The sequence below is a fragment of the Arachis hypogaea genome, chromosome 9 (assembly GCF_003086295.3).
Source record: "Arachis hypogaea cultivar Tifrunner chromosome 9, arahy.Tifrunner.gnm2.J5K5, whole genome shotgun sequence".
Lineage (NCBI taxonomy): Eukaryota > Viridiplantae > Streptophyta > Magnoliopsida > Fabales > Fabaceae > Arachis > Arachis hypogaea.
The window spans coordinates 31,945,837-32,090,015 of record NC_092044.1 but is presented as its reverse complement, the minus strand read 5'-3'; the positions used below and the strand labels follow the sequence as shown (position 1 = coordinate 32,090,015).

General features: G+C 34.2%; 1 non-coding gene and 1 pseudogene across 1 annotated transcript; one reads left to right on the top strand and one right to left on the bottom strand.

Moving 5' to 3' along the window:
• Positions 1-43,296: 43,296 nt before the first annotated feature.
• On the top strand, positions 43,297-127,099 carry LOC112709066 (probable sphingolipid transporter spinster homolog 2; annotated as a pseudogene).
• Positions 49,270-49,377, bottom strand: LOC112713492 (small nucleolar RNA R71). The gene has a single exon (XR_003158464.1). It is a non-coding gene; the product is annotated as a small nucleolar RNA R71 (small nucleolar RNA).
• Positions 127,100-144,179: the final 17,080 nt, after the last annotated feature.

Sequence of the window (144,179 nt, the reverse complement as noted above, 5' to 3'; positions counted from 1 at the left end):
AATAGTTTGGATAATTGACCATGAATGTTAACTTTTATTTAAGTTTGACATAATCTTTCAAGTTAATGGCGGTTATTGGCCCACTATGACAATATTATTGCCAAAATAGAAGAAAATCTAATCTACATATATTATTATTACCATTATTTGGAGGCTTTTCTATTATCTTAATTTTCTCACGAAATTGCAATGATTTACATTTTTGTGTTTAATATTATACATGTCATTGGAACCTAAAAGGACAAGGCTCTTTTTAAGTTTAGATTTAGGGTTTAAACATTTTTCAAAATTGTTCAGGTATAAAAATTGGAGGACCAATTTAATTGTTATATCTATTAAACAATCAATTTAAAAAATATTTCGTACTATTAGTTTAAATATTATATTAGAAAAACTTATAATTAAAAGAATCAAATTTTAGCCTTTTAATTTCTATATTAGAATGTAAATTGATTATATGATTATTTTCACAATTAGAGTTAAAAATTCTTTTCCTTGACATCATTACACAGCTCAAGTTAGTAAATTATTTTGATGAGTAAAATTTAGCGAAGAACGAATATTTTAGCTAAATTAAAAAAAATGTGCATTGTACATGACAAATATTTTTTGGTAATTTTTTAATTAAAAGAATAATTTTCATTCTTCACCATCGAATTACCTATCTGGTTATTATAGTTCAAAGACAAATTCTTTTCTTTATATTTGTAAAATAACCAAACATCTATTATAATGAGACTATTTAAATTTTACTTTTTTACATAATAATTGTAACAAAAGTATTGGCTGACCAAGTATTTTTAGTAACCAGATTATTCAATAGGTGCATTTTCTCCTTCTTTTTGCGCTCTTTTTTTTTTCTCCCACTTTTTTTATTTGTCTTATTCTCTTCCTTTTTCTTTTTTTTTATTATGCATCTCCTCCTACTTTTTTCATTATCTTTTGTCTTTTGCTTCTTTTTTATGCTTTTTTTTCTTCATGAAATTTTTAAAAATATATAAAAAAAAAACCAAATACAGAAATTTATTGATGATAAACACAAAAAATTTGTAATGATAAACACATAAGATTTTTTAAAGATAAACTTAATTAAGCTTTTGAAAAAAAACATAGGAATAAACACACATAAATTTATTGACCACAAATAGTGATAAACAAGAAAAAAAATTTTGAAGATAAATACAATATTTTAAAGATAAACATAAGTTAAAAATACATAAAAATTTATTGAAGATAAACACAAATTTTACGTTGATAAACATATAAATTTTCTGAAAAGAAAACATAGCAAGAAAACATATAATTTTTTTGATAAATACAGAAATTATTATTCAAGTTACATTTCTATGTTATTTAACAAAAATTATGTGTTTCTCAACTAATTGTATGGGTTCGTCTTTTGTGCTGTTATTCAACTAAAAACATCTTTATAATTCAAAATAATTTTCGTGCTATGAAACTAAATTTTATGTATTTTTCAACAAAAAATTTATGTATTTTTCTTTGTTATTTAACTAAAAATTTACACAATTCGAAATAATTTATGTATAATACAACTAAAATTTCTACGTTTCCAACTAAATATTTCAATCTTTTTCAACATTTTTTATATTTTATTTTCTTTCTTCCTCGTTCTCTTCCGTTTTTTTTCATCATCTCAAAAAGAAGGAAAACAAGATGAAAAGAAAAATTCCAAACAAAGAAAAAAATAAAACAAAAAGCACAAAACAAAAGAAGAAGAAGTATGTAATTCACGTGCATAGTGCGTGAGTGGTTTTTCTTAGAGTTGGACCAACTTGGTTGGATTCAATTACCAAAAAAATTTATTCACTTAGTATTACCATAGATGCAAACACCAAGTATGTGATCTTTACAATTTTAACAATTATATATGTATGTTTGATTCGCCTAACTGATTCAGTGATTTGTAACTTGAAATTAGTAAGAAAAGTATCGGCTGCTAGGTCGTAGCTAATTCTTTACAAATTAGGGCAGATTGGCGATAGTTTTTTCAACTATTTTTGTGGTAGCTACTCACCAAATTCTATTACTATGACTCGAGCTTCACTATTACACTCATGCTGATTACCGATGGCCATTCCAATGGCCCATGATGAGGCAGGGTTTACCGACGGCCAGGCTTGGACGCCGTTAAATTTGGGTTGTAAACTATTTTTCAAGAATTATATTACCATTGTCAATAATTATTTGTGCCACCTTGGCGCCAATTGGTGCGTGCATATACTGCTGACATTCAAGGTTACCGACAGTTTAGGATGATAATTATTTTTATTTTTTAAAAATATTTTCATAACGTTAATCATTTATAATGTTAATTTATCGACGACCAGGTCGTCAATAATGCTAAATAATTATTTGGCTTAGATACTTTTTTCGTCTCTAAGGTCTGAGACTAAAATCAAAATCGTCTCGGACCTTTTTTTGTTATTAAAATCATCCTCAACGTTACAAAATATTATAAAATCGTCATTTTCTACTTCAATTTTATTTTTTTACCAAATTACCCTTAATAATTAATAAAAATAATTAAAAATAATATTAAAAAACGAAAAAACCCACCACCCGCTACCCCACCCCCACCCCCACCCCTCACCCCACTTCCGTATCTCCTTACTTTTTTCCTTCCCCATCCCCTTCCTCATACCCCTCTCTTCAAAACCCCAGCCCCAATTCCAACCCCAATTCTTCTTCTCTCCGTTTTCACTGCCCTACTTATTCGCTTCTTCTTCTGCAATGAAGCAGGAAGAACAACAATGTTCTGGTTTGATGATGATGAGGTTTGGTGTAGTAATCGCCATCAACAACGGTTCTTCTTCTTCATCTTCTTCTCCTTCTTCTAACTCCTTTTCTGTTTTCCTTTCCCATCACCATGCTTACATGGATCCACAATCTTCTTCTGCTTTGCATTTGAATAACCCATTAATTCATGTTTTTGGGAACAACAATAACACCAGTAATCCGTTGTTTCTCTACCAGCCACAGAATCTCAGAGATTTCGATAACCATGGCAGTTATGGTGGTAGTGGTGGTTAACAGTAGTGGTGGGGGTTCTGGAACTTCAAACGAAGTTTCAAGAAGCTATTCGTCGTTCTTCCTTTCTTTTTATTTTTTTTTAATTTTGAAGAACATAAACATCATTTTTTATTTTTTAATTTCTGTTGTTTTGCTATTTTTGGATTTGAAAACTGAAATTGTTGTAGATGATTATTGAATTATTGTTTAATCTGAATTTTTTGTTGATTTATTTTGTGAATGTTGCTGTTAATTTATTTTGGGGCTGTTATTGTTGCTGGAAAAAAAAGTGTTGTGAGTAATGAATGGCTATGGTGGCAGTTGTGATGGTGGTGAGGAGAGGGAGAGGGAGGAGGTGCGAAGCGATGATGATGACGTGAAGTTAATGGTGAGGCTGTGGAGATTTTTTTATTATTTTTGTTTAAGGGTAAAATTGCCCAAAAAAATTTTTTTCGACAAAAGGACGATTTTATAACGTTTTGTAACGTTGAGGATGATTTTAATAACGAAAAAAAGTCGGAGACGATTTTAATTTTGACCTCAGACCTTAGGGACGAAAAAAATACTTAACCCTAATTATTTTTTATTTTCAAAGTTAATATATTAATTTTATTATTTAACATTATCTTTTATAAGATTAAATATTTATCGTCGACCTCGCCGTTGGTAAATTTGGTTCCCAAAAATTCAAATTTTGCACGTGGGGAAATCTTATGACAGTTGCGCCGTCAGTAAACAATGCAACCGAATTTGAAACAGCACACTCTCTCTCTCCCTTCCCCATTTCAGCATCCATCTCTCTTTAAACCCTCTCCTTCACCAAAACTTCTCTCTAGGATTTTTCTGCCGTCGGAGCTTCGTTCAAGATTCCGAGATATTATGTTCATTATGAGTTTTTCTTTAATTTAATCGGTTTAATTTTTCGATTTCTGTCTTTTTTTATCATTTTGAATTCTTAGTTTTTGAATTTATGAGTTTTTGCCTAACTAAAAATTATAATTTGTTGTAAGTTTTTCAGTGACATTTGGTGGGTGAGCTTGCTACTAGAAGAGAGATTATTTGTAATTTTATTGTCGATGACAATTGTTAGCCTTTACATTCTTTTGCCTGAGATGTGTATGAAATATCCTGGTCTAAATAATCCAAAAACCAAAATAAATGTATATCTTCAACCTCTCATGGACGAGTTAAATTAGTTGTGGTCTCCTGAGATTTAAATTTATGATGTGTCATTTAAAGTCAACTTCACACTTGAATTCACCCTCATGAGTTAAATCTGCTTATAAAATATTGTCTGGTTTGATGACACAAAGAAAGTTATTTTGTCCCATTTGCAAGGAGGACATTAAGGCTTTCCAACTTAATATGGATGGAAAAAAATCCTGGTTTAACTATTACAGAAAGTTTTGCCAAAGAATCAGCCTTAAAGACGTAATTGAACTACATTTAGAAAGAATACTAACGAACATGAGGAGCCTCTTATTAGATTGAGTGGTGAAGAGGTGTAGTCAAGGGTTAGCGGTTATCCCAGAATAGCTAACAAGGGTTGTGAGTTACATTTTTCTGGATATGGTAACAAACATAACTGGATTAAGAGGAGTATATTTTAGGACTTACCCTATTGGAAAGATCTTCTCGTCCTTCATTGCCTCGATGGAATGCATATTGAGAAGAATGTGTTTGATAATATCATCCATATGATGGTGGATAATGATAGAACCAAAGATAACCACAATGCTATGTTGGACTTAACTGAGGTGTGCTGAAGGCCAAAACTAAATCTTGTGTCAATAGGGATGATAGATGGGCTAAGTCAAAAGGGTGATACGTTTTAACCTTAGAATAAAGACAAAACATGTGTCTCCAGTTGCAAGAGTTGAGGCTTTTTGATGGCTATGCCTCCAACCTAACCAAGTGTTCTGATATCAATCATGGAAGACTTCATGGCACATGTTTTCGTTTAATGCCTTCTCCTAGTTGCACTAAGAGAGTTTTCAGGAATAATGGATTCTCTCAATTTTTTTCTTAATTGTTTTGTCAAGTGTGATATCTCATCATTCAATATTTTTCTCATATATTTTCTCTTGATCCCAATTAAAGAGTGTATAGTAAGAGATTATACTTGATAAGACAATTGAAAAAGAAATTTAGAGGATCCATTATTGAGAGTTTCCTAATCAAGTTCTAAAGCTGTTAATAGAGCTAAGTCCGTTTTTTCAGAGATTTGCTCTCTCTCTCTCTCTCTCTCTCTCTCTCTCTCTATATATATATATATATATATATATATATATATATATATATATATATATATATATATATAGACTATCTGTTTAATAGAACATAACATCCCAATAATCTCTGTAAGCTAGAAAGAATCTTTTCTCCTAGTTTCTTTATTGTCATGGAACATTTCCTTAATGGTACTCCTGTAGATTAGATCCCAAATGATATGCGGGCTTGATTGAAGGAGTATTAGAACTAAGATGATTATCGGCTGATCCAGGTGCACAAGCCAAGAGAGCATCTGAGACTGATGGATATGGTGAAAAAGAGGGTTTGTAACATTTTATTTGTTTAATTTAATTATTAATTTGTTTACTTTATCATTGATTGATATTATACATAATGACTCTCTTTACTTTCCCTAAATACTTTTGTCAAGTGATAGAGCTGGGTTGCAAATCCCGTCGTAGTAAGGTCTTTCAAAGGACATATACGTAGAAGGAAGATCATTCCAAGTGGGTCGACAAGCGGTATGAGGAGACTGCTGTACGTTATCCAAACCGGTCTTCCAAAGGACATATACATAGAAGGAAGATTGTTCCAAGTGGGTCGACAAGCGGTATGAGGAGACTGCTGTATGTTATCCAAACCTTTATATATATATATATATATATATATATATATATATATATATATATATATATATATATATATATATATATATATATATTCTTATTGTTCATAAATTGTGTTAAACCTTATTTGTTTTTTTTTATCAAATTAAGTTCAATGATAAGCTGGCTAGGGCCCAAGAGGAGCATGTGACTTAGATTGCTGAGGGTCCTAGAGCCGCCGCCCATAATTGAGAATGAGCTATGAACGAAGACTGCGGGCGGCTGCATGTAGGGGAGGATATGGGATATGTCTCCACCATAACTACTTTGCAATTCTCCAATGTTGAGTCTACTTCTAGTGGAGGTGTAGACATCCAAGAGTTGGTTACCCTACTAAACAGGGAGTGAGCTGCGGTAGGATATGGAGTGAGAGCTATAGCAGCATCAAATGAGATATGCGGAGCTGGAGGCACGACCAGCAAGAGTAGGATGAGTGAAGGCATGCTCACTAGAGATACGAGGGTGAGATAAGAGCCTCCAGGAGACCATCGACCACCAGTAGTCTGATCTAGACCAATGGAAGAACATGGTCATGGATATGTACTCCTTTATGAGGGAGAAGTTGGGGAACGACTCGTCCAACAGTGTGCCAGCCATGCTGCCTCTTCTGTCGCCTAGACGTTGTCCATCACCATCTTCTGGTCCTTGCTATCGGCCATCGACGCCACCAACACCACCAGAGGGAGGCAATGGAGATGACGATGGCAGCTTTATTTCAGACGATTACATGTAGTCCATCTTCACCCCTAATTGTACTTGTATTTTCTATTTTAATGATATTTTTTATTTGTTTTGTCTTATTATATGTATTATATTTTAAATAATTTTGTAATTTTACTATTTACTCAGTTATATTCGAATAAAAACTTGTTTATATCATTTAATGCTAACACACAGTGTTGAAATATGTGAATAAAAACCTTATCATTAAATATAAATCCTACCCCAAAACAAAATAATTTTACCATAGCTAAGCCGTTAGTAATATGCATTTTTTGAGAAAAATAAAAAAAATAAATTCTCTAGCAGTTTGTAATATTAAACAATTTTTCATATTTTTTACATGTTTGATTTAAGCTGTCAGTAAAATAAATTTTATCTTTTTATCCGTACATTAATTTATTAACAGCTATGGGTGTCAATAATATTATTTTTTATTTTACCAATAGTTCAGAGCTATCGTAATAATTTTCAAAATTTACCAACCTCATCTTATCTTATGAGCTTTTACCGACGTTTAGCTATCAGTAAAGTTGATTTCTAACGCTTTGACCGTCGATAATGTTCAATAAAACTGAACAATTCTTATTGTGGTTGTAACCCTAATTTTTAGTATAATTTTTTATTTTTTATTTTTTTAATTATATATAGATGTAATTTTTTCGTTAGTCTTTTTTTGTCGGTCATGTAGAATTTTGTGCAGGAAGAGAAGCAAAATCTCATAAAATTCCATAGTGCAATATCAATAGAAGAGAGTGAGTGAAGAAGGTTGAGAAGGGAAGAGGGAATGAGGAAAATGAGTAGAAGATTATGGTTGTGTAAACAAAATTCGTTGAACGGATGAATGGGGGATTTTAGATTTCCTTTTTGTTATACAAAGCTCATATACTAACAAAAAGAATAACCGATTCTATCTAACTACACAAACATAGCTTGCAACTACAAATTGGACGGAAACTAACTATAACTGAACAACTAATAATTTGCTAAGAGCATAAACTCTCCGCCTAGAACTTCCAGAATGGGAAAGATGCTGAAAGCTAATTAAATTAAGGATTAATCTCAACATATAAGTGATTTTGTTATACAAGTCTTACAAGTCTTCTAATTGATATTACGCTCAAACGCGCTTGTTATGCACATATGTTTCACGCGCCTCTAACATATTTTTAATTTTTGAAAAAATTTTGTTTCTTTTTTCGAATTTCTTGCCTTCTCTTTCTCCTTCTTCATTTACGTGCTTTTATCTCTCTGTTCTCTTTCTTCATTATTCTCGATTTCCATTGTTTTTTGACATCAAGCTCTGAAATCGTTTTTGAAGATAATGGATAATTCAACTTCAGATTATCAGATGAACCAATGCATGAACCTTGCCTGTGAAATTTGCTGTTAATTCTTCCTTGTTTGAATTGAATCTAATTTACTAGTTCTAACTAGAATTAATATAATCTTGTTCATTTTATATCAGACGTTCGGGTGTAGATTAGGAATATCTGGGTGTATTTTTATAAAAGTTTGGGTGTATTTACAGTTTATGACTTTTCATCTGACGGAGGGTGAATTGTCTTATTCTTTTAGTTAAATTGTTTTAGTTTTTGTTTAGTTATGATTCATGAATCTGGCTTTTGTTATTTTTTATGATGATTTTATAGTTGTATTTGCATTCTATAGTTTATGCTTGTTTTAATATGGTGTATTTTGGGTGTATTTTGCAGCCCTTCTTTGGTGTATTTTGGATGTATATTGCAGCCTTGCTGACTTTGGTGGCTGATTTTAATATGTAACATAACTCATTTCTGTATCTGCAGCAAATTTGGGTGTAAAAATGAAGATATTTGGGTGTAATACGAAGATATTTGGGTGTAAAACGAAGATATTTGGGTGTATTTTTATTCTGATGAGTTCTGCATAATTCAGAACTCTTTCTCTTCCTCCTTCTCATCTTCTGCTGCTTCTTCTTCTTCATCTTCTTATTTCATATTCTCGTAATTCTTTTTGGGAGGAAAAAATCAAACAAAAAAAATACATAATGTTACAAAATCAAAAGAAGAAGGAGGAGAAACACGACGATGAAGATGAAACACGCGAAGAAAAAGGAGGAGAAACACAAATAAAGAGGAGAAGAAGAAGGAAGAAGAGGAGGAAGAGGAGAAACGCAAAGAAAAATGACAGTTGTGGTTTTCATCGAGGAAGAAGAAGAGTCGTTCATAACGGTGAGTAGCGCGCTTTAGAAACAGGAAGTGGTTTAGTAACGTGCGTGTATTTACTCTTAAATATGGAATTATAATGCGCCTGTGTTTTGTTGGACTTGTGCCAATTTATAAGATTTGTAAATAAAAAAATTTTGTATGTGTATGATACCTCTTAAATTAATTGATAAGTCACAAATCATAAGGGTATAGGTTACAAAATATTCATGCATTAGACTTAAATACAGGATACCATTGAGATAATAAAATATTAGTTTTTGACATTATTTCAACGAGATATAAATAGAATCAAGCACAACATAAATTAAGTATGAAATTAAAGTCAATAAATGCTAAAAACAAACAACTTAGAACGACAAGTTAGTTCGACTAAAAAATTAGCAAACCAAATTCTAGCTAGTCTGGTTCAATATTTGGCTCATTTAAACAATTAAACCAGTTAAACGCATTGAACCGGGATGGGTCACTGCATGTGAGGTTGGTTTGATGATGTCATGTTGACATCATAATGCGTGTGTGGCCAATTGTTTGAGGATTCAAATTGAGCTCATCAACATGAGTTCAAAGCCAAGCAACCATTGAGCTACCATAGTTCTTGTTATACATGTTGATTTTGTTCTAAATATATTATTTAAATTAAACTAAATTACATTTTTAAATATTTAATTAGTTAATTTGATATGAACAGTTCTACCATGATTTACCGACTAAATCACCGATCCAGTAATTCAGTACTTTAATCGGGTCAACTAGTGGGTCGATTTCAATAACTATAATCATGATAATAAGAGTGAGCTTGTCATATTATATACTTTTGATGATTCTGAAATCACTTTTGAACCATTTTTGTTAGTTGTCTAGTATTTTTTATTTTTTTTGGGGGACAGCTGTAACTAGTATTTCAACCACACAATCGAAGGAACTAAAATAATGTTGAACTCATCATCAGCTCAAACTTAACAAACAAGACAATGATAAGAATGTGCACATTTTACCTACATTGAAAAGAAAACCCATAAAATGACATGATCAATGATAAGAATGTGCACCTTACAAAATTATGTACGAATTTTGTACATGAACCACACTTGGGCTGCACCCAAATAAAAACCAGCTTAGAAATCATCAAATTTTTTACAATAACTAATAATTATTTGAGATTTTACTATAGTATCCTATAAAATTATTGTCGGTGATTAAAAAAATTGCACTGTCTCATAAACTAAAATTAATTATTTTTAAAATTAAAAAATTTAAAAACAAATATATATCAAACTAATGATTAAATCAAAATATCGCTTTATATAGAAAACTAGAGTATAACAAATTCTTTGGGTTTAATTTATTACTTGTGTTTTTACCCGAGAATATAAAATTTTTAAAATTATGTTGGTTTTATTTTGACATTATAGATTATGACAAAAAAAAATTTATAAAATCAAACTACTTTTACAAAAATATCGTATATGACAAAAGTCTTCATTAGCTAAGAAAATCAGGGTCTTTGTAGATAAAAAAAATTAAATAATAAACTTTTTAGTTATTATTTTCATGTGAAAGAGTTTAAATTTTTTACTAATAATTAATTTTAACATTCATCATCTAAAACTTGAAAAGAATTTAATGTGTATATATACTTTTACATTTGATTAGATGTATGTTAAATCTGTGGTACAAATAAAAATATTAATTTTCATGTTTATTATTTAAAAATAATCTCTCTCTTTCTCACACTCTCTCTCTATATATATAATTAGATATTAGTATAAACAAATTTATATTGATAGTTATAAAATTAGCTCATAATCAATTTTTTTGAAACAATTGAATCTTGATTCGAATTATAAATCACAACATTAGTATTGTCTACAAATTTTATATGTAATAAATATTTGAAAGAAAAGAATAAAAATATAGATTAAAAAAATAAACGATAAAATTTAAAACTAAAAAAGTATACATATAATAATATATTTTTTATGTAAATAATATATAGGATCATAGTTTAATTATATTTAATTATAAATTTAATGTATACTTAATAATTTTATGAATTTATCTGAATTATATTATTTTATTAATTTTATTTTTTATTGAATAGAAAGATAAAGAGATAGAGATTGAGAGAGAAAAACAGAGAGAAAGATAAAGAAGAAGGAAGAGGAGAAAAGATGCTTGTTATTAATTTTAGAAAAAAATATTTTATTTTAATTATAATAAAAGAATATTTTGTGATACATTTTGGTTTGTCAAATTAGTAGTATAAAATATAAATTATAAATTATATATAGTGAAAATAGTAGTGTTCATCCTTAAACGCTTCTTGCTAAGTATGGAATGCTACACACATTATTAATTCGTTAAATCAAAACTCTTCATTTATAGTAACCTGTTAATCAGGTTAACCATGTTTTTTTATAAATTTTAAAATTCTTTTATAAGTTTCAGATATTGGACTGAAATCCAAAATAAAAAAATACTATATAAATATTAAAAACAACATGTTTGTACAATAAAATAAATTATTGAATTTTAGAATTAAAATAAATAATACATGAAAAATAAGTAGAAAATTCATGTACTAAATTAAAAAAAAAAGATATATGAAAATCTTAAAAAATAATATTAAATATATATTATGTTTATAATATTAAAATTTAAATAAATTTTATTTTATGTAAAAAAAATTATAATATTAAATATAAATACAATAATAAAAAATTTTATGTTATATAAATTTAATTAATATATATATATATAATTTTATTTTGTGTAAAAAAATTATAACATTAAATATTAAGTAAATGATAAAAGATTTTATATTATATAAATTTAATTTGAAAAATATATATAAAAGAAGCAAACAAACATATAATAATTTTATTTTGTACGAAACTGAAATTCATATAAAAAATATTTATATAATTTTTTATTAACAATATTGAAATATGTTATTTTATTATTTTTTTTGATGACTTAATTTACTATATTTAAAATATATTATTTGAAATAATTATATTATTTTAGTTAATATATATTATTTAAAAGAATATTTAAAATTTATTACTTTGTATTAAAAATATTATTAAAAATATATTATTACTTTTTTCTTAAAATAACATTTTTTTGTTCAAATACTATGACAAAAAAATTTTACGTAACTAGACTATTCAATAAATATTATATAAGTTAATAAAAGAAAGAAGTACTTATTTATTTTTTTACCAAAAATAAGAAGACTCAAATTTGAGTCTTTTTAGATGAGTATGAAAAAACTATATCATTTGAATTATAGTTAGTTGGCAAAAAAAATACTCTTAATTATATATTAAATAAAATAATTATTTTTAGGCTCATTCTTATACAAATAAAAATTTCTCTTAGTTTTTTATCTGTAATATTTTATACCAATTAGCTTTAAAGTTTAATTATATTTTGAATAAGTTAATAAAAAAGTAATACAAATAATTGTTTAAATATAATTGTAATTTAATTTTTCATTCTATTGCGAACACGTTGAGGATAATTTGAAATAAAAGATAGGACTTGTTGTAACTGCCATGTATTGTGTGCTTAGACTGTGTCGTCATCCGAGAACTATAGCGCTTTCATGGAGACCGAATTTTTCTACAGAATCGGTTTTGTATTTGAAGTTAGCCAACCAGCAGCCGCGACAGACAGGCTTCTTCCTCTTCTATGGCAGCGATTTTTCAGATTTTGAAGGTCATTATGGCAGAGGTGGAAGGAAGTGGGTTTAAGAGCGTAAAGATCTGTGGCTAGCCAGAATGATAGTGGAAGCACTGCCAGTAAACAAAACAGTGAAGATGTTTGAAGATATCGCATCAAGAATTACAGAGTAATGAAAGAATTCGATTAAGTTTTTTTAAGTACTTTTGTGGTGTAAAGGTCGTCCTGTGTTAAACAAGGGAATTAGTTTTTTTTGCCAGTGTCAATTTGTTTATTCAGTCCATGACAAAAAAATAATAACAACAATAATAAATAAATTTAATTTACCTGATAAGTTTTGATAATATGTTAATTTGTAAAGAATGCTACAATCTCTACTTTATCTAGAGTGCACTAGTTTTTGTCAGAAAGTTTATTAATTTTGAAAAAAAATATATTTTATTTTAATTTTAATAAGAATGTCATGTGATACATTTTGGTTATTAAATTAGTAATATAATAATATAACTATATTTTAATTTTAATTTTAATTAAAAATATTATGTTTTATATTTTAATTGTCAAATTTGTAATTAGTTATTGATAATAATATATAATTAATAATAATATATAAGAGAAATAAAGTGGATAAAGAAATAAAATAAAAAAAATAAGAGATAAGGAGAAATTTTTTAATTTAAAAAAATATTTAATTTTAATTATAATAGAAAAATATATAATATATTTTAATTATAAAATTAGTAATATATAATGGATAATATGTTATTGTTGTTGTTGTTGTTGTGGTTAGAAACAACAAACTGAAACCTTTCGAGGAAATTTCATACATGTGCAGTAATAAGTTTAGGAGGGATGAATGAATTGAAATTTCATAGATGTGCAGTAATAACTAATAAGTTTAGGAAATTTCATGGGCCCCACAGAGGCAACTTCGTATTGGGTCCCATGTTCTATACGCTAACTCACCATCATGGGTCCAATGCAATATCATTCCAGGTTTTACCAACTATGGAATTTATTTTGGATTTTCTCAGGTAACATAATTAATAATGACCATCTACAAATAAATAATATCACCGTGTTGATCATATGATAAATAAAGTTACCTATTGTTTAAAGTGAAAGTTTTGGAACCAACATTGCATAATTAATATTGTAGGCAATTAATATTTAACATAAGAAAAAATACCTAAAATTTTTAAAAATAAAAATATCTAAAATTCAATTAAAAAATTATCTAAAATTTAAATTTAATAAAAATTTATTTTTAGTGAATTTTATATTGAATTTATTTGACAACTTGCTATATAGTGTTAACTAAAATTTGGCTACTATAATATTTGTTTTCTAGCATTACTTTTTTTTTAATTTATTTTTTCAAAGACTGAAAAATTAATAAACTGTCATTACAATCACCATATGTCGATTGTACAAAATCGATTTTATCTAGGAATTAAAATCCTTTTATTAGTAAAACCTTAAGAAATTAAAGATCTAGTAAAAAAAACACTTTATGACACACACAATATATATGCAAACTTTATATCTAATAATCTAATTTTAAAAAATCAATTTAGATTTGTGGAATGATTAGCTCATTCGTTTATTTAAGAAGATTTAAATTTCGCCTCTATATATACAAGTAATTCATTAACTTGCAACAAATTTTTAATAAAGTTTAAATCCACGATAGATTAATAATTAATCTGTTAAACTGAAAGATTTAAAAAAAAGAATCTCATCTCAAAATTCAATCCAACCCGAAATTTAACTCTAAAGAAAGCAGAATAAACTCCTAGCTTAGCAAGGCGAAACATATCCTCAATCTCAATAAAAAAATTCTTCATCCATGCAAAAACGTGGTATATTCTTTCAAATGTATACCTGCGTGGTATCAAATTTGCATGACTATGATCGACGATCAAATGTTTAAAAAAGACAATTATAATAAGATTCTGATTATAGTCAAAGATACAAAAACAATTTTTCGACCATGTTTAAAGAAAACATACACATTAACCCAAAAAGAAAAATAGAAGAAACCTATATACATTGCAGAGAGTGATGAATATATAGGATACATTTTAGAATGACTAGCTACGGTGATTATGGTTGATATTTGAATTTTATGAAAATTGATAACTAATATGAGTCACCTAATACTACTTCCTCCATCCAGTCTTTTCAACCACCAGCACCTCCACACTCTTTTCATCAATCTCGAGCCTTTCTTGCAGCACCAACATCCTCACAATCAGCATGGTATCCTAATTCTGGTGTTAGTCACTATAACGAGCTAGTTTTCAATACGTCATGATCATATCGAAAATCAAGTGTCATTAATTTGCTCACCTAAAACTTTAGCTATTTATCATTAAGTCTGTAATCATATTAGAGCACTATCGAATTTTTTGGAGAAAAACTTTTATTTTATAAAAAGATTTGCGAGGACAGCTAACTAAACACACACAAACCATATAGAAAATCAAATAAAAATACACAAAGCCAACATCATATATAAATATAACATATAGCATAAATCATACATAAATATAAAGGATACATATAAAGGTAATGTCATATATATATCGTAAGTTAGCATACAACCCTTCGCACCTTGTTACTATATACAAATCAACACTCTAGACCTTGGTCCATATAAGAAACTCCTAAATTGGCGCCCGAAATTAGCCTAGTCAACTATGTACACCCTATTCTTTCAGTGAATCTAATCAAAAGCGAGAGACTAACACAAAAGCTAGGCTAATACAAAAAACTATCAAAAGGCTCAAACACAGCTCCCAGGTATTAGCTATCATCGTCAGAGGAGATCACAATCATGTCAGAACACTCCTCAGGATCCTCGTCCTCATCATCGATAATCTCTATAGTCTCAAAAGGGGCACTAGTACTCGTACTACTAGTCTGACCAGAACTCGCCGGTCCACTAATAGAGGTGGAGAGCGGCTCCTCAAAAGATGGCTCGGATGACGATACTGAGATATACTCTACTGGGATGTCCTCCTCAGGCTCTGAAATATGCTCCTGTATGGAATCAGGCTCAGGGTCCTCCTGATCTGCAGGCTGATCGGGATGCTGGTGGGCACCGAAACGTCATGAAACGGGTGAAATAGAGCATCCGAGTGGAGCCACTGCAGCGGGAACTCGTAGGGCATCTCGGGGTTAAACTGTGGAGTGTCAATCGGATGACGGAAGGGGTGATCAAGCAGAATGTATATATGAGTCCTAATCTCTGCACCTACTACATAAAACCTATCCTGTACAAAGTTCTCATATATATAGGGAGGGTCTATCTCGTAAAATATAACTCCGGTCTCTATCTGAAGGGGAGAAAGAAAAGAAGTAAGAACTGGGGGGTTACGGTTCTCTATCTCTCTCTCAGTCACTCTTCTCTCTTTTCACTGTTTGCATGCAAATGAGCTTAATAATAAGGTAAATGCTATGGTGCCTAAAAAGTAGAGCCTATTTACTAAAAAAAATTAAAAAATAATATTTAATTTAAAAGATATAACAATAAATAATTTTTAAAAAATTAAAACTTTCTACAAAAAGTAAGTTAGGCAAAATTTAGGCACCAATTCATAGGCACCATAGAATTGGCCTAAAGTAGTAGTAGTAGTAGTAGTAATAATAATAATATAAGGTTAAATATATATGAGTTACTAATATACATGACATTAGTAACTTAGAAATATAAAGATATTTGATGGAGTTTTAGCAACTCTGAGTTCATCAAGAAATAACAATAATTAATTTTTATCGGTAAAAGTCGGACTTGATAATAATATTAATATTATTATCTAGGCTCCATTATAATTAGAGCAAGTAAAATAAATAAATAACATAATAATAAAATTATATTACCATTTATTTTACTTTGGGTTCGAAGTCTACTCGTCAAAATAAAAGTAATCGCTTTAAAATATTATTTTAAGAAAAACTCGCATTAGTGCAAAAATTAGAGTTGTTACATCCTACCCTCTTAAAAGAAAATTTTGCCCTCAAAATTTTCTTTACCTGTAAATAGGTGTGAGTAATTGGTTCTTATCTTATTTTCTAGTCCTCAGGTGTGTTGTGTTTCCTTATCTCCTCTCAACTTACGTATAGCAGTTAAAGAAATAAAAAAATTGCGACGCACCAGAATCATAAAGTGCAGTTAAGAAGCGAGTCTTGACACAATACTGACCTTAGGTTAGGGAGTCTTAGTACGAGCATCTTCAGCAGTCATTGTAAATACTCTCTCTGGCTATTGCAATTTAGCTACTCCTTATACCGATTTTTCTGGACAATTGCTTGCTATATGCCCCGATTCACCAGAGTTGTAGCAAACCCTATTTCCAAAATAACAAGGCCTACCGGTGTCCTGTCTTGACCTATTTCCCCATGAGCTTAGGCTCGCCTGATCTGCAGGTTGATCGGGATGCTGGTGAGGCACCGGCCCGTCATGAAATGGGTGAAATGGAGCATTTGGGTGGATCCACTGTAGTGAAAACTTGTAGGGCATGTCGAGATTAAACTGTGGAGTGTCAATTAGGTGACGGAAGCGGTGATTACGCAGAATGTACATACGGGTCCTAATCTTCGCACCTACTACGTAAAACCTATGTTATACAATGTCCTCATATATATAGGGAGGGTCCATTTCGTAAAATATAACTCCGGTCTCCATCTGAAGGGAAGGAAGAAAAGGGGTAAGAACTGGGGGGTTACGTTCTCTATCTCTCTCTCTCTCTCAGTCACTCTTCTCTCTTCTCTCTTCCTAAGTTACTTTAAGTAAAGCTCCTTAGTTATATATATATACTTTATCAACTCTAAGCTCATCAAGAAATAACAATAATTAATTTTTATCGATAAAAGTCGAACTTGATAATAATATTAATATTATTACGTCAAAATAAAACTAATCACTTTAAAATATTATTTTAAGAAAAACTCGCATTAATTCAAAATTACAGTCTCCATGTCACAGCTAAACCAACTAATCTCTTTCAAGCTGGAGAGAATCAGACAAGGTCTGATAATCTCTTTATAGGTAATGGTGAAGGTATTGTAATTTCTAACTCTGGCTCCTTTACTGTAATGGATTCTAATACTAATGTTTTCTTTGAATTAAATAATTTATTGCTTGTTCCACAAATTACACAAAATCTTTTAAATGTATCAAAGTTTGTAGCTGACAATTTAGTTTTTTTGAATTTTGGCCTCATAATTGTTCTGTCCATGATCAGGTTACCAAGACACATCTTCTACAAGGAGTTGCTAGACATAAAATTTATATTTTTCCATCTTTATATGTTCTTAAACAATTACCCCCTCTCCCTCAATTGTAACACCAAAATTGCAATGGTGGCTGTTAATAATCCATTAGATTCAGTAACAATGTGGCATAAACATTTGGAACATCCGTCTATGCAAATTGTATTGAATGCTCTTAATAAATCTTAAATTTCTTATTTTGCTGCTTTTGATTAATTTAATGTTTGTGAATTTTGTTTTATATCTAAATTACATCAACTACCATTTAAAAATTCTGTTACTGTTTACAATAATCCTCTAGAGTTGGCATTTGCTGACATTTGGGGACCATCTTCCATTGTGTCTCGAAATGGGTTCAAATATTATATGAGCTTTATTGATGCTTATACCAGATTTACATTTATTGTTCTACTTAGAAACAAGTCTGAAGCTTTAAATTCCTTTCAACAATACAAACTCACTTTTTGAAAAACTGGTCATGCACTTAAAGCATTACAAACTGATAATGGCTTAGAATTTTGCTCACATGAATTTTCTGAACGCTCATAGAATTGTCTATAGACTAGCATGCCCCTAACACATTAACAGCAAAAAACTTGAAAGAAAATATAGACATTTAACAGAAGTAGGTCTTTCGTTATTAGCTACTGTAGGCTTACGTCTTCAATTCTGGGATGATATTTTTTAGTCATTAGTTTATTTGATTAATAGACTACCTACACCTATTTTTCACTCTTTATCACCTTTTGAAAAAATGTCTAACAAATAACCAGATTATAATTTCTTCAAAGTGTTTGGTTGTGCTTGTTATCTTTACATTAAACCATATAATAAACATAAATTTGATTTTAAATCTCATATTTGCCTTTTTCTTGGTTATGGTAATTGTCATAAGAGCTATAAGTGCCTGTCTCCATATGGTAAGTTGCATTTCTCCAAAAATGTTACATTTGATGAACTCAAAATTTTCTATTTAACTCATTTTGTTGTTTCAAAAGAGCTTCTGGTAACACCCACTCCGGGTCCACACTTAGCACCTCAAGTTATTGTTGTTCTTTCTTTTTCTAACATCACCCCACATTGTTCACTATCATCACCTTCAATTCCATCAGTTACAACCTCAATTCCTGATAATCAGACCAACCTCCCTAATAATCTCTTTCTAGACTCCACAATCTCTCCTACAGCCTCTACTCATGTTTTGTCCTCTGGCCAGGTACCAATTAGTGGTATAAAAATCCAGTTACCCTTAGCAATTCTTAATACATCCTCATCTCAATTACCTCATCCTCCTTCCTCTCAGAATACTCATATTATGCAAACAAGATAAAAAAAAACAAAAGCTCTTCCCCATACTGCTTATAATGTTGTTCTTTATGACAAAATTATTGATCCTTATTTTTTCTTTCATATACCAAGAACAGCAAAACAGGCTTTAACCTTACCTCATTGGAAGCAGGCTATAGAGTATGAATTTAATACTTTGCAAAAATGCAAAACATGGAAACTTATTGTCCCTCCTACTACTTCTATTGTTGTTGGTTTTAAATGGGTTTCTGATTTGAAAAAGAATCTCCAAGGCCAAATTCTAAGGTATAAAGCTAGACTAGTGGCCAAGAGATTTAATTAACGAGAAGGGCTTGATTTTGATAAGACTTTTAGTCTTGTGGTTAAACCATAAACGATTAGAATTGTGCTTTCCATTGCTTTAAGTAGAGGTTAGGTGTAACACCCTAATTAGTCTAAGCCTTAACTCGCATCGTAAAGCAAAGGTTAATCAAGGTTACGACAGTTCTAAGTTTATATATATATATATATATATATATATATATATATATATATATATTATATAGAAGAAATTAATAATATCTAGAAGCCCGATGAAGAATATAGCTCAAAAATAGGATTTGAAAAGCGCAAAACGTACTAGCGAAGCTACTAACTTAAAGCACAAAAAATAGATGTAATATAATAAAATATAGTAGTATAATATCATAAGAATCTAGCCACGGCTCACGGAGCTTAAGCTGACTAGCCATATACAAACCATATATGAAACTAGACAGTAAAAATAGCTTATACAATTTTTTTCTCTCAAATACAAGCCTCTAGGCAAAACAAAATACAACAGTGAGAAACATATACATAATATAATAAATCAAAAAGACTCCAAAAGGGTATCCAGATCCTCTGCTTCTATCACTAATAAGATAACTCACCGTGGTGGGTTGCGACCTGCATCTGAAAAATATCAACAGAAATATGGTATGAGAATCGGAGGTTCTCAGTATGGTAACAGTGCCCAGTGATGTAGGATATAAGACCCCAGGACGCCAGAGGCAATCCTAGACTCCATATCCATCACAAGATTCAAACTTAAAGCGTTCTAAAATAAATAAGCGTAATATGTAGAGCCTTAGCAAAACTTAAACATAGCACCAAAAAGGGTAGTCTATCTTAGGGGTTTTCTACTCTAATCAAACACCGCTGTCCCACAGCCTTCACCAACCGATCCTCTATGCGATCCTATCGCCATCGCCTTCCGAACCTCCTCAAACCCAATAGAACACACAAGTATATACAATACTAATAAAACACAAGTAGAAACATATATAGCAATTATTACAAATAGCAATTAGACAAATTATACAATTAGGAAAACAATATCAACTCGGCAAAGCATACAAACAGATAGAAAATGTACATGATAAATGCCTTCCCTACTGGCTGTGATATCACATTGTCGGTTCAACTTCTAACCTGACACATCTCCATGGAGATATTGCCCTTCGGAATCATGGTGTGGGAACCCCCGAGATATAGTGCTCAGATCACTGTCCAGGGTTTTGCGCCTGCACGCTCTGATGATCCAAAAGGATGCGAGTGGGATCTATTGTCTTCGACCTCACATCTAAGCGCAAGTGGGACGAACCAACACCCTTATGCCGCCGCCGCTATCTTGACAGGCGGGATCCAACCTTGGCCCCTGCTGGGCGCATAACGTCTCATAATCTCAATAAAAAAAGTAGTGCAGTGGTTTTCAAAACATTTTTAGTACTAGATGGATCCATCACTTCATTCAGAGCCCTCGACTCTTTTCAACGACTGTTAATTTCACATTTCAGTTCCAAACTCAACAATTCCTTAATTCTCATCTCATTCATCAACCATTCATCACACATCATCAAGCCTCCCTCAGTACAACAAAAACCTGGTACTCTGTTTGCTAACTTTTTCCAAATAATAGTGTCTAGAACCCCTAAATATTTTTCCTATGTTAAGTATCCAAAAATATACCCAAAAGTCTTAAAAAGGTGTTATAGGAGCTTACAACCTCGTTAGGAAGGTGAAATAGTTGAAAACAAGCAAAATTTGAGAAACAGGGCGTGTGCGTCCGCACAGGAGTGTGTGCGCGCATGCCCAGGAAAATTTTTAAAAGTGTGCCTATACACAGGGGTGTGCGTACGCACAGGTACCAAAAATTTCAAAATCTATTCACTCGCACAACCTGTGCCAGCGCCCCCAACAGATTGGCCTTCCCAACGTATGCATGCGCACAAGTCTGTGCGCACGCACAGGTTGCATTTCCCATTGGTGTATGCACGCACAAGCTATGCCACCGTTGCAAGCAGACTGCCTGCCTCTGCGTGTGCAGATGCACAGGTCTGTGCGTGCGCACATACAAGAAAACTCAGAATTCTGTAACTTTGCAGAATTTCAAATTTTCAGCACCAACATTGAATGATCATAACTCCCTCTACAAAATTCCAAATTTCACAAACTTTATATCGATTTAAAGGATTTTCAAAGATATTTAATTCTAAGCAAATTTAAACTAATTTTGAAAACTGAGGCAAATGGTATGATCAGAAAAAATTCACCAAAAACCAACTTTTATCCAAAATCACATTTTTCCTCTATTCCTTTATAAAACACAACCAAACCAACCCAAACCATTCCAAACTCAAATTCTCATTAAAAATAACACTCTATGACATATTACACAAAACTTACCACATTTTCCCTTCATCTTTCCTCATTCACAATATCACATCAATACATTACATATATCAAACCTTATTAACAATTTTCCAACTACATTTTCAATCAATCAACATCAATTTCATATTTATCAACACACTTCACTCCTCAACTCTACAATTCATTCATCCTCATCATAACACTATCAATCACCAATATCTAACTGAAAATCATTATTTCATCATACATCATCAAAACAATAACATCCAACAACTCATCAACCATTCAAATCCAATCCTATCCTGTGGGTTACTAGCCTAAGTGTCCATGAATATTACATACTACATAGAGGAAATCAAAACCATACCTTGGCCAATTTCCTTTATGAACCAAATGAGCTTTTAACCAAAATTCAACCACCAATGCAACTCCAACAAGCACCAACAAGCTCCAAACTCACAATAATCAAACTATATACATATAAATCACCACAAAATCAACCTAGGGCTCAACATAAATCAAACGTTCACAATAGTTCAAAGCCTCTTACCTTTTCCAACAGATTTGGATGTCAAAATCCGAAGCTAAGTAAGGATTAGAGTGAACCTAAACACCAAGAATCACAAAAACTCACCTATTCAAAAGCCCTAGATACCTGAAATTTTGGAGAGAATAAATGAGAGAATTTCAAGTTTTCCTTACTAGTTTCTTGGATGGATTTTGTAAAGCTCTTTGCAAGGAACGCGTAGCCGCTGACAGCACGCAAATTGGGTCACTGTAGCTCAAGATATGAGCTAGAGAAGAAGAGGGTGAATAGTGCTCATGGGGTTTCTCTTCTTCTTCTTCTCTTCAGCAATGTGTGTGTGTTTATGAGGTTAGGATTTATTAAATAAACCTTTATATATGTTGGACTTGGGCCCAACTTGGGTCCGGTTCAACCCGTTAGCATTTTTTACTCGTTTGGCCCTACTTTGGGCCAAACTTTTAAAATTAACGCCTGATTTTCCATTTCTAATGTTTTTCTAAGGTTTTTCACTATTTCTACTTTTTCTTGCGCAGCACTGGGCAGACTTGAACCGGTTTAACCGGTTCAACTGCCGGTTCGCGATTTTTCACAATTTTTCGCAGAAAATACATTTTTTGACTCGGAAAGACCCATTGAGTCCAAAAATAATGTTTAAAACCTCAAATTCTTACTATAACTTTTCGGAATCAAATTTGGATAATATAACCACTTCATTAATCGGTTCGATTAATTGCAGTTCTGACATTAGGTTTTAAGACAGTTTGATTTGGATAATGCATTTTTAAATGGTGAATTGTATGAAATAGTGTATATGGAGCAACCACAGGATTTTACAACATCTAATCCTACCTTAGTGTGTTGTTTAAAGAAGGCTATCTATGGTTTAAAACAAGCACAAAGGGCTTGGTTTGTCACCCTTTCTAAAACTTTAAGAGATTTTGGATTTTTTAGTACAAAACCTGACTCTTCACTCTTCATTAGACACACTAAATCTTCTATTACATACCTTCTTGCAAATGTAGATGACATTTTGATAACTAGAGATAATCCTCAAGAACTACAGAATATTATTGTGTAATTGAATTCCATTTTTTCTTTAGAATATTTAGGTAAGTTTAATTACTTTCTATGATTGGAAGCCAATCATACAACTGATAATCAGATTATATTGACACAATAGAAGTATGCTACCAATTTATTAACTAAAATTAACATGCTAACTGCTAATTCAGTCCCTACTCCTATAGTTACCTCAATCAAATTGAGTAAAGATGACTCTAAACCTTTTGATGACTTTAAGCATTACATGTCTATTACTGAAGCATTGCAATATTTAACCTTAACAAGACCAGACATTACATTTGCTGTAAGCAAAGTATATCAGTATGATGGTTATCAGTGGCTAAGAGAAAGGGAGTTGAATCTTAGCTTCCTTTTCTTGTGAATATTCCTTTTTGTTTTTCAAAGAAACCTAGGAGATATTTTTGTTTTTGTCTCGTAACGATTTGAGAGACATTTTGTTTTTGTCTCCTGAGTAACAAAACCAAAAGTGAAGTAGAGAAGAAGTGACACATAGATGTATCCTGGTTCAGCTACCTAGTGCAATATAGCCTACATCCAGTCTCCATCACAATTATGATGGAATTTCACTAACTTTTCAACACATCACATGCACCAATGTTTTTCCTAGGATCTACCTATCCTATCTGGGACAAATCCAGATTCTAACCCAATCCGAATTTGACTAGGACTTAACCTAGCTTTTAACAACCAAGTGCTAACTCAACTTACAAGGGAGTCCCCACAGGATCATGAAACAAAACAGAAATATGTACAAAGGACCTCTGAAACATCTTATGGCTTTTTCTCACAGTTTAACTCACTGGCTTTTACCTCTCATTGGCTTTTTCATACAAACCTCACCATATTTACCTTTTTCAATAAGACTCAGACAAACTAAACTGAGAAAAAGAAAATACTAAATGAACAACATGAAGGAGAAGAACTCAATCAGCTTAGGTAGCTATAATAATTGAACTCTGTGATTTTTACTGACTCTCCTTACCTTTAACCCTTGGCTGTTCATTCTTATTATAGATGGGTGAAGATTTCAAGGTTGAATCAAGTTCAACCCTAAGACTGTCTTCTTCTCCATCATTAGAGTCTTGCATAGGCATCATCAGAGAGGAGAGAGAAATCCAAGTCTGTTGCATGCAACTTACCCATTCTCTCTCATCCTTTTTCTTCAAGCTTCTTCAATCTTGACTGTAGTGCCTTGCTTTGGCTCCAAATTTTGTTTTTGAATGTTGATATTCTGTTTTTTAGTTTTGACTTTGATTTCTCCATTGTTGCTTGATTTGTGCTTGAGACTTTGTTGATTTCTTCTTGGTTCCTTGGTGTAGCACAAATAAGGGAAGATGCTTTTTGAAGAGCTTTGACCGAGTGCAACTCATTACTCGATTGTATCCCTTTATTCTTGCTTAGTTTTGGCAACAAGATTTTTGTTCTTCAATGCTCCATAGCCTCTGCACTTTCCTTTTCATTCTTTCTTTCTTGCTAAGTGACGTGACCGAAGTGAAAAGAGGGAAGAGAGAAAAGAGAAGACTTTTAGCTTTTGGTGGAAGTTTCAATGAAATTAATTGAAATGAATTTGGGGTTCAAGTATGTAAAGTGGGAGAAGGTGACCATATGAGGCTTGAAGGATTTTGGGCTTATTATCTTGTTTCCTCATATGTGCTAGGGCTTGGATTGGTTCTGATGGACCAAAGATTGTGGGCTTGATGATTTTTATTTTTGGGCCAAGTGTTTTATTTGTTTGCTTGCACACTAAACCAAATACATTAAACAAATAGTTGATAATAATAATGTTTGTTCATCACTTGAGTTAGTTTTTCAAACTCAACAATCTATTTCTTGATGATAAACATTATTAAAATAAATTGAAAAAGATTAAGAGAGAAAACTTCCCTTTGATGAATGATTTTCGTAGTACTCCCCTTTTCTTTTGATCATCATACTCCCCTTTAATATGTACTTTGAGTAACCTGATATGAACAATTTATATATAGAAATAATGTCTTTATTCAAGCAAAACATGTTTTCCTTTGATCAACCACTAAGGTAGCGTTTGTTTTGAGGTACTGAGACAGAGATTGGGAGATTCAGACTCAGTATCATGTTTGTTAGTTCAGATACTGGTACTAAAATTTTTGTCTCTATCTCCAAAATTTTAGTACCTCCAAAAAGTGGGAACACAAGGGACTGAAATTTTAGAGATGGAAATTGAAACTTTAATAACATTTTATACCTTAAATACCCTCATTTCAATTAATTAATTCCAATTTTACCTTTTGTGAAAATTAAATTCGAGTTTCATTCTTGTTTCAATTTCTGTCTCTCACTTTGCACTAAATAGAATACTGAAATTTATTTCAGTCTCTGTCTCTTAGTCTCTGTTTCTCAGTCTCAGTCTTTCAGTCTTTGTCTCTCCATCAAACGCTACCTTAGTGACCAGATTTCAAAAATTTTCAAGATCCTTTAAGCAGAGCAAGATTTTGACAATTAAAAACTCACAGATCCAACCAAGATGAGGAATATATACAACCAGATCTAATGCTTAATCAAGAGACATAACAAATCAGAGCAAAATAAATAATCAAGAGATATACAAATCAGAGCAAAATATTTTCTTAAATAAAAAATAGAGTTGAAAACATGGTCAAATCTAAAACAGAGACTAAAACAGAGCATGATTTTCTGTTTCAATTCATTTTTATCCTTTCTCCTCCTTTTGTTATCAAGGAGGAAAACCTGCAAGCACAAACAACAAATAACACATCCAAAATAGCAAAAACATGCATACTAATAAGAGTGTACCATAGTTAAATTCATTACAGTCATCCAAGAACAAATGCAAGATAGACTAGAAATGTATCAAAGTTCCAATATCAAAGGCAGCAAAATATGAGACATGCAAAGGCAACAAAGAGAGGAGAACTAGGCATCAAAATCTTCGTCCTCAGTGTCCAAGTCTTCTTCATCTTTATCGGACATTACCTGATCCTCATAAAGTGAATCAAGATGTTTCAAAAACACCTCGATCCTATCATAAGACTTCATTAAGGTTTTTTCATTGTTTAGAGCAATCTTTCGTTGTTCCTTACTTAATCGGACCATTGATTTGGTCATAAAGACAAATTCTTGAAGAATGTCTTTCACTATCCCAGTGATCAAGTATTTATGAGAATCTGAGATATCAGCAATAAAGGGAGAGGGAAAGCTCTCATCCTCACTCTCTGACATCACCGAAGCCTTAGTTCCCTTGAAACCTTTGCTTTTAGCCTGTTTGGGGACACCACCACCTTTGATGATAGACACTTTGTTCTCATCGTGCTTATTGTTCAAATCAATATTAAAATTTTCAAACAGACAATTTAAAAATATTCCATAAGGAAGAGAGCTCTTTTTATCGCTTTTGACACAATCCCAAATGTGGCGTATCATAAGATATGCAAAAGAAATAGGGATTGAGTTCAAAATAGCATAAAGCACAAGAGTGCCAGAAACTGTTACCCTTTGGTATGATTCACTTTGAGGCATGATAATATGAGTGATGATGCAATGTAACAGAACCCTAATAGGACCTAGGGCCTTGTGTGTGGGAGTTGTGCCATCTATGGAGGAGAAATTTTCATAGATTCTGGCCAGGGCTTCTTGGTGAGAGATGCCAACATGGTTATCAAATTTTTCAGACATATAGACATTAGCCCCTGTGTCTTGGTAACCTAGGGCTTTACCAATGGTTACAGCATTCAAAACAAACTGAGAATATTTAACAAAAGAGTGAAGTTCCCCTTCATGAAAAAGTAAATTCGTATAAAACTCTCGCACCAAGTTCGGATAGATAGGCTTTTTGATTTTGAAAATGTTAGTCCATTTTAGATCATGAAAACTTTTTTTGAAATCAATCCCTTTTTCAAATAAGGTATCAAGACCAACAACATAAGAGGAACAGAGAGTTCGGTTCAAGAGAACTTGTTTATGAAACTCATAGTCATTGCAACTAGCAAAACGATGAGGATCACAATGAGAGTGTAAAGATTTACCATACTTTTGTTTGAACTCAAGAGAGACAAGATGTGAAGGCTCTCTAGTATCATGAAATATGGACCTATTTGGACTTTTGGAGGGACAAGCAGAGCGTCCAGAAGGATGAGGAGTAGAACGACGAGGAGGAAATGGTGGACAGTCTTCTTCTTCTTGAATGGTACCTTTCTCCTTTCCTCCTTTCCCACATGATGATTCGGCATCCTTGGCAGCAGAGGAACCCTTGGGATGAATAGTTTTTCTAGCCATTGATTTGTTTTGTTGAGAAGAAGAAGATGAATAGGAGTGTACGTGAATGTGTGTATGAGATTAAGGTTGTTTGGATTGAGGAGAATTTCGAGAAGGGATGATTGCGCTAGTACTCTTTCTTGTTGCTATTTTCTTTCTCATATTCAATGATGGAAGGAAGGTGGAATGGTAGAGAAGGCTTCGACAAAGGTTAGTAGAGAAGAGAGGAGTTATGAAACTGTAATAATTGCTTAGTGGAAAACTTCTCTGTTAAAGCAAAAGAATTAATTAAAATAGTTTCCAAAAATTTGAATTTTAAAACAATGAAATATAAAGTGACAAGTCATGAGAGATGATAAAAGTTTTTGATTAACATGATTTGAAATGGAATGGAATGAGAGAAAAAATAAAATAATTAAAAAAAACTTTTATGATTTTAGAGGTAAGCCCATATCATATGAACCAGATTTGTCTTATATAGGCCCAAAAGTGGTGACAGCAAGCTGGGCGGCATTGCATAAATTTCCAATTTTCCAATCCAGAAATTTTATGGACTTTGTTCAAGCCCATTTAGAGGAGTTCTTCACGTGCCCAATTTTGTCTCCCTGCTACCTGGGAGACAAAACACAGAGACTAGAAAAACACCATTAGACAATAGAATTAATGTCTAACATTCCTAGAGCAGTTTTCAATTTGCAAAATCTTTCTTTAAATAATGGTTTAGTGAAGATATCAGCCAATTGCTCTTCATATTTTAAAAATTGAATATCAATAGTTCCTTTTTATATGTGTTTCCTAATGAAATGATATCTTACTTCAATGTGCTTGGTTCTTGAGTGTAACACAGGATTTTTTGAAATATTTATTGCACTCATATTATCACAAAGTAAGGAAATACTATTAATTTTTAGTTTGTAATCCTCAAGTTGAGTTTTAAGCCAAATCAGTTGTGAACAACAAGTGGGTGCGGATATGTATTCAGCTTCGGTCGTGGATAAAGCAACAGTGGCTTGCTTTTTGCTTGACCAAACATTTAGAGATTCTCCAAGAAAGTAACACATTCTCGAAGTGCTTCTTCTATCCACACGATCACTCGCATAATCTGCATCACAGTATCCAACTGCACAAAATTCATTAGTTCTAGGATACCATAAACTAAGGTCAGATGTGCCTTTTATGTATCTAATAATTCTTTTAGCGGCTGAAAGATGTAAATCCTTTTGGTGAGATTGAAATCTAGAGCATACACCCATACTTTGAACTATGTCCTGCTTAGAGGATGTAAGATACATGAGTGATTCTATCATTCCTCTATACCTTATTTCATCAACGTCTTTGCCATTCTCATCCTTTTCAAATTTTGTATTTGGATGTATAGGAGTCCCCATTGATTTGGAGTTTTCTAAACCAAATTTTTTATCAACTCCTTGGCATATTTTTCTTGGTGAACCAAAATACCACTAGGAGTTTGTTTGATTTGAAGTCCAAGGAAGAATATTAGTTCTCCCATCAAAAGCATTTCAAACTCACTAGTCAATAGATTTCCAAACTCTTCACACAAGGATTCATTAGTCGATCCAAACAAAATATCAACCACATAAACTTGGACAAGCAACAAATCATTATTAGATTCTTTAATGAATAAATTAGTATCAGTAGTCCCCTTAGAAAATTATTTTGCAACAAGAAGGTACTAAGCCTTTCATACCAAGCTCTTAGAGCTTGTCTAAGACCATAAAAAGCCTTTGATAGTTTAAAGACCTGATTAGGAAAATCTTTGTTTTCAAAATCAAGGGGGTTGAGCTGTAAATAATTCTCTATCAATAAATCCATTCAAAAAGGCATATTTGACATCCATTTGAAATATTTTAAAACCTTTATGGGCAGCATAAGCAAGTAGCAACCGAATAGCTTCCATTCTTGCTACCGGAACAAAAAATTCATCACAATCAATGTCCTCTTCTTGATCATAACCTTGGGCCACTAATCTAGTCTTGTTACAAACAACACTACCATCCTCATCCAATTTATTTTTGAAAATCCACTTGGTACTGGTTACCTTCTTACTATTTGGGTAAGGTACAAGAGACCAAACCTCATTCTTTTCGAATTGGCTTAACTCTTCTTCCATGGCCTTTACTCAAGAGGGATCTTCAAGAACTTGTTTTACATTTTGAGGTTCTAATTGGGATAAGAAAGTAACATTGTTAGTTTCAGCTTTCTTGCTTGAGGATCTAGTAGTTACTCCATGGGATGGATCTCCAATAATGAACTCGTGGGGGTAGTTCTTCAAGAACTTCCACTCCCTAAACTTTTGAGAAGAGGTTTCAGCATGGTTCTGACTTGGTTCTACTTCATTCATCGTTTCAAACTCTCTAGCTTCATCAGGAGACAAAACAAAAAGGTCTCCTTCCTTTTGTGGAGCAGGTTCAGAACTGACATTCTCCATAGAAGAACCTAATTTGACATTATCTTGATTCACTTGAGGACTTTCCTCAACTTCATTTCTTGTATCATCATCTAAGATAGCACTTGGTATAAAGTTAGTATCACAAAAAGACACATGTATGGATTCCTCAATAGTTCTATGTTCTTTGAGGTAAATTCTATAAGCTTTACTAATAGTTGAGTATCCTACAAACATACCTTCATAAGATTTTGGATCAAACTTTTCAAGGTTATCTTTATTGTTTAATACAAAACATTTGCATCCAAATATGTAAAAGTATTTGAGATTTGGAGGAGTTCCTTTTCATAAGTCATAAGGTGTTTCTTTTAAGAACTTTCTAATGATGGTTCTATTTAAAATGTAGCAAGCTGTATTTACAGCTTCTGCCCATAAATATTTTGGAACTTCGTTCTCACAAAATATTGTCCTAGTCATTTCTTGGAGACTTCTATTTCTCCTTTCAACAACCCCATTTTGTTGGGGAGTGCTAAGACATGAGAAGTTATGAAAAATTCTAAATTTAACACAAAGTGTTCAAAATCTTGATTCTCAAATTCTTTACCATGATCGCTTTTTATATGGGCAATTTTCGAATTTTTTTAATTTTGAATTCTTTCACAAAGAGAAGAAAAAGCATTGAACGCATCATTTTTGTGAGCTAAGAAAAGAACCCATCCAAATCTTGAGTAGTCATCAACCACTACTAAGTCATAGTGTTTATCTTTTAAACTTTGAGTTCTTATAGGATCAAAAAGATCAATGTGTAACATTTCTAATGGTCTTTTGGTAGAGAATCATTCTTTGAGCTTAAAGGAAGATTTGATTTGTTTGCCCAATTGACAAGCATCACAAGTGATATCCTTGTCAAATTTTATATTGGGAATTCCTCTAACCAAATTTTTCTTAACAAGTTTGGAATTTGGTACATGCTAGCATGTACCAATTTCTTATGCCAAAGCCATTTATCAGATTCCATTGAGGTCAAACAAGTCACATTTTGATCTTTTAAATCCTCTAAAGTGAGTCTATACATATTGTTACATCTTTTTGGTTCAAACAAAACTACACCAGATTTTTCACAAATGAGTAAGCAGTCCAATCTTCTAAATATAACCAAATATCCAAGATCACGTAATTGGCTAACGTTTAGTAAATTATGTTTCAAACCGTCAACAAGAAAAATATCATTTATGAAAGATAGGAAATTTTTACCCACTTTAGCTATGACCACTATCTTTCCATTGCCATTATCGCCGAAAGTTACAAACCCTCCATCATACTCGTCTAGCTTGATAAAGAATGTAGAATTTCCGGTCATATGCCTAGAGCATCTGCTGTTCAAGTACCACATGTTATTCTTTCTTTTGGATGCTAAGCAAACCTAAAAAAATTCTCAAGTGACCTTAGGTATCCAAGTCTTTTTGGATCCTTTAATGTCAAACCATCTCTTTTGTCCAAGACAATTGTAGTTGCCAATTATTTTGTACACTTTATCTCCAGTCATTTTTTTCACTTATAAAACATTGAATAGGAAAATACCCATTCTAATTGCATAAACGACAAAATCTTTTTGGTTGCTATTTTTTCAGATTGGTTGGGTTTTGAAATTTTATATCATCCGAAGTGGAAGCCACATTTGAAAAAGGAGATTTTTTAATAAATGTTTCAGATTTCTTATGAAAACCCAAACTAGCTTTATCATAGAGAGGTTTTGACTAGCCAAAAGTTTAGTCAGATTTTCAGAACATTGAGCAAAGTTAGCTAAGTCCTTTTTTAGGCTTTTTACCTCTTTGTGCAACCTTTTATTTTCTTCAAAACAATTCAAATACGCAATCACAGAATGCTATTTCTCACAGCCCTTAACTTCAGCCTTAAGCCGCTTGTTTTCTTTAACAAGATCAACAGCGGTTTCGACTTCCCTTAATTAATCTTTGTGAAAAGCATTTTCTTCCTTTAGAATGTCATTTTGAGATTCAAGTTCATGATTTTCATTTAAGAAGCATCTTAGTTTCTCAGGGAGATGAACGATCATAAGATGAAGATTTTCAGCAGAAGGTTCAATGAAAATTACCTCATCAGTTTGATCGGCCATGAGACAGGTTTGGAATTCGCTCTCTGATTCTTTCTCTTCTAAATCATTTTCCAGATTTTCTCAAAAGGCTATCATCCCCTTCTTCTTTTCTTTCTTGGTCTTTTCTTCTTTCTTCAACTTTGGACAGTCAAACTTGTAGTGTCCAACCTCTTTGTAGTTGTGGTAGATGATCTTGTTTAAGTCCCTTTTAGATTTTCTTGAACTGCCTTCTTTGCTTCGTTCTTTTAGCTTCATCATTTTCCTGAATTTCTTAGCAAACTGAACAAAGTCATCGTCAGATAAATTATTACTGGATTCATCTTCCAGGGACTTAGTGAATGATTTGAGAGAAATTTTTTTCTTTTTTGTGTCATTTTTCAAATAAATAGTTTCAAAAGAAAGCAAATTTCCTCTCAGATCATCATATATCATTTGATCAATGCCACTACTCTCAGCTATAACTATAGCCTAAGTTTCTCACTCTTTAGTGAGACTTCTCAGAACTTTCCTTACTAGCACAGGTTCAGGGTAAGTAATCCCCATAACATCCAAGCCATTGATGATAATGTTGAATCTTTCAAACATTTCATCAATCGTTTCTCCTTCTTTCATAGAGAACATTTTATACTCTTTGCTCAGCATGTCTATTCTGGTCCGCTTGACTTGGGTAGTGCCTTCATGGGTGACTTGAAGCTTGTCCCGGATTTTCTTTGCTATTTTGCATCTTGATATCCTTCAATATTCCTCAAAACTGATAGCACAGTTAAGCAAGTTGATAACTTTGGCGTTAAGCTCTATTTTCTTTTCATCTTCATCATTCCATTCGGCCTCAGTCTTAGAAGTGACTATACCATCTGCTCCTGTTTTGGTTGGGACATGGGGACCATTCAGGATGATCTTCCAGATGTTGTAATTAACTGATTGAACAAAGATCTTCATTCTCTCCTTCCAATAGCTGTAATTCTTTCCATTGAAAAATGGAGGTCTGTTGCTGGATTGCCCTTCTGTCAGAGTATAGGCCACCACATTGGAACCATTGTTGTTCGCCATCAGGACTTTTCCTCCAAGTTGCAAAGCTTGATCTCTTTAAGACCAAGCTCTGATACCAATTGAAGGTTATCAGTGGCTAAGAGAAGAGGGGGGTTGAATCTTAGCTTCTTTTTCTTGTGAATATTACTTTTTGTTTTTTCAAATAAACTTAGAAAATATTTTTACTTTTGTCTCATAACAAGTTAAGAGACATTTTGTTTTTGTCTCATGAGTAACAGAAATAGAAGTAAAGTAGAGAAGAAAAAGTGACACACAGATGTATCCTGGTTCAGCTACTTAATGCAATGTAGCCTACAATCCAGTGTCCATCACAATTATGATGGAATTTCACTAACTTTTTAGCACATTACAATACATACACCAATGTTTTCTCTAAGATATACCCAATCCTATCTGGGACAAATCCAGATTCTAACCCAATCCGAATTTAACTAGGACTCAACCTAGCTTTCAACAACCAAGTGCTAACCCAACTTGCAAGAGAATCTCCACAGGATCATGAAACAAAATAGAAAGATGAACAAAGGACCTCTGAAACATCTTATATCTTTTTCTCACAGTTTAACTCACTATCTTTTACCTCTCGTTGGCTTTTTCTTACAAACCTCACCATGTTTGTCTTTTTCAATGAGACTCAGACAGACTAAACTGAGAAGAAGAAAATACTAAATGACCAACATGAAGGAGAAGAACTCAATCAGTTTAGGTAGCTATGAAAATTAAACTATGTGCTTTTTACTTACTCTCCTTATCTTCAAACCATGGCCATTCACCCTTATTATAGAAGAGTGAAACTTCTAAGGTTGAATCAAGTTTAACCCTAACACTATCTTCTTCTCCATCATCAGAGTCTTACAGCAGCATCATCAGAGAGGATAGAGAAATCTGAGTCTGTTTCATGCAACTTACCCATTTTCTCTCATCCTTTTTCTTCAAGCTTCTTCAATCTTGACCGTAGAGCCTTGCTTTGGCTCCAAGTTTTGTTTTTGAATGTTGATCTTCTATTTTTTAGTTTTGACTTTGATTTCTTCATTGTTGTTTGATTTGTGCTTGAGACTTTATTGATTTCTTCTTGGTTCCTCAGTGTAGCACAAATGAGGGAAGATGCTTTTTAAAGAGATCTGACCAAATATAACTCATTACTCGATTGTAGCCCTTTCTTCTTGCTTAGTTTTGGCAACAAACTTTTTGTCCTTCAATACTCCATAACCTCTGCACTTTCCTTTTCTTTCTTTCTTCTTTCTTGCTAAGTGACATGACCAAAGTGAAAAGAGAGAGGAGAGAGAAGAGAAGACTTTTGGCTTTCGATGGAAGTTTCAATAAAATTAATTGAAATAAATTTGGGGTTGAAGTATGTAAAAGTAGGAGTAGGTGACCGTACGAGGCTTGAAGAATTTTGGGCTTATTATCTTGTTTCCTCATATGTGCTAGGGATTGGCTTGGTTCTAATGGACCAAAGATTATGGGCTTGATGATTTCCATTTTTGGGTCAAGTGTTTTATTTGTTTGCTTGCACACTAAACCAAATACATTAAACAAACAATTGGTAATAATAATGTTTGTTCATCACTTGGGTTAGTTTTTCAAACTCAATACAGTATATGCACAGTCCAACTATAAATCATTGGAGAGCTATGAAGAGAATCCTGCACTACATCAAAGGTACTTGTTATTTTCCAAGAGCACGGATTTTCGATTACTCTCTTTTGTAGATACAGATTGGGGTGCTGAAATTAACGATCAAAGGTCAATGACAGGCTACTGTGTGTACCTTAGAAGGAATCTAATTGTGTGGAAATACAATAAACAGCAAGCTGTTAGCATGTCTAGTACATAGGTTGAATTTCGCGTTCTGGTAGCTGTGCAATCTAAACTTGTGTGGACTCAAAATTTGCTTCATGAACTAAATATCCATAGTCCTATAGTTTCTACCATCTATTGTGATAATCAGAGTGCTTGTTTGCTTGCCGCGAATTTCATTTTGCATAGCATATTCAAGCACTTTAAACTTTGACCTTCATTTTGTTCAAGAAAAAGTTACAAATAAAAAGCTATATATTACTCATATACTTGCCTCTGAGCAAGTCGCAGACATCTTTACAAAGACCCTTGCCATTCATCTCTTTAGCAAGTTTAAACATAAATTTTGGATGATTTCTAGCTTCCCACTCAGTTTGAAGAGGCTGTTAACAGTAATTCTGCTAAAATGAAAGTGAGAGGATAACAATTAGTTTGTTATAGATATTTATGATAGAATTAGTTTGTTAGTGTGTGATAAAGCTATGTATATATATCAGGTCTGGTTCACTCTACATATAGAGAGAAAAATACTTCACATTGTGTATTCTATTTTCAATCAATTACTCTATTCTAATTACTTTAAATTCCTTTAATATTCACATTCTTGATCTCCAAAAAACTTCTGTTTTAGGAACTTCACAAAATCATCAACAAAACTAAGATATCGCATGATGTAAACCGATGCATTCTCCTCGTATATACTCATAAAAAAATTATTATCTTATCATTCACTTAGATAAGTAAATTGGTCTTTTTACCTTTCATAAAAACAGTCCTCTCTCGTTGGATTTCATATGAATTGTCAAGTGATAGGATAAAGTCGAATAAGCAAGATGCCAATTAAAATTTTTTTTATATAAGTATATCAATTAAAAAAAGATCAGTTTTCATTTCACAAAAAAGCTATTTTTATACTTTTCGTGACTAATAACGACACATTTAACCAAGTTGGGTTGGTCTAGTGGTTAGCTCACTAGTCCGCTTAAGCAAGTGTCGGGGGTTCGAATCCCGCCTTGTGCATGCAGCAACCCATTGGCCAGCGGCAAACCCTTAAATGGAGCTCAGTACCACGGCGGATTAGTCTTTGGCCTGCCGGACTGGGGGATACCGTGAGAAACCAAAAAAAAAAAAAAAACACATTTATATTTTATTAATATTTATAAAATATCCTTCATTAATAATAAGTTCGAACATTCATCCATGTGAACAAATTAAAAAATAACTTTCTACTACCAAATGTATATGACCAAATATCGTATGAAATTATTTTGGTTATAGTAAACAAATGATGTGAAATGATATTAAAAATTTATTTATATTCTTTAATAATTAATAATTTAAAAGTTATCATGTATAGATATATAGCTTATATATATCCCAAAAATAAATTTTTTATTTTTATTTTGATTATCCATGTATACATAGAAGATTCAAACTTCGTTCTTTCACTTTTTTATTTTATTTTTTTTTTTGGAAAATCACGTTTCATCTTTGCACAATTCAACTTGGGTAGAAGCATTTAATCGGCTAAAGCGAACAATAATTATAGTGTAGTAGTGATGATTATTTTAAAGTGTGTAACCTTTTAAACCCACTCAATTGTTCCAAATCATCAATTGATGGGAGGAGACAATAGAATCTAGGGTTCTGTTGAAAAAGTATATCCGCTTTATACTTGCTCATTATGTTTGTTACCACTTTTATAACTCAAGTATCAATATTGGAGGACAGTTAAATATACAAGCTATGAAAAGAAACAAAAAAAAATTCAAATTTTGAAATTAAAAATAAAGAACAAAAGAACGAAAGAGTGAAAGGCTATTGTAAAAGCTTAATTTACCATGATTGCATGCATGTCCAACTCAACCAAAAACCAGGGTTTCCTTTTATCATTGTTTACCAAACGCCAATAGAATGAACTCAAAATCTCAAGGAGGATCTCACCATGCCATTTCAAGCTCAATCATCTATGCAAAAGAAATCATTCTAAAATGTTTAAAGTTTCAATTGTAAATTCTTAATCCTAATGAATTCTAAAGAGTAATGTTATGGAGCCAATTTTTTTTAAAAATTATTTTATTTATCTTAAATTTTAAATTATAAATTATAAACCATTAAATATGATCATTTTTAGAACTAAAAAAAGTAATTTATATTGAGAATAAGTAGTATGATTACAATTCAATTAATCATCATGTGTCAAACAATTTATTATTGTTATTATACTAAAGGGTTAATATAATAAGGTTCTTGATTAAATTTAGAAATTTATCATTGTGATAATGATCATAATATTGAGAGACAAATCTTTTATAATTTAATCTAAATTATTCTTGGTTATAGGATTATTAAAAAGGATATTAATAATTCGAAAAGATCAATATATATATAATGGTCTTTGTTGGATGAATGAAGATTAATTGATCTTATTTATTAAATTATATATATATATATATGGTGTATACAGATATATGATCATTAAACTAAATCACTTTAACAATTCATAATAGTTATAATTATCACATATTTGTCAATCAAATATTCTCAAGATAATAATAGTAATAGAGTTTTTTTTTTACCTGCGATTGCCATAATAATTAACAATGTATTTATTATACTTTGATTCCCGACACCTAATATCCAAGGGTGCTAGTTAAATGGGTATTGAATATGATTTAAATATTTATAGAATTAATGATTAGTTAATAAGAAATCTGTCAACTCTCGATAAATAGTTTGAGCTCTATGATTATAATGACTAAGATGAATAAAACCTTAGCCAAGGGAATCAAATAAATAATGAAGAAATGAGCTTTTAAGGCCATTCACAGTTCATTATAATAATGGTAACAAGTTAGAGTTTGACAATTAAACCATACTCTAAGGGTTAACTAAGAGTTGGAAAGATGGAAGAGATTATACTTTGTTCTTCTTGGGTTCTTACTAAAAATATATTACTTTATACTATTGGGTCGTTAAGAAGTGTTGCTAAACGTCAATCTTAATTAGTAAATTAGTATGATTATTTACCACTCGCTTAGTATTAAATCTATGTGATCACACACTAACGAATGTTCTAATCTTTACTAATAAAAGATTATTTAATTATTATTTTGATTTGATCAAATAAATAATTATATTAATTCAAATAGAATATTATTATATTCTTTACTAACACAAAAAATATAATAATAATAATATGATAATTGAAAATATTGAATAGAGAATAATCAGTTGTATTATTTTTAAATTTGGATGAGATTCTAATTGATTCAGTTTTAAATTGTTGTGATATGATTCATAAAATTTGAACGAATTAGATTTGAAATTACAAGATATGATTTAAATTTGAAGTGGGATTTAAATTTAAAATAAGTAACAAATCTTATATTTTGTATATGTATGCTAAGAGTAGAGAAAAAATACCAATAACACACAAGTATTTTATTCCTTTATCTCTTCACATATAAATGTATCCGAGTCTAATTCTTGGAGAAGAATTTTATGGCGTGCAAAGAGTTACAAAGAGGTTTTTCAATTTAGATCAGATATCCATTGATCAAAGTACTGACAGCAAAGGTTGATCTTGGTGTGGATATGCATAGTGCCTTTGTATTATTGAAGGAGAAAGTGATTTTTATTAGCATACTCAGGTATTTAAATCTAATCTATGTTACTAGAATAAAATTTAAGCACAAAATAAATCTTTAAAATTATTTTTTTTCTTTTGCGGTGTGTTATGAACACATAGTAATCTTTTAATTTAATGTTTGCTAACTAAAGTTAGTTCTCTATGTCTTTTCATCTCTAAATTCTAAATTTTAAATTCTAAATTCGAAATTTTTAAAAAATTGAAAATTTTTAGAATTAAAATAAAAAATTAGTTAATAATAACTAACTAAAATTTTTTTTATACTTTCTCCTGTTAATATTATATTGCCATTATTTGAAAGCTGTTTATATTTATATAATTTTTAAAAGAAAAAAATAACTAAGTTTACTAGTTTTATTGATATGATGATAATAATGTTTATGTAAATACTTTTTGTTTTTGAGATATTGACAATATGTACGTAGTAAATTTAAACAAAAATTATGCAATATCATCCCTCTTCTGTGGTTCTCCGATCTCCCATGCCCATTGTACCAAAAGACAGAAAAACAATGATGTCAAATCTGTACAAAGAGAAAGATAAAAGAAAAAGAATGTGATGAAAAATGTTACTTTATTTTAGCAGTTTGAGAGAAAGACAATAGGCAATTGCACATGACAAGAAGCAAAGCATTGTTGTAGGTTCGTATCATTTTGGTCCCATTTGGGAATCATAAAGCTAAGAGGCCAAACCCATATTTAATGAGTTGCATTGTGAGTGTAGTTAATGGTAGTAGCTAGTACCTCATTACCTAATAATCAAACCCTAAGTTATGTGGACCTTATTATTGTTATTAGGGTTTTGGAAACTATTCTCATATATCTTTTGTCGGCAAATTCACCATCCAAATGATCAAACCCTTGAAATGTTTTTTTTTTTTTTTATGTCCTATAATAATGCATCAAAAGAGGAGAAACAGAAAAAGAAATGTACATTTTGAATAATAATAATAATAATTATAACCCGCTGTGGCCTGGGCTGTGAGGCATCATATATATACCATATGCAAGTGAAGATATATTTATCTTACTACATTTTCTTTATTATTTATAATGCATGTGCATGCTAGTGTTGTCCTTTTACCGGTCCTTTATTTAACTTATTAATTATTTATGAGTTTACCCTACTTTCATTGTCTCTTTAGCTTTCGCAAATTACACGTAAAACTTATTTGATAGACGATAAACGTTTAGTAGAAAAAAAAATCAACTCAAATAATCTAAAATTATTTTATTTAATATTTATTAATTATTATTAAAATAATAATATAATTTTAAATATAATAAATATATAATTACAAATATTATATATATAAAATTATAAATATTATATTATGTAAAATAATTTTATATATTATCTTTATAACATTATCGTTTGGTGATTGCCATGTTTTTTCCTTCCTATTAATAATTGGGAGGAATCTGTATGAATGTACATATACTTGAGTTTTGTAATTTAACATCTATTCCAAAACTTCAAGTTAACGAGAATGTATATAATTTTAGGGTTAATTATACTAATATTTCTTGGAGTCACATTATATATTACATATGGCACATTCTCACGTTCTTTTTTTTTTTTAATTAAGAATTTAAATTACTAGCCTAGGTACGTAAAATTAAGGTAGAAACATTGGCTTGGGCCATATATATGAATAAAGTTTATTTGCCCAGCATACAATTGCAACAACCCAAAGAATGTCCCACATACATAATGTTAAGTGCAACTTCCTACTCATTAAAATGTGCATGAGTGAAACTTTTGCTTAAAATGATTGATGAGAATCTTTCATCCATCACACTAAGATTGCCTTTACATGATTACCGAGTGGACGCAACATATATTAAAAAAAGTGCTTTATATTCTCGATTCTCGTGGAAACTGAAAATATAATTTTTTTTCCTTTCATAAAATATAAAAAAAACTTTAATTCCGCAAACAAATTAAAATTATTATTTTTTAGAAAATTTACTGATGAGATGAGTAAACTTTATTAAAACACAAAATGAAAAAGCAAATTCTAAAAGATAAAATTTTTTAATTTATTTTGGAAATTGAAGTTTTTTTATATTTTATAAAAAAATATAGTAATAACACCACAATAATAATAATGCATATTGTTTGTCATGGAATGATCAATTTTTCCTTAATTTTAAGATTACTATCCTGAAATAATAATGCAAGTAAATTGTTGAACGTATATATATGCGTGCGTGTGTTATTGTTAGTTAATATATATTATTTGTCTAAGACTAATAAAAACAAATGTTTTTTTTTTTTTTTTTTTTTTTTTGCTAAAAAGCATATAGTATGACTGGCATACTTGCTCACCTAAAGTTTAACAATACCATATTATTTTAAGAGTGTCGTTGCTATGATGAAACTAATACATGATATAATATGAAAGAGTTTACATCTTCGTTCGGATACTTTTCATTAGCACTTGACTAGAAAAGGGAGGTTGAATGAAAATAGTTGTAAAATTCTGGGGGCAAATTGAAAGGAGTACGGCTGAGCTAGAAGGAAAACCTGAGGTGGAAGAATATGAGGGTGCCAACTCAATTAAGGTACCCACATAAACATAAAGATAATGATGTGGAATTATTGGGGTTTGGAGAAATTCCTAACAATTCACAACATAAAAGAGATTAGAAAATTTTATTCTCTCGAGATAGTGTTCCTATGTGAGACCAAACCTTAATTTTTATTGTGTCTAAAATTCTTCTTTTTCCAATCCTAAGGTTTTCTCTCCTAGAGTTTGGGAAGTATAGTGCTAAACATCCGTTTCGCTATCGTGAAAGTCTCTGTCCTTAATCGCGAACCACTCCAAAAACAGCAACTGCGAAAGGGTAACTTAGCTTCGGTCCTAAAACAAAACATGGCAGGTGAGGAAGAAGAACAAAATTATCAAAACAATAATGGAATAGTGGAAGGAGAAGTACTGGTAATATATGATGACGAAAACATCTCTGAGGGAGTGAAAGACAAGAAAAGTATAGTGGGTAAGCTCATTACAAACAAACACATTAATGTAACTTGGATTCAAACTGCTATGGCCAATATTTGGAGAAATTCCGAGAGATTCAGAGTAACAAAGATAAGACCAAATTTTACCAGTTCTTTTTCAAAAAGGAGATAGATCTTGAAAGGATTTTAAAGAGAAATCCATGGGTGCTTAGAAATGTCTGGTTGCTAGTGAAGATATGGGAAAGGAAAGAAGAAAAATCGAAGAAGGATTAGACAAGGCTGATATTAAAATACAAATTTGGGGTTTACCTGAACACTGTAAGACCCCTAAGTTAGGGAAGAAAATAATGGCTTGTATGGGAGATGTAAAGGAGTGTGCCATATACGAAATTGGACGAGACCAAGAGAGATTTGTTAAAGCTACTGTCAAAATGAATGTGGAGACACAATTTAGAAAAGGGATACATGTGGGGAGTAAAGAAGACGGACTCACTTAGGTCGACTTTAAGTATGAATAACTACCAACATGTTGCTGTTATTGTGGGAGAATGGGTCACGAAGAGAGCACGTGCGAGACAGCAACAAAAAATGTGGAGAAAAGTCAAGATAGTAACATGAGGCTGGGACCATGGCTGAAGGCAGATAAGGTAGAAAAAAAAAAGTGCAGCAAGAAAACCAGGAAAGAGAGACAGAACTAGAGCACGACGAAGGAAAAAACAGAAAAATGAAAGAAAAACTCATTGAAAAACTTATGGACAAGTTGGCTAACCTGATTTGTGTTTATGTGCTATTTAGGATATCTGACTTATATACATAGCATAAAGTTCATGAGCATACATTTGGAACCTTGAAGCACTAGACTTGCGATATTGAGACTGATCACCTTGATATCACTTGTTTGGTGTGAACAGGGACCAGACGGCAACTCGTGGATGTAGTCACGGTCGAAGGAGAGATATGGCTAGTAACTTGGAACCTGAGACAACTGAGAATAATCCTTTGAACTTTATGACTTTCCTGGAGAATATGGTTGCTGCTATACAGGCTACGGCTACGGCATTGGGAAATCAAGCCGGTAATAGGAATGGTGATGACAGATAAAATAGGCCAATGACCTTAGCAACCTTCTTGAAGATAAACCCGCCCATTTTTAGAGGGACAATGAACCCCACAGAGGCAGATAACTGGTTTCAGGCAATGGAACGGGCATTACAAGCACAACAAGTTCCTAAAAGTCAACGTGTTGAGTTTGCAACTTATCAGTTAATGGGTGAAGCCCAGTATTGGAGGCAGGGAATGCGACGCCTGCTACAACAAGACGATGTTGCAATACCTTGGAATTCCTTTCAGTTGGAATTCTACAAAATGTACTTCCCCAATTCAGTTAGGATGACTAAAGAACTTGAATTATTGCAACTGAAGCAGGGTCAAATGTCTGTATCCGAATACACAAACAAGTTTGAGAAATTATATCGATTCTCCAAGATTTGTCAAGGTGCTCCAGGAGACTTTGAGGAATGAAAATGCATCAAATACGAAGGGAGACTTCGGAGTGATATACTTAGTTCAGTGGGTCCGATAGAGATCAGAGTTTTCTCAGACTTGGTAAACAAGAGTAGGGTCACGGAAGATTGTTTGAAGATGGCTGCTCTGGAAAGGAATGATAGCTGGAAATTCCACCGAAGAGACCACAATCAGAATTTGGCACCAATGGGCCAAGAATTCAAGCGAAGAGGGAAACAAACAAGGGATACTTCGAAGTAGCTGACATGTCAGAAGCATGGTCTACCAGGGCACGTATCCAAAAATTGTTCGCAGGGAAAGACTCAAGATGAGGGACGATCGAATCAATAGAATTGAGGTAATTGCGAAATTGATAACCAAAACCCAAATTGTAATATGTAATTTTGAAACACCGCATTTATTTATGGCCTGCGTCAGGGATGAGGATGTGAGACTGAAAGTGTCAAGCTTAGTGTTAAGCTTAGGACTTGGTTGAAGGGAGTAATGAAAGAAAAATCTGTTCGACTGAGTGCTACCCCTGGAGAACACCCATTTTGTTAGTAGAAAGGGAAGACCATAGTAGTAGATTGTATGCGAGAGGGATAGTACCGGCAAATCTTCGCGACTTGATCTAGCTTTCCTTGTGTAACCTGCAATGGAATTTTGTTTCAGATTCTTTTTCCCTCGAACAACGAATGGTTTATCCTCTAAATATCTAACCCCCTTACGTGCACATATTTATATTTGAATCTATCCATCCAAGAGTGAGCCTGAGCTTGTTTTGGTATAAAAAATGATTCTTGATTCTTGGAAGTTTGCTGAAGGTTGGGTGCTCTCTTCACAATTTTGTATCTTTTAAGATCAGCTAAAACTTACTTGATTCAATATGCCTTATCTCTCTGCTATCAAATATTTTTGGTCTGGCTTCCTGTCTTGAGATGCACTTTAGTTCTTTCTTGTGCATTTTGATATTCTCTAAGAATTAGCCTGAACATCATGCAAGACAACTTTCTATTTCTAACGAGCACCATTTATGTTGTTTAATCGCCTCTTGAGCCTAACACCTTTTCAGAATCAACTCGATCTTAGTTTAGTATTTGATACAATTCCTATATATGACCATTAAAACGTTAGTTCCTTAAAGCATGACCTTTGGGTGCAGAAGATGGACCGATTAAGTATGCGACACCAAGAAGAGTGTTGCGGGCCTTAATTCTCACCGATCGTAATGTCTAAAATTACATTGGCACGCTAGGATGCACCCCGTGTGTGGATGCCTAAATTCGAAGAAAAATTTCGAATCTTGAGAGAAAGATTAATCTCGGTACCAGTACTCGCGATACTTGAACCTAATAAACCATTTGAAATTACTGCGATACATTATCGAAGGCTTTAGGATGCACGTGGAGGCAACATTGTGAAGTGGTGACAAGCGCCCTCAGTAATAAGACCCTGAGTGTTGCTGGAAGACGATTAAGGAGAAGGAACCATTAAGTAAGGGAGTAGTCTTAAGCTGGATGTTGAGGCAGCAGTCAAAAGTATCAAACTGAATCGATTATGAATTCCAAGGAGTTATAAGGCCGAGAGATCAGGAAGCGCATCAAGAGGATAAAGAGCTATTAAGGATGTTGAAGCATGTTGAACAAGGGGATCAAGCGTCGTAGGTTCTAAACTGATAGCCGAAAATAATGAGGAAAGATTAAGCGAAAATCGAGTTAAGGTTCTAACTGTGCAAGCCGACATAAAAGTTATGTAGACCAACGGAGTTAGCATAGAGAGTTTAAAAGAGAAAGCTGTGTATTCTTGGAGACTACTTTGGCGACCGGTAACAGATGGACGATCGACCTAAATGAGTTTATTTCGAGGTACGTTGGGCCATCTGAGGTGTTAGAACAAATTGAACCAGTGGTATATCAAGTGTTCTTACAATCGTGTCTCTCAAACTTGCGTGATGTATTCCATGCCTTTCAGCTCTGGGAATACATTCCTAATACAACTTATATATTAGAACATGAACTAGTTCAATTCAGAAAAGATATGAAGTTTCAAATGACTACAATTAGGATTGATAATGTAAACATCAAGAAACTCGATAGAAAAGGGGTCCTATTAGAGGAGGTGATTTCGAAATCAAGTCGGGATGGAAAGGCAAACCCGCTAACTTAAATTGAGAGTAAGGACAAACAAACTGCACTTATTCGCGAGTAATTGAATTTTGGGGACAAAATTCCAAATTAGGTGGGTAGGATGTAAAACCCTCAAAATTAGTAAATAATTAGCTAATAAATTAATTATTAATCAAAGAAATTGGTGATGAGCGGATAATTTGTACGCTTTTTGGCATTATTTTTAGTATGTTTTTGGTATGTTCTAGTTAGTTTTTAGTATATTTTTATTAGTTTTTAGTTAAAATTCACTTTTCTGGACTTTACTATGAGTTTGTGTGTTTTTCTGTGATTTCAGGTATTTTCTGGCTGAAATTGAGGGATCTGAGCAAAAATCTGATTCAGAGACTAAAAAGGACTGCAGATGCTGTTGGATTCTGACCTCCCTGCACTCGAAGTGGATTTTCTGGAGCTACAGAAGCCCAATTGGCGCGCTCTTAACGACGTTGGAAAGTAGACTTCCTGGACTTTCCAGCAATATATGATAGTCCATACTTTGCCCAAGATTTGATGGTCCAAACCGGCGTTCAAAGTCATCTTCAGAATTCCCAGCGTTAAACGCCGGAACTGGCACAAGGATGGGAGTTAAACGCCCAAACTGGCACCAAAGCTGACGTTTAACTCCAAGAAGAGTCTCTACACGAAAAATGCTTCAATGCTCAGCCCAAGCACACACCAAGTGGGCCCGGAAGTGGATTTTTATGTCATTTACTCATCTTTGTAAACCCTAGGCTACTAGTTCTCTATATATAGGACCTTTTACTATTGTATTGGAATCTTTTGATCACTTTAGATCTCTAGATCATCTTTGGACGTCTAGTTCATAGATTATTGGGAGGCTGGCCATTCGGCCATGCCTAGACCTTGTTCTTATGTATTTTCAACGGTGGAGTTTCTACACACCATAGATTAAGGTGTGGAGCTCTGCTGTACCTCGAGTATTAATGCAATTACTATTGTTCTTCTATTCAATTCCGCTTGTTCTTGTTCTAAGATATCACTTGTTCTTCAACTTGATGAATGTGATGATCCGTGACACTCATCATCATTCTCACCTATGAACGTGTGCCTGACAACCACCTCCGTTCTACCTTAGATTGGGTGGATATCTCTTGGACTCTTTAACCGGAATCTTCGTGGTATAAGCTAGAATTGATGGCGGCATTCAAGAGAATCTGGAAGGTCTAAACCTTGTCTGTGGTATTCTGAGTAGGATTCAATGATTGAATGACTGTGACGAGCTTCAAACTCCTGAAGGCTGGGCGTTAGTGACAGACGCAAAAGAATCACTGGATTCTATTCCAACCTGATTGAGAACCGACAGATGAATAGCCGTGCCGTGACAGGGTGCGTTGAACATTTTCACTGAGAGGATGGGAGGTAGCCACTGACAACGGTGAAACCCTTGCATACAACTTGCCATGAAAAGGAGTAAGAAGGATTGGATGAAGACAGTAGGAAAGCAGAGAGACGGAAGGGACCAAGCATCTTCATACGCTTATCTGAAATTCCTACCAATGGATTACATAAGTATCTCTATCTTTATCTTTATGTTTTATTCATCATTCATTACCATTTGAGTTTGCCTGACTAAGATTTACAAGGTGACCATAGCTTGCTTCATACCAACAATCTCTGTGGGATCGACCCTTACTCGCGTAAGGTTTATTACTTGGACGACCCAGTACACTTGCTGGTTAGTTGTGCGAAGTTGTGTTTATGCCATGGTATTAAATACCAAGTTTTTGGATTCATCACCGGGGATTATTTGAGTTGTGAAAAGTATTGATCACAATTTCGTCCACCAAGTTCTTGGCGCCGTTGCTGGGGATTGTTCGAGTATGGACAACTGACGGTTCATCTTGTTGCTTAGATTATGTATTTTTCTTCAGAGTTCTTAAGAATGAATTCTAGAGTTTCATGATGATCTGTTGAAGTCTGGCTGGCTGTGAAGCCATGTCTAATTTTATTGGACCGAGGTTTCAACTTATCATCACAAGAGCTTGTTGATTTCTATCAATCTTGCTGTTGGAGCAATGATCTGCTAAGGCTTGGCTGGCCATTGGCCATGTCTAGTGTTTTGGACCAGAGCTTTCTTTGAAAGCTTGGCTGGCTATGAAGCCATGTCTAATTCCTGGACCGAAGTCTTAGACTAACATTGCATGATTCCTAGAATTCTCATTAAGAATTTTGATACCTTTATTTTCTTTTCCACTTAATTTTCGAAAAATCCAAAAAAATTACAAAATCATAAAGACCAAAAAAATGTTATTTTCTTGTTGAGTCTAGAGTCTCATGTTAAGTTTGGTGTCAATTGCATGTTTCTGTTCTCCTTGCATTCATGCATGTGTCTTCATTAATCTTCAAGATGTTCTTGATGATTTCATTGCTCTGATCTTTATATTCTCTTGACTTGAGTGTTTTGTGTGTCTCATATGCATTCTCATCTTGTTAGTGTCAGCAGTATTCAAACTGCTAAGTTTGGTGTCTTGCATGCATTGTTATTTGATTTTAATTGCATTTTGATTATTCATCATTATTAAAAATCCAAAAATATTTTGAATTTGTGTCTTTTCAAGTCAATAATACAGAGAATTGAAGATTCAGAACATACAGCAGAGGAATTACACAGAAAAAGCTGGGCGTTCAAAACGCCCAGTAAGGAAGACAAACTGGCGTTTAAACGCCAGCCAGGGTGCCTGGCTGGGCGTTTAACGCCCAAAAGGGTAGTGGTTTGGGCGTTAAACGCTAGAATGTGCACCATTCTGGGCGTTTAACGCCAGGATGGCACAAGAGGGAAGATTTTGTTTTCAATTCAATTTTTTTCAGGTTTTCAAAATCTTTTCAAAATCAAATCTTTTTCAAAACAAATCTTTTCAATCAAATCTTTTTCAAACTTAATTTCTTTCCATTTTCAAAAATACTTGCTATCAACTAATGATTTGATTCAACATTTCAAGTATGTTGCCTTTTCTGTTGAGAAAGGTTTAATGTTTGAATCATATCTTTTCTTGTTAGCCAAGTTATTAATTTTTTTTCTCAATCACATCTTTTTAAAACCAATCATATCTTCTTAACCACATCTTTTTCAAAATAGTTTTCAAAATCTTTTTCAAAAAATCACTTAATTTCTTTTTCACTCTTATTTTCGAAAATCAATTGAAGTTTTTCAAAATGTTTTTAAAATCTTTTTAAATTATTTTCGAAAATTTCTTCCCTTCTCCTCACATCCTTTTATTTATGGACTAACATTATTCCTTAATGCACAATTCGAACTCCATCTTTCTTGATAAGTTCGAATTTTCTACCTTTTCCTTCTATTTTTATTTTCCTCTGACACCTCAAGGAATCTCTATACTGTGACATAGAGGATTCCATATTTCCTTGTTTTCTTCTCTTTCATATGAGCAGGAGCAAAGACAAAAGCATTCTTGTTGAGGCTGACCCTGAACCTGAAAGGACCTTGAAGCGAAAGCTAAGAGAAGCTAAGACACAACTCTCTGTAGAGGACCTAACAGAAATCTTCAAAGAAGAAGAAGACATGGCAGCCAAAAACAACAACAATGCCAACAATGCAAGGAAGGTGCTGGGTGACTTTACTGCACCTACTCCCGACTTCTATGGGAGAAGCATCTCTATCCCTGCCATTGGAGCAAACAACTTTGAGCTTATGCCTCAATTAGTTTCTCTAATGCAACAGAATTGCAAGTTCCATGGACTTCCATTGAAAGATCCTCATCAGTTCTTAGCTGAATTCTTGCAAATCTGTGACACTGTCAAGACCAATGGGGTTGATCCTGAGGTCTACAGACTTATGCTATTCCCTTTTGCTGTAAGAGACAGAGCTAGGATATGGTTGGACTCACAACCTAAAGAAAGCCTGAACTCTTGGGAAAAGCTAGTCAATGCCTTCTTGGCAAAGTTCTTTCCACCTCAAAAATTGAGTAAGCTTAGAGTGGAAGTCCAAACCTTCAGACAAAAGGAAGGAGAATTCCTCTATGAAGCTTGGGAAAGATACAAACAATTAATCAGAAAGTGTCCCTTTGATATGCTTTCTGAATGGAGCATCATAGGTATTTTCTATGATGGTCTGTCTGAATTGTCCAAGATGTCTTTGGACAGCTCTGCTGGAGGATCTCTTCATCTGAAGAAGACGCCTACAGAAGCTCAAGAACTAATTGAAATGGTTGCAAATAACCAATTCATGTACACTTCTGAAAGGAATACTGTGAACAATGGGACAAATCAGAAGAAAGGAGTTCTTGAGATTGATACTCTGAACGCCATATTGGCTCAGAATAAAATATTGACTCAGCAAGTCAATATGATTTCTCAAAGTCTGTCTGGAATGCAAAATGCACCAGGTAGTACTAAGGAAACTTCATCTGAAGAAGAAGCTTATGATCCTGAGAACCCTTCAATGGAAGAGGTGAATTACATGGGAGAACCCTATGGAAACACCTATAATCCTTCATGGAGAAATCATCCAAATCTTTCATGGAAGGATCAACAGAGACCTCAACAAGGTTTCAACAACAATAATGGTGGAAGAAACAGGTTTAGCAATAGCAAGCCTTTTCCATCATCTTCTCAGCAACAGACAGAGAGTTCTAAGCAGAACACCTCTGACTTAGCAACCATGGTCTCTGATCTAATCAAAACCACTCAAAGTTTCATGACTGAAACAAGGTCCTCCATTAGAAATTTGGAGGCACAAGTGGGTTAGCTGAGTAAGAAAATTACTGAACTCCCTCCTAGTACTCTTCCAAGCAATACAGAAGAAAATCCAAAAGGAGAGTGCAAGGCCATCAACATGGCCGAATTTGGAGAGGAGGAAGAGGCAGTGAACGCCACTGAGGAAGACCTCCATGGACGTCCACTGGCCTCCAATGAGTTCCCTAATGAGGAACCATGGGAATCTGAGGCTCAAAATGAGACCATAGAGATCCCATTGGACTTACTTCTGCCATTCATGAGCTCTGATGAGTATTCTTCCTCTGAAGAGGATGAGTATGTCACTGAAGAGCAAGTTGCTAAATACCTTGGAGCAATCATGAAGCTAAATGACAAGTTATTTGGTAATGAGACTTGGGAGGATGAACCCCCTTTGCTCACCAAAGAATTGGATGACTTGTCTAGGCAGAAACTGCCTCAAAAGAGATAGGATCCTGGGAAGTTTTCAATACCTTGTACCATAGGCACCATGACCTTCAAGAAGGCCTTGTGTGACCTAGGGTCAAGTGTAAACCTCATGCCTCTCTCTGTAATGGAGAAGCTAGGGATCTTTGAGGTGCAAGCTGTAAAAATCTCACTAGAGATGGCAGACAACTCAAGAAAACAAGCTTATGGACTTGTAGAGGATGTTCTGGTAGAAGTTGAAGACCATTACATCCCTGCTGATTTCATAGTCCTAGAGACTGGGAAGTGCATGGATGAATCCATCATCCTTGGCAGACCCTTCCTAGCCACAGCAAAGGCTGTGATTGATGTGGATAGAGGAGAATTGATCATTCAAGTGAATGAAGAATCCTTTGTGTTTAAGGCTCAAGGATATCCCTCTGTCACCATGGAGAGGAAGCATGATGAGCTTCTCTCAAAACAGAGTCAAACAGAGCCCCCACAGTCAACTCTAAGTTTGGTGTTGGGAGGCCACAACCAACTTCTAAGTTTGGTGTTGAACCCCCACATTCAAACTCTAAGTTTGGTGTTGGGAGGTTCCAACATTGCTCTGAGCATCTGTGAGGCTCCATGAGAGCCCTCTGTCAAGCTACTGACATTAAAGAAGCGCTTGTTGGGAGGCAACCCAATGTTATATTTTATCTATTTTCCTTTGTTATTTTATATTTTCTGTAGGTTGATGATCATGAGAAGTCACAAAATCAATTGAAAAAGCAAAAACAGAATGAAAAACAGAAAGAAAAACAGCACACCCTGGAGGAAGATCTTGCTGGCGTTTAAACGCCAGTAAGGCTAGCAGATGTGCGTTTAACGCCCAGTCTGGCACCATTCTGGGCGTTTAACGCCAGAAAGGGGCACCAGACTGGCGTTAAACGCCAGTAAAGGGCAAGAAGTTGGCGTTAAACGCCAGAAATGGGCACGAACCCGGCGTTTAACGCCAGAATTGGCATGAAGAGCAATTTTGCTCGCCACTTGGTGCAGGGATGACTTTTCCTTGACACCTCAGGATCTGTGGATCCCACAGGATCCCCACCTACCCCACCACTCTCTCTCTTCTTCACCCATTCACCAATCACCTCAACACCTCTTTCCCAAAAACCCTTCACCTATCAAATCCCATCTTTCTCTTCACCACTCACATCCATCCTTCATAAAACCCCACCTACCTCACCATTCAAATTCAAAACACTTTCCCACCCAAACCCACCCTCCATAACCGAAACCCTACCCCTCTCTCCACTCCTATATAAACCCATCTTCATTCCTTCATTTTCACACACCCTAAACACTACTTCTCCCCCTTTGGCCGAACCACAAAGCCATCTCTATCTCCTTCATTTCTTCATCTTCTACTCTCTTCTTTCTTCTTTTGCTCGAGGCCGAGCAAACCTTTTAAGTTTGGTGTGGTAAAAGCATTGCTTTTTGTTTTTCCATAACCATTTATGGCATCCAAGGCTGGAGAAACCTCTAGAAAGAGGAAAGGAAGGCAAAAGCTTTCACCTCCGAGTCATGAGAGATGGAGAGATTCATCTCAAGGGTGCATCAAGACCACTTCTATGAAGTTGTGGCCTTGAAGAAGGTAATCCCCGAGGTCCCTTTCAAACTCAAAAAGAGTGAATATCCGGAGATCCGAAGAAGAGGTTGGGAAGTTCTTACCAACCCCATTCAACAAGTCGGAATCTTAATGGTTCAAGAGTTCTATGCCAATGCATGGATCACCAAGAACCATGATCAAAGTGTGAACCCAGACCCAAAGAATTGGCTTACTATGGTTCGGGGGAAATACTTGGATTTCAGTCCGGAAAATGTAAGGTTGGCATTCAACTTGCCCATGATGCAAGGAGATGAACATCCTTACACTAGAAGGGTCAACTTTGATCAAAGATTGGACCAAGTCCTCACGGTCATTTGTGAAGAGGGCGCCCAATGGAAGAGTGATTCAAAAGGAAAGCCGGTTCAACTGAGAAGGCACGACCTCAAGCCTGTGGCTAGGGGATGGTTGGAGTTTATCCAACACTCAATCATTCCCACTAGCAACCGGTCTGAAGTTACTATAGACCGGGCTATCATGATTCATAGCATCATGATTGGAGAAGAAATAGAAGTTCATGAGGTGATATCCCAAGAACTTTATAAGGTGGCGGACAAGTCCTCTACCTTGGCAAGGTTAGCCTTTCCTCATCTCATTTGTCACCTCTGTTATTCAGTTGGAGTTGACATAGAGGGAGATATCCCCATTGATGAGGACAAGCCCATCACTAAGAAGAGGATGGAGCAAACAAGAGACCCCTCTCATCATCAAATCCCTGAGATGCCTCAAGGGATGCACTTTCCTCCACAAAACTATTGGGAGCAACTAAACACCTCCCTAGGAGAATTGAGTTCCAACATGGGACAACTAAGGGTGGAGCATCAAGAACATTCCATTATCATCCATGAAATTAGAGAAGATCAAAGAATCATGAGAGAGGAGCAACAAAGGCAAGGAAGAGACATTGAGGAGCTCAAGCACTCCATAGGATCGTCAAGAGGAAGAACAAGCCGCCATCACTAAGGTGGACCCGTTCTTTAATCTCCTTGTTCTTCATTTTCCTGTTTTTCGAATTTTATGCTTATGTTTATCTATGTTGGTGTCTTGTGATCATTAGTGTCTTAGTGTCTATGCCTTAAAGTTATGAATGTCCTATATATCCATCACCTTTCTTGAATGTTCTTAATTAAAAAAGAAAAGAATTGCATGAATTTTGAATTTTATAACAGTTTAATTATTTTGATGTGGTGGCAATACTTTTGTTTTCTGAATGTATGCTTAAACAGTGCATATGTCTTTTAAATTTGTGGTTCATGAATGTTGGCTCTTGAAAGAATGATGAAAAAGGAGACATGTTACTGAGGATCTGAAAAATCATAAAAATGATTCTTGAAGCAAGAAAAAGCAGTGAATACAAAAAAAAAAGAGAAGGAGAAAAACGAAAAAAGGGGAGAAAAGAAAACGAAAAAAAAAGAGAGAAATAAAGTTGTGATCCAAGGCAAAAAGAGTGTGCTTAAGAACCCTGGGCACCTCTAATTGGGGACTCTAGCAAAGCTGAGTCACAATCTGAAAAGGTTCACCCAATTATGTGTCTGTGGCATGTATGTATCCGGTGGTAATACTGGAAGATAGAGTGCTTTGGGCCACGGCCAAGACTCAATAAGTAGCTGTCTTCAAGAATCATCATACTCAACTAGGAGAATCAATAACACTATCTGGATTCTGAGTTCCTAAAGAAGCCAATCATTCTGAATTTCAAAGGATAGAGTGAGATGCCAAAACTATTCAGAGGCAAAAAGCTAAAAGCCCCGCTCATCTAATTAATACTGATCTTCATAGATATTTTTGGAATTCATTGTATATTCTCTTCTTTTTATCTTATTTGATTTTCAGTTGCTTGGGGACAAGCAACAATTTAAGTTTGGTGTTGTGATGAGCAGATAATTTGTACGCTTTTTAGCATTGTTTTTAGTATGTTTTTAGTATGTTCTAGTTAGTTTTTAGTATATTTTTATTAGTTTTTAGTTAAAATTCACTTTCTGGACTTTACTATGAGTTTGTGTGTTTTTCTGTGATTTCAAGTATTTTCTGGCTGAAATTGAGGGACCTGAGCAAAAATCTGATTCAGAGACTAAAAAGGACTGCAGATGCTGTTGGATTCTGACCTCCCTGCACTCGAAGTGGATTTTCTAGAGCTACAGAAGCCCAATTGGCGCGCTCTCAACGGCGTTGGAAAGTAGACATCCTGGGATTTCCAGCAATATATGATAGTCCATACTTTGCCCAAGATTTGATGGCTCAAACCGGCGTTCAAAGTCACCTTCAGAATTCCCAGCGTTAAACGCCGGAATTGGCACAAGGATGGGAGTTAAACGCCCAAACTGGCACCAAAGCTGGCATTTAACTCCAAGAAGAGTCTCTACACGAAAAATGCTTCAATGCTCAGCCCAAGCACACACCAAGTGGGCCCGAAAGTGGATTTTTATGTCATTTACTCATCTTTGTAAACCCTAGGCTACTAGTTCTCTATATATAGGACCTTTTACTATTGTATTGGAATCTTTTGATCACTTTAGATCTCTAGATCATCTTTGGATGTCTAGTTCATAGATTATTGGGAGGCTGGCCATTCGGCCATGCCTAGACCTTGTTCTTATGTATTTTCAACGGTGGAGTTTCTACACACCATAGATTAAGGTGTGGAGCTCTGCTGTACCTCGAGTATTAATGCAATTACTATTGTTCTTCTATTCAATTCCGCTTGTTCTTGTTCTAAGATATCACTTGTTCTTCAACTTGATGAATGTGATGATCCGTGACACTCATCATCATTCTCACCTATGAACGTGTGCCTGACAACCACCTCCGTTCTACCTTAGATTGGGTGGATATCTCTTGGACTCTTTAACCGGAATCTTCGTGGCATAAGCTAGAATTGATGGCGGCATTCAAGAGAATCCGGAAGGTCTAAACCTTGTCTGTGGTATTCTGAGTAGGATTCAGTGATTGAATGACTGTGACGAGCTTCAAACTCCTGAAGGCTGGGCGTTAGTGACAGACGCAAAAGAATCACTGGATTCTATTCCAACCTGATTGAGAACCGACAGATGAATAGCCGTGCCGTGATAGGGTGCATTGAACATTTTCACTGAGAGGATGGGAGGTAGCCACTGATAACGGTGAAACCCTTGCATACAGCTTGCCATGGAAAGGAGTAAGAAGGATTGGATGAAGACAGTAGGAAAGCAGAGAGACGGAAGGGACCAAGCATCTTCATACGCTTATCTGAAATTCCTACCAATGGATTACATAAGTATCTCTATCTTTATCTTTATGTTTTATTCATCATTCATTACCATTTGAGTTTGCCTGACTAAGATTTACAAGGTGACCATAGCTTGCTTCATACCAACAATCTCTGTGGGATCGACCCTTACTCGCGTAAGGTTTATTACTTGGACGACCTAGTACACTTGCTGGTTAGTTGTGCGAAGTTGTGTTTATGCCATGGTATTGAATACCAAGTTTTTGGATTCATCACCGGGGATTATTTGAGTTGTGAAAAGTATTGATCACAATTTCGTCCACCAATTGGAAAATGGAATTTTATAATTTAATGAGGTAGAATTAATTAAAACATGAATTTTGACATTAATTTTAAAAAATTTGGCCCAAGATTAGGCCGAACCGGGCGAACCTAGCCCATATTGAGCCCAAGGCCCAACCCAATACTCATTTAAGGGAAGAACACAGCCACTTCTCCCTTAAACATAAGGGAAGCACGCTGAAAACTTTGGGGAAGGGGGGAAACAAGAACGCTAACCCACTCTTGATTTCAATCTTCAATAATTTTCAATCCGGATCTCCGATTGACAAGCCGTTAGCGATCACACGTTTGTCTCGAAATTCTCTACAAAGCTCACTAACCAATTTGGTAAGAAACTCAATTTTTCTTACCAAAATTTCTCCTCTTTATATTCGAATTTATGTAATTTTTGTATTGAGGATTATGTGATTTTGATGCCTTAAGACCGAATTAGCTTGCGAGAATCGTTGGGCTTTGTTCATTTGAGCCGTGGGTGAGGTAAGGAACCCCTATTTTTTGGTGAATTTTCAATTTAGTAAACTCTATGTTGATTATAGTAATAATATGTGATATTAGATTGAATTTGGATATTGGTTGGAGTCGATTGATGATGTAGAGCAAGTGCTGCTGAGTTGAACTTGCTTGATTGAGAATTTAGAGCTTGGAGCTTGTGGTGAGTAGGACTTTTGAAGGATTTTGTGGCTTAGGGAGAAATCGGCCAAGGTATGGTTTATAGGTTTCTCATATTTAATATATAATGTCTTGTGAAAGTTTAGGCTAGATGACCACAGGATAAGAATGAATGCATGAGTATGTTTAATGCTTAGCACCTTTGATGATGATTGTGATATGAATTGAGTATTTGTTGGATGATTGACATAATGATATGAATATATATTGAGTAGGTGGATGATAATCTGGTTGGTATATTTGAGAAATTGATGCATGAGATTGTTAGAATTGAAGAAGGATGGAATGTGGAGGTTGTCGAGGTACTAAAAGGGTATGTTGTGTGATGATTTTGTGTATGGTGGTTCGTCCCTCTTGCTCCAAGTTAATGTTTGAGACTCGATATCAATAATGATTGATTTAAGCTAAATGAATGTATGTTTGAGACCCTGGGCAGTAGCAAGGATGGTGGTTCATCCCGCTTGCTCCAGGTCAAAGATTGTGACGTCTAGGTAGTAGCGTTAGTAGTGTTTATTCTACTCGCTCCAGGTTGAGCTTTTAAACACCCACCTGGGTAGTAGTTGCAGTAGTGGTTATTCCATTGGCTCTGGGTTGAGCGGGTAGTAGCAAGGGGGTTGTAGTTCAAACCCACTTGCTCTGCGATAGGTGATTTAGTCCATGGTTAGCTACGAGGACATGTTGGGTTAGCTATATAACCGACGGATGACATCATCAGCCATAGGACAGGCATACATCATGTGCATATTGTTTAAATTGCTTGCTTATACATTAATCGGGAATGCCTAATTGATTATAATATGCTAATTGTTATATTTGTTACCTGTATTATCTGTATTCTACCTGTGCTTGCTTTGTCTGATTGTTTGTCTTTATAACTTCACCAAAAATGGAGGAACGGAGGAAAAGTAGGGAGATTTAGGATTCTAGTTAAGCCTTAGTTAGATTTAAGGAATTGGTTAAGTTTAGGAATTCTTAGAAAACCACCCTTATTCATGGTTTATGTTTTAGTTCATTAAGTTTATAACCAGAGTGTCGGTGTTCTAGGATTGCCTTTGGCATTTCCAAGACCTTATATCTTATATATGCAGGCACTTTTACCATATTGAGAACTCCCGGTTCTCATTGCATACGATATTTGTGTTTTTCAGATGCAGGTCGAGAGGCACCTCAGTTGGCGTCTGGAGCTTCTGCAGCGAAGTGGATTCATTTTGGGGTTTTTACTTTTAGGTCTTTGCTATATGTATATAGACTCTCCTCATATATATACTTGTATTATTTTGCACCTCTTAAAGGTTTATGGAGAACCAGGATTTATTATATATGTATTTTGGGTTATGTGTTAAGTATATATGTATGCAAATATTCTCCGGCCAACTTTAGCTTCGCAGACTGAATCAGGAGCTTGTTATTTTGTATTCTTGACCCTCTGTTCTTACTTATATATATATGTTTGTGAACTCTAGTTTTCTTCGTACGCAAGTAATCTCTTTCCTAAGCGTTGCGCTTTTTTTTTTGCGATTTTGTTCTTACCAATTCTTCAAGGCTCTTAGTATACTACATTCTTTCGACTAATATATATATATATATATATATATATATATATATATATATATATATATATTATTTTAGAGGTCGTAGCGCCTCGCCACCTCAGTTTTACATCCTAGGTGTACAGCTCTATGTGGTAAGGTGTTACATACAACCTCCTTACTACTACCCGCTTAACCCAGAGTGAGTGGAAGAACCACTACTACCTAGGCGGGTGTTTAAAAGCTAAACCTGGAGCAAGTGGAATAATCCACTACTGCTACTACTACCCAAGCGTCATAATCACTGACTTGGAGCAAGCGGGCCGAACCACAATCCTTGCTACTACTCAGGTATCACATTCAAAATTCATTGTTTCTTTTGTTATCATTTCAATTCTTTCATATTCATTCAAAATTTTATAATTAAACTCAGTGTTTATAATTCTTTTTCCTCGTCTCATATCCGAAGCAAGTGAGACTAAGTCACAATCCTTGCGTATTGTCCAAGTGTTTTTCAAATATCCAAATCCTTTTAAAAACAATTCAAATCCATTGCTCTTTCATTAAACTCTTTTTCTTGATAAATCAAACTCAAACATAATATTTTTTCGCTAAAACTCAAAACATAATATTTTTTTAATAATTTCAAATTAGCTAATATAATTCTTAAAACTTTTGAAAATCTATTTTTTTGAGCCCCACGTTAACATTTTATTTTCCCTTTTGTTTTGTATAATTCGGTGTGATAACGATGAATGATTAGTAAACTTATATATTTAATAAGTGAATGTTATATATATGTATGCATTAGTATATAAGCTACGTCTTTCATTTCTTTCCTTTCATTCTTTTAGTGGTTTTGGCCAAATAAATTAAACAGAACAAAGATAATGATGATGATAATAATAATAATAATAATAATAATAATAATAATAATAATAATAATAATAATAATAATAATAATAATAATAATAATAATAATAATAATAATAATAATAATAATAATAATAATAATAATAATAATAATAATAATAATAATAATAATAATAATAATAATAATAATTTTTTATATATTTTTTTAAAATATCTTATTATAATAAAAATTATTTAAAAACTTTAATAAATTTTAAATTTAAAATATCATAAAATTTAATTTAATTACTTTAGAAAAAATAATTTTCTTTAAATAAAATAATAAATTATAATTAACTCATTATTTAATTTTCAAAAACTCGAGATGTTATAAATAGCTTTAGAGGTTTGGCAAGACCTTCGTGAGCGCTTTTAACAGCGTAATGGTCCACGAATTTTCTAACTTCGACGCGATCTTATGTTGATCTTATGACAAATTTTTGACAAAGCTTCTGTCTGACAACAACATCGCACCATACACTCCAATCAATTGTTGATATCCCTCAGGTTCAACCGATACCTATAGAGCATTCTCCATTGGCTCAGCATGAACCTAGTCCACCCTTTGTACCTAGAAGATCAATTAGGCCACATGAAGCATCTTTTTACCTGCAACAATACCATTTCAATCATATCACTTCCTCTACTACTCAATATCCAATAACTGCATCTTTGAGTTATCAAAAATTGACTGCCAATTACAGAAGTTACATAATGAATGTGAATTCTATTTTTTAGCCTAAGTTCTACTACCAAGTAGTACCTATTTCTGAATGGCAAAAGACTATAAAAGCTGAGTTGGATGCTATGGAGGCTAATAAAACATGAAATTTGGTACCTCTTCTGCCAAACAAACACACAATTGGGTGTCGATGGGTCTATAAAATCAAGGATCTAACTGATGGCTCAGTAGATAAGTATAAGGCGTGACTAGTTGCAAAAGGGTACACTCAACAAGCTGGCCAAAATTTCATTGAGACCTTTTCCCCTATTGCCAAAGTTCCTTCTATCCGAGTACTCTTAGCTCTTGCTGCCATGAACCATTGGCACCTATTCCAATTGGTTATCAGCAATGCATTTTTGAATGGGAAACTTGTTGAAAAAATATATATAGATGTACCTTTGGGACATGCCACGAAGGGGGAATCCCTTGTTTGCATGCTGAACAAGTCAATATATGGATTAAAGCAAGCCTCCCGACAATGGTTCACCATTTTTTCTACTGCACTTATTTCTGCAGGATTCACACAGTCGCAATATGATCATTCCCTTTTCACCAAGGGTTCTGGGATTTCTTTTGTTGTTCTATTAGTATACGTTGATGACATTATACTTGATGGTCCCAATGCAAGTATCTTGGAGGAAGCAAAGCTTCAAATCAAAGATAAATTTAAGTTGAAGGATATAAGGCCATTAAAGTACTTCCTTGGTCTCGAGATTGCACGCTCAAAGGAAGGTATCTTTCTCTCCCAATAGAAATACACACTCCCTTCTTGAAGACACTAGCACCTTGGCCTCCAAACCAGTCAAAGTTCCCATGGACCCTGCTGTGAAACTCAACAAAGAGGAGGACGAGTTATTGCCAGATATTACTTAATATAGAAGGTTGATTGGAAGGTTGTTATATCTAACATTGTCTCGACCAAACATCATTTATATTGTAAATAAACTTAGCCAATTTGTGTCTAAGCCTCGAGTACCTCATCTTCAAGCAGCACATCATTTCTTACATTATCTCAAAGACACACCAGAACAGGGTCTGTACTTTGTAGCATCATCCCCTTTGTTGTTAAGAGCTTATGCTGATGCTGATTGGACTTCATGTGTTGATACCAGGAGGTCAATTATAGGTTATTGTGTGTTTTTTGGAGACTCTTTAGTGTCTTAAAAGTCTGTCAAGCAAGGTACAATTTTGATATCGTTAGCAGAATCAGAATACAGAGCATTAACAGCTATAGCTAGTAAAGTAACTTGGATGAGAGGACTTCTCAAAGACTTTCACATAAACATAAGACCTTCAGCAGTGTACTGTGACAGCTGGACAGTGATTGATATTGTATCTAACCCCACTTTTCATGAGCGCACAAAATATATAGAGGTGGATTGCCACTTTGCTAGGCAAAAGGTACAAGAAGGGACAATAAGCATACAACAGACATATTAACAAAGCCCCTAGCAAAAATAAAATTCCATGAGTTGTTGTTCAAGATGGGAGTTAGAAACATCTAGCTTCCATCTTGAGGGTGAATATTAGAGGATAAAACTTTTTTGGTTAATAATAAATTTTGGTTTATTGTTTGTTAAATTAGATAGATAGAGTATAGTTAGTTATGACTTGCTATTGTAAGTCAATTGAGTAATTTTACTGGTGATATCGATTATTGTATATATAAACTCTAAGTTAATATTAATGACCAATCACTTTTTATTTCTTTCAATATCACAAATGCTATTAGCAAAATATTGATATAAACAATTAAATATCACTTTGGTATATATTGTCATGGTTACTTGATGTTGATATCTTTGAGTTATGATTAATATGGTGTCTGAAAATGGTTCATAGAACTTAATTATGTTAAAATTGATAGACACCAATTAAATTACATATCCAACTTCCAATGTCATATTAATCAAAATTACAAAGTATTCGATTCAGTTAAGAATTATAGGTGGCATTTGACTACTATTATATCAACATTACCCTAAACATTACCCTAATAATTGTGGGCAAAATTTTCCAATTATTACAAATAATATTTGTAATTTCTAAAGTGAAGGACTTAGTTGGTCATTTTAAAAGTCAATAACTAAATTAATTCATCGACTGAATTTTAAGAATCAAAATATCACAATATCTCTTATCCCAAAACATAAATGGTTAGGTAAAAATATGTGAATAATTGTATATTTAACATATCATTCTACAGAAGAGTTTCTTTTGAGTATGAAGATTTTGGAGGCAATAAGTGTTAGTAATGTTGAATTTATGATCCTATTAAATTAGTTAAAGAATTTATTGAAAAGTTAGTTATGCTAGGTTAATAAAGTTGTTAGAATTGTTAGGAATTATTAGAGATAGCCATGCTGCTATAAATTTTTTAATTACAAATAACTAAAATTCATTTTCCTATTATATCAGAAAATCATCTTCTCTTTACTTTTCTTTTTTCCTCTTCTCCTCTTTTTTCATCTTTAGCAAAATTTTGATATTTTACATGGTATCAAATCTATAAAACTTGAACACAATTCTGTTAACCTCATATCAAAGGTTTCAATGAGCTTGTTTAGCCAAAATTCAATTACAACCTTCACAGTTGTCAAATTTAATGAAAAACAACTTCAAAACTTAGAAGAAAAAGGTACTAATGTGCATCAAAATTAATAAACTTTAGAATCATTTAAATCCAATAAAAGACTCTTCAAAGTTTAGCTCAGAGTCAAATTGGCACAACAGTATAGAATTCCAAGCTTAAATGACAGGAAGCTCATGACTAATGCATTCTAGCGTGGCTCATGGCCTCAATGGAGGCAATCTTCATGAATTGAGCAGACAAATACAACTTCACTTTTAGGATCTAGACAATTTTAGAATACTTTAATTTGAGAGTAAAATTAAAGATTAAGCAACTAAAGATGTTCAAAAAACAATGAACCACATGAGCAAAATCAATTAAGTAGCTACTATGATATTTTGGAGAAAGGAACAAACGTTTGAAGTGAATTTGAATCACAACTTATAGCACAAGAGAAATTGATTAGAAGATTCAGAATGAAAAAATGGAACCAATATAAAAATATGTGGCTTACAAAAGATAGAGAGCAAGACGATTTAGGAAAAGATAGAAGTTATGATAGCTACAATATAGGAGGATACCTAATGGAAGAAGTTTCAAAGGAGGAAAGAACTCGTGTTGGCAAGTTTGAAATATACAACATGACAAAAATTTCTATTATGTGAAAGGATGAAACGCATAACATTAAGTACTTCCATATATTAAATCAAGATTTCAATAATTCACAAATACAACTCCTCTTCCACTAATTTCATTTAACAATAACTCATAAATCTCATAGCAACAATGCAGTGGCCAAAGAAACCAACCTAAACCCTAACCCTTGAGCCTTTCTAACTCTGCCCTTTATCATTTTAAATCTTGTTTGGCATGGAATTTTAGAACATCAAACCACATCACTTTTGACTAAAGAAACCTCCTCTCAAGGATAGAATAAAAGTTTATTAATGCATGCATCCTTGTCAAATAAATCATTCAAATTTTAAAATTTGTTACATATAGCATCCACATCCAAAAACCTAATTCATGTAGATAAGTTTCTGCTTTAGATAATTATGTGTTTTTTGAGCTCTGGCTTTATCTTTGCAATGTAAAATGACTAATAACCAAGAAAACACTTCTCTTAGTTATATTTGATGAGATTCATAAAGCACCTAGTTGACACCAATGACTAAAATCTCCTTATGCTTTAGGACCACATAGTAATAACAAAGAGTATGTTAAACTACTATTAATAAGAGTAAAGACTTTAGCGGTTAAGAAGTTACAACCTTCCAATTAAAAACTTGACAATCCATGGGTATACCTGCAAACCATCTATGAATATTGTTGTATGCTTCATTTCTGCTAATAATGCTATAAATAACTCTACATTTGTTAATTCTATTAGTGTTTCTTGTAATAGAATAACAACTAGTGAAACTAATAAAACAGATAGTTTTGAGTATTATACAAAAATTTTGCATTATAATAAACTTGAAAATTGCCAAAATAATTTGTTAAGGTGACTTATGTGAAACTGTACCTTAGAAAATCTGAGAATTTGATAAAGTGACTAAATTTGTAATGACATAGTGTTGTGTTACTGATGATTCCATATATAAAGATGATTTTGCACTAACTTTGTGTAAGGTCCATTGATAAACGAATTGTATCAGCTACCTTATCCAAAATCAAACACCTCATATTCACATTTAGATTTAGTCTTCTCTGATATTTGGCGTCTAGTACAAGTGTATACTAAAATTGGCTATAAATATTACATTTTATTTCATGGATGCTAGCACAAAGTTTACCTTTACTTATCTGCTAAAGACTAGGGCATAAGTTTTTTATCCTTTCTTATTGTACATGACTCAAATTGAAAATGAAATTGGCCTTAAGATTATAACATTGTAAATTGACAATTGAGGAGAATACCACTCATTAACCTTTAATCAATACCTCAGCACCAATGACATCTAACATAGACTCATGTATCTTTACTCACATAAAAAAAGAAATAGTTGAAGAAAATTACTACAATATTACATAAACAACCTTAACTCTATTAGCCCAAATCGTTCTTCTTTTAATATTCTAGGATGAAGCCACCTTATCAACTGCCTACTTCATTAGCAAACTAATAAGTCCTATCATTAACAACAAATCACCCTGAGAAGCCTTAACTAAAACCAAAGCTAGCTACTATTTTGCAAAATCATTTGATTGCAACTATTTTTTCTTTATAAGACCTTACAACAATGCTAACTTTGATAGATCTACTAGTTCATCTTTAAAGGATATAATCAAAATCACAAAGGTTACTATTGTCTCTCATCAATTTATCCAACATATCCATTCAACAACAATTTCTCAAAACTAACTCTACTCCGTACTAGCCATCACATGGCAACAACTAACACAACTTATTCTATCAGTCTTTTAAAATCTCTAACACCATCTTACACAACTAACTTTACAATTCTAAATACTATCCCTGAAATTAATCATACTTAACCTCACAATATAATATATGAAGTGTAACACCCTACCATACAGAGTCTTATGCTTAAGCCATAATTCAGAGATGGCAAGGTATTACGACCTCTAAAATAAAAATTAGTAAGTATAATAGTATGAATGATTGATTATAACTAGGAGCCTTTGTAGAAAAAAGGGGTAAACAAAAATCGCAACTCGAAAAGTGCAACACTCCGATCGATAACGTAACGAACAAAGGATAAACCAACGCGAGATTATATATATACAAAGGAGTGTCAAGAACAGGAATATCAGGACTCAAAATTCGGCTGCGAAGATAACCGGTCCGAGCATAGCAATATATACATATGATAAAATAAGGAAACCCCAAAAGAAACCCAAAGGGACACAAATACAGAAAGCTATTCTCCAAAATCTCCCATAAGAGGAGTCATCACAGTTTGTATTATTTAATGGAGATAAAAGTATCTAAACAAAACATATAAACTAAACAGAGTCCCCAAGAACAAAGGATCTTCGCTAAACCAGAAGTCTCCAGCAGGCCTCAGCGAGAAACCTCACGTCCTGCATCTGAAAACCACAAAATCCGCATGGGTGAGAACCAGAGGTCCCCAGCATGGTAACAGCTTCCACATATATAATACATAATAATAGAGGAAAGCCAAAGGCAATCCTAGAACTTCCTCCAGATAATATCAAAGCTTATAAACAAGCTAAACCATATGTGGCGACTGACTAAAGATTCTTCAGTCTAACTAATACTTCTCTTTCCAATTCCTTCAGACCTCCCAACCACCAGCAGGAGTATAATGTAGCAAACACAGTTATATCAAACAAGAAATATACAAATAGGAACAAATAAGGCATTTAGACAATTAGCAAGTAATATGCAGTCAAATAGGCAATCTCAAACAATTCATATAGTATGCATATGATGAATGCCTATCCCTAGTGGCTGATGATGTCATCTGTCAGTTATAGAGCCAACCCGACAAGTCCTGGTAGCTAACTATTGGACTGTCCCTCTGTCACGCATCCCCAACTCGAGTTATACTCATCATAAACTTGATTATAATCATGATCCATATCCATCACCCTCACTGGTGAATATTTACGGGGGCGAGCTCATCCGGGTCTTTCACAGTGCCCGGCCACACTTACGATATAGGGTCAGAAGAGCTTCGAGTCTCAACCTGGAGCACATGGTGGCTAGCCACTGCTTCCTTCTAGGGAAACTCTCATCTCCAACAGTGGAAGTGCAACATTCACAATTCATTCAACATCATATATGCATTTATACATAGCCATAATCATGGCTCCGCCGTAACACGGCAATAATCTAGCCATCCGCCTCACGGTTGAATCCACAACCAGTCATCTCATTAACAATTACGGCCTTTCGGCCCATGGCATAACAAGCACTTCCACCGCCATCCTCCGCCTCTCACATAATCATCTTTGATCCTCATTGAACATTCATTTTTCCCTTACTTCACTCGTAAGTTACCACATCCACTAGCCCTTTTTCTCATAGCTAGACATATCATAATGATTTAAGACATAAGTGGTGAGATCGGAGGCTTAGAAGTATGAGATTTGGCTTTTAAAACTCAAAAATCAACTTTGGGTTGAAAACAGGGCCACGCGTACGCGCACCCCACGCGCACGCGTGGATGGCCACAAAACTCATCGACGCGTAAGCGTCATGCACGCTAACGCGTGGATTGAAAAATAGCCAAGTGGCACGCACGCGTCAGCCACGCGTACTCGTGGGTGCTCTCGTGCCCCAGGCACAAATCTGGCACAGTTCTGGCACAACTTTCTGGAAAATGGCTGGGCATTGGGTGCAGTACATCGGCGCGCCGGCGCACACCACGCGCACGCGTGGATGGCGTTTTCGAGAAGAACAGCGCGTACGCGCCAAGTGCGCCTACGCGCGGGGTCTCATTCTGCTAAAAATTTTCTAAGTTAAAAGCTGCAAAATTCACAGATTCAACCCCCAATCTTCCAACGGACATAACTTTTTCATTTTAAATCGTTTTTCACCCGTTCTTCAAATGGCATGGACATCCCGGATCCAATTTCATTTCTAAACAGATTTGGCACAAAACAGAGATCTGTAGTCCAAGTTATGTCCCATCAAAGTATGCCCAAAAACTATATTTTTCATACAAAACCACAAAGTGCCATTTTCAAAACAAGCCATTTTCAACTCTTTTCAAAATCAATCAAAACATGCCAATTTCATCCCTTTTCTTTGAAATCAATCAAAATATATCAAATTCAACATCAAACCTCCTCAACTCACACATTGACACTTTACCACAATTTACAAAATCACTATCCCATCATTTTAACCCACTTCACCCAAGTGGTTCAAACTCACACATTGACATATCATATACTATTCCTCATGCCAATTTTCAACAACACCAATTCCAATTAACCATCATTGTACATAATCAATATCATACTCACCATCAATCATGGTTCCACCCACAATTCAACCATAATCAATCATCAAGCATATATCACTACATGCATATTTCTCATACATCATACCATCAAGGCATTAATAATCATCATCACATATATGACCACATCATATACATCAACCATTCAACAACATCAACATTTCAATGCCTATCTTAGGGCCTCTAGCCTAAGTATTTCCTACCACATTACATATTAGATACGGGAAACCGAGACCATACCTTAGCCGATTTTCCAAGCTCAATCGGAGCACTTCCAAACCACTTTTTCCTCAAGCTCTCAAGGCCTCAACACCTCCAAGAACAGATTTTTCACCACCGAACCCTTTTCAAGCTCTTCAACATCACCAATCAAGCTCTAATATTCACATATACACAACCTAAGCCACAACCATCATACCCATACACAACATCTCAAAACCCAAACATCATAGAACCACAAATTATACTAGGGTTGAGAATCTTACCACACCCAAGGTCCAAGGAGACAAGATTAATCTTCTTCTTCAAGAGAGTTGGGTCCTATAACATCAAAGAGCCCAAAATATCAATATTTTTGCTCATGAAACTCGAAATCAAAGCTAGAAATTCGATGGGCAAAACGTGGCTTAACTCAAGATTAATTGTATGGGTTTTGTAGAGCTCTCCGCGGTGAACGCGTGGCCACAAACGGTGCGGCAATCGGAGCTCTAGATCAAAAGTTATGGTGGTTTGAAGATCAAGTGAGAGATAGAAGTTTGAGAGAGTGTTCTTCCCCCATTCTTCCCCCTTTTCAGCGTGTTTGAGTGCTGAAAACTAGGGTTTTGGTTTAATTATGTTGGGCCAAGGGCCCACTTTGGATCCAGTTCGCTCGGTTTGGCCCGTTCGGTCCAATCTTGGTCCGATTTCTATAAAATTGGTACCGAAATTCTTGTCTCAACCTCCTCTATCACATTTAGCCTTAAAAATCACATTTTGGGCTTTCTAGAATAAATTCTCATTTATGGGTTAATTAGCCATTAGTTAACCGGATTTTACATTCTACCTACCTAATTGAGAATTTTGCCCACAAAATTCAAATGTAATTACCTGAGAATAAGTGCGGATAATCCGTTCGGATCTCCGACTTAAGTTCCCAAGTGTGTTCCTCAACACCGCCTCGACTCCATGCCACTTTGAATAATGAAACCTCTTTTCCACACAACCGTTTGATACTAGTATCATCAATTCTGACCGGAGCCACTGGAAGCGTCAGATCTTCTCTTAACTGAACCGATTCTGGTTCTAACACATGGCTAGCATCAGGAGTGTACTTCCGAAGCTGCGACACATGAAACACGTCGTGCAGGTTCGAAAGATGAGGTGGTAGAGCCATCCGATAGGCCACTGGTCCAATCCTCTCCAGGATCTGAAATGGACCAATGTATCGAGGATTCAACTTCTTTGCTTTAATCGCCCTACCTACTCCCGTGGTCGGAGTAACCTTAAGGAAGACATGGTCTCCTTCCTCAAATTCTAAGGGCTTTCGCCTCTGATTGGCGTAACTCTTTTGACAACTCTGCGCCATAAGCATCCTATCTCGGATTTTCTTGACTTGTTCAGTGGTCTCAGCTATCATTTCCGGCGCCAACAAGCCTTTCTCTCCAGCTTCATACCAACATAGTGGATATTGACATTTCCTCCCATACAAGGCCTCATATGGAGCCATTCCGATGCTCGCATGGTAACTATTATTGTATGTAAACTCCACTAATGGCATATACCGATCCCAACTCGCCAGTTGGTCCAAAACACAAGCTCTCAACATATCTTCTAGTGTTTGGATTGTCCTCTCGAATTGACCATCTGTTTGAGGATGATGCCATGCTCAAGCTTAATCGGGTTCCAAAAGCTTTCTGAAATGCACCCCAAAATCTTGAAGTGAAACGAGGATCTCTATCAGAGATTATAGTAGCAGGTACACCATGAGGTCTCACAATCTCCTTTATGTATAACCATGCTAGCTCCTCAAGGGTGTAAGTCATACGAATGGGTAAAAAGTGAGCTGACTTCGTCAGTCGGTCCACAATCACCCAGATAGCACCAAACTAGCCTTAGTCCTTGGTAATCCTGACACAAAGTCCATTGCAATACTTTCCCACTTCCATTGTAGAATCTCTAAGGGTTGTAACATCCCGGAACGTCTTTGATGTTCAATCTTTACCTTTTGACAAGTTAAGCACTTTGAAACATATTCCGCCACATCATTCTTCATACCCGGCCACCAAAACATCGCCTTTAAATCATGGTACATCTTAGTACTTCCTGGGTGAATGGAGAATTCGCTTTTGTGTGCCTCCTTTAAAATATCTTGCCTCAAAGTGCCAACATCCGGCACAATGATCCTACCCTTGAATCTCCATAACCCATCTTTCTCTTCTGACACTCTCCACTGTTTTCCTTGCTCAATGGCCGGTAACACCTTCCATAACGCTTCATCATTTTGATGAGCCTTTAGGAGTTCGGACTTAAAGTCACTTGAGATTTCTAATCGGCTCAAATACAAAGTTCCGGATACTTCTCGAGTACCAATTTTCAGACTCTCAAATCCCTTGAGCAACTTCTCCTCTTGAAGCATCATCCAAGCCGCATATAATGACTTCCGACTTAATGCATCCGCCACTACATTCGCCTTTCCCGGATGGTAATGCAACTTAAAGTCGTAGTCCTTCAACAATTCCATCCACCTCCTCTGCCTCAGATTAAGCTCTTTCTAATCAAATAGGTACTTCAAGCTCTTATGATCAGAGAAAACTTGGAACTTAACCCCATAGAGGTAATGCCTCCACACCTTTAGCGCAAACACGACCGCAGCAAGCTCCAAATCATGCGTAGGGTAATTAACTTCGTGCGGTCTCAACTGCCGTGAGGCATACGCCACCACATTATGATTCTGCATCAGCACGCATCCTAGACCCTTCAATGAGGCATCACAGTACACCTCAAATGGCTCGTTCGGCTCAGGTAACACTAACACAGGTGCAGTGGTCAACTTTTTCTTCAATGCTGAAAGCTCTCCTCGCACTCAGGGGTCCAAACAAACGGAGTGTCTTTGCGGGTTAACTTTGTCATTGGCTAGGCTATCTGTGAAAAGCCCTTGATAAACCTTCGGTAATAGCCAGCTAAACCCAGAAAACTCCTAATCTCCGTTACAGTGGTTGGTTGCTTCCAATCCATCACAGCCTCCACCTTAGTTGGATCTACGGCTATTCCCTTTTTACTCACCACGTGGCCCAAAAACTTTACCTCACTCTTCCAAAACTCACACTTAGACATTTTTGCATAGAGTTTCTTCTCCTTTAGAATCTGCAACACGGTCCTCAAGTGTTCCGCATGCTCTTCCTCAGTCTTGGAATAAATCAGTATGTCATCAATGAAGACAAAAACGAATTTATCTAGAAACGGACGGAAAACTATATTCATGTAATCCATAAACACTACAGGAGCGTTCATCAATCCAAAAGACATTACAGTGTAATCGTAATGACCATAACGAGTCCTGAAAGCGGTCTTAGGGATATCCTCACCCCTCACCCTTATCTGGTGATAACTGGATCGCAAATCGATCTTGGAGAAAACTCCAGCTCCTTGTAACTGATCCATGAGATCATCAATTCACGGTAATGGGTACTTATTCTTTATTGTGACCTTGTTTAGCTGCCTGTAATCCACACAGAGCCGCATACTCCCATCCTTCTTCTTTACCAGTAACACTGGTGCACCCCACAGAGAGACACTTGGTCGTATAAAATTCTTTCCCAACAAATCCTCTAACTGAGACTTTAGCTCGTCCATCTCTAACGGTGACATCCTATAAAGAGCACTTGAGATTGGTCCCGCCCCGGGTACCAATTCAATAGCAAACTCAACATCTCGTTTAGGTGAAAACTCATCAATATCATCGGGAAATACTTCCGAAAACTCACACACAACCGAAATCTGCTCCAAACTTTGATCATGACCCGAAACACCCGTGGTTAACAATAGGATACCCTGACATTCGGCTCCGGAACAGTTCACCGTCATCGAATTCAGGTAATAATTATTCACCACGACCAGCCCTTCTGTATCCTCCGGCATAAAGTACACCGACTTGGTAGAACAATCAAGAAGGACATGGTTCTCAGATAACCAGTCCAATCCCAAGATAAGATCAAGACCGATCATCGGTAAGCAGACTAAATTATGAATAAAATCACGCTGCTTGAATCTAAAGGAAACTTCCGGGCATCCTAGCCTAGTTACCATGGCTTCATGGGTGGCATTATACACTTTTAGGTCATAACCTAAGGTTACAATCTTCAATCCTAACTCATGGGCTTTCTCAAATGCAATGAATGAATGCGATGCTCTCGAATCAAATAAAGCATTTAAAGTTTGACCAGCCATTTCACAGTTACCTTGAATAAGTGCCTTAGATCCCTCAGCGCCTATAGCTAGAGTGGTGAACACCCGACCAGTCTGTTGTGCTTTCCCAGCACTTTGTTTTTGCTTCTCCGGACAACTTGCGGCTTTATGCCCCGCCTTTCCACAATTGTAGCACAAATCCCATCCGGCCTTGCATGGTGCTCCCGGATGGTGACTCCCACATCTAGTACAAGCTTGATCATTCTGAGGCTGCTTCCCAAACTTCTTCCCTTGGGAGTTGTTGTTGTTGGGTCTCTTGAAAGAACTTCCCCTTTTGAAAGGCGTACCTCTAGGTGCAAAACTCTTCCCTCGGTTCTGTGGGAATGATCCGTTGTGACTCCATTTCTCAGCGGTTACCCTTTTTACACACTCTTCAGCAACCCTACACTTGTTTACCAATTCGGAGAAAGTCCTAATCTCCATTGGTCCCACTGAACTGAAGATATTGCTCTGGAGTCCTCCTTCATACTTAACACACTTCCATTCCTCATATTCCACCGGAGTCCCTTGGCACATACGAGAGAACCTGAACAGATCTTCAAACTTGTCAGTATACTCAGATACGGACATGGTACCCTGCTTCAGCTGTAGTAACTCAAGTTCCTTAGCCGTCCTGGCAGAAGTCGGAAAGTACTTCTTATAGAACTCCTCTTGAAAGACATTTCAGGTGATATAGTCATCACCCTACTGCAGAAGACGTCGGATACCTTGCCACCAATGCGACGCTTCACCGGTGAGCAAATAGGTAGCAAACTCGACACGCTGTCCTTCAGGTACCACTTGCGCTTGTAGTGCTCGCTCCATAGCCTGAAACCATGTATCAGCCCTAGTCGGGCTAGTAGTTCCCTTGAACTTAGGCGGATTAACCTTCAAAATGTTTGCCAGTGTCATCTGTTGTTCATCATTACCATGGTTGTTCATCTGTTGACCAAGAGCCTCAGCAGTGGTTTACACAGCAGCAGCCATATTCTCCAATGCCGTCATAAAGTTCACCGGGTCATTAGTGTTATTCTCTGGTGCACGAGCATTGGTACGACCTTTACCACGGCTTCTACCGCGTCCACAAGGTGCCATCTGGTCCCTATACACACCAAACAATCGATATTAAGTTGATCAGTCTCAATATCGGAAATCTAGTGCTTCAAAGTCCCAAATGCATGCTCATGAACGTTTATGCCAATTATATCAAGCAGATATACTAATAGCACATAACACACACACAGAGAATACACAGAAGCATAGTCAGTCCATCCCTCAGGCTCTACAGGAACGAACTGCTCTGACACCATAATATAACACCCTACCATACAGAGTCTTATGCTTAAGCCATAATTCAGAGATGGCAAGGTATTACGACCTCTAAAATAAAAATTTAGTAAGTATAATAGTATGAATGATTGATTATAACTAGGAGCCTTTGTAGAAAAATGGGGTAAACAAAAATTGCAACTCGAAAAGCACAACACTCTGATCGATAACGTAACGAACAAAGGATAAACCAACGCGAGATTATATATATACAAAGGAGTGTCAAGAACAGGAATATCAAGACTCAAAATCCGGCTGCAAAGATAACTGGTTCGAGCATAGCAATATATACATATGATAAAATAAGGAAACCCCAAAGGAAACCCAAAGGGACACAAATACAGAAACCTATTCTCCAAAATCTCCCATAAAAGGAGTCATTACAGTTTGTATTATTTAATGGAGATAAAAGTATCTAAGCAAAATATATAAACTAAACAGAGTCCCCAAGAACAAAGGATCTTCGCTAAACCAGGAGTATCCAGCAGGCCTCAGCGAGAAACCTCACGTCCTGCATCTGAAAATCACAAAATCCGCATGGGTGAGAACCAGAGGTCCCCAGCATGGTAATAGCTTCCACATATATAATACATAATAATAGAGGAAAGCCAAAGGCAATCCTAGAACTTCCTCCAGATAATATCAAAGCTTATAAACAAGCTAAACCATATGTGGCGACTAACTAAAGATTCTTCAGTCTAACTAATACTTCCCTTTCCAATTCCTTCAGACCTCCCAACCACCAGCAGGAGTATAATTTAGCAAACACAGTTATATCAAACAAGAAATATACAAATAGGAACAAATAAGGCATTTAGACAATTAGCAAGTAATATGCAGTCAAATAGGCAATCTCAAACAATTCATATAGTATGCATATGATGAATGCCTGTCCCTAGTGGCTGATGATATCATCTATCGATTATAGAGCCAACCCGACAAGTTCTGGTAGCTAACCATTAGACTGTCCCTCTGTCGCGCATCTCCAACTCGATTATACTCATCATAAACTTGATCATAATCATGATCCATATCCATCACCCTCACTGGTGAATATTTATGGGGGCGAGCTCATCCGGGTCTTTCACAGTGCCCGGCCACACTTACGACATAGGGTCAGAAGAGCTTCGAGTCTCAACCTGGAGCACATGGTGGCTAGCCATTGCTTCCTTCCAGGGAAACTCTCATCTCCAACAGTGGAAGTGCAACATTCACAATTCATTCAACAGCATATATGCATTTATACATAGCTATAATCATGGCTCCGCCGTAACACGGCAATAATCTAGCCATCTAACTCACGGTTAAATCCATAACCAGCCATCTCATTAACAATTACGGCCTTTCGGCCCATGGCATAACAAGCACTTCCACCGCTATCCTCTGCCTCTCACATAATCATCTTTGATCCTCATTGATCATTCATTTTTCCCTTGCTTCACTCGCAAGTTACCACATCTACTAGCCCCTTTTCTCATAGCTAGACATATCATAATGATTTAAGACATAAGTGGTGAGATCGAAGGCTTAGAAGTATGAAATTTGGCTTTAAAAACTCAAAAATCAACTTTGGGTTCAAAACAGGGCCACGCGTACGCACACTCCACGCGCACGTGTTGATGGCCACAAAACTCATCGACGCGTAAGCGTCATGCACACTAACGCGTGGATTGAAAAATAGCCAAGTGACGCGCACGCATCAGCCACGCGTACGTGTGGGTGCTCTCGTGCCCCAGGCACAAATCTGGCACAGTTCTGGCACAACTTTCTGGAAAATGGCTGGACATTGGGTGCAGCACATCGGTGCGCCCGCGCACACCACGCGCACGTGTGGATGGCGTGTTCGAGAAGAACGGCGCGTACGCGCCAAGTGCACCTACGCGCGGGGGGTCATTCTGCTAAAAATTTTCTAAGTTAAAAGCTGCAGAATTCACAGATTCAACCCCCAATATTCCAACGGACATAACTTTCTCATTTTAAATCGTTTTTCACCCGTTCTTCAAACGGCATGGACATCCCAGATCCAATTTCATTTCTAAACAGATTTGGCACAAAACAAAGATCCGTAGTCCAAGTTATGTCCCATCAAAGTATACCCAAAAACCATATTTTTCATACAAAACCACAAAGTGCCATTTTCAAAACAAGCCATTTTCAACTCTTTTCAAAATCAATCAAAACATGCCAATTTCATCCTTTTTCTTTGAAATCAATCAAAATATATCAAATTCAACATCAAGCCTCCTCAACTCACACATTGACACTTTACCACAATTTACAAAATCACTATCCCATCATTTTAACCCACTTTACCCAAGTGGTTCAAACTCAAACACATTGACATATCATATACTATTCCTCATGCCAATTTTCAACAACACCAATTCCAATTAACCATCATTGTACATAATCAATATCATACTCACCATCAATCATGGTTCCACCCACAATTATCAAGGCATTAATAATCATCATCACATATATGACCACATCATATACATCAACCATTCAACAATATCAACAATTCAATGCCTATCTTAGGCCTCTAGCCTAAGTATTTCCTACCACATTACATATTAGATACGGGAAACCGAGACCATACCTTAGCCGATTTCCCAAGCTCAACCGGAGTACTTCTAAACCACTTTTTCCTCAAGCTCTCAAGGCCTCAACACCTCCAAGAATAGATTTTTCACCACCAAACCCTTTTCAAGCTTTTCAACATCACCAATCAAGCTCCAATATTCACATATACACAACCTAAGCCACAACCATCATACCCATACACAACATCTCAAAATCCAAACATCATAGAACCACAAATTACACTAGGATTGAGAATCTTACCACACCCAAGGTCCAAGGAGACAAGATTAACCTTCTCCTTCAAGAGAGTTAGGTCCTATAACATCAAAGAGCCCAAAATCTCAACATTTCTGCTCATGAAACTCGAAATCAAAGCTAGAAATTCGAAGAGCAAAACGTGGCTTACCTCAAGATTAATTGTATGGGTTTTGTAGAGCTCTCCGCGGTGAACGCGTGGCCACAAACGGTGCGGCAATCGGAGCTCTAGATCAAAAGTTATGGTGGTTTGAGGATCAAGTGAGAGATAGAAGTTTGAGAGAGTGTTCTTCCCCCATTCTTCCCCCTTTTCAGCGTGTTTGAGTGTTGTGTGAGAAGAGAGAGTGCTGAAAACTAGGGTTTTGGTTTAGTTATGTTGGGCCAAGGGCCCACTTTGGGTTCGGTTGGCCCAGTTTGGCCCGTCCGGTCCAATCTTGGTCCGATTCTATAAAATTGGTACCAAAATTCTCGTCTCAACCTCATCTATCACATTTAGCCATAAAAATCACATTTTGGGCTTTCTAGAATAAATTCTCATTTATGGGTTAATTAGCCGTTAATTAACCGGGTTTACATGAAGCACTATCTTCTTCATCTACTACTAATAATTTTTTCCCTCTAATGTTATTATTACTGACCAAGTTAATGAAAATTTATGAGACGGTGACGTGGACCAAACGTCCGTTTAGAATTTTCTCAAAAAGAATTACTTTGTCGATAGTATAATTCCAAACCAACAAATGACCTATGTCAGAGTTTAATTTGTTTGTCACGAAGTCAAACTAATAAAAACTGAGAGTATTATATCTCGGGTCATCTCTCAAAGAAATTGCAGTGAAGTATACGTATTATCAGTTATGACAATAATGGGTTTGAAGAGACAATAAATTGCAAGCAAGTAAAGATAATAACTAAAGGAAGATAAATGCTAAGAAGACACTCCTGGAAAGAATTGAGTATCAAGGCTTCCTATCCAAGTCATTGACCATAAACATGGTGATTGCCTAAAGTTAATCCTACTTCATCATCTCCAACATCGGGAGAAGGTCAAATAGGCATAGTCAGTCTTAATCCATAGGTCTTACTCATCAATGGAAACAAGTACAACTAACAACCCTAAATCACCAATTAATATTAGACATCAACGACTCTCGTGTCACTAACCACGACATAATAATTACAAGAGCGAACCCAATTAGTCAACCTCTAATGGTGAGATAAGTCAACCGGGCTTAATAAATCTCAATCCATAGGTCTTACTCATTAATGAAAATGAGATTAATTAAAATCTCTAAATTATCAATAAACTCGGACATTAGTGACTCAAGGTCACCTAAATCCTCAATTCAAAGCCATGAATGTAAAAATCTACTCTAAAACTAAACCAAGCATTTTATCAAACACTTGGGGTGCATAAAAAAAGTATCATAAATTGCAAGAATTAATAAAATTTAAGACTAATAATTGCAAAAAAAAAATCAAAATTTAACAAGAGTTCATAAAAATAAAAGTAACAAAATAAAGGAAATAGCAAGTAAAACTACAAGAATTAAGATGCTAAAACAATAAAAAGTAAGGAAAACTAAATTAAAACAAGATCAAAACCTAAATCTAGGGAGAAATTAAACTAAAAACCCTAAAATCCTAGAGAGAAGAGAGAGTTTCTCTCTCTAGGAATGAACCTAAAACATGACACTAAAACTATCCTAATGTTCTCCCTTGATCCTCCTTGAGAATTGCATCAAATACTTCAGAAATGAGTTGGACTGAGTCCATAAAAGTCTTGAAATCACGACCCACGTGTTTACTTAAGTAAATCATGTGCTAACAGTCATGCGAACGCATGAGGGATGCATACAGGCAAATTGGCAATTTTTCAGATGCGTACGCATGAGTCACGTGTATGCGCAACTTGAGATTCATGCGTACACATAAGGCATCTGTAGGCATGACCATGAATTGCTCTAAACTTCATTTCTTCATGAATTCTATACTTTTGCATGCTTTTTCTTCACTTCTTCAAGCCACCCTTGCCTTCTAAGTTTGAAATCACTCAATAAACACATCAAGACATCGAATGGAATTAAATGAATTAAATTTAGCAATTTTCAAGCATAAAAAGCATGATTTTAATCATTAAGCACAATTAGGAGAAATTCATAAAATATGCTATTTTAATGAATAAATGTAAAATATATTGATAAAATCCACTTAATTCAACCCAAAATTTACTATAAAATAGTGGTTTATCAAACGGTTAATGCAAATAAGAAGAACACCGTGGATTCTAAAACAAATAACCTATGCTTCTATAATGATGGGAGAAGACATTAATTTAACACAAATTGTACCTAAACTAGTTGAACAAGTTTTAAAATGTTCACACTAAAAATTGGGATGAAAAATAATATAATGTATTAATAAGAAATCAAATATGGTAGCTCATTAACAAACCTATTCATTTAGCACATGTTATTCATTACAAGTTAATTTTTTAAATAAAAAGACATTCTAATGGTGAAATCCAAATGTACAAGGTGAAATTAGTTGTAAAAGAATTCCATAAGAAAGGGAATGAAATTTAATCAAACCTACAATCCAACAGTTCGATCTCTAATAGTCAAAATCATGCTAATCCTGACTCTGGTAAAAGGAGAGAGAAATCATATAATTTAATTTTACCAATTACATATTGTTGACTTGGAAGAAAAGTATACATGACTCAACTAGAAGGATTCACATGAACTAATCCCTAACAAATGTGCAAATTCCAAAGATCTCTTTGGCTTGAAGCAAGTACCAAGGATATGGTTCACTAAATTTAGCTCCATCCTTAACTATTCTTATACAAAATCTCCGAATCTGACACCTCTTTCTTTATTAGATTTACCAAAATATTAATCACTTACATTCTAGTATATGTGGATGGTATATATATCTGTGATAGGAATTTCACAACCTATTCACAACTTAAAATTAAAGCACTAATCAAGCGACTTAACTCTATATTCTCACTTAATGACTTGAAAAAATGAATTTCTTTCTTAGGATGAAGTAATAAAGCAAACTCAAGAAACATACACTTATTTAAAAAAAATATGTGAAAGACTTACTAATCAAAGCAGAAATTAATGATGCCAAATCTATGCCTACACCAATAATTTATGGACTCAAACTTTCAGCTCAAGAGAGAGAACTATTTTCAAAATAACTTTCTATAGATCAACCATTAGACAACTACAATATAATACCATCAGAGTATTTGAATTTTTTTTTAGTTTGCAGTCAACAGAGTCTCACAATTTTATGCATTCACCTTTGAAAAGTCAGTAGAAAGTTGTGAAGATAATATTAAGATATCTTGCTGACACAATCAGTTATAGCTTGGTCTTCAAAAATTAAAATAGTTCAAAATCTATAACTTTTGTGATTCAGATTGCAGAGGTTACATAGATAATAGAATAATCTACAAATGAATTTTATATTTTTGTAAGTCCTAACCTAGTTTTTTGGGTGAGTAGGTAGCAAAATGTATTTTTAAAAATTTAATTAAAACAAAATATAAAGGGTTGATAACAGGACTAGTAGTGGTTATTTGGATACAACGTTTACTAATTAAAATATAGGTGGTGTACACTTTAAAGCTAAGCTTCTATTGTGATAGTTGATGTGTTATGTTACTAACTCATAATTCAGTATCACATAACAAAAGTAAACATTTTGAATTCGACTTATACTTTGCTAGAAACTAAATTACTCAAAAAAAGAATACAGTGCAATACATTCATTCCAAAGACCAATTAGCTAACATTCTAACAAAGCTTCTCTTTGTGTAACTTTTGTATACTTCAGATCCAAGATCAGGATAACACACAGAAACTCAAAATAATAACTCAAAACTTTAAAAAGATTAATGTTATTAATATTTAATCCATGTGTTTGTCAAGTTAGCTAAATAATTTGTTGAGAAATTAGTTATACCAGATCAATAAAGTTGTTAGAGCTATTAGCCTTATTATAAATATCTTAATTGCTTTGAAAAAAATAGCATATCATCAAGTATACTAGAAATTTATATTCTCTCTATTTTTCTATTTTTATCTTTTACCCTATCTTCATCTTTAACAAAATTTTGGTAAATTACGATAAAAATCAAAATTTATACCTTTCAATTAGAGAAGTTCTAATATTATGTCATGAAATTACTTTATCCAAAAATTTTGTTGAGTATAAAATTAAAAATGAAGCAGTGACTTAGCAAGAAATCAAAGAATTTTTTTTGGTCCAATATGTTTTGTAACCACTTTCTATTACCAATATTGGTTTAGTCTTAGTATGTTATATATAGTTAGTTCACTATATCTATATATATATATATATATATATAAAATAAAAAATTCATTCTATAATCAATACTATTCTGTTTTCATTCATCTCTTTCTTGATTTCTGGTATCTATCATAGTATTAGAGAGTAACACCCTATATCTTTGAAACTTTAATTATTATCAATTTATTTTAAGTTATAATTTATTTATTAAATTGAACTCATTATTTTTAGATATTATTTTATTAAAAGTAATTAAACTAATTTTATAACTATTTGAATTCAATTAAATTTATATTCTTATATATATTTTTGTTATGATGAAATATTTTACATAATTGAAATTATAATTTTAGTAATTTATAAGTAATGAAAATTAAATATATATATATATATGTATTACTTGTGTTTTAATATATCTAGCTTCTATAATTATCCGTTTAAGATATTTATAATTTGAATTGCTAACTCAGCAGCTAGTTTTCGTAACACCCAACACTTTTTATTTAATGACTATGACACATAATCATCAAAACACTAATTATCATCGTCATTCCATCTTTATTTAGCCGAAAGCATTTGGAGAAAGAAAAGAAAGAAAATCGAGAGAGAGAGAACGTGAACTTCATGGAAATAAAAATCTTTCGCCTTCAATTTCTTATGATCCGTAACTCTAATAAAAATCTAATCCAATTAAAGTGTTCATATCTTTCTCCTCTTCACGTTGGTATCACTTTTGTTCGAAAGAAGTCACCATAAGGACCGCTGAACCTTCGATACCCGCAGCCATGAGGAGCGTCACCGTCGAACTGTGTCGCAAGAAGTGTTAGACGAGATAGAGAGAGAGGGCGTGGCGTGATGGAGAAGAGGGGAAGGTGTGGTGGTTTCCTTCACTGCCGTTGCTATTTGAGGCTAACCGGAAGAGTGGAGGTGACGGTGACGCACTGCTGTGTGGGACAACAAGCGGCTGCATTTTCGCCGAAGCTCTTTGCCGCTGTTGCTGTATAAGAGAAATAAGGTTTTGGTTTTATGGGTTCAACTATTTGAGGTAAGGGCATTTTTCTTAAGCTTATTTTACTATCAAGAATTGTTATAAGTTGATATTAATGCGAAAAATATACTTTTATGATTTCATAAGTCTTATAGATTGAATTGAGCTATTCTGGAGTAATGGAGTTACTTGCTTGATGAATATTTTGATTATTTGAGAAGGTTGTATAACCTAGTTAATTGATTGATTTTTTTGAGTTGGTGATTGTTAAATTGACCTCTTGATTTACTGGAATCGATTGGGTGCTAACATTTTTTCATGTTGATTTTCTTGATTTGGTTTTGAACCTGTTGAAAAGGATTTGAGAGATGTTTGGATGGGACCCTTAAAGGGTGACAAAGTCTAAGTTTTTTGGGAGGTGATGTCAAAATTTTTATAAGTATTTAAGAATAACGAATTTCGAGTCTTTAAGAAAAAAGTTTCGAGTTTGAAAAGAAGTTGAGGTTGATTTATTCAATTGAAGCATTCTGTTTTGAGGAGTTAAAGTATTTAGAACTTGATTTAGTTCAGAATAAAGGGATTTTGAGAATTTTAAAAACGTCTTAAACTCTAAATGGGTTGTGATGTAGTTTGGGGTTTTGGTCGAGTAAAAATGAGGATTTAACTTGCTTTTTCAAAAGAATGAATTTGGTTTAACTAATTACAAAAAAGATTATGTTTCGGATATTTGATTGAAGGTTATGAGATTGATTGTCGCTCCCCTAAAGTTCAAAGAGTTTGCCGTAGAATTTAATTTAATAAATCTTGATTTAAGGTAATTTGATCTAATTTAATAACCTATTTTGTCTTAAGTTGATTTGAGGAAAGAATTATGATTTTTAAGTATGATTGATGTTGTGAGGACGGTGGTTTTGTCCCACTCACGAATTTGGCAAGTTGAGGATGAAGGATTTCCTCTCTTGTCGTGGTATGGATATGGGAAAGGTGGAAAGGCACTCTCCTTCGAATTGTTCTCCCACATATTTCTCTGGTTGTAAGGTGGAAAGGCACATTCTTTCGATGTGGAAAGGCACTCTCCTTCGTGATACCTCTAGGAGATGGTGAAAAGGCACTCTCCTTCATTTATGATCCTCTGAGAGATGCGCAACCTAGAGACAATATCTGGGTTAGCTACCAGATGTGTCGGGTTCTGGCGATTTAATTGACACGTGAGCTCACGGCCAGTAGGACAGGTCTGCATCATGTTGTATTTGTTTGCTTTGTTTGGGTGTGCTTAAGTGTTTTGGTTTGCCTATCTGATGAATTCTGTTTAATTGGTAACTATGATACTTGCTGTAGCTATTCTTTAAATGAGTTTGCCTTGAATTTGTTTGTGTTTGTGATTGATTTTATTTTGGGATTAAGTTTTAATGGTGAATTATTTTGAATTGGGTTGGAGGCCAAGGTGATTTAATTTGGTCCAGAGGCCGAGGTGATTTGATTTGGGCCAAAGCCGAGATTTGATTATATATTGGGTCGGAGGCCATGATTGATTATGTTTGAGCCAGAGGCTGTGATTAGTTGGATCTTGGTAAGTTTTGGTTAAAATGGTTTGTTAGTAAGTAGTGAAATGTATGGAATATTATTTTGCATCAAATTTTTGTAAGAAAAATATGAGTTTTAGATTTGAATAATGAATTGATGATCACTGCGTTTTGAAATAGTTTTGTTTAAAATATCTTCTTAAAAATCCTCTACTGAGAACCAGCGAGGACGATGTTCTCACCCCTACAGATTTTCCTTTTCAGGACGAACGAGGAAGCTTGCGAAGTTTTTGTTGAGTTTTTAGATATGCTGCTTCTGTTTATATTTATATATATAAATATATATATATATATATATATATATATATATATATGTTATAGTTTTTCTTCACCTTTATTATTATAATCTTGTAAGAGGGACAGGAGTTGTACATTTTGTATGTATATTATTTTTATAAGCTACTTATGTAAGAAATTTTGTAGATATGCATATGCTTGTTTGTTTTCAAGATAAAGTATTTTTCTGGTTTTTCAACAAAAACAGCAATATGGTTTCGAGTCAAAGGCTCCTATTATATTATTAAGTATATGAAGTCGTCGTAATGCTTTTTGCTATCAGAGTGGCACAGTCGAAAGCGTGACATTCTGATAGTGAGGGGGTTACATAGAGCAAAGTTCAGATTCAGACACAAAAATCAATCCACTAGAGGTCATATCTTCACAACCAACACCATACCAACAAACCTTTCACTACTTCATAATAGTTCTAAAACATGTTGGCTAATTAAGAGTAAATTGGATGAGGCAAGCTTTCTAACTTGGGAGCAACTTGCATTTTTCACAATTGGAGCTAATAATCTTGAAGATCGTGTCAAGAAAGAGTTAATTCTTTCCATGTATAATCCAGAAGTAGATCAAGCTTCATAAATTATATCCAAGACATACAAGCAGTAAAAACTCCATGATAATCTATTAACGACATGGCTTTTACAATCAATGGATGACTCATTCAAGACAAAAATGATTGGGTGCCATTTTTCTTATCAAATGTGGGAGAGAATACAAGAATATTTTGCCAAAGTTATCCAATATTAAGGTAAAATAATTAAAGACCGAACTGAAAAGCATCAAGAAAGGTGGATCCTCAGCATGTGAATATCTCAAGAAACTTAGAAAAGTGATTTATTCACTCGCTACTGTTGGTCATCAATTATCACTCGATGAACATTTTGAACCAATTATTGAAGCTTTGAAATATTTTGTGTACATTTCTATGATGTCAAAATCAGATAATATGAGCTAAATTGATGCTAAAACTCTACTCATTACTCATGAGAGCTGATAAACCACTATTTTATTATTTATCTTGTGCTTAATTGAGGGAATTTTATTAATCTTTCATACACTTATTCATACTATTTGCATGGTTTTAAAATTCCTTCCCAAAATTTGTTCTATGATTGAAAACTTGCTTCCTAGAGTCTTTAATTTGTGTATTTTAATCATCTCTTATTACCATTCGATGCCTTGATATGTTTGTTAAGTGATTTCATAGTTTATAGGGTAGGAATGGCTTAGAGAATGGAAAGGAAGCATACAAAAGTGGAAGGAATACAAGAAACTGAAGAAACTGCTAAAGCTGTCCAGCCTGACCACCTGGTACTAAATTGACCATAACTTGATCTACAGAGATCTAAATGATGTGGTTTTACTTGCGTTGGAAAGCTAACATCCGGATCTTCGCAACGATATATAATTAGCCATATCTTCTCTGAAGTTAGGTGACACGGACGCGTGGATGACGCGCATGCGTCGCATTTGCGAATTTCAATCCACGCAAACGCGTGGACGACACCTCCGCGACACTTTGCCGCGACCTGTACGAACCAGAAATCGCTGGGGTGATTTCTGGGCTGTCTTTGACCCAGTTTTCAGCCCAGAAAATACAGATTAGAGGCTATAAAGTGAGAAAATACATCCATTCATGGGGACAACTGATAATTCACTTTTCATAATTTAGATGTAGTTTTTAGAGAGAGAGGTTCTCTCGTCTCTCTTAGGATTAGGATTAGGATTAGGATTCCTCTTAAAGGATTTATGATTATTTCTTCTTCATCACAGGTTCAATGTTTCTTTAAATTATTTTCTACTTTTATTTATTATAGTGCTTTGATTTGTCTATTTCTCTGTTTAATTATTTATGTTGCCAAATTGGCTTATGAACCTTCCCATGTTGGAATTGATTTTCTTATTTAATACACATTATTGAGGTATTTCAGATTTAAGATTATTTTATTTTATTTATGTTATGAATGCTTTCGCTTTATCTAAACTATTTTCATTCAAGTAGATTCTCTTCCCTTTTGGCTTTGGTTAATTAATTGGTGATACTTGAGTTATCAAACTCAGCAGTGGTTGAAATTGGCAATTGCTAATTGAATTAGGATCACTCTAAAAGTGACTAAGACTTGAGGATCAATTTAATTAGTCCACTTAACTTTTCTTTATTTAATAAGGGATAACTAAGTGGAATTAAAACCCAATTCTCATCACATATGATAAGGATAACTAGGATAGGAATTCCAGTTCTCATACCTTGCCAAGAGATTTTATTAATTATTAATTTATTTTTCTTGTCAATTTAATTTACTTGTTCAAACCTTTTAAAAACCCAAAATACTATTTTCCATAGCCAATAATAAAACACACCTCCCTGCAATTCCTTGAGAAAACAACCCGAGGTTTGAATACTTCGATTATTTTTTTATTGGGTTTGCTTAAGTGACAAACAAAACTTTTGTATAAAATGATTCTCTGTTGGTTTAGAAACTATACTTACAACGCAATTATATTTGTGAATTTCTTTATCGATAGAAAATTCATTCTTCAAAATGGCGCCGTTGCCGGGGAATTGCAAACGTGTGCCTTATTATTGGTTATTGTAAATATTTTTTCTTTTACTTGTTTATTTGTTTTTGTTTTCCCTTCTTATTTCTAATAGCTACTATGAGTTCTCACTCCTCTCGCTTTGAGTTTGGTTCTAATCTTGTTGAAAGGAATGGAAGCTATAATAGGAATATGCATCAGGGCCTAAGCAATCAAAGATGGATGGAGCCAAGAGGATATGATCAACCCTTTAGGCAACAACACCTTCCTAGATATCATGGACAAGGACCATTCTATAATGCATACCAAGCTGATAGATATGGTGGACCCCCTCGTAGTTACCAACAAGCCCCACCCTGCACTTATAGACCATCCTCTCAACATAGCTTCGAACCATCACACTCACAAGCTCCTTTTCACCATTCACCACCGTATGATCCCTAACCGCCCCAATTCCAATCCAATTACTCCCAAGAACCACCACTTCCCTATGCACCATATCCATATCCATCAAGCCAAGAATCACAGGTTCGCTTCGAATAATCAGTAGATCAATTTCATGCAACCCTTCATCAACTGGAGCAAGCAATAAATCAATTATCTTCAAGACGTTCGGACACTCAAGGAATCCACATGACTTCATGTGGACAATCTAATGAAGAACGTAGCATGAAGGAGATACCAGAAACTCTAGTAGACAGTACAGAGCATGACTTCGTACTGGAGCAAGTAGAGGAAGTTGTCATTGTAGAAGAAGAAGAGTTGATTGAAGACTTAGGAGACGCTGAACCTCCATGGGAATCCAGAGTTGTAGAAAATTTCGTCAAGGACGTTACAATTGATGCTAAGGAGGATAGTGCACAACCCCCGAAGCAGGTATCCTATGAAGAACTGGACGGAATAACCCAAGACGCAAGTTTCCTTGATGATGATAATCACAAGTCAAGATCTCTTAGTAATGAACTTGCACCCCTAAGTGAATTCTTTGAGATAGAAGAATCTTCCCCAAGTGAATACGAAGATGATGTAGAGGTAGACTTTTCTCAACCTCTCAATTATGACTCAAGTGATGAGGAAGATATCGAAGACTTCAATCAGGACATAGTTGAAATTGAAGAAGTTTGCAAAGAAATGGAGGAATTCACAGAAGACCACAAGGGAGTAGAGCTTGCAAAACCACTGGAAACACCTATCCTAAGGCCATTACCACCCAATACAAACTTCAAGTGGGTAAAATCCTTAGCTTTTATCTTTACTTTTCCACTTGAATATGGTTTACTTGAAATAGATGGCCAGCTTAAAGCTCTTTGCGGCTTTAAGAGCAAAAGGGAAATGACTCGCACTCAGAGTTGGTATGCAAGATTCAATGAGGTTTCGCACTTCAAATTGAGGTGCAAGGATTGGTATCAAGTTCGATTGAATGGGTCTCGGAAACTATTTGGTCACTACAGTGAGAATTCAGATTACTTACCACTCGGCTGGAAAAATGCATATCAAGACAAAAATGGGTGTAAAAGTAAAGTTTGGGATCCTCGAATCTATTCAGACATTCAACACCCCGGGAGCCTTGAAGCCTGCTTGAACTCACCTAAGGGCTTTACATGCCTTGTTTGAGACCCCGGGGGCTGTTGGCATCCCAAACATTGGTGGAGATTTTTGGATGATTACAAGCACAAGCCACCATAACAGGAATCTCATCAAATGTCCAACTTAAAGACTTTAACCAAAAGTGCTAGGTGGGAGACAACCCACCATGGTATGATTGTTCCCTTTTTAGTTTAGTCTGTTTTTGAATTTTTATTGAACCTGGAATTGTGCATATCATTCATTGCATTCTCCATACTGCATGATAAAAAAAGGGGCACGTGACGCGCCAGCGTCGACGACGCGTCCGCGTCGTATGTGCCTACAAGAAGAAAAGAAAATTGACCAGAGAGTCACGTGAGAGCGTGGCTGGAGGCGTGCCTCTGGCACAATTTGACCCACGAGACCGCGTGGATGACGCAATCGCGCCATTAGTGAAATGGCCTCCCCACGCGTCCACGTCAACCACGCGAACGCGTGGCCCTGCAATTCGACGTAAAAAGGGTATATGGCGGTAACTTGAGCTGGAGTGGGGCTGGACTCGTGCTAGCAGCACAAGCCCTACCACGCGAACGCGTGCCCCACGCGTCCGCGTCCATCCCCATAATATGGCCTATCACGCGATCGCGTCCCCCACGCAACCGCGTCACCCTAAATTTTGGCAAAATGAGTTTCAAACAGAAAGTTGCGCGAGCGCGCGGCTGCCCTTGCGCTAATAGCACAAATTCACTCTCGCCTAACTCGACGCACGCGTGCGCGCATCTGGCGCGTACACGTCCTTAGGCCAATATGCACATCGACGCGTAAGCACGCATAACGCGTACGTGTCGGTAAAAAAAAAAGAGTTTTTTTGTTCTCCCCTTCCATTTTCTTTTGCTTATCACATTCACATACTTCTACTCTTCCCATTTTCATTTAGTTTTTGTAGCATGTTTTCATTTTTTTAAGTCATTTCAATAATGGTGTTGCATCTTCCTACTCAATTGTTGAGGATTCCTTGCATTACTTTGGTGCCTCTTGACTTGTTTCATATTGTTGGGTGATGTTTCTCTTCAAATCAATGCTCAATCTTTTATGCACTTGTGTTCTTTGTGCATTGATATGACCTTATATTGTCTTTCGTTGCCCACTCTCTTTTGTTCGAACTTGATGCTCATCATGCTCTTCATGCTTTGACCCTACTCTTGCATCAAGTATAATTGATATGCCATTTTCTCTTATCGTTTCCTCCTCTACATGTTGTAGCTACCATGTAGTAGAGAACCATACTCCTACTTGGCATTAACCCCCGCCTATGTTCTATTTGCTTTGATATCTTTGTCATAGGCTTAATATTCCTTTCTTTTTCTATCCTTTTAGGTTGGCCACCAAGGAGGGAGAAAGGAAAAGCTTTTAAATGGGGTAACAAACAAGTCCTCCGCGCAACCTTGTGAAGAAGCTCATCAATTGTAGCAACCTATCCACCTTGTTCTTCTTTGCATACACCGAGGACGGTGCAATCTTCAAGTGTGGGGAGGTCGTCTGACTGATCTCCGTGGGTATTCCTTGTCCAACACCAATTCTTAGTTTTCTTTGTTAGATTAGTTATTGCATTGCATGATAGGTTGCATGTTAGTTAGAATTTGTACATATTTTTACCACTTCTTTTTTTTGTTAGGACTACTTGGTTAGGGTGATGATTTCTTTCCCAAGAAACCGTTTTAGGGCAACCTACCAATTTGAAAATTTTTTGTTGAACTTGCTTGAAAGAATGTATTTTGGAACATGATTTTTGAGCTAAGAACAGAAGCTTGCGAGATTCGAGCCTAATGGTGTGGTTACATCTTATAACCACTTATTTTTCCTTCTTGTGTGCATTATTCTCTTCCTATGATTGTAATCTTTGAGTTGTTTGATTCTTTATGTCCATTATTTTGTGTATTCATGCATTTATATGATTGAGGCCATCATTTCATTAGCTCACTTACCCAAATGGCCTTACCGTTTATCTTCCTTTGTTAGCCAAATTTGAGCCTACGATTAACCCACTTTGTTTTTAATTTAGCACATTACAAGCCTTAAAGCGGTAAACAATAAAAGTCCTTATTTGGATCTTTGATTAGCTTAGGCTAGTGTATGTGAGTATCATTCAAGTGTGAGAACCTTGGGACATTGGGTGAATAAAAGGGTAGTTTTGTATTATTTGTGTAAATATTGGGAATTGGGTACATACTCATGTAGTGATCGAATGTAAAACCTTATGCATTGATGCTCTTGTATAAAAAAATGAGAAAAACAAAAGAAAAAGAAAGAAAAAAAAATATATATATATATATGAATTTGAAAAAGAAAAAGAAAAGAAAAAAAATATAGAAAAGAAAGAAGAAGAAAAACAATAAAAAGGGACAAAATGTCCCAAAGTGAAGCTCAAACAATAAAGAATCAATGCATATGGAATGTGAATAAAAAAGAAAATGCATGAGTATGTGAAAAAGTGAGGAATGGGTAGTTAGATTAGTACTTAATTGTATTAGGTCATTATATAGGTTACGTGGGAAAGTCTAGGTTAATCAAAGATTCAAACCCTAGTCCACTAGCCATATATGACCCTACCTTAACCCTAGTCCCATTACAACATAAAGAAAAGACCTCATGATAATTGTAGGTGTGCATTGAATAATTGTTGATTGTTAGATGACAAACAAATCTTGGAAAGCATGATTAGGGGAGAATTGAGTGAATCAACCCCAAATACCGAGTGACTAGAGTGCAAACACTTCCGGTGAGGGTTCGATGCTCAATTCCTTGATTCCTAGCTTTCACGAGTGTTCTTCTTGCAAGTCTATGTGAACTTCATGTTTATACTTCAATTGGTAGGACTCATGAATCGTTATATGATCTTAAGCCCTACTTGTGCATGTATGTCTTGGAGATTGATTTATTTTTTAACCAAGTAGGTAGAATCATTTTGCATTTAGTTGCATGCATATAGTTTCTTTGCTTTGAATAAGTGTCGTATCCCTTATTTCATTCTTGGTTTAGCATGAGGACATGCTAAGGTTTAAGTGTGGAGAGGTTGATAAAATCCAATTTGACGATTTATCCTGTATTGAATTTAGAGTATTTTGTAGATCTTTTCTTACATTTACCCAATGAATTAGCATGGTTTTGTATATTCTCCTTTAATTGTGCTTAAGAGTGAAAACATGCTTTTTAGGTCTTAAAATAAATAAATTTAATTCACCTTGATTCCATTAGATGCCTTGATATGTTTGTTAAGTGATTTAAGGTTTAGGAGGCAAAGATTGGATCAAGGGAATGAAGAAAGAAAGCATGAAAAGTTGGAGAACTCATGAAGAAATGAAAGAACTGGAAAGTTGTCAAGCCGACCTCTTCGCACTTAAACGATCATAACTTGAGCTACAGAGGTCCAAAGGATGTGGTTCTAGTTGGGTTGGAAAGCTAACATCCGGGACTTCGAAACGATATAAGATTTGCTATGGTTGAACCGCGCATGGTGACGCGTACACGCATAGTACGCGCACGCGCCGTTGCTGCCACATGGTTCACTTAAAGCAAAACGTGGCCAGCGAATTCTAAAGCCTTGTGGGCCCAATCCAACTCATTTTTGATGCTATTTAACCCAAGAAATGAAGAGGGAAAAAGAAGTTAGTTACCATTAGTTTAGTTTAGCTTAGTTTAGTAGTTAGAGTTAGTTTCTCTCTAGGATTAGGATTATGATTAGGTTTAGTTCTTAGATCTAGGTTTTAATTCATGCTTTCATCCTCTTCTTCTCTTCAATTCCTTGTTGTTACATTCATCTTCTTCTATTCTTTTGTTGTAATCTCTTTTATGTTGTTCTTGTATTTTGTTGTAGATATAGTATTGTTCCTTCTACACTCTTTCAATTCAATAAAGGTAATTCATAATAAATGTGTTTCTTTTAATTGTTGTTGTTAATTCTTTGCAATAAATGTTGTTAGATTTCATTCTTGTTGTCAATTTACTAAGCTTTTCTTTTGTGCCTTCCAAGTGTTTGATGAAATGCTTGGTTGGATTTTAGTGTAGGTTTTGTTCCTCTTGGCTTTGGTAGAGTAATTAGTGACTCTTGAGTTATCTAATTCCTTTGTTGATTGATAATTAGAAGTTGCTAATTGATTTGAATGCCTCTAAAGCTAGTCTTTCCTTTAGGAGTTGATTAGGACTTGAGGAATCAAATTGATTCATCCACTTGACTTTCCTCCATGGTTAGAAGTTAACTAAGTGGGAGCAATGAACAATTTGTTATCACAATTGAGGAGGATAACTAGGATAGGACTTCTAGTGCTCATATCTTGCCAAGAGCTTTGTTAGTTGTTAGTTTATTTCCTTTGCCATTTATATTTCTTGTCTAAAATCTCAAAAACCCCAAAATAACTCACAACCAATAACAAGACACTTTATTGTAATTCCTAGGGAGAACGACCCGAGATTCAATACTTCGGTTTATAAATTTTAGGGGTTTGTACTAGTGACAAACAAATTTTTGTATGAAAGGATTATTGATTGGTTTAGAAACTATACTTGCAACGAGAATTCATTTGTGAAATTCTATACCATCAAAAATCCACTCATCACGTGCCCCACGCGGCCGCGTCACTTGACAATAGCACCACCCGCGCGAACACGTCACACACGCTTTCGCGTCGACTGCGCTGCACAGCTTATCCAGATCAGCCAAGATATCTTATCTTTTCTTCTCCAAATCTAAATCTTTTCTTTTCTTTCTTCATTCTTTCTTCCTCCTTTCTTCCTTCCTTTTTCTTCATCTCTTTAGCTTCTCATCCTTCTTTTCCTTCATTCTATTTTACTTACTTTATCAGCATACTTTCATTCATTGCATATTTTTATTGGTGTTAAAGTTTCTTTTTCAATTGTTGTATCTTTTCTGGTATTATTTTGGTGCTTAGTGACTTGTTTTACAATGTTGGGTGATATTATTTTTCTGTTAGTGTCAATCTTTTATGACCCATGTATTCCTTTTGCATTGACATGAATTTATATTGTATTTCATTATCTACTATCTCTTCCCCCATTTGTTGCAAATTTTGCACCACTGGTATGCCATGTGCTTTTATTGTTTTCTCACTTGCATGTTGTAGCTACCATGTAACTGAGAATCTCACTATTTGGCATTAACCCAACCATATTTTATTCATTTTCTATCCTTATTTTTGGGTTATTTTTCTTCCTTTTTCTCTTCCTTCAAGATGGTCACCGAGGAAGGGAAAGGGAAAGCTTCTAACTGGGGAGACAAACAAGTCCATCTGCACAATCCTTAGAGAAAAGCATCAGTTGTAGCAACCCATTCACTTGCACATCTTAGCATGCACCGGGGACGGTGCAAATTTTAAGTGTGGGGAGGTCGATACCGATCTCCGTGGGTTAGTCACTTTCTCCTCAACACTAATTTTTATTTTTCACTGTTGCATTTATGTTTGATTTTGTGCATATATTACCATTACTTGGTTGAAGTGATGAATTCTTTTTCAAGAAACTTTTTAGAGCATTTCACTAATTTGAATTAAAATTTTTGTTAAACTTGTCTGAAGAAATATTATATTGGAACATTGTTTAGAGCTTGAACACACAAAACCAGTGAGATTTTGAGCCTATTTGAATTGGTTGCATTCTATCAACCAATATTTTATTTTTGGTGTGTGTTTTTCTCTCTAGAATTGTGATCTTTGTCTTGCTTAATTCTATATTTCTAATATTTAATGTATGCATGCACTTATATGATTGAGGCCTTGTTTCACTGAGCTTACATACCCATATGGCCTTACCTTTTATTATCCTTTGCAAACCAATGTTGAGCCTATTTTACCCCTTTGTTCTTTACTTTAGCTCATCACTAACTCTAAGCAGAAAACAATAATGTCCTTAATTTGAATCCTTGATTAGCTTAGACTAGTGAGAGTGCTCATGAATTAAGTGTGCAGAAAGTGTGTTTGGAAACGTTTGGTTTGGGAATTGAGTATGTTAGACTTTGTGTGAAAATGTGAAAAATGTTAAGAACATGTTTATGCATTCAATACTTTAATCATATGCATTGAAAAAGAAAAAAAATAGATTAAGAAAAGAAAAATAGAAAAAGAAAAAATAATAAAAAAGAGAGAGAAAAAGAAAAGAAAAAAAAAGCAAATAATAAAAAGGGGACAAAATGCCCCAAGTTAAGTAATAATATCAATGCGTATGAGTTGTATTTAAATTTGGGATGCATGAATGTGTGATAAACATAGTTAATGGGCAGTTAGATCTTGAATTATGATTACATGAATTGTCTTAAGTTAGGTGGAAAAATTCTAAGTTAATTAAAGGATTCAGATTTTAGTCCACTTGGCCAAATACAATCCTACCTTGACCCTAACCCCATTACAACCCTTAAAAAACCTCTTGATATGTGTATCTGTGCATTAATTCTTTGTTGATTGTTAGATGAAGAGCAAGTCTTAGAAAGCAAGATTAGTAGAGAATTGAGAGAATCGAACCTTAAACACCTGAGCGATTAAAGTGCATACACTTCTAGTGAGGGTTCGATGCTCGGTTCCTTGTTCCCTGCTTTCATGAGCTATTTTCTTTTGCAAGTTTACTTGTACTTTATTTTGTGATTTGAATTAGTGAAATCCAGTTTATATTTGTTCTTGAAAGATTTATTTACTTTTCACCAAGTAGGTAGAATCATTTTTCAATATAGTTGCATTCATATAGATAGGTTGCATTTCATACATTCTACCATTCCCCTTCACTCTTTTAGTTCTCTTGAGCTTACCATGAGGACATGCTAATGTTTAAGTGTGGGGAGGTTGATAAACTACTATTTTATGGTTTATCTTGTGCTTAATTGAGTGGATTTTATCAATCTTTCATACACTTATTCATACTATTTGCATGGTTTTACAATCCCTTCCTAGAATTTGTTCTATGATTAAAAACTTGCTTCCTAGTGTCTTTAATTTGTGTATTTTAATCATCTCTTATTACCATTCGATGCCTTGATATGTGTGTTAAGTGATTTCAGAGTTTATAGGGCAGGAATGGCTCAGAGGATGGAAAGGAAGCATACAAAAGTGGAAGGAATACAAGAAACTGAAGAAACTGTTAAAGTTGTCCAACCTGACCTTCTGGTACTAAATCGACCATAACTTGAGCTACAGAGATCCAAATGATGCAGTTCTAATTACGTTGGAAAGCTAATATCTGGGGCTTTGCAACGATATATAATTTGCCATATCTGCTCCGAAGGTAGGCGATGGAAATGCGTGGATGACGCGCATGCATCGCATCTGCGAATTTCAATCCACGCAAACGCGTAGACGACGCCTCCGCGTCACTTTGCCGTGACCTGTACGAAAATTTTTGGGCTGTCTTTGACGCAGTTTTTGGCCTAGAAAACACAGATTAGAGGCTATAAAGTGAGGGAATGCATCCATTCATGGGGACAACTGATAATTCACTTTTCATAATTTAGATGTAGTTTTTATAGAGAGAGGAGAGATTAGGATTAGGATTCCTCTTAAAGGATTTAGGATTATTTCTTCTTCATCACAGGTTCAATATTTCTTTAAAGTATTTTCTACTTTTATTTATTATAGTGCTTTGATTTGTCTATTTCTCTGTTTAATTATTTATGTTGCCAAATTGGCTTATGAACCTTCCCATGTTGGAATTGATTTTCTTATTTAATACACATTATTGAGGTATTTCAGATTTAAGATTATTTTATTTTATTTATGTTATGAATGTTTTCGCTTTATCTAAACTATTTTCATTCAAGTAGATTCTCTTCCCTTTTGGCTTTGGTTAATTAATTGGTGATACTTGAGTTATCAAACTCAGTAGTGGTTGAAATTGGCAATTGCTAATTGAATTAGGATCACTCTAAAAGTGACTAAGACTTGAGAATCAATTTAATTAGTCCACTTGACTTTCTTTTATTTAATAAGGGATAACTAAGTGGAATTAAAACCCAATTCTCATCACATCTGATAAGGATAACTAAGATAGGAATTCCAGTTCTCATACCTTGCCAAGAGATTTTATTAATTATTAATTTATTTTTCTTGTCAATTTAATTTACTTGTTCAAACCTTTTAAAAACCCAAAATACTGTTTTCCATAACCAATAATAAAACACACCTCCCTGCAATTCCTTGAGAAGACGACCCGAGGTTTGAATACTTCGGTTATTTATTTTTATTGGATTTGCTTAAGTGACAAACAAAACTTTTGTACGAAAGAATTCTCTGTTGGTTTAAAAACTATACTTACAACGTGATTATATTTGTGAATTTCTTTACCGATAGAAAATTCGTTCTTCAAGAGCATGTTGGACAAATTCAAAAAATCAAATCTTAGTCTTGTTTAATTCAATTTTACACAGACAAATTTTCAATATACAACAATAGAGGAAATAGTAGAGGCTTTGCAACTAGAAAAGGTTGTGGCAGATCTTGGAGAGGAGGAAGAAGCAATTGGAATTCATCAAATTGCCCTCAATGCCAGGTTTGTGAAAGATTTGGACACACTACTATAAAATGCTTTCATAGATTTAATCAAAGTTTTCAAGTAAGCTCAACATCAAATTCGAATTCTTTAAACACTTTTGTTCTACTACTACCATCAATTTTTCACAATCCAAGAGCTTACTTCACTTCATTAACAACACATTTAGAGAATTCTTGGTTTCCAGATACTAAAACATCTCATCACATCACAAATGATCAATCTAATCTTTTATCTTCTTCTGATTTTGGGGTACAGAACAAGTGATTTTAGGTAATGATAGTTCAATACATATTGAACATATTGGTCACTCTTATTTAATCTCTCTTGATAACAGCAAAAGATTCATTTTAAAATAACTTTTGCATGCTCCTATTATATCCAACAACTTAATCAGTGCTTATCAATTTACCATAGATATTAATTTCTATTTTGAATTTCACTCTCATATTTGTTATATCAAATCTCAGAACACCTATCAGATTTTACTCCAAGGATGTCCTAAACAAGGAGTTTATGAGTTTGAAAGGATGACAGTAGCAAAGTCACCTATAATTCTCTCTAATCCAATTACTTTTCTGCTATTTGTCATGATTTTGATGTTTGGCACAAAATATTAGGTTATTGTGCACTGAAACTGGTCTCTTTGATTATCAATAAATGTAATCTATCACCAATTTAGATAAAAAAATAATGATTATTCTTTTTTGTGCAAGTTTTGTTGTATGTCTAAAATGCATGCATTACCATTTCAATATGATTCTAATTAGTTTCAACATCCTTTAGAGATGGTTGATAATAAAATTTGGGCCCCTCTCTAATTTTATCACATCATGGATTCTCTTATTATATATGTTTCATTTCTTGATGCACATACTTGATATTTGTGTATTTTCTTGCTTTTTACAAAATTTCAATTTCTCTCAGATTTTCAATAGGATAAATTGCAAATAGAAATTAAAAGTACACTTGTTATTCTATTAAACAATTACACAATGATCATGGTCAAGAATACATGTCTCATGCATTTTATCATTTTTTAGCTCAAAATGGTATTGCACATAGATATCCATGTCCTTACACCCACCTGCAAAATGGTGTGGTAAAAAGAAAACATAGACACTTAGTTGAGGTTGGTTTGTCAATATTAGTCACTGCCAACTTATCACTAAAATATTAAGATGCTTCTTTTTTATCTGCTGCATTTATTAAAAAATATTTGTCATCTATTGTTCTTGCTAACAAATCACCTTATGAGGTGGAAAATCATCCGATACTAGATTATAAATTTTTCAAAATTTTTTGCTATAAATGCTATCCACTTTTAACATCCTAGAATTCAACAAAATTTTAATACAAATTAGAATTATGTGTGTTTATGGGATATGCACCACAGCATAAAGGTTATAGGTGTATGGATTCTCAAGGAAAAATTTTTATTACTTGTCATGTTTTATTTAATGAAAAGATTTTTACCTATAGTTCATTGTTTGCAGCTAATAATTCTCCAACAATCAAGAACTTTACCAGCCTCTCAACTCTGTCTATGCCATCTCTATCCCAACACCTCTATTATCCCCTCCCACTGGCCATACATCAATACCTCATACCTTATCAACTCAAAATCTACCTTCCTCTTTAAACCACCAATTCTATCGACACTACTTCCCTAAATACTACTATGACTTTAGAGACTACTTCAACCAGAACTGGTCCTATACTAGTCAAAGAAATTGAATTAGTACTTCCACCATTAGACTGCAATCCCTTCACCAATCTTCATCCAATAGTTACAAGGTCTAAAGCATGTATCTTCAGGTACTGAATAATAGTGTTAAACCCATCTGACTTGATAAATAAACTTTCAACCAGTGTCAAATTGGCTCTCACAACACTACATTGGACAAAGGCTATTGGAGAAAAAATTGCTGCTCTACACAAAAACAACACTTAGACAATTGTTGATCCATCACAAGGCAGCACTGTCATAGGTTATTGTTGGGTGTTTTCCTTCAAAAGACATCCAAATGAAACCATTCTTAAATATAAAGTAAGATTGGTTGCCAAAGAATTTCATCAAAGTGACGGCAAAGACTATGATCAAGTCTTCATTCCTATGATAAAACTAGCAACCATTCGCATCATCTTCACCATTGCAATATCAAAATCTTAGCTAATAAGACAACATGATTTCAATAATGCATTCCTCAATGATGAGCTTCAAGAAATTATGTTTATGCAACAACCTCCTTTCTTCTCTCAAGGACAAGTATCTCAGATTTGCAAGCTTAATAAATCCATCCATGGATTGAAACAAGCTCCAATAGCTTGGTTCACTAAACTTTCTTCAACTCTTTCTCATTTCGATTTCAAAAATATAAAGTCAGACCCTTTACTCTTTATTCAAATTACATAAAAAACAACAATGTATGTTCTATTATATGTGGATGATTTTTTAGTGACATGTAATGATGAAAATAAAATGATTGTGCTCATGCATCAATTACATACTTTGTTTGCTCTAAAAGACTTATATCAATTTAACTATTTTTTAGGCAATGAAACCTCAAAAATATAAAGTGGATCATAATTTTATCTCAAACAAAATATATACAAAAATTGTTAATTAGAGCACATATGGATGAGTCTCAACCAATGCATATACCTATGATGACTACCACTAAATAATAAGCTTATGAAGGAGATGTTTTTTTTATAAACCAACACTTTGTAGATATATAGTAGGTACATTATAATATGCCACTCTTACTCATCCGTACATAACATATGCTACAGATAATCCTCTCTTGCCATATTAAAAGTGTGTTAAACGAATCCTGAGATACTTGGCTGGTACCAAAGATAAAGGAATTTTGTTTCAACCATGTACTAATCTTAGATTGTTTGCCTTTGCAGATTTGAATTGGGGTTCAGACATAGATAACAGAAGGTCAATCATAGGCTTTTGTGTCTATTTAGGATGAAGGATTAATATGTGTTCATAACACGCAGCGGAAGAAAAGAAAGTAATCCCAAAGATCTATTTTGTACTTAAACTTTATTCCAATAGTAAATATATAGTAGATCAGATCTAAATACCTGAGTACGCTAGTAAAAATATTTTTCTCCTTCGATGGTATGAAGGTGCTATCTGTATCTACACTAAAACCAACCTTTGCTGTCAACTCTTTTACCAATGGATATCTGATCTAAATTGAGAACCTCTTTGCAAGTTTTTGTCAACTCTTGGCATACATATATATAGTATGAGATTTGTTACTGATTTTAAATTTGATTTTCAATTCAAATTTAAATCATATCTTAAAATTTCAAATCTGAATCCTTCAAATTTTATGAATCATATCATAACAATTTAAAACATAATCGATTTGGATAGGGGTGGAGCTAGATAAAATATTAGAAGGGAGCCAAAAATATTTATCCAATAAAATAAGACTAAAATAAAATTTTAAGGGGGGGGGGGCTAAACTAAAATTTACATATAATTTACATGTAAAAAAACTAAAATTAGGGGGGCCATCGCCCCCTTTCTATGTATGTAGCTCTGCCCCTGGATTTGGATCTCATCCAAATTTATAATTCAAATTTAGAAATAGAATAACTAATTATTCTCAAATATCATTTAATATTCTCAATTAACATATTATTATTATATTCTTGGTGCTAGCAAAGAATACAATAATATTCTATTTGAATTAATATAATTATTTATTTGATTAAATCAAAATAATAATTAAAAAATTCTACAATAAAGATTAGAACACTCGTTAGCGTGTGACCCCATAGGTTCAATACTAAGCGGGTAGTAAATTAGTCATACTAAATTTACTAATCAATATTGGCATCTAGCAACACTCTTCAATGACCCGATAGTATGAAGTAATATATTTTTTCTAAGAACCTCACAAGAACAAAGTATAATTTCTTCCATCTTTCCAGCTCTTGGTTAACCCTTAGAGTATGGTTTAATTGTCAAACTCTAACTTATTATCATTATTATAATGAACTGTGAATGACCTAAGAAACTCATTTTTTCATTCATTCAATCCCCTTGGCCAAGGTTTTATTCATCTCAGTCATTATAATCATAGAGTTCAAACTCTTTACCGAGAGTTGACGGATTCCTTATTGACTGATGAGCGGATAATTTATACGCTTTTTGGCATTGTTTTTAGGTAGTTTTTAGTAAGTTCAAGCTACTTTTAGGGATGTTTTCATTAGTTTTTATGTTAAATTCATATTTCTGGACTTTACTATGAGTTTGTGTATTTTTCTGTGATTTCAGGTAATTTCTGGCTGAAATTGAGGGACTTGAGCAAAACTCTGAAAAAGGCTGACAAAAGGACTGCTGATGCTGTTGGAATCTGACCTTCATGCACTCGAAATGAACTTTTTGGAGATACAGAACTCCAACTGGCGCGCTCTCAACGGCGTTGGAAAGTAGACATCCAGAGCTTTCCATCAATATATAATAGTCCATACTTTATTTGGAAATTAACGACGTAACATGGCGTTGAACGCCAAGTACATGCTGCTGTCTGGAGTTAAACGCCAGAAACACGTCATAACCCGGAGTTGAACACCCGAAACATGCTATAACTCGGTGTTCAACTCCAAGAAAAGCCTCAGCTCGTGGATAGATCAAGCTCAGCCCAAGCACACACCAAGGGGGTCCCAGAAGTGGATTTATGCATCAATTACTTACTCATGTAAACCCTAGTAGCTAGTCTAGTATATATAGGACATTTAACTATTGTATTAATCATCTTTTTGATCACTTTAGATCTAAGGATCATCTCGGGACGCCTAGTCCTTAGACCATGGGGGGGCTGGCCATTCGGCCATGCCTGAACCTTTAACTTATGTATTTTCAACGGTGGAGTTTATGCACACCATAGATTGAGGGTGTGGAGCTCTGCTGTACCTCAAGTTTCAATACAATTATTATTACTTTCTATTCAATTCTCTTTTATTCTTATTCCAAGATATACGTTGCACAACACTTTGATGAATGTGATGATCCGTGACACTCATCATCATTCTCACTTATGAACGCACGTGATTGACAACCACTTCCGTTCTACATCAGGCCGGGCGCATATTTCTTAGATTCCCCAACAGAATCTTCGTGGTATAAGCTAGAATTGATGGCGGCATTCATGAGAATCCGGAAAGTCTAAACCTTGTCTATGGTATTCCAAGTAGGATTCTGGGATTGAATGACTGTGACGAGCTTCAAACTCCTGAAGGCTGGGCGTTAATGACAGACGCAAAAGAATCAAGGGATTCTATTCCAACCTGATTGAGAACCGACAGATGATTAGCCGTGCTGTGACAGAGCATAGGACCATTTTCACTGAGAGGATTGGATGTAGCCATTGACAACGGTGATGCCCTACATAGAGCTTGCCATGGAAAGGAGTAAGAAGGATTGGATGAATGTAAGAAGAAAGTAGAGATTCGAAAGCAGCACAGCATCTCCATACGCCTATCCGAAATTCCCACTATTGATTCACATAAGTATTTCTATCTTATTTTATTTTCTGTTTAATTATTAATTTTCGAAACCCATAACCATTTAATCTGCCTAACTGAGATTTACAAGGTGACCATAGCTTGCTTCATACCAACAATCTCTGTGGGATCGACCCTTACTCACGTAAGGTTTATTACTTGGACGACCCAGTACACTTGCTGGTTAGTTGAATGGAGTTGTGATCACACGTGCCATTACTAGGGATCATTAAAGATCCCAATTCATCATACCATGATCTCTTTGGTGTATTTTTGAAAGAGCCATTAAATAAATCTCATGCAAATACAAAGAGGGAGTACAACTTTAAGGATCACAATTTCGTCCACCAAGTTTTTGGCACCGTTGCCGGGGATTGTTCGAGTATGGACAACTAACGGTTCATCTTGTTGCTCAGATTAGGTAATTTTCTTTTCAAAAATCTTTTTCAAAATTTTTCTTTTCTTTTTCGTTTTTCCAAACTTTATTTTCGAAAAATATAATAAAAATACAAAAAAAATCATAAAATCATAAAAATAAAAAATATTGTGTTTCTTGTTTGAGTCTTGAGTCAATTTTTAAGTTTGGTGTCAATTGCATGTTTTTTAAAAAAAATTTATGCATTATTTTCGAAAATTCCATGCATTCATAGTGTTCTTCATGATCTTCAAGTTGTTCTTGACAAGTCTTCTTGTTTGATCTTGATGTTTTCTTGTTTTGTGTTGTTTGTTGTTTTTCATATGCATTTTTTGTTTGTTAGAGTCCATGCATTGAAGATTTCTAAGTTTGGTGTCTTGCATGTTTTCTTTGCATCAAAAATTTTTCAAAAATATGTTCTTGATGTTCATCATGATCTTCAAAGTGTTCTTGGTATTCATCTTGACATTCATAGTGTTCTTGCATGCATCTTGTGTTTTGATCCAAAATTTTCATGTTTTGGGTCATGTTTGTGTTTTTCTCTCTCATAATTAAAAATTCAAAAATCAAAAAAATATATTTTCCTTATTTTTCTCCAAATTTTCGAAAATTTGAGTTGACTTAGTCAAAAATTTTCAAAATTAGTTGTTTCTTGCAAGTCAAGTCAAATTTTCAATTTTAAAAATCTTATCTTTTCAAAATCTTTTTCAAAAATTATATCTTTTTCATTTTTTTCTATTTTTCAGAAATTTCAAAAAATTCTTTTTCAAATTATTTTCAAAAATCTTTTCCTTATCTTTATATCACATTTTCGAAAATTAGCTAACAATTAATGTGATTGATTCAAAAATTTGAAGTTTGTTACTTTCTTGTTAAGAAAGGTTCAATCTGTAAGTTCTAGAATCTTATCTTGTAGTTTCTTGTTAGTGAAGTAAGTAATTTTAAAATTTTTGAATTAAATCTTTTTATCTTTTATCTTATCTTTTTCAAAATTTGATTTCAAAATATCTTATCTAACGTCTTATCTTCTTATCTTTTTAAAATTTGATTTTAATATCTTTTTTAACTAACTTTTTGACTTTGTGTTTATTTCTTTTTAAAATTTGATTTTAATATCTTTTTCAACTAACTCTTTTTCAAAACCAACTAACTACCTATCCCTCTCTAATTTTCGAAAATACTTCTCTCTTTTTCAAAAATTCTTTTTAATTGTTTTAAATTTTAATTTTAATTATATCTTATCTCTAATTTTCGAAAATTACTAACCACTTTTTCAAAAATTATTTTCGAAATTCTCCATCTCTTTTCTTATTCTATTTAATTATTTATTTACTAACACTTCTCTTCACCCCTCTTCATCTAAAAATCCGAACCCATTCTTCTTCACTCTTGTCCCCCTTCTTTTTCTACTAACATAAAGGAATCTCTATACTGTGACATAGAGGATTCCTCTTTCTTTTCTTGTTTTCTTCTCTTTCATATGAGCAGGAACAAGGATAAAGGCACTCTTGTTGAAATTGATCCAGAACCTGAAAGGACTCTGAAGAGAAAATTAAGAGAAGCTAAGTTACAACAATCTAAAGGTAACATTTCAGAAATATTAGAACAAGAGAAGGGGATGGCAGCCGAAAATAATAATAATGCAAGGAGAATGCTTGGTGACTTCACAAAGCCAACATCCAAATTTGATGGAAGAAGCATCTCCATTCCTGCCATTGGAGCCAATAACTTTGAGCTGAAACCTCAGCTAGTTGCCTTAATGCAACAAAACTGCAAGTTTTATGGACTTCCTTCTGAAGATCCTTATCAGTTTTTAACTGAGTTCTTGCAGATCTGTGAGACTGTAAAGACGAATGGAGTTGATCCTGAAGTCTACAGACTCATGCTTTTCCCTTTTGCTGTGAGAGACAGAGCTAGAATATGGTTGGATTCACAACCTAAGGATAGCCTGGACTCCTGGGATAAGCTGGTCACTGCCTTCTTGGATAAATTCTTTCCTCCTCAAAAGCTGAGCAAGCTGAGAGTGGATGTTCTAACCTTCAAATAAAAAGATGGTGAATCCCTCTATGAAGCTTGGGAAAGATACAAGCAGCTGACCAAAAGGTGCCCATCTGACATGTTTTCAGAATGGACCATATTAGATATATTCTATTATGGTCTATCTGAATTTTCGAAAATGTCATTGGACCATTCTGCAGGTGGATCTATTCACCTAAAGAAAACGCTTGAAGAGGCCCAAGAACTCATTGACATGGTTGCAAACAACCAATTCATGTACACTTCTAAGAGGAATTCCATGAATAATGGGATACCTCAGAAGAAAGGAGTTCTTGAAATTGATGCTCTGAATGCCATATTGGCTCAGAACAAAGTGTTGACTCAGCAAGTCAACATGATCTCTCAAAGTCTGAATGGATGGCAACATGCATTCAACAGTACTAAAGAGGTAGCTTCTGAAGAAGCTTATGATCCTGAGAACCCTGCCATGACAGAGGTTAATTACATGGGTGAACCTTATGGAAACACCTATAACTCATCATGGAGAAATCATCCAAATTTCTCATGGAAGGATCAACAAAAGCCTCAACAAGGCTTTCACAATGGTGGACGCAATAGGCTGAGCAATAGCAAGCCTTTTCCATCATCTTCTCAGCAACAGACAGAGAATTCTGAACAAAGCACTTCTAATTTAGCCAATCTAGTCTCTGATCTGTCAAAAGCCACTTTCAGTTTTATGAGTGAAACAAGATCCTCCATCAGAAATCTGGAGGCACAAGTGGGCCAGCTGAGTAAGAAAATCATTGAAACTCCTCCCAGTATTCTCCCAAGCAATACAGAAGAGAATCCAAAAGAAGAGTGCAAGGCCATTGATGTGATCAATATGGCCGAATGCACAAGGGAGGAAGAGGACGAAAATCCTAGTGAGGAAGACCTCCTGGGACGTCCCTCAGGCAAAAAGGAGTTTCCTATTAAGGATCCAAAGGAATCTGAGGCTCATATAGAGACCATAGAGATTCCATTAAATCTCCTTCTGCCATTCATGAGCTCTGAAGACTATTCTTCCTCTGAAGAGGATGAAGATGTGACTGGAGAGCAAGTTGCTCAATATTTAGGAGCTATCATGAAACTGAATGCCAAGTTGTTTGGTAATGAGACTTGGGAAAGTGAACCTCCCTTGCTCATTAGTGAATTGGATACCTGGATTCAGCAAACTCTACCTCAAAAGAAACAAGATCCTGACAAGTTTTTGATACCTTGTACCATAGGCACCATGACCTTTGCAAAAGCTCTGTGTGATCTGGGGTCAGGGATAAATCTTATGCCATTCTCTGTAATGGAGAAGCTGGGGATCATTGAGGTACAACCTGCCTTGTTCTCATTACAATTGGCAGACAAGTCATTAAGACAAGCTTATGGAATAGTGGAGGACGTGTTAGTAAAGGTTGAAGGCCTTTACATCCCTACTGATTTCATAATCTTAGACACTAGGAAGGAAGAGGATGATTGCATCATCCTTGGAAGACCTTTCCTAGCCACAGTAGGAGCTGTGATAGATGTCAACAGAGGTGAATTAGTCCTTCAATTGAATGGGGACTACCTTGTGTTTAAGGCACATGGCCATCCCTCTGTGACAAAAGAGAGTAAGCATGAAGAGCTTCTCTCAGTCAGAGTCAAGAAGAGCCCCCACAGTCAAACTCTAAGTTTGGTGTTGGGACTATACAACATTGACCTGATCACCTTTGTAGCTCCATGAGAGCCACTGTCAAGCTATTGACATTAAAGAAGCACTTGTTGGGAGGCAACCCAATTTTATTTATCTAATTTTTATTTTATTTTATTGTTATTTTGTGTTTTATTAGGTACATGATCATGTGGAGTCACGAAAAAAATCATAAAAATTAAAAACAGAAGCAAAAACAGCAGAAAAAAAAATTCACACCCTGGAGGAAGCACAGGCTGGCGTTCAACACCAGTAAGATGCATCTGGCTGGCGTTCAACGCCAGAACAGAGCATGAATATGGCGCTGAACGCCAGAAACAAGCAACATTCAGGCGCTGAACGCCAGAAATGTGCCTAAAGGAAAACGCTGGCGCTGAACGCCAGTAACAAGCATGAAACTGGCGTTCAACACCAGAAACATGCTTTACATGGGCGTTGAACGCCCAGAACGTGCACCACTCGGCGTTTAAACGCCAGAATGATGTGCAAAGGCATTTTACATGCCTATTTGGTGCAGGGATGGAATTCCTTGACACCTCAGGATCTGTGGACCCCACAGGATCACCTCAGGATCTGTGGACCCCACAGGATCCCCACCTAGCATATTCCCACTTTACCTCCTAATCCTATTTTACTCTTCCCCATGTCACACTTCCCAAAACCCTTCACCAATCACCTCAATCCCTCTTCCCAATTACCCCCTTCACCACTCACATCCATCCACTCTTCCCCATAAACCCCACCTACCTTCAAAATTCAAAAACATTTTCCCACCCATTCCCACCCTATATGGCCGAAACTTCACTCTCCCCTCTCCATATATATACCCTTCCATTCTACTTCATTTTCACACAACACAACCCCCTCTTCTTCACCTTGGCCGAACCTACATCTCTCCCTCTCTACCATATTTTCTTCTTCTTCTTGTTCTCTTCTTTCTTCCCTTGCTCGAGGACGAGCAATATTTTAAGTTTGATGTGGTCAAAGCACAATCTTTTTTGTTTTCCACTACCATCAATGGCACCTAAGGCCGGAGAATCCTCTAAAAAAGGAAAAGGGAAGACAAAAGCTTCCACCTCCGAGTCATGGGAGATGGAAAGATTCATCTCCAAGAGCCATCAAGACCACTTCTATGATGTTGTGGCAAAGAAGAAGGTGATCCCTGAGGTCCCTTTCAAGCTCAAGAAGAATGAGTATCCGGAGATCCGACATGAGATCCGAAGAAGAGGTTGGGAAGTCCTAACCAACCCCATGCAACAAGTCGGAATCTTAATGGTTCAAGAGTTCTATGCCAATGCATGGATCACTAGGAACCATGATCAAAGTATGAACCCGAATCCAAAGAATTATCTCACAATGGTTCGGGGGAAATACTTAGATTTTAGTCCAGAAAATGTGAGGTTGGCGTTTCACTTGCCCATGATGCAAGGAGATGAACGCCCCTACACTAGAAGGGTCAACTTTAATCAAAGGCTGGACCAAGTCCTAATGGACATATGTGTGGAAGGAGCTCAATGGAAAAGAGACTCCAAAGGCAAGCCAGTTCAACTAAGAAGACTGGACCTCAAGCCTGTGGCTAGAGGATGGTTGGAGTTCATCCAACGCTCCATCATCCCCACTAGCAACCGATCTGAAGTTACTGTGGATCGGGCCATCATGATTCATAGCATCATGATTGGAGAGGAAGTAGAAGTTCATAAAGTCATCTCCAATGAATTCTACAAAATAGCCGACAAGCCCTCCACCATGGCAAGGCTAGCTTTTCCTCACTTTATTTGCCATCTATGTTACTCAGCTGGAGTTATCATAAAAGGAGACATCTCCATTGAGGAAGATAAGCCCATCACTAAGAAGAGGATGGAGCAAGCAAGAGAGACCCTCCACGGTTCTCAAGAGATGCATGAGGAAGTTCATCATCAAGAAATCCCTGAGATGCCTCAAGGGATGCACTTTCCTCCCAACAACTATTGGGAGCAACTCAACACTTCCTTAGAAGATTTGAGCCACAATGTGGAACAATTAAGGGTGGAACATCATGAGCACTCCATCATTCTCCATGAAATAAGAGAAGATCAAAGAGCAATGAGGGAGGAGCAACAAAGGCAAGGAAGGGACATAGAAGAGCTTAAGGACATTGTTGGTCCTTCAAGAAGAAGACGCCACTAAAGTGGATTCATTCCTTGTTCTTATTTCTTTCTGTTTTTCGGTTTTTAATGTTGTGTTTATCTATGTTTTATGCCTCTACTTCATGATCATTAGTATGTAGTAATCATGTCTTAAAGCTATGAATAAATTCCATTAATCCTTCACCTCTCTTAAAGGAAAAATGTTTTAATTTAAAAGAACAAGAAGTACATGAATTTCGAATTTATCCTTGAATTTAGTTTAATTATATTGATGTGGTGACAATACTTTTTGTTTTCTGAATGAATGCTTGAACAGTGCATATTTTTGATCTTGTTGTTTATGAATGTTAAAATTGTTGGCTCTTGAAAGAATGATGAACAAAGAGAAATGTTATTGATGATCTGAAAAATCATGAAATTGATTCTTGAAGCAAGAAAAAGCAGTGAAAAAGAAGAAGCTTGCGAAAAAAAATGGCGAAAAAAAATAGAAAGAAAAAGAAAAAGCAAGCAGAAAAAACCAATAGCCCTTAAAACCAAAAGGCAAGGGTAAAAAGGATCCAAGGCTTTGAGCATCAATGGATAGGAGGGCCCAAGGGAATAAAATCCAGGCCTAAGCGGCTAAATCAAGCTGTCCCTAACCATGTGCTTGTGTCATGAAGGTCCAAGTGAAAAGCTTGAGACTGAGTGGTTAAAGTTGTGATCCAAAGCAAAAAGAGTGTGCTTAAGAGCTCTGGACACCTCTAACTGGGGACTCTAGCAAAGCTGAGTCACAATCTGAAAAGGTTCACCCAGTTATGTGTCTGTGGCATTTGTGTATCCGATGGTAATACTGGAAAACAAAATGCTTAGGGCCACGTCCAAGACTCATAAAAGTAGCTGTGTTCAAGAATCAACATACTTAACTAGGAGAATCAATAACACTATCCGAAATTCTAAGTTCCTAGAGAAGCAAATCATTCTAAACTTCAAAGGAAAAAGTGAGATGCCAAAACTGTTCAGAAGCAAAAAGCTACAAGTCCCGCTCATCTAATTATAACTAATATTCATTGATATTCTGGAATTTATAGTATATTCTCTTCTTTTTATCCTAATTGATTTTCAGTTTCTTGGGGACAAGCAACAATTTAAGTTTGGTGTTGTGATGAGCGGATAATTTATACGCTTTTTGGTATTGTTTTTAGGTAGTTTTTAGTAAGTTCAAGCTACTTTTAGGGATGTTTTCAATAGTTTTTATGTTAAATTCACATTTCTGGACTTTACTATTGAGTTTGTGTGTTTTTCTGTGATTTCAGATAATTTCTGATTGAAATTGAGGGACTTGAGCAAAACTCTGAAAAAGGCTGACAAAAGGACTGCTGATGTTGTTGGAATCTGATCTCCCTGCACTCGAAATGGATTTTCTGGAGCTACAAAACTCCAAATGGCGCGCTCTCAACGGCGTTAAAAAGTAGACATCCAGAGCTTTCCAGCAATATATAATAGTCCATACTTTATTCGGAAATTAACGACGTAACGTGGCGTTGAACGCCAAGTACATGCTGCTGTCTGGAGTTAAACGCCAAAAACACGTCATAACCCGGAGTTGAACACCAGAAACACGCTATAACTCGGCGTTCAACTCCAAGAAAAGCCTCAGCTCGTGGATAGATCAAGCTCAGCCCAAGCACACACCAAGTGGGCCCCGGAAGTGGATTTATGCATCAATTACTTACTCATGTAAACCCTAGTAGCTAGTCTAGTATATATAGGACATTTAACTATTGTATTAATCATCTTTTTGATCACTTTAGATCTAAGGATCATCTCGGGACGCCTAGTCCTTAGACCATGGGGGGCTGGCCATTCGGCCATGCCTGAACCTTTAACTTATGTATTTTCAACGGTGGAGTTTCTGCACACCATAGATTGAGGGTGTGGAGCTCTGCTGTACCTCAAGTTTCAATACAATTATTATTACTTTCTATTCAATTCTCTTTTATTCTTATTCCAAGATATACGTTGCACAACACTTTGATGAATGTGATGATCCGTGACACTCATCATCATTCTCACTTATGAACGCGCGTGATTGACAACCACTTCCGTTTTACATTAGGCCGGGCGCATATCTCTTAGATTCCCCAATAGAATCTTCGTGGTATAAGCTAGAATTGATGGCGGCATTCATGAGAATCCGGAAAGTCTAAACCTTGTCTATGGTATTCCAAGTAGGATTCTGGGATTGAATGACTGTGACGAGCTTCAAACTCCTGAAGGCTGGGCGTTAGTGACAGACGCAAAAGAATCAAGGGATTCTATTCCAACCTGATTGAGAACCGACAGATGATTAGCCGTGCTGTGACAGAGCATAGGACCATTTTCACTGAGAGGATGGGATGTAGCCATTGACAACGGTGATGCCCTACATAGAGCTTGCCATGGAAAGGAGTAAGAAGGATTGGATGAATGTAAGAAGAAAGTAGAGATTCGAAAGCAGCACAGCATCTCCATACGCCTATCCGAAATTTCCACTATTGATTCACATAAGTATTTCTATCTTATTTTATTTTCTGTTTAATTATTAATTTTCAAAACCCATAACCATTTAATCTGCCTAACTGAGATTTACAAGGTGACCATAGCTTGCTTCATACCAACAATCTCTGTGGGATCGACCCTTACTCACGTAAGGTTTATTACTTGGACGACCCAGTACACTTGCTGGTTAGTTGAATGGAGTTGTGATCGCACGTGCCATTACTAGGGATCATTAAAGATCCCAATTCATCATACCATGATCTCTTTGGGGTATTTTTGAAAGAGCCATTAAATAAATCTCATGCAAATACAAAGAGGGAGTACAACTTAAAAGATCACAATTTCGTCCACCATTGACTAATTCTACAAGTATTTAAATCATACCCAATATCCATTCGACTAGCACCCTAGGATATTAGGTGTCCGGAATCAAAGTATAATAAATACATTGTTAATTACTATGATAGTCGCAGGTCAAAGGAAACTCTATTACTATGTTCATCTGATCTTGAGAATATCCTATTGACAAATATGCAGTAATTATAACCATTAGAAATTCTCAAATTGAGTCAATTCAATGGTCATATCTCTATATGCACCATCTATATATATAATTTAATAAAAGAGATCTTTTAATCTCCATCCAATGAAGACCATTATATATATATTGATCTTTGCAGATTATAATGTCCTTTTTAATAATCCTATGACCAAAGAACAATTTAGATTAAATTATAAAAGATTTATCTCTCAATATTATGATCACTATCACAATGATAAATCCCTAAATTTAATCATGGACTTTATTATATTAACATTTTAATATAATAACAATAACAAATTATTTGACACATGATTGATTGGATTGTGGTCATACTCCTTATTCCCAACATTTAGGATCCAATTTGGTCTCATGGGCAAGCAGGAAGTAACATTCAGTTAGTAAGTCAAGCGCTAAAGCTGAATTTAGGAGCATTGCAGTTGCAGAAACAGATGTACGATGGATTCTTAATCTGTTTACAAAATTTCAAATCCAATACTCTCATGTCCTGATGATTTATAATGATAACATTAGTGCTGTAATGCTAATTGCTAACTCAATTTTACACAACAAAAGTAAGCATTTTGATTTAGATCTTCATTCAGTCAAAGAACAAGTCAATCGTAATATAAATAACTTGCTGATTTGCACATTTCAGCAATTGACCAAGTTGCATATCTTCTCACTAAACCTCTCTCCCTTTCCAACCCTTTCCAACTTTGAGAAGTTCAAGATCATACTCAGGGTCTTATCCAAGAAGACCATGAGTTTGAAGGGGTGGTGTTGAATATAAGACTAAGAATAAAGCAGTGATTTAGTCAGCAAGAAATCAAAAAGTTCTTCAATCTTTTGATCCAATCTATTTTGTAACCGCTTTTCATTACCAATACTGGTTTAGCCTTAGTTTATTATATATAGTTAGTTCACTCTCTATATATAGTGAGACTTCCTTCCAATCAATTGTAATTAAGATTTCATTCTATAATTAATACTATTTTGTTTTCATTCAGCTACAAGTTCTTTTTTGCTATTGTTTCTCATATTGCAGATTCATCTCTTCTTTGATCTCTAATACCTATTAAATTTAATCAAATACATAAAAGTATATAAATAGTTATATATCTAATAATAAAAAAATAAAATCTCCTTAAGGGAAAAAAAAAAGACAAACCCAAGTGGTTTATAGATTACATGTCTGAATGCCGCTGTTGTTTGTATCATTATATGAATTGTACATGAATAGGAAGTTTCGTTTGTTCATTCTTCGACTTTGTATTATTGCTTGTACTCATCACAGATTGAGACTCACCTATATTCCATGTTTGCTTCCTCTCGCACATTATCAATATTCAATAATCATCGATGATAACAAAGTCTTCATTTGGAAAATAATAATGACAAACTGTGCTAGCAACGAAACTACAAAACTGACGTTATAATAACAAAAAAAAAAGTATAAATAATTAATTTTTTGTTAATCAGTATTAGTTAACTTTAATTTCGAGATTATAATTTATGATTTAGAATTTAAAATTTAATAGAACCAAAATAATTTATAAAAATAAATTTAATTGATATTAACTAAAAAAAATTAACTATTTAACATAATTACTCGTAATAATATAGATATAATAACTTAATTATGTGTATATATTATTTGTGTTGATGACTCCAAGCTAAGAACTTTAATTAATAGCATACTCATTTTCTCATTATTATTATTCTCTTGTCTCATTCTTTCCCAATTTGTTCATTTTTCTAACTTCATCTTATAATATAAGATCGTGATCACTAAATATAATAATTATTTTAATATTTTATCGGAAGTGTGACTTATACAAGCGACAATAACATAACGTCGGCTACAACCTTATAATATATAAAATGTGGTCTCGTGTGTATTATTGTTGCTAGTGGACGACACCCAAATTATCAATCTTTGATCAAACGGGTCCTAATATGTTTCAATGCAAGCTCATACATTACAACGAAGTGGGGACCAACAATGGTTCTTGCATTGCCTTGGCTCAACTCATACATCAAATGTGTCACCATCTTTGAGGACTAACAATTCTGATTGAGAAAATATAGGAAGCCAATAGAATATCTGTACAATATGTATAATGGAGTTTAAAGATGTTCGATTCAGTAGGATATCATATGTTTATAATATATCCGGATGGTTATTCTGGATAGTATAAGTGTATTGTGTTTGAGAAATTAGTAGTATTTTATGCTGAATGTTCATTTTTTAACTCATATTAGAATAAATAAATAGTCTATTATACACATTGTATAAATACTGCATTGACTTCCTAACGAAATTCTTCTGATATATACATATATTTTTAATTTCTTTTAATAAGTTTGTTTGGATTATTAACTTTGAGGGATCCTTATATATTCTTTCTCTCAATTTAAAATACGAAAAATTATATTAAATCTTTAAAGTTAAGCACTATAGTAAGATGATATAGTTTAATGATGATCAACACTTAGGCAACAATCTATCGTTAAGTTTGTAGATATTTATCATATCAATGTTTCTGAATAATGTCCACCTTTAAAAAGTGATAAGGACCAAAATCAAAATATATGATGATCAACACTTTGGCAATAATTTATTATTACATTTTTATTTTCATATCAAAATGTATATCTATCCCTCGTCCATCATTTTCAAAAGTACTAAAAATAAAACAAGACTTTTTACCCTTGCCGTTTTTGTAAGCACATTTCTATCCTCAATATCGTCAATTCTTTTTTTTTTTATATTATTATTACTAGAATATTTTATATTTAGCGACGGATATTACTTGTCATTAATTTTGACACTAATAAAACAATATTCGTCACCAACTCATAAAAATCCGTCCAAAAAGTTCATTGCTAATGCAAAAGATTCTAATAAAGTAATAAGGTGAATTTTAGTATACAGAGCAAAGAAAAGAGGCAAGATAGCCTTCGAAAAGACGAAAAGAAAGTGTTGAAGCCCGATTAACATTCTTGATCTTGGAGTGTCACTCCAGGTTGACATTTCTAATCAACTAGTGGTTGGTGCCAGTCACTCACATTTCAACTCTATCTATCCAGGTCAGGGGAAAGTACTAAAGAAAGTAAAGGATGCCAGAAATCGTCTTCAATCTATCTGGAATCACTCACTCATGAGGGGTTCTTTTGAAAGCACCCTTTCTTTCTTAAAGCTTCAGCTACTCAGTCATACTGATTTAAAGATTTGCTTACACCACACTTTCTAAAGTCACACTTTAAACCGTAACTCTTCGCAAAGAAAAGTATCACCTAATGGAAAAAAGTAAATTAGAAGATTTAAGAGAAGAAATAATTAAGTTATCAAAATTAATGATTTTACCTAATGTTAACTGTAATGACACCGAATTCTTAAAATCAATACAAAATGATTTTTCTCAAAATCTTTATTTTACTATAAGTTTTATTGAAGGACTTCAAAAACCTGAAAAAACTTATTTTTCACACGGAATTTCTAAGAAATGTTACCATGGAAATGATTCCCCACATCTTTATCATACTTTTAACCCACAATTAAATTCTATAGTAGATATGCTTGAAGAAATATTAGTATCCATAAAATTTCAAAGAAATAAGGAAAAAGAGAATCCCAAAGAAGAAAAATTTCAAAATATAATCAACATAACAGATTTAAAAGTAAAACTACCACTAAAATTATGAATATTGAGGAAAAATTAGAAGAAGTTACAATGCTTTTTAAACAATTAAAAATGGCTCAAGAAAATAATATTATGGAACAAGGATTTCAAATAGAAGAAGAATTAGTAAATTCTAAAAATATAGAAAATGAAGAACACATCCTAGATTATTCAAGTGACGAAAAACCAGCAATTCCAATACAAGTAAAAAATGAAGCTGGAACATCTAAAGATAATCAATCTCAATTTAAATGGGAAATAGGTTTTGATAATTATGCTTTTAAAAAATGGTTTATAAATAAAGATTCAAAATATACAAAAATACCATCAAAATACGTTCCTAAAATCTAGGAAATGGAAGGAGAAAGAATGCTTATTTAGACTGTAAAAAGAATGAAAAAGAAATTTTCGAAAATTGGTTGAATTCCTTTTTATTAGAAGCTTTTACTAATCCAAAGCTTAGTGATTTGTCTGGAAGAGATATTTGGAATTACATAGGGTTTCATACTAAAGGAACTATAAGAGATTATATGACATCAATAGAAAACCAAATAATAGAAGATTTAGCAACAAAAACAATAGCTTATGATAAGATATTATATATAATGATGATTCTATATAAAGAATTTTTTGGAAAAAATATTATAGATCATAGACAATAAGTCTATAATAAAGAATATCAAGAAGCAAAAAACCATTTAGCTAATATTCAGATATATGATCTATGTAATTGTGGAATCTTATATATGTGAATATAGAATACATTATTACAAATTAAAAGAAGAAGATAAAAATCATTATCTTAGTATGTATATAACAAAACTTCCATATCCTGCTAATGAATTTATAAGAAAAATAAATAAAGGGACAATTGAAAATAATTTTGGTGGAGCAACCTCTGCAATAAGAGAGGAAATAAAAGAACGTTGTATGCAAGAAGCGACTCAAAAAAGATTTGCAAATATAATTAGAATTTGCTGTCAGGATAATGAAAAGATACCTCAAAAATATGGTCTTAATAAAAACCATCAAAGAAAAAGAAAATATCAATTTAGAAAAAGAAAATATTATCAAAACTGGAGAAAAAAGAGGTATTTTAGGAAGGAAAATAACAATAAAAACAAAAGACAAAAAAATAACTATTGCCCAAATAAAAAAGAAAATTGTAAGTGTTGGTATTGCCAAGAAGAAGGACACTATGCAAATGAATGTCCAAAAAAAAAGGATAAAAAGAATCTTACTAAACAAATAGAAATTGCTAAGTCTTGTTTCATGGAACCATTAGAGGAATCTGATGATAACTTAGACTATATTTTTGAATATGTCTCAGAAACAGACTCAGAGATTGAGTAATAATGCCACATTTATTACTATAAAAAAAAAAGAAAAGTTTATAAATGCTTTCATAGATTCTGGAGCAACACAATGCTTTGCTAGTTCAAATATAAAACTTGATTGGAAAAAATTAAAGAAACCATTAAGAGTTAGAATAGCTGACAAATCAATACATAAAATTGACCAAAAAGCAGAGATGGCTGAAATTTTTATTCAAAATTATAGGTTCATTGTTCCATCTATATATATGTTAGATTTTGGAATGGATTTTATCATAGGAAATAACTTTTTAAAGCTATATCATCCATTCATTCAAGAATTAACATATATAGTTTTAAAAGCTCCACACGATTCTTCAATAAATCAAAAATCGAAACGTATAAAAATACCAACCACTACTATAGATAAGATTCTAAAATTTAAAATATTTTCTATATTAGAGACATGTTATTTAAATTTATACTTTCAGATAAAAATTCCAAAAAATAATCTTGAAACAAAGATAGAAGAACTTCTGGATGAAATTTGTGCTGAAAATCCTTTAGATATTAAAAATACAAATAACGAATTAGTAAGCATTAAATTAAAAGACCCTACAAAAGAGATAAATGTTCCAAATAAAATTTCCTATTCCGCAAGAGATAGAGAAGAGTTCTCATTAGAATGTAGAGATCTTTTGGAAAAAGGAATTATAAGATTAAGTAAAAGTCCTCATGCGGCTCCAGCCTTTTATGTCAAAAACAATAATGAAATTAAAAGGGGAAAACGAAGAATGGTTATTAACTATAAGAAGATGAATGAAGCAACTATTGGTGATGCTCATAAACTTCCAAGAAAAGATTCTATTTTAGAAAAAATCAAAGGAGCAACTTGGTTTTCATCTCTTGATGCAAAATCAGGATATTGGCAACTTCGTTTAGACGAAGAAACAAAGAAATTAACTGCTTTTACTTGCCCAACAAAAGAATCAACAAGTGTGTTGCTCTATGAATGGAATGTATTACCATTCGGATTAAAACAAGCCCCAGGTATTTATCAAAGATTTATGGAAGAAAATCTAAAAGAGTTAAATGAATTTGTTTTAGTGTACATTGATGATATACTAGTTTTTACAAAACAAGATAAGGAAGATCATCTTCAAAAATTATTAATAGTTTTAGAAAGATGTAAAGAAAAAGGATTAGTTCTTAGCAAAAAGAAAGCAAGAATAGCAAAACAAGAAATAGAGTTTCTTGGATTAATTCTATCCACCCAAGGAAAGCTAAAACTTCAACCAAATGTTCTAGAAAAGGTAAATTTATTTCCTAATAAAATAGAAGATAGAAAACAATTACAAAGATTTTTGGGGTGTATAAATTATATTTCTGATCAAGGATTTTTAAAAAATATAACAGAATACACTAAAAGCTTATTTCCAAAAATAAGTACTAAAAAAGAATGGAAATGGGATGAAAAAGATAGTATGCAAATTCAAAGAATTAAAGAATTATGTAAAAAATTTCCAGAAGAAAATGACTACTTAATAGTAGAAACAGATGCCTCAGACATAACCTGGTCAGGATGTCTAAAAGCTAAGAAAGCTATAAAAAGCTTGGAACAAGAAAAAGAATCACTAGATTCTAAATATTTCCCAAAGGAATTACTTTGCAGGTATATTTCAGGGACTTTTACTCCAACAGAACAGAGATATACCACTCATGAAAAGGAAACTCTAGCAGCAATTAAATCTCTTAAGAAATGGAAAATTGATTTACTACCCAGAGAATTTACATTAAGGACAGATTCAAGTTACCTAACAGGTTTTATACGATATAATTTAAAAGTTGATTATAATCATGGACGATTGGTAAGATGGCAATTATTTTTGTTACAATATCCAATAAAAATTGAATATATTAAGGGTGACAAAAATGTTATTGCAGATACATTAACGAGAGAATGGAGTTCGTCTACAACGCATTAGATCAAGAAATTCAAAAATATGAACAAGAACTCGAAAAATGCAAGCATTGTCAGCAAATAAGGACACAGATCCAATCCCTCAAGAAGGCCACTGAAGCAATGAAATCAACACAACAAGCAAAACCAACAGAGTTCAGCCAGCTAAGCGTGGTGGACAAATTAGGTGAAGAAAAAATTTCAGAAAATAAAACAATTGCTGAAATCATTAAAAAATCCACCCAAGATAAAAAATATTATGTAATTTATAATGGCCCCATGAAAGGAGTATATGATGCCTGGGAAAAAGCAGCACCATTCACACATCAATCAAGGATAATTCATAAAGGAGGGTTTCTAACACTGGAAGAGGCAAAGGAATCCTTCAGGGAATATGAAGCTCTCCATCCAGAGCAAACCCTAAAAAGAGTAGATAAAGCTCCAATTCAAACCCAGAGAACAGGGATAATAAGAAACATTCCTACAAGGGCTGAAATCAAGGAAAAGAAAAGGGTCTGTAGATCAAATCTCAGAGAAACCCTTAACATAGTCCTGAATTGGACTGAAGAAAAAAGGGCAATTTTGGGATATTATCCTATTGCCAAAGAACAGCTAACAAAACTGGTTATATTTCCAGATGCTTCCCCATCGGATACCTATCAGTTTTTCCAGTATGGATTGATTGATACAATTTTAATTTTTAATGATCTAAAAATTATTAGTGAGTTTTCTGCAGGATTTGTTGATGCAGTAAAGAGATTTAAAAATATGATTGACAATGTAAATCCAAGGGATATATCCCTAAAATTTACAAACAATCAACCTATTTTTAATGAAGAAGAAGAATACTTAGTTCCAGCACACCAAGTAATATTCATGTCCGTCTTTCCAGGAAATTTTCAACCAATTGATCAGATTCAAGACTTAACAATTTACAGTCATGAAGGAAGACTAGCCAGCACACTAGCAAGGGTCTTCGAAAGAACTCAAAAGATAACAAGGGAATCTCACACAAGAATCAATTATAAAAGCAGAAATACTCTGCTTGTGTCCAGTAAAAGAAATGAAATTGAAGAAAGAGAGATGAGACTCTTGGTAGAGTTTGAATCTGCATTCTACAATCTATCCGGGCTCTTAGAAAAACTCCCTGAAGGGATAAAAAGGAATCTCTGCTATTTGATAAAAAACAGAGAAGACCACAAGTGCCAGCTGTGTGTCTCAGAAATATCTGAAGAAAGCAATAATGAAATAGGATCCACCCACATGATAAAAGAAGAAGACAGCTCATCCACTCACATAAAAGAAGAGGACAGCGCATCTGAAGCATCTCTCGACATTATTGCATAATGACGTAAGCGCTTAGGTCATAGAGCACCAACAATGTAGCTGGTGCAAGATAATAAACAATGACGTCATAAGAAGGGTAAGGATATGAATTGTCCATCAGACCCAACCATTATAAATAGATTGCTTAGGCAATTGTAGAAGGTATCAAACAATAGAAAGCAGGAGGCTAAGAGTACTCATATGCTAGGAGAGCAAGGAGGAAGCTGTCGAGGCGATTCTATAGTTTGAAGAAGAATTTCCTTAGGAAAAACCAATTCTAAACTCCCCTCTGGAGTTAGTATCTACAATCTCCCCTCTGGAGATAAAAACATCTTATGTAAGATATACTAAATAAAGGAAGTTTTTCTCCAGAAAGGTACGCCTTTATCCTAATCTCTTAGTTATGAATTATTTAGAAAGCTTAGAATTAACAGAAGAATCTGATTATTATAGATTAACTGCTTTATTAGATAATGAAAAACAGGTTGTTCTAAAAACAGAATTAAATCTTAAATCAAATAAAAATTTTAATAAACAAAATCTTTTAAAAGAAGTTTTTAATAGAAAAAATATAATATACTATAGAAAAATTCAACTTGAAGCCCCTATAAAGATAAAATCCGCCAATGGAGAACTTGAAATAGCTTTGATAAATGATGAAGAATTGAGTAAACAGATTGAGAAAATTAAGGATCAACAAAAAAGATCTAAAATTGGATGGATTCATATTAGTACTATACAAGTCTTAATCAAATCTACATATATGAAAGGAATTAATTCACCAATAAGCTTAGCAATCTGTGACAAAAGAATTACTGATGACCCAATAGATCAAATAATCGGAATTGTTCATGGAAACTTGGCAAACGTAAATGTTAAATTCAATGCCCATCTTGGATATGCTATACCTTTATCAACTGAAAATCTTGGAAGATCTATAAGTTTGGCTTATAAATTTCATAGAAAGAATCTAATGGAACAAGACGATGAACCTTTTTCAATTACATATGCAATAAATTATGCTTTAACAAATAGCCATCATAGTATAATATTTAAAAACAGAGAAAGAATTTATGTTGATGAATTATTTCAGAAAATTGTAAAAACAGAAATACCAAAATATAAAGCTATTGAAAACCCAGTTCTATTATTAAAAGAACCATCAGAAAAATTAGTTTCATCGAATTTTCAAATAAGAGAATCTAAAATTAATAGCCCTTTAAGTTTATCCAAGTTAAAGATTAAAGAAGAAAATTCTGAAATAAAGGAATTAACAAAAGAGGTCGAAAAATTAAATGAAACCCTAAACATTAAATTATGACAATAAATAAAGAAAAAATATATGTAACTTATCAAGACAAGAAACAAGAGCTCTTTGAAAGAAAAAATCGGTTGAATTATTTACAGTTTTCTGAAATAAATCAAAGAGCATTTGAAGCTCTAAAAATAATTTATGACAAGTTAAAAAGAGAAGTCGAAGAGCTAGAAAAATTAATAGAATCTCTAGAAAATAGTGATGAATCGATGATAGAATTTGCAGAAATTCTAAGATAAATAATGAAGCATACAAAGATTGAAAGACCAGAAAATAAAATAAAAAGGAAAAGGGCGAAAAATTAAAAAGTAAAATAAAGGAGTATAAAAAGGAATTAAATAATCTTCAGATCGAAATTGATGACCTTATAATAAAAAGGATAGAAATAAGAATAAATATAAACAAGTTGGAGTTAAACTTAAAAAATTTATAAATGCCTGGAAAATCATATTATGACTTAAAACTGTTAAAAGAAAAAATGGAAAATGAAGTTGAAAAATTAAAAAGATATTTAGAAACAACAGAAAGTGTAGAAATAAAAGAAGTTTTTGAGGATTTAAGAAATTATATTAAAGAAAAAGTCAAACAGATAAAAGCTTTTATACAATAATCCATGCAAAAAAGAATATTATAAACTAAAACAAGATTGAAAAATCAGAATTATAAATACTAGTAATACGGTCAATACTTTTTATGAATTGGCAAATTATTCGAAGAGTTAATAGAAATTTCGAAAAAGAAATTAAAAGAAAAAGACGATTTTAAAAATTGGTATCAGAACCAAATTAACGGTTAAGGATAACATTTTTTCTTTAAACACACTTTTAATAACATGCTTTTTCAGCCACAAAAAGACAAAAATCTGTACAGACACATCTGTACACTAGATGGCCCAAGTAATAATAGTGAGAACTTCTAATTTATCTAGAGATAATTACCAAAGACAACCTCGAATGAACTCATTTATTTTTATTTATTTCATGTAGTAGTGTTTTTTTTTTTTTGGCATGCAAATGTGCACATGCAGTAATCATGGTTGTTGAAACAATGTTTACAAGTTAAGAAACCGATGCTTAGACAAGCAAATCAAATATTTAAAGGGTCGTTATGACTAATAACATCGTCTTAAGGAAAAGTCTAGTTTATTGCATTTTGGCCAGCATGTAACCAGTAGAGAAAGGTGAGCTATTAGATGAAATCTTATACCAATTTTACACCATTAAATCATCATTGATGGCTAGTTAATAACTACCAATCACAAATATTACTGCCCCCTAGAATTGCTCTCGTCTTAATTGAATGAGTTTATTTATTGTCTAGAAAATAGTAATGTAAAGATGGTAGAAATGATAATCATAGATGAATTTAAATTAGCTCCATCATGTATAATAATTTAATATACTTTTTTCATCCGTACACCTAGTAGAATGAACATTAAAATGAACATCCGATATATTTATTATTCACATTATTTAGTATTTTCATTGTCTAACTATACTTCTATATATATATATATATATATATATATATATATATATATATATATATATATATATAATTGTTGAAAATTTTTATATCGTTTATATAGCTCCTATTAATACACACCACTATTAGTATTTAAACATTTGACATGGCGGAAAATGATAATATTTAGTTAGATTTGAAGAATTATTATTGGAAAATGAATTTAAATAATTAGCTTCATGATGTGCATTCAATAAAAATAAATTATAAACAAATTAAATAGGCGAAAATAATAATAATAATAATAATAATAATAATAATAATAATAATAATAATAATAATAATAATAATAATGTATTTGGAAATTAAACTTAAATAATCAATAAATTATTATTTTGTCTTATTGGAAGATAGACTTTTGGAAAAAGTTTGCAAACAACCATATTTTAATTGAAATACATATTAAAATATAAAATATAAAATATATCTTAAAAATATATAAAACTATATATATATATATATATATATATATATATATATATATATAAATATATAATAAATAATTGAATTTTGGTGTGTATATAATAGTATTGACTGTCTAGCATTTTTTTAAAGAAATGTTAGATAACCAACACTTTTAGTATATAAAAATAAAGAGTTAACTAGTATTGATTCGAATATAGTAAAAAAAAAAAAAGAGAAAAAACTTTGTTAACTAACATTTCTCTTTTTGCATATGTTTTTTTTTCCTTATGCAAAAAAAAAAAAAATTATTTTAGTAAAAAGAATCCAGTCAATTTGGTTATAAAAATTTTAATATCATACCTTATTTATCTCAAAAGAAAATTAATAGAAAAAGAACATAATTATTTTCTATGAAAATGACCTTGTTTGTAAAATTTTTAAAATATTAAAGAACTGAATCAAATATTATTACTTATTATACGGAAAAAAAAGGTATAGTTAAGATATTATCATAATTTATAAATTATGATGTTCAATTTGAAAATGTTTTGAGATAATTGAATTCAATTATAAGTTGTACCAAAACTTATTAACATAAATTAATCGATTACAATTCTAAATGAAAATGGTTAATTATTCCAATAGTAATTGATTGAATAAATAAACTTTAAACTTACCAACCCTAAAGCTAAAGAAATCGATCAACAAAATGTTAAACTTAAACTTAAATAAAACTTATATATTCTCTAATATCATTCATTTTACTGAACAAAAAGAATAATATATAAGTAAAAAAACTAAAAAAAAAAGAAAAAAGAAAAATAAGAAGAGGTTGCATACAAATGATGTAAAGTGTGAAGATGGTACAAAGGGAGTTCGTCGTGTACCAAAAGGGAAGTACGTGAAGTTTCAGGCCTGCCTGCAATTCCGAAGTTCTATCAATATCACCAAAAGTGGAAAATAAATAATTATAATGCCATGTACAAACAAATTAAGGAGGCTTCATTTACTTTACTATATACCTCCAAATTCCAATTACTACATACTGCAATCTGCAATATGGATTACGACAAATAAATTCTTGCTACTTTTTTCATAAATGGTTTCATTTTTCTTTTTGAGTAGATACATATTTGTTTATCTTAATTTTCAAATATTATTATGTTTTTATACTAATGTTATTCTTATATATTTATTGTTTCTTTTTTTTTTTCTCAAAAGTGCTATCTCACTAAAATAAGAAGATTTTACTAACATATACACAAAAAATCAACCATTAATTCATCTATATCTATACTTCTATACTTCTATATATTATATATAATAGAAATATAGAAAAGGGTTACTGTTTTAATTTTTTTTAAAATACCCCTTTTTATATATAATGTAAATTTTTTTTTACTATTTCCAAAATTCAAATCCAAGACCGCTTCATTAAATTACAAATAACTTGTTATCTCAACTAAGTTTATTTTTATTATTTTTATATGTTCCTATTATATATATATATATATAGGAACATATAGAAAGATTTGGTCCACAACCTTTTTTTTAATATCTTTTATCATATAAAATTCATAAAATATTTTTTTTATTTCTAAGACTTACACTCAAAACCTCTTACTTAAGTTATAAATAACTTGTCTTCTCAATTAGTTTCATTTTCATTATTTTTACATACAATTAACAAATATGCTTCTACATATATATATTAAAATACTAGTCTTTATAATGAAACTTTATACGAGATATAATTAAACTTTATTCACATTAATAATCAAACTTTATAAATAATATAATGGAATTAATTCACATTTATAAATCAAGCTTCATAAATAATATATAATCAAACTAGAATTGTATTTATAAACAAAATATAAGTAAAATTATAAAAATATAGTAATAACTGATTTTGTATTGAAATTATGATAATTTTTAATTATTGGGTGGATGAATTAAATCTCGATCATCATTAGTCATTTGTGCTTATTAAAGTTTCGTTATATTTCTGTGAAAACTTTTTTATTATTTTATTATGAAATTTTGACTATTTCGTTAGTTGATTAATTTGTTTTGAAACAATGCATGAAATGACATTTACAAATATACACAAATGCTTGATAATTGACTTTTTTTATTCACAGAATATTTTTTAAGCTTTAATGATCTATTATATAATAGTTATTACCCATACTTCTACACAAAAAGGTACCACAACAAATTTTTTTTGGTTTTAGACAAATTAAAAGAATTAAAAGACAACAAGAGAAAAATAAAAAACAATAAAAAGCTTTAGCAATATCTCTTTAGAGGAGATGGTCTAGCATCTCTCTAAACTCTAACTATATCAAGTACTTTCTGCTATTTCTTGCACCAGTTTTGGCTAGCTAATCAGCAGCGCTATTAAAATCACACTTAATAAGATTGAACTGAACATTCCAATGTCGAATCAGCAGGTCTTGAATTTTATTTACAAGATTGATGTCAGAAGAATTATCAGAATTTCAAATACTACCCAAAAAAAGAAAGACGTTTAAACTATCTGTTTCACAAATAACTTGTCAAAAACCACACTCCTAATCCATGACAAATAAGGCCGCGCCAAACCACAAAGAACTCGTACCTCTTTATGGACCAGACAGAAAAAGTCCCAGAGCAACCAAGAATTCAAGTACCAGCATAATTTCTTAACAGACACCCAAAATCTGCACACCCTCTTTATAATATATACTAGCATCACAAATTAATTTTTATCACATTCTAAGGAGGGGTCACCAAATCATACTTTACTCTAGAGAATTAGCCAAGTAGAAGGAGAACCTTTGCCCCTAGATCTCATTCACCATAGATCTTGCTATATTCACCACCTTTCTATCAGACCACTCAGCAACTGTAAAAAAACATATGTTGGCATCTGTATCTCTAAATCCACCAAATTGTTGATGTAAAGATAAACTCTCTTCTCTTGATATTATTCCTGAACCACTCATAAAAACTGTTCTCTTTCCAAAGAACAAGACACTTCAAATCCAACAGCTTCCAAATTACTTTAGAAGCCTCACATTCCCTAAGGCAATGAAGCACCGATTGTTGAGTCATGTTACATTGAGGACAAACATCAAAATCAATAAGACCTCTTCTAAAGCGAAAAACAGCAGTTAGGAGGGTTTCATTGACCGCCAACCAAATAAGCAACTTAAACTTCTCCAGAATCTTTAACTTCCACAACCAAAACCAATTAGTCCCATCATTCCACTAAAACTTTCTTTGAGCAAGTCAGACGTATCCAAATTTGGTGCTATACTCCCAATGATTATTTGAATTCCAATACCAACTAGGAACATCATTACAATATTTCTAAATTTAGCGACCGATTCAGCGACAGAAATACAAAAATAGTGTTATAAACTAATCGGTTGCTAAATCGGTCTCTAGTTTAAATAAAAGGAAGTTACTGAGTTAATCTAACCCTAACCTAGCCACCATCCTCAGATCTCTCACACTTCTCACTAATCCTAATGTGACCACCGTCGGAAGCACAGCACCCTCTCTATTTGCGCCGTCGTCGCCGTCGCCGCCGTCGTCTACTGCCTGAAGCCTTCAACCTTCTTCGTCACTGGCTCACCTTCTTCGTCGTTGGCTCACCGTCTCTCACCTTCTTCTCGTATCATGCTCTTATGATTTCTCTCAGCTCGATCTCGATTTAACTCTAACGATCTCTCTCACCTTGATCTCGATCTCACTCTCCGTTGCCGCTTCTAACTCACATCGCCTTTTCTTATTGCTCCATCGCAAGAAGGTATTCTCCTTCTCTCCCTGTCGATTTGAATTTCGCTATGTTTGATTTATTTTCTATGTGTAATTAATGATTTTATTTTTACTGATTTTGAAATTGAACTTCGAATCAGAAAATAAACATACAATTGTTGTTGCAGAAATTTACTTCTTGTTGTTGCATACAATCTGAGGAGGGACTTGATGATATTTTGTGTAATTAATACATTAAACTGTGTGGATCATGGAGCTATTGCTAACAACGGTGTTAATAGAAACCTTGAGATTTGCGGTGATTTTGGCATTTGCACTGCTGCTACTGGAATTCAGTAAGCTCCAATTTCGCTATTTTTCTTTCCTAATTATTTTTTTTATTGTTGTTATTGTTAGCATCATCTTCTCGGGGTTGATATAATTTTATTTTCATCTCGGGGGGATTTTTACTTGAGCAATTTTCAAGATGGAGTTCTCCCATCAGCATTTATGGTTGGACTTCTAATTGCGTCTCCAATATTTGCTTCTCTTGCTAAAGGGTGATACTAACTCCGTGTTGTTGCTAAATTGAAGTAGCTTAGAGTAGGAAGAGTTAACTATATGAGATCGGGTCTACATGATTCCCTTTCAATTGCATGGTTTTTTTAATGCATTTTCATGTTTTGCAGTCACAATTCATTTCATCTTACTGGTGTTGGATTGTCAGTGCGGACATTCGCCATAGCTGGATGTGGTAGTTCATTTGATTTTTGATCTATTGTAATATGCCGAATGTGAGGGAATATGTTTTCAACTTTTCAAGGCCTTAATACTTTGCCATTTGCTAGTATTATGTATTCAGTCAAGAGTCAAGACTGATGCCATGGTTTTGGCAGGCCAGTTGGTGTAGGCAAAGCATCCTTCATAAGTCTTGCAGCACCTTTCATAGATAACAATGCTCCTGTTGAACAGGTTAGTCTTATCTCTTTCATTCCCATCAAAATTAGGTGAACTTAATGTCTCCACCAATGCAGAGTTGCAGCTTTACTTGTATCTTTATTGATGGCAGAAAATAGCATGGCTTGCTACCTTCTATATGTGCATACCAGATGGAACAGCTTTGGGCTATGTTTATGGTGTACTTGAAAGATTAATACTCATAAAATTGAGATCTTTAGATGGTTCTCTTATTGTTTCCTTAGTTTGCTGGTTTAAATAATCATTTTATTGGTCATGAACTGATGTTGTTTGAGTATTAGTATAGTAGCTTATGAGTTTATTTACTGTACATATATGGGCTTGTGTAATACTAACTTAAAAACTGTTTATTGGAAAATTTTCTACACACTTTGCATCCATTATTTTTTTTGAATGTGTCATCTGCAAATGAGTCAGCTTCAAAAATTCAAATAATGTGTAAGTTGGAGGCCAATTTAATTAGCGTATTGCATTTTGGGATGAGAAAATTTTGATGCTTCCTTATCCCATTTTGGGTTTTATAATGAAACCCTTGTAGTTGAAGGGTAACCATTTTTCCTGAATGACTTGTTTTTAGAAGTTAGTCAATTTTTTACTCCTTCTAATAGTATCACAATATTTGATTTGTCACCATAGGTTTCACTCCCACAGAATCCAAATTGATACCGACATCTAACGAATGTGGAGGTACTGTCAACTCTTGACAAGTTTGAGACAACAATGATGATTATATTGCAGATAGATCAGCTAAAATATTATATTTCACATTTATGATTGATATTTATGTTTCTCATGTCATCATCTACATTGAAGAATCATATCACTAGGTTCTCAAAAGATATGCTGGAGCCTTTGCTTGACCAAGTGTATGTCATAAATGTTCTAGGTATTTACTTTTTTACTAACTGGGAGATAATTAATTTTCTTTATGTAAGTTTTATTGACAATATTGCCTGAGAAATCAAAATAGATTTTCAATTGAGGATTTGATAATTGAATCATCAATTCAGTACAATTTCAAATATTTTGACTTAAAGAGTTTAATTATTGCTAGGTTATATATCATACAATTTTGTTATTGGATCCTACTCGTACTGGGGACCGAAGGCAGGATGCAGCATTTACCATATGATATGATAATGCGCTTAAATATCATATAATTCATATCAAATATTAAGAGAATTCATAACAAAAAGAGCTTAGTCAAAGCGGTTCTATTGAAGACTTGGTCATTGATCGAGCCCAATTGAGTTCTGATTATATGAAATCAACCTCTTCTAGTAAGTTAAAGCTTGATTATTGTTGTATTTATGCATTTATTAATATTTATAGAAATTTTGCTTCTTTGACAATTTTGTTATTTATTTTTTTGGATAGAGTAATGCTGACTTGTTGTTTGGAGGTATTACAATTGTTTGTAGGATTTGTGGTATGTTAGCTGGAGGCTTAATTCTTGATAAAATAACTTCAACAATATCTAATGCCTTCAAGGAAGGCTTAGTTAATTTTCATTTATTGTTCATCACGGAGGAATGATGTTATGGCTATTGTTGTCACATGTATTGTAACATGCTTCTAAGTTGAGCAGCTTTTATATTTGATGGAATGTCACTTTTATTTTATTTTATTTTCAATTTTATAAGATAATCTTAGTCCTTATGCCATGATATACCCTTGTTAGTTAATCTTGTAAAACTCGATTAATTAATGGCTAATTAACCTATAAATGAGAATTTATTCTATAAAGCTAAAAATGTGATTTTTATAGCTTAATATGATAGAGGAGATTGAGACAAGAATTTTGATACCAATTTTGTATAAATCGGACCAAGATTGGACTGACCGGGCCAACCGGACCCATATTGGGCTCTTTGCCCAACCTAACTAAACCAAAACCCTAATTTTCAGCACTCTCTCTCCTCACAACACACAAATACACACAGAAAATGGAAATGGAGGGGGAAAGAACACTCTCTCAAGTTCTCTCCCTTGGTTGATCTTCAAACCACCATAACTTTTGATCTAGAGCTCCGATTGTCACACCGTTTGCAGCCACACGTTCACCGCGAAGAGCTCTACAAAACCCACTACTTTATTATTGAGGTAAGTGATAAACTACTATTTCATGATTTATTTTATGCTCAATTGAGTGGTTTTTATCAAGTCCTTGCCCACTTATTCATATGATTTGCATGGTTTTACATTTTCCATCCTGATTTTGTGCTATGATTGAAAACATGCTTCTTTGGCTTTTATTTTCTTTTATTTAAATCCTCTCTTATTATCATTCGATGCCTTGATATGTGTGTTAAGTGATTTCAGGGATTACAGGCAAGAATGGTTTAGAGGATGGAAAAGAAGCATGCAAAAGTGGAAGGAATACAAGAAGTTGAAGAAATTGCTAAGTTGTCCAGCCTGACCTCTTCGTACTCAAATGGTCATAACTTGAGTTACAAAAGTCCAAATGACACGATTTCAGTTGCGTTAAAAAGCTAACATCCGAAGCTTCGCAATGATATATAATTTGACATAGCTGCCTTGAAGTTAGGTGACGCGAACACGTGGATGACGCACCCATATCGCATCTGCAAAATCTCAATCCACGCAAACACGTGGACGACGCCTCCGCGTCACTTTCCCGTGACCTGTACGTACCAGAAACCGCTGGAGGCGATTTCTGGGCTGTTTCTGACCAGTTTTCATCCCAGAAAGCACAGATTAGAGGCTATAGAGTGGGGGAGTCCATCCATTCAGAGGGAGACGATTCATAATTCACTTTTCATAATTTAGATGTAGTTTTTAGAGAGAGAGGTTCTCTCCTCTCTCTTAGGATTAGGATTAGGATTAGGATTTTTAAAAATTAGGAATATTTCTTCTTCATCTCAGGTTCAATGTTCTTCTATTTATTTTCTCTTTTATTTGTTTAATGACCATTCATGTTATGATTTTATTATTTAAATACAATTTGAGGTATTTCAGACTCATGATTGCTTTTCTCTATTTTTAATCTAAATTATTTACTATTGGCTTTGGTTGATTAATTGGTGACTCTTGAGTTGTCAAACTTAGCAGTGGTTGAAATTGGCAGATTCTAATTGATCTAGATCGCTCTAAAGCTAGTCTTTCCCATAGGGATTGACTAGGACTTGAGGATCAAGCTAATTAGTCCACTTGACCTTCCCTTGTTTAATAAAGGATAACTAAGTGGGATTAAAATCCAATTCTCATCACACTTGATAAGGATAACTAAGATAGGAATTCTGATTCTAATACCTTGCCAAGAGTTTATTTTATCATTATTATTTTATTTTTCTTATCATTTAACATACTTGTTCCTTACTTTCAAAACCCCCAATTTACAAGACTCATAATCAATAATAAGAACATACCTCCCTACAATTCCTTGAGAAGACGACCTATGGTTTAAATACTTCGGTTATCAATTTTATCAGGGGTTTGTTACTTGTGACAACCAAAACGTTTGTAAGAAAGGACTTTTGTTGGTTTAGAAGCTATACTTGCAACAGGAATCTATTCTGAATTCTAGACCACGCAAAAGTTCTCTCTTCAAAATGGCGCCGTTGCCGGAGAATTGCAAACGTGTGCCTTATTATTGGTTATTGTAAATATTTTTCAAAAAAAAATTTCAGATTTTTATTTTAAAATTTTTATCTTATCTTATCTTAGTTTTAAATTTCAAAATTCAAATCTTTTTAAAAAAAATCATATCTTTTTCAAAGTCTTTTCTTATCTTTTTCAGAATCTTATCTTATCCTTTTTCAAAAATCATATCTTTTTCAAAATATTTTTTTTGTTAGTTTTTGTTTCTATTTTCTCTTACTACTATGAATTCTCACCCCTTTCGCTATGAGTCTGGTTACAACTATGTTGCAGGAAGAAGAAGCTATAACAGGAATATGCATTATGGTCAAAGCAATCAAAGATGGCCGGAGTCAAAAGGATCTGATCAACCCTTTAGGCAACAACACCCTCTAAGATATCATGGACGAAGACCATTCTACAATGCATACCAAGATGATAGATATGGTGGACCCCCTTGTAGTTACCAACAAGCTCCACCCTATGCTTATGAACCGCCTCCACAATATACCTTTGAACCTCCAAACTCACAAGCCACTTTCCACCATTCACCTCCATATGACCCTAACCCATATCCACCATACCAACCACCCTATGAACCGTATGAACCATATATAGAACCACCCCAATTCCACCCTAATTACTCCCAAGAACCACCACCTTAATATACACCATCTTCATATCCATCAATCCAAGAGCACTATGATCCTACTTATGATAGCCGAGCATAACAAGAATCAAGGGATCGTCTCAAGGAAACAGTGGAAAATTTTCATGCAACCCTTCGCCAACTGGATCAAGCGATAAATTGATTACCTCTTCAACGTTTGGACATTCAAGGAACTCCCATGCCTTCATGTGGAGAATCTACTGAAGAACGTGGCATGAAGGAGAAGTTAGAAACTTCGGTGGACAATGAGCAGCACGATTTTGTATTGGAACAATTGGAATAAGCTACGCCTGCCATTGAAGAGGAAGAAGTGGTTGAAGACTTAGGAGATGCAGAACCTCCATGGGAAACTCAAGTCATAGAGCCTCCTTCAAAGACGTTTGAAATTGATGTTGAGGAGGGTGTACAACCTCCATGGCATATCATGGTTGAAGACTTTGAAGGGGACGATCAAGAGATGGATTCAATCATTGATGAATTCTTATCTAAATTTGAATCCTCTCCCATTTGACTTGACATGGAGATTAAAGAAGAAGAAGCACAACCTCCCATGCCCTTGGTGAGCAATGAAGAAGAGATTGAATTGGAAGAAAGCTATTAAGAGGAAGAGGTTGATATTGAAGAAGCTTGCAAAGAGGTGGTAGTTGTCAAAGAAGAACACAAAGGAGTGGAGCTTGCAAGTTCATTAGAAACCCCTCCCCCTAAGTTGCCATCATCCTTCACAACATTCAAGTGGGTAAAATTCATATCCCTTAGCTTTCTAATTCCACTTGAATATGGGCTACTGAAGACGGATGGTCAACTTAGAGCTCTTTGTGGCATTAAGAGTAAAAGGAAGATAGTCAGTTGTAAGAATTGTCAAGCAAGGTTCAACATGGTTGTGTGCTCAAAGTTTAAACGTAAAGGTTGGTGTAGCGCTCAGTTGAATGGGTCTATGAAGTTATTTGGCAGCTCCCCTGAGGATTCTAGGAAGTTATTTGACAGCTCCCCTGAGGATTCAGATTGCTTGCCACCCGAATGGAATCATCAAGATCCACTTGAAGACGGGTGCACAAGCAAAGTTTGGGATCCTGGAGGATATTGGATGTACAAACATTGGTGGAGATTTCTGGATCAGTACAAGCATAAGCCACCATAACAGGGAGCTCAACAAATGTCCAACTTAAGGACTTTAACTAAAAGTGCTAGGTGGGAGACAACCCACCATGGTATGATCATTCCTTTTTCAGTTTTAATTTTAGTCTGTTTTTGAGTTTTTATTGAACCTGGAATCATGCATAGCATTCATATTAAGCATTGCATTCTGCATACTGCATTATAAAAAAAAGGAGCACGCGACGAGACAGCGTTGATGACGCGTCCGCGTCATAGGTGCCTTGGACACGAGAAGAAAAGAAACAGAGAGTCACGCGATAGCGCGGCTGGAGGCGTGCCTTTGGCACAAATTGATCCACGCGATCGCGTCCCCGACGCGTCCACGTCATGTGGGAAAAATGCCTCCCATGCGTCCGCGCCACCCACGCGAACGCGTGCCCTAAAAAATTGACGTAAAGAGGGTGTATAGCAGCAAGTTATGATGAAGTGGGGCTGGAATCGTGCTAGAAGCACAAGCCCTACCACGCGAACGCGTGCCCCATGCGTTCGCGTCGTTTTTCAAAATATGGCCATTCACGCGATCGCGTCACCCACGCGAACGCGTCACCCCAGATTTTTGGCAAAAATGCATTTAAACAGAGAGTTGTGCGTACGCGAGGCTACTCTCGCACCACTAGCACAAATTGAGTCACGCGTCCGCGTGCCCCACGCGTCCGCATCACTTGAATTTATCATACCCCACGCGATCGCGTGCACCACGCGTCCGCGTCAGATGCGACGCACAGCTTATCCAGACCAGCGCCAATTATCTTATCTTTTCTTTTCTAATCCTAATTTCTTCTATCTTTTCTTCTTTCTTCCTCCTTTCTTACTTTCTTTTTCTTTTCCATTGGTGTTAAAATTCTCTTTTTCAACTATTGCATCTTTTCTTGAATTATTCTGGTGCTTCATGACTTGTTTTATTCTGATTGGGTATTATTCTTAAGTCAATGCTAATTTTTATAACACTGATATTCCTTTTGCATTGATATGCACTTACACTTTCTTACATTACCCTTCCCCATTGTTGCAACTTTTACACTATTGATATGCCATTTGTTCTACTATTTTCTCACTTGCATGTTGTAGCTACCATGTAATTGAGACCTTTATTATTTGGCATTAACACCCATATTTTATTTATGTTCTTATCTTTATTTTTGGGTTACTTTTTCTTCTTTTTCATCTTCTTTCAGGCTGGCCACCGAGGAAGGTAAAAGGAAGAACTTCTATATGGGGAGACAGGCAAGTCGATATGCACAATCTATAGAGAAAGACATCAGTTTGAGCAGCCCGTCTACTTGTACATCTTAGCATGCACCGAGGACGGTGCAATATTTAAGTGTGGAGAGGTCGATACCAATCTCCACGGGTTAGTTATTCTCTTATCAACACCAATATTCTATTTCTTTGTTTGATCATTGTTGCATTGCATAATAGATTGCATGTGTAGTTGATTGTTTGCATTTAAGTACTACTTGGTTGAAAAATAATAAGTTTCTTTTTAAGACCCTATTTTTGAAAAATTTCACTAATTTAAATTAAAAATTAAAATTTTCTGTGTTAAATTTGTTTGAAGTTGTAAATTGGAACATGGTTTTTGAGCTAAAGAACACACAACCTGTGAGATTTTGAGCTTAATTGCATGGTTATATTATTTAACCATAATATTTTATTCTTGTGTATTTTCTTCTCTATGATTGCAATCTTTACTTTGTTTCAGTCTATATGTCCATTATTTAGTGTATTTACATGCTTGCATATGATTGAGGCCATTATTTGAATTTTCGCTCACTTATCCCAAATAAGCCTACCTTTTACATCACCCTTGTTAGCCCCCTTGAGCCTTTTAATCCCCATTTGTTCTATATTTTACCACATCACTAGCCTTAAGCGGAAAAACAAGTAAATATCCCAATTGAATCTTTGGTTAGCTTAAGATAGAGGTTGTGCATCAACTAAGTGTGGGAAAACTGTGGGAACATGGGTTAATAAGGGAATGTATCATGTTTCTAATTTTGAATATTGGAAAATTTGGGTACCTACTCATGTAAAACAGAAAATTAAAAATTCCATATGCATTGATATGTTATTTTAGTTTTTATGTCTCTATAAAAAAAATAAAAAAATAAAAAATTATATATATATAATATAAATAAATAAATAAGGGGACAAAATTACCCCAATGTTAAGTTAATAAAAGATCAATGCATATGTGACACAAATTAAAAGAAAAGTTGATACATGAGTATGTGATACAAAAGTGGGAATTATCGGTAGCTAGGCATGATTTTAGAAGTTATATAGAATGTATGTAAGTTAGGTGATAGCCCAGGTTACTCAAAGATTCAATTTATAGCTCACTTAGCCATACATATATCCTCATCCTTGCCTTGGCCTCATTACAACCTTGAAAAGACCTCATGATGTTTGTATTGGTACATTAAATATTTGTTGATTAGTTAGATGAAGAACAAAGTTTTAGAAAGCATGATTAGAGAAGAATAGAGTGATTGGCCCTAGACACTTGAGAGATTAGAGTGCATATACACCACCAGTGAGGGTTCAATGCTTGATTCTATGTTCCCTGCTTTCATGAGCTATCTTCGTACAAGTTTACTTGCTTTTTATTATATGATTTGAATTAGTGGAATTTGGTTTGTATTTGCCTTGGAGAAATTATTTACTTTTAACCAAGTAGGTAGAAACATTTTGCATGTAATTGCATTCATATAGATAGGTTGCATTACATACTCTCTATCATTCCTCTTCACTCTTTTATAGTTTCTCTTGAGCTTAATATGAGGACATGCTAATGTTTAAGTGTGGGAAGATTGATAAACCACTATTTCATGGTTTATCTTGTGCTCAATTGAGTGGTTTTTATCAAGTCCTTGCCCACTTATTCATATGATTTGCATGGTTTTACATTTTCCTTCCTGATTATGTGCTATGATTGAAAACATGTTTCTTTGGCTTTTATTTTCTTTTATTTAAATCCTCTCTTATTATCACTTGATGCCTTGATATGTGTGTTAAGTGATTTCAGGGATTACATGGCAAGAATAGTTTAGAGGATGGAAAGAAAGCATGCAAAAGTGGAAGGAATACAAGAAGTTGAAGAAATTGCTAAGCTGTCCAGCCTGACCTCTTTGCACTCAAATGGTCATAACTTCAGCTACAAAGGTCCAAATGATGCAGTTTCAGTTGCGTTGGAAAGCTAACATCTGGGGCTTCGCAACGATATATAATTTGTCATAGCTGCCCCAAAGTTAGGTGATGCGAACGCGTGGATGATGCGCCCACGTCGCATCTGCAAAATCTCAATCCACGCAAACGCGTGGACGACGCCTCCGTGTCACTTTCCCGCGACCTGTACGTACCAGAAACTGTTGGGGGCGATTTTTACACATTTTCTGACCCAGTTTTTGGCCCCAAAAAGCACAGATTAGAGGCTATAGAGTGGGGGAGTCCATCCATTCAAAGGGAGATGATTTATAATTCACTTTTCATAATTTAGATGTAGTTTTTAGAGAGAGATATTCTCTCCTCTCTCTTAGGATTAGGATTAGGATTAAGATTTTTAGAAATTAGGAATATTTCTTCTTCATCTCAGGTTCAATGTTCTTCTATTTATTTTCTCTTTTATTCGTTTAATGACCATTCATGTTATAATTTTATTATTTAAATACAATTTGAGGTATTTCAGACTCATGATTGCTTTCTCTATTTTTAATCTAAATTATTTACTATTGACTTTGGTTGATTAATTGGTGACTCTTGAGTTGTCAAACTCAGCAGTGGTTGAAATTGACAGATTCTAATTGATCTAGATCACTCTAAAGCTAGTCTTCCCACAGGGATTGACTAGGACTTGAGGATCAAGCTAATTAGTCCACTTGACCTTCCCTTGTTTAATAAATGATAACTAAGTGGGATTAAAACCCAATTATCATCACACCTGATAAGGATAACTAGGATAGGAATTTCGATTCTAATACCTTGCCAAGAGTTTATTTTATCATTACTATTTTATTTTTCTTATCATTTAACATACTTGTTCCTTACTTTCAAAACCCCCAATTTACAAGACTCATAACCAATAATAAGAACATACCTCCCTGCAATTCCTTGAGAAGACGACCCGAGATTTAAATACTTCGGTTATCAATTTTATCAGGGGTTTGTTACTTGTGACAACCAAAACGTTTATAAGAAATGACTTTTGTTGGTTTAGAAGCTATACTTGCAACGGAAATCTATTCTGAATTCTAGACCACGCAAAAGTTCTATCTTCAGTAAGCCACGAAATCATTCCAGTTCTTCATCCCTAAATTTTGAATTTCAAGGAGAATGTGTTGAGATTTTGGGCTCTTTGATGTTATAGGACCCAACTCTCTTGAAAGAAAAAGGTTAATCTTGCCTCCTTGAACCTTGGGTGTGGTAAGATTCTCAATCTTAGTGTAATTTGTTGTTTTATGATGCTTGAATTTTGAGTTGTGGTGTTTGGGTATGATAATTGTGGCTTAAGTAGTGTGTATGTGAATGTTGAAGCTTGATTGAGGTTTTAAAAAGCTTGGAAGAGGGCCTTGGTGATAAAAAAGTCTGTTCTTGGAGGTGTTGAGACCTTGAGAGCTTGTGGACAAGTAATTTGGAAGTGCTCCGGTTGACCTTGGGAAATCGGCTAAGGTATGGTCTCGGTTTCCTATATCTAAAATGTAATATGGTGTGAAAACTTAGGCTAAAGGCCCTAAGATAGGCATTGAATTGTTGATGTTGTTGAATAGTTGAGATATATGATGTGGTCATATATATGATTATGAATAATGATGCCTTGATGGTGTGATGTATGAGAAAAAATACATGTTGTGATATATGCTTGATAAATGATTGAGGTTGATTTGTGGGTGAAACCATAGGGATGGTGAATATGATATTGATTATATATAATAATGGTTGATTGGAAATGGTATTATTGGAAATTGGGATGAGGAAGGATGTATGACATATTGATGTGTTTGAATTATTTAGCCATTTGATTATGATAGGTTAAAGTGGTTGGATGGTGATTTTGTGAATTGTAGTAAAGTACTAATGTGTGAGTTGAGGAGGCTTGATGTTGATTTTGGTATATTTTGATTAATTTCAAAAAGAGTTGGAATTGATATGTTTTGCTTGATTTTGAAAAGGGTTGAAAATGGCACTTCGTGGTTTTGTATGAAAATATGGGTTTTGGGCATACTTTGACAGGACATAACTTGGACTCTGGATCTCCATTTTGTGCCAAACTTATTTAGAAATGAAATTGGATTCGGGATGTTCATGCCATTCGAAGAACGGGCGAAAATGATTTAAAATGAAAAAGTTATGTCCATTGGAAGATTGGGGGTTTAATTTGTGAAATCTGCAGCATTTAACTTAGAAAAATTTTTAGCAGAATACCCCTCACGTGTGGGCGTGCCTGACGCGTACGCTTCTTTTTTCAGAAACGCACCTTCCACGCGTGCGCATGGCCCACGCGTGCGCATCGATGCGCTGCACCAAATGTCCAGCCATTTTCCCAAGATTTGTGCCAGAATTGTGCCAGTTTTGTGCGTAGGGCACAAACACACCCACGCGTACACGTTATTTGGCTATTTTTCCATCCACATGTGCGCATGGGTGACGCACATGCGTCGATGAACTTTGTGGCCATCCACGCGTGCGCGTGGAGAACGCGTACGCGTGGCCCTGTTTTCATCTCAATGTTGAGTTTTGAGTTTTAAAAGCCAAATTTCATACTTCTAAGCCTCCAATCTCACCCCTTATGTCTTAAATCATTATGATATGCCTAGCAATGAGAAAGGAGTTAGGGGATGTGGTAACTTGTGAATGAAGCAAGGGAAAAATTTATGATCAATGATGATCAAAGATGATTATATGAGATACGGAGGATGGCAGTGGAAGTGTTGTATGTGCCATGAGCCGAAGGGCTGTATTTATTGATAAATTGGCTGGTTCTGGTTTGAACTGTGAGCCGGATGGCTGAGTTATTGCCGAGTTACGGTGGAGCCATTTTTTATTATGGCCGATTACAAATGCATATATGCTATTGAATGAAATGTGAATGTTGCACTTCCACTATCTGAGATACGAGTTTTCCTGGGTGAAAGCAGTTGCTAGCCACCACGTGCTCCAGGTGGAGACTCGATACTCTGCTGACCCTATGTCATAAGTGTATCTGGACACTGTGAAAGCTCCGGATGAGCTCGCCCCCGTGAATATACACCAGTGAGGGTGTTGGATATGGATTATGATTATGATCATAATTATATTGAGTATAACTCGAGTTGGGGATACACGACAGAGGGACAGTCCAATGGTTAGCTACCAGAACTTGTCGGGTTGGCTATATAACCGACAGATGATATCATCAGCCATTAGGGACAGGCATTCATCATATGCATATTATGTGAATTGTTTGGAATCGCCTAATTGACTGCATATTACTTGCTAATTGTCTAAATGCCGTATCTGTTTCCTATTTGTATATCTCTTGTCTAAAATATTTGTGTTTGCCATATTATACTCCTACTGGTGGTTAGGAGCTCTGAAGGATTTGGAAAGGGAAGTAATAGATAGACTGAAGAATCTTTAGTCAGTTGCCATTTATGGTTTAGCCTGTTAAGAAGCTTTGAATTTATCTGGTGGAAGTTCTAAGATTGCCTTTGGCTTTCCCAGGACATTACATGTTAGATATGTGGGCCCTGTTACCATACTGAGAACCTCCGGTTCTCACCCATGCGGATTTTGTGGTTTTCAGATGCAGGACGTGAGGCTTCTCGCTGAAGCATGCTGGAGACTTTTGGACTAGTGAAGATCCTTTGTTCTCGAGACTCTGTTTTGGTTTTATATGTTTTGCTTAGATACTTTTATCTCCACTAAATAATATAAACTGTGATGTTTCCTCTTAGAGGGGATTTTGGAGAATACGTTTTTTTGTATTTATGTCCCTTTGGGTTTCCTATGGGGTTTCCTATTTTATTTACATGGATGTGAAGGTCTTTTATTTTTCATCCCAAACTGAATTCGTTTTACACTTTTGTTAAGTATTAAGGTCTTTTATTTTTCATCCCAAACTGAATTCGTTTTACACTTTTGTTAAGTATTATGTTAATTTTTTATTGCTGTAGCTTCATGCGAGACATACACTTAGGTAAATTATTACTTTTGGTGATAGCTAAATCTAATCAAATTCTTGGATACAATCCCTTTAGCACAGACAAAGATGAGAGATTTCAGTAGAAATTATTTCCTTTTATATTCACATTTTATGTATATTGCATCCTGCATTCAAAATCAGCTTTCAATATGGTATGTTAATTTTTTTCAGCAGATATGTTCAATAGGGCACTCTATTTACTGATTGTGGGTGTCTCGAGAATTTTCCTAGAAGATGAGAGTTTTCTATTATGTCATATATCTGATTGCTTCTTTAATATTTTCCTTTCCACGTGTATCAAGTTGCATTAGAAGATTAATGTAGATTTACAGGCTTAGTGTTGTAAGATATGAGTAGTAAATGTACCATGTACCATGAATTTAGTTTGTGGATTGTAAGTCATCAATGTGCATGTGGATTGTGGATTATAAATTTAATGTATTTATGAATTTTGTCTCTTTTAATTTCTATATTTCGATATAGATATTGTGAATATTTATGAATTTTGTCTCTTTTAATTTCTATATTTCAAAATATATATTGTGAATAATTAGTAAAAATCTATAATTAAAAAATCAGTAACAGTGACCGAGAAGTTGGTCGCTATTTAGCAACCGATTTTTTCGGCAACCAATTTAGCGACAAAAAAAGTGGTCGCCATTTAGTGACGATTTCATTAGTGACCAATATTGTTTGGTACTATTTTGGTAGCATTGGTTGAAAATCGGTCGCTAACGGTTAGCGACCAAGGTTTTAGCGACCACTAGAATCGGTCGCTAAATCGGTTGCTATTTGGGTAATTTCTTGTAGTGAACCTTGAGAAGAGGATTATGAATCTTGAAGCAGAAGCAAAAAACAGTGAAAAAAAAAGTTAATTGTAAATGAGATAAGGCATAGAAACTTTAGAAAAGTAATCAGGGAATGGGATGTCAAAGACTTCAGAGGTGTTTGATTCTTAGAAGAAGTAATACTTGTGTTTTTCTACTTTTACTCATGCAAAAGTCTTTTCACAGTAAATCATTTATAATTAAATTCTGATTCTTTAGTAATTTAATTTCTCTTAACCTAATTAATCGCCAATTCCTTGGCCATATAATTAAGAGAAGAAGTTAAGCATAGTTTCGATTTAAAACCACACAACTTTTAAAATACTATTTCTAGTCAAGTTGAAAATCATGAGAAAGAGTTTCAAGCTAATTCTGATATTAAATTTTCCAAAGTAATGATAGAATCCAAGACAAAATTAGAATATTTTCTAATATTTCTAACCATTAAAAATGAAGAACGAGACTCAATCTTAAAAAAAGTAGAAAAACATGAATCAAAATAAAGAAAACACTTGCATTACTAATCCATAAAATCAAACAGAACTCCTAACCTTTAACAAGAAGAGGTTTAGTTACTCATCGTAGAAAAGAAAATTGTAAACCCCGCATAATTAATGAATAATTACCAAATAAATTAATTATTATTTAAAGAAATTAAAAATTAAATTTTATAGTTTAAAGAAGTAAAAATAATTAAAATACAAATTCTAGCACTAATTTTAAATATTTTGGCCCAAAATTGGACAGTCGGGCCAAACCAGTTAAACCAGACCCCTTTTGGACCAAGGCCCAACTCAAACCCCATTTTTAATGAAGAGTTCAGCTCTTCCTTCCCCAAGACCTAAGGGAAGCACGCTGGAAACTTAAGAAGGGGGAAGAAAGAAAGAAAATCCCCAAACCCTTGCTCCAATTACAAATCCACATAACTTTCAATTCGGAGTTTCGATCACTGCACGTCTGCGGCCACGCGACCACCCTATCGAGCTCTACAAAATCTACCGAAAAATTTGGTAAGAATCTTACAACTTCTCACTCATCCACTCTCCCCTAAATTTCGAATTTAAGGTTTTAATTTTGAGAGATTATGTGATTTTAGTGTTATAGGATTGAATTAGCTTTGGGTACTTGCTGGGTCTTGTCCTAAACTTCTGTTGGTAAGGTGGGGATCCTTTAACCCTTGCAAAATTATTGGTATAGCAAACCCTATGTTGATTTAGTGATATTTATATGATATTAGATTAAATTGTATGTGTTGGAATCAAATTAGTGGTGTTGGAAGCTTGAATTTGAACCCTGGGAGCTGAATTTGTGATGGGAGAAGAGTTGGAGCTTGAGGAAGGTGAAATTTATGGTGTTTTTGGCTTAGGGAGAAATCAGTCGAGGTGTGGTTTTGATTTCTCGTAGATAATGTGTAAGATAACGTGAAAATTTAGGCTAGTTGACCATAGGATAAGTTGAATTATATGTATATGTTGTGGCTTAGTGATTTCTAATGAAAATATGGAGTTTATTATGAAAATGTGATGAATATTGTTACTATGAGGTTGATGATAGTTAATGATGATTGTGATGGTTGATGATGAGGATTGATAATGATATATTGATTAATTGTGTTTTTGTTGATTATTGATTGTTGGGTTGGAAGTGAGAAAATTGAGTATAGGGATGTTATGGGAAAGATGAGATAGATATGGGATTGCTTTGAGGGTATTTGGTGTTGTTTGAATTGTGAAACTTTAGTTTGAAAATGAGAAATTGGAAAATAGAGGTATTGAACTCTTTTGGTAAAAACAGATTTTTAATAAACTTCGGCGGTCCATAACTTGAGCCACGGACTTTAGATTTGAGTGAATTTTGATTCAAATTAAAGAAGTTTTAAGAGCTTCAAAATGGTTTAAAGTTTGCGGAAATTGAAAGTTTGTAGAGGAAGTTATAGATGTCGAAAGTTGGCTACTAAAAACTGAAATTTGGCTGTTGCAGAAAATCTGAAATCTGGTGTGCACGTGTTCTCACACTATGGTGCGCACGCACAGACCAGGGCATTTGTTGAGATTGTGTGGACGCACGAGGGGGTGTAAGTAGGATTTTGAAGGTGTGCGTATGCACACTATCGTGCGTACGCACAAGTTGGGAAGGTCGTTCTGTTGCGTGTGCATGCATACATGATGCGTACGCGCAGCACCCTATTTTAAACAAAAACTCGATTTTTCACTATTTGAACTTTCTGACAAGCTTGTAAAACCTCTGAAAATACTGTTTTGATGGAAATTTACCATTTTTGAACTATCAACTATACCTCTAATTTTTCAAATTTCTGAAAACTCTGTGAAAGATCTAATAGCTTCGTTTTAGGTTACGGGATATGAGTAAATGTGTTAATGAAGCTAGTTTTGGTGTTAAAGGATATTTGGGAAGTGAGTAAGTAACGTGATGAGGCATTGGAGATGATGAATGTGACATAATTGATGAATGATGGATGATCTACGATTGACAGTAATGATGATAATAATGGTGAATTGAGATGAAATGAGCTATGAATTATTTATGAGAATGATATTGACATTGATGATTTATATATTGAATAATCACATGATTTATGTAATTGAATATTATTGAGACATTCGTTGACCCCCTATACATAAGGTGTGACCAGGCACTTTAACTCCCCGAGTTCTCCCATGGGCATATATATATATATATATATATATATATATATATATATATATATATATATATATAATTTGAGCTTGGGGTACTCCCCCATGTATGAATTTGAGCTTAGGGTTTTGTCTCCCCCATGTGAACTTGGAATTCTTTCCATGGATATTTTTTAAGTTTGGGATGCGCGTACAGAGACTGTCCATGGTTAGCTACTAGGACATGTCGGGTTAGCTTTGTAACCGACAGATGATATCATCAGCTATAGGACAAGCATGTATCTTGTGCATTTGAATGATTTGCTTGAGTGTGCATTATCTTGGTTTGCCTAATTACTTGACTATGTTTATCTGTTAATTATCTATTTGTTGTATTTGCATTTATTTGTGTTTTCCTTGCTTGAATTGTATGTCTGTGCAATTGAGAGACCCCTCGTATGGCAGAGGTGTGATGAGGGTAGTTCCAACGGTGTTTCGGAGGATTGGAGGAGGTAAGAGTGAAGTGTTGAGTTAGGATTAGATTCGGAACTTGTGAACTTTAGACAGTTTACCTAATTTCTGGTTAAGTTTATTCCTTAAGTTTTAAATCTGAGTGACGGAGTTATAGGATTGCCTCAAGCTTTCCCAGGACCTTATATATTTTGCACATTGGCACCTTTACCATGTTGAGAACCTTCGATTCGTACAAGTCAGGATGAACCTCGGTGAGCGTCTCGAGGTTCCCATGGCAAGCAAAGTAGGGATGTTATATTTTGTCATATTACTATGTATATTTATGTATATAAACTCTTCTCCACTTGTATTTTATGTTTAATCCTCTTAGAGGCTTTTTGGAGAACTAGGGGCTTATTTTGTGTCTTCTGGGATACTCTGGGATATGGTTATATGTATGTATGTAATTATACTCCAGCTGGTATTGGCTTCGTAGGTCTAGTGTGGAATTTCATATGGTTTATCCTTTCTATTAACTGGTTTTAAGTTTTCGAGTGTGTTGCGCTTTTTTTTACGGTTTTGCTTTAACTTTCTTTCAAGGATCCTCGGTTATAATTTTTTTCAACTATTACTATGTATATACTTTTATTTTAGAGGTCGTAATACCACACCACCTCTATTTTACGACATAAGAGTAAAGCTCTGTGTAGTAGGGTATTACATTATGGTATCAGAGCAGTTTGTTCCTGTAGAACTTGAGAGACAGACTAACTATGCTTCTGGGCATACTTTGGGTATCTGTATATGCTGAATTAGGATATCCAACTAATATATGTGGCATATTTATTCATGATCATACTGACGTTGCGGAAATTGGTAAGTTAAGAAATTATCAATAGAAATATGTTGCAAGTACAGTCCTTAACCAGCCGAAAATCCGCTTATCAATTTAAAAGGGTTGTCACAAAGATTAAAATTAAAATACTGGGAATATGAATCCCAGGTCGTCTCCCAACGAATTGCAGAGAGATGTGCTATTTTATCAATCAAGTGTTTTCAAAAATGGTTGGGTTGATAAACAGGAAATTAATTTAGAGAATTTAATTAATTTTAAATAAAAG